Here is a 132,940-nt window from a genome sequence, read left to right as displayed (position 1 = left end):
GCCCGACCTCGAAGCCCCGCCCCGCTGTTTGATCTCACCTCCTCCTCCACAGACTGGTACTCCTTGTCGTCGGGGGCGAGGTCGATCAGGATGGTGCCCTGGTTGGCGCAGTGGAACGCCAGGTAGGGATTACCCCCTGAGGGACACCGCGGGGGTTATTCCACACCTCGGCGTCCTCTACTCTGGGGCGGTTCCGACTCCTCCTACCTTGCTGTCCGCCCAGCAGCCGCTCCACGCCCTTGACGAGCTTGTGTCGGTGGCCGTAGGCGTTAATCCCGATTTCCTTCAGCTCCTCGTGCCCCATGTCGGCGAGCACGTCCAGGGAGATCTGGGGGGGGACGTTAGCGAGAACGTTAACGTTCGCCGCGCCTCAAGCACACACGCGGGAGAACGTTCCGGTACCTGCTCCCGCTCGAAGATGTCCCTCAGGTGCTCCAGGCCCAGACTCTTCATGAACTGGCTGATGTTCATGTCCAGCATCGCCACTGCGGAACACGGACGAGACAAACGGACGAGACAAACGGTCAGCGTCTCCGACGGGCCGCACGCACCGCGGTCGGGCTGGTGAGCCATTCAAACGTACGCTCGCCTTCCTTCCGGTCGGCCCCCGAGGCGCCGTCCGCCACGCCGGAGGCCCCGGCGGCGGCGGCCGACGCCGCCAGCTCCGTGAGAGGTCCGGCCAGGTTGTCGATGCTGCTGGCGGCCGATAGACAGGATGGCGTGGAGGCGGGGGAGATGACCGAGGCGCTGACCACGGTGGCCTGGGGCTTAAAGCAGCTGGGGAGGGCGTCGGGCGGCATGGCGTCCATCAGCAGGGCGCGGATGTCGTCAGCCTGCAGGGGCACCAAAGAAGAACGCGTCAGCAGGAGCCTGACTTCTCGTGTTCAGATCCCGAGAGCGGCGGCTACCGTGGCGAGGTCCAGGGCGGTCTGACCCTCCTGGTTCTTCATGGTGGGGTCGGCGCCGTGGGCCAGCAGCAGGGCACACAGCTGCGTGCGACCTTTCTGGGCCGCCTCGTGGAGCGGCGTGAAGGCCCATTTGTCGGTGGCGTTCACACACGTGTTGTACTTGATGAGGAGCGCCGCGATGTCCACGTGCTGCGAGGGAGAGAGGCGAACGCCGTTACATCGAAGAACGCCAAACGGAAGACGGTAAACGCCCGGCGAGCGTTGTATCGACGCCGAAGACACCGACCCCGTAGGACGCGGCGTTGTGGAGGGGGATGAGACCGCCTTTGTCCTGGGCGTTGACGTCGGCGCCGTGCTCCAGCAGGTACTCCGCCACCTCCAGGTTGTTGTAGCCAGCTGGGGGGGGAGGGGGGCCAATCAGAGAGGGAGGATTTAAACACTTTAGAGATGAACCGTCAGCGAAGCTAAAGGCTGATGACATCATCGCAGACCGAGCCCGACCAATCGGGAGAGAGGATGCCTGAAGGGCGATCACCTGCGAGGTGAAGCGGCGTGGAGTTGCGTCCCTGCGTGTCTCTGCAGTTGATGTTCTCAGGCGAGCAGAGTTTCTGGACTCGGGCCAGGCAGCCCTTCTTAGCGGCGTCCAGCAGGGCGGCGTCGCCCCTCAGCAGGTCCTGGATGTCCGTGTCTCCGTCTTTGACCATGTCCAGCGGCATGTTGCCGTCGCGGTTCTTCTTGGACGGGTCGGCTCCGTGCTGAACGGAAACAGCCGCGTCACTCCCGAAACGTTTCGCGGCCCGAGATTTGGACGGATTGTCCCTTTAGAGACCGGAGCCCCCCCCCCCCCACCTTCAGCAGCAGCTTGCAGATCTCGTATTTGCCTTTGGCGGCGGCCTCGTGAAGCGGCGTGAACTTCCACAGGTCGGCCACGTTGACCGAGGCGCCGTGTCGGACGAGCAGCTCCGCCACCTCGTAGTGGCCGTAGGAGCAGGCGTTGTGGAGGGGAACCAGGCCGCTGGAGACGCAGCGGGACGGTGAGACCACAAGCGGCCCCAAAGGAGCGCCGGGCGCGCCGCGCGGCGGTCGGGAACTGACCCCTTGTCTTTGGCGTGCACATCCGCGCCGTGGTGCAGCAGGTACTCGACCACGGCCACCCGGTTGTAACCCGCGGCGAAGTGGAGCGGCGTGGAATGGCGGCCCTCCAAGTCCCGGCAGTTCACGTTCTGAGGCGTGCAGAGTTGCTGCCGAGCAAACAGACGCCGCGGGGATCAGCAGCAGGACACGAGCGAAGAATCGTTGCCCCCCCCCCCCACGGAGGTGAACCCGGACTGACCTGCACCGTGTCCAGGTCCCCCGCCTTGGCGGCCTCCAGGAACCGGTAGTCCACGTCCGAGTTACGGGTGGGAACGTTTTCTGACAGCACAAAGCAGCACGTTACACATCTGGTCAAGCAGCGGTTACGAGAGCTCCTCCCCTTCTTACAGGCGGTGTCGAGTTACCGAACACCGACAGATTACCGGTCAGGATCTGCTGCACCGCCTCGTTCCCCATCTGGGCCGCGGTGAAGCCCTGCAGGGACACGACGGCCGGGTCGGCGCCGCAGCTCAGCAGCAGCTTGCAGGTCTGGATGTGGCCGGCCAGGGCGGCCCTGTGGAGCGCCGTCTGGCCGAGCGTGTCCACGGCGTTCACCTGCAGCGGGGGGGGGCGTTACCGGTGAAGCTCGCCGGCCACGCCGCCGACGCCGAAACGGCAGCACCGACCTTTGCGCCGTGTTTCTGCAGCACCTCCAGGACGTCGTTGTGAGCTCTCTCGGCGGCGACGTGCAGGGGGGTCATGAAGCTGGGGGGGACAGGACGGATCGGTTAAAGCTCCGAGCCCCCCCCCCCCTTTTAATGACCCGATCTGTGGACTCACTCTTTGTTCTTCTCGTTGATGTTGGCGCCTTTACGCAGCAGCAGCTCGGTCACCTGCTTCCTCTTGGGGTGGGGGGACGCCACGGCGCAGTGCTGAAACACACACACAGCAGGAGATCAGCAGAGGACAAGCCCGATCACCAATCAATCACCAATCAATCACACAATCAATCAATCATGCAATCAATCACGCAATCAATCACCAATCAATCACACAATCAATCACACAATCAATCACGCAATCAATCACCAATCAATCACACAATCAATCACCAATCAATCAATCATGCAATCAATCACCAATCAATCACACAATCAATCGCCAATCAATCACACAATCAATCACCAATCAATCACCAATCAATCACCAATCAATCACACAATCAATCACCAATCAATCGTCAATACCCAGCCATCGGCCTCCACTCAGCACCAGAGCTTCTCCTTCTTTACTGTTCTCTACTAAAGACTTCTGGGACTCATTTCAGAGTCCAACAAAGAGTTACCCGGACCGGACCCAGACCGGACCCAGACCCGGACCCAGACCCAGACCGGACCGGACCCAGACCGGACCCAGACCCGGACCGGACCCAGACCGGGCCCAGACTCGACCCGGACCGGACCCAGACCGGACACAGACCCGACCCGGACCCAGACCGGACCGGACCCAGACCAGACCCGGACCGGACCCGACCCAGACCCGACCCCAGACCGGACCTTCGTTAAAACTCTTCAATGACTTCAAACTGGTTCTGGTTCCTCAGAATGATTTTTAAAGATCAGCTTGAAGCACGTTTTTAGAACACGTGGCAAAATTCCAAAATAAAAACAATGACGAGGCGAAGGGGACGAGCTCCAGTAGAACCAGAACCAGAACCAGCCGTTCGGCTGCTTTCTCACCAGAGCCGTCTCGTTGGTCTGAGGGTGTTTGAAGCTGATGATCTCCAGAGCCAGCGTCTTCTTCACCTTCGCCATGTCGGCCTCGCGGGCGGCCTGCAGCAGCGAGTGACCTTTGAACTCGTCTGGACAGAAGACAAACGAAAGCAGAGTGAGCCGACGCCTTTGGGTTCTGGTCCCCGTCCCGTCCCGTCCCTCGCTCTGGACTCACAGGTGAGCCTCTCCTTCAGCTCCGGCGTGGGGGCCATGTCCACGGCGCTCTTGCTGTGACAGTTCAGGAGGGTGGGGTCGGCGCCGTGGCTCAGCAGCAGGGAACACACCTCCACCCGGTTCTTGGACGCCGCCTCGTGGAGCGGCGTGAACTGCCACAGGTCCATGGCGTTCACGCAGGCGCCGTGCTGCGGGGGGAGAAAAGTTAGGCCGACCCGAAACGAGGACGGGCGCCGCGTCTCCCGCCTCGGGAGGACGAGGAAACGAGGTCTCCGTTAATGAGGTCCCCTCTGAGGGATCCGATCAGTGAAACATGAACCCGCGTCTTACTTTGAGCAGGAGCTCGGTGACCTCAAAGTGGCCGTAGGAGCAGGCGTTGTGAAGCGGGACCAAACCGCTGCAGGGAGAAACGCTCAGGTCAGAGACAGAGACGGAGACAGAGACAGACGTCGAGGACGCCTCTCACCCTTTGTCCTTGGCGTGGACGTCGGCGCCGTGCTGGAGGAGGAGCTGAACGATGCGGACCCGGTTGTAGCCGGCGGCTAGGTGGAGGGGCGTGGACTGGAAGAGAGGAGCGCCGGTTAGTGGACACGGGCACCTCCGGGACCCGTGAGCTGCAGGTGAATGGAGGCGCCGCTGATTTACTGTCGACACCGCGCCTGACATCAAACAGCCTCAACAATTCACTTTATGCACGTTGTTATTTTTGTTGTATTTATTTCAGTTATTTCTATATTTTAATTCTTAACTTTGTTAGATTTTCTCTTTTCTTTTAGAGTGGAGCGAGTGGGTGGGGCGGGATTACAGGGTTGGGTTTCTGAGTGAGGATGGTACGGTGTTGTATGAAGCAACTTTATTTTGGATGGTGGTGTATATTTCTTTGTATTTTGATATATTTGTGATTACAGAGTACTTGTTATTGTTTATGTTCTGTAACAAAAATTCAATCAAATATATGCACAAAAAACAGCGACATTCACTTCCATCCGGCAGCGTCAGCAAAACAAATGAACTTTGAGTTAGATAAGAATGAAGACCTGATGTTAGACTGTTAGAAGTCCTCAGCTGGGGGGGGGGGGCTGGCCGATAATTCCACTTAGAGTTAGGATTTAAATCACAAACCTCCAGAATGAAGGAAAGTTCTTAATCCATTTCATATTTCTAAAGCTTTAAAAATCAAGAAACCTCCCGACAGGAAATTCAAACTCCTCGTACAAATAAAAGTCTCGACAGAACAAGACGTGATCAAGAACGAACGGACGCCAGCCGGAACATTAAGATGCAGCGACGCTTCAATGCGCAGGCCGATCGGACCCAACGCTTTCCCCCTCGGCCAGAAACACAAAGACGTCGTTGGTTACGCTCCCGAACTCCAGCGCAGGTCAAGAGTCCAATCGGGACAAATCAGAGGCGTCCCTCAGCATGGAGGGTAGCGTAGCAGGGGACGGGTGAATGCAGTCCATTCATTAGCACACGCCACGGACAGGTCAAGGTTCAACGCAGCGAGGCCTCCAGGCATGCACGGGCGATCGGCCGAAATCAATGCATGAAAAAAAGAACATCGGAATCGGATTCTATCGATGGGTGAGAGATTAGGACGGGGGGGGGGGGGCGAGTGTGAAAGGTGAGGACAGACGCTGAGGAACGCAGGCAGTGGATGTTGAACTCCTCACACACACACACACACACACACACACACAGGTCTGCGATGTGCAATGAAATAAATAAAACAATGGATGAAAAGGAAAGGAACAATGAAATCACAGCAGTGCATCAATTCCATTATCAAGGTCGACTCACCAGCATCTTTTGGGATGTTGACTGATCGACAAATGTTTCCAGAGTCACGCAGAAAAAAACGGAGAAAAGAAAAGTGAAGTAAAAATTACAAACAGCTTCTATTGACAACAGTTCGTTCCTGCCTCCTGAACCCAGACGTGTTAGAATCAAACATACGACCTGGAAATACGACCTGGAATACTGGTGTAGGTCACGCAAACTAGGAATGTACTAAACGCATGAAAGTGACAAAGACCAAAACAGCCTAAAGGTTCCGGTGAGTCTCTGAAGTCTTTTAAAGTTTTATTAAAAAACGTTCTGACGCTGAACAGAAGTACTGCTATGCTAACATGCTAGCCTGTACAGGAGCGACTAACAGGGCTCTGATGACTTTCTGAAGCGTCTCGTGTGAAGAAAGTCGGGAAATCCCCAACCTGACCTAAAATGAGACGAGACATTCTGACTGAGGCAGGCGGTCTGATGAGGTCACCAACGCATCGCATCGCTACACGTCCTCAGCACAGACTCAAACTCTCGCCGCTGTAAACACATTACGGTGGCCCGTCAGGCGTGACTTCACTAGTGCATCGTTTACCTTACGCCCGTCGCTGGCGTGGCAGTTGACATTTAACGGAGTCAGCAGTGCCATCAGCTTTTCTTCATTTCCACTCCTGTAAGTATAATCAAACAAAGTCTTCACATCAATCCTTATTCTCCCTCCCGCCTGAACGTCTTTCCACAAGAGCTCGGGGACAGAGGAAACACTTCAGTGTCTGAAGTCGAGCACTAAAGATCCGTGACCTTTCCGGGTTGCTTAGCAGAGCGTGGCGGACTGAGAAGCGTCACTCAGCTGCGTGAGCGGACGAAGAAGAGATTCACCGTGTTTGATCTTGAGCTTTAACGCAAACTACCCACCGCTCAAGTGGAGCACAGCTTCTCTAACTGTGGGCTCAAACTGAACCAATGCTCGTCGTTTGCAGGGCAACACTCACCTTGCTGCTTCCAGAAGCTCATCCTTCTTGTATTCACCTGGATGAAAAATAAAATCGAGATGAGAGCAAAGTGCGCCACGCGCGGTCCAACAACTCCAAACATGATGAAACCACCCCTGTTTGTTTTGTACTAATCATTTCCAGCTTCTGTCTTTCCTGTTTTTACTGTGAAAGTGCTTCCATCATTGGAGGTTGACGCTCGAGAGCAGGTCCGAAATCCTGGTTCGATCCCCGAGTTGGGGTCGCTCTTATTCCTCAGCCTCAGCACGACTACAACGCGGCGACCCCGGGCATCCAGAGTCCAAATAACAGACCCAACAGAGATACAGAGACTCCCAAACTATGTTCGTCAACTCTGGTGTTGGTCGGACAAAACCAAGGTTTCCGTTTGAAGAACAGAGCTAAAACAGCCGAAGCTAACAGACGGTTAGCATAAGAGAGACGAGCAGCACAGACACTGACCTGTGAGAACAGCCTTAGCTGAAGGGTCAGCGAGATCCAAAGCAGATTTGCCGTCAGTGTTGCGTATGTTTGGATCAGCGCCGTGTTGGAGTAACACTGAGGCAGAGAGCGGGGCAGACCAGGAGAAGACTCGAATCATTCCTTCTTAAAAACGTGCAAAAAAAGTGAAAGAAACATTTTCCTCAGAGCCGTCAATGTCTGAAGCTAACACGGTGGGACCGTTACCAATGCAGACGTCTATCTTTCCCTTGATGGCAGCTTCATGTAATGGCGTGTAGTTCCAGTTGTCTCTGGCGTTGGGGTCGGCGCCCTGACACAGCAGAAGGCTGACAACTTCGGCGTGACCGAAAGAGCAGGCATTATGCAGGGGGATGAGCCCCCCGTCGTCCCTGGCGTGAACATTAGCCCCCGTCTGCAAGAGGTGCTCCACCACGTCTTTTCGGCCAAATCCTAAAGGCGGATCAGAACATATTTTGAGATGCGCACACTCCGACCAACATAAATACACGCTATAAAATGCTTCTGGATAATTTGAGAAAATTTAAATAAATATCAACATAATTTAATAATCCTTAATAGGAGTGTAGATGACACAAGATTTACTGCGTGAAGGCAACTGAGCACAAACAACCTGCAATTCCTTCACGAATTATTTTTATTATATGTTATCACTGTTAGCCTAGCGTAGCTAAATCAGTGTTGCCTTTTTAAAATATTGACGTGTGGATGCAAAACGGTAAATGTGTTGTGTGATATTGTTTTAAATAGCCATCGGTAAGTTGCTTCACTAGTTATTAGTCACTTACTTTTTAGTTTACTTGTACAAACCAGTTTAAACATTATTTAGAATACGTGAAAAAGAGATTGTTGACATGATCAGCGTCGACGGCAAAAAGCTGTTCACGTGGAGATGAAAGGTGTTGCGTACGCTTTATCGACAGGTATATGCATTTAATAAATTGCTGGGCTTCTACTATGAAGTATAATTTAATTATCAGGAATTTGGATTAAGTTACGGTCAAATCATTCAAGCGCACACACAAACTGTGTACCAAGTCCATTAGCCGATTTCCTCCTATGTAGCCGCTCATTAGCTAGCTGATAGCTAGCCGTGTCGGTTGATGTTAATTTAACATTCATCTCCAGTATTATAAGGCTACGGCAACACTTGCGATTCATTTTTATCAATGATTTTGTTAATTTTATAACATAAGTTGTGTTAATAATGAATATTGGTCCACGTTATGGTAATATCAGCTAGCTAACCCTAGCCGCGTTAAAGGGCAATGCTAACTTATCATTAGCTGCCCGACCGAGACGATATAAACGAAGATATTGTGACATATGCTACACATATTTATATTTAAATATATAAATATATAAGTTATAAAAACAACCATATACAAAACATCGTAAAAATCGATGTTACCGTAACATAATTGCTACTGTTTACTGCATCAGGTTGGCTAATGTACAAACTGCGGTTAGCTTAGCTCGTCGTTACCCGCAGCGAAATGGAGCGGGGTAGATTTTCGTCCGGCCATGTCCTTCGCGTTTACGTTCACCGAGTCGACGAGTCTCTTCACTCTGGATACATCCCCGTTACGACAGGCCTCGAACAACTCCCTGAACGCCCCGCCGACGCCGCTGCTGCCGTCGGTGGGACTGGCTGCTCCGGAGCCAGGGCTCGAGACGCTGCTGCTGCCGCCGCCAGAGGTTGTTGTGGTGAAGCTCGCGCTGCTGGCGAGGACCGGGGCGGGCAGGTCCGCGGAGGCCGGAGTCATCTCGATCCCGACGCTACATTCCCTCTCGTTCTCCGGAGGCCCGGCAGCCGAGGCTGCAAGAACCATCGGCGGAGATGCCGGAGGCACAGCCGAAAGTGAGCCGTTCCTCGGCGGAGACTGTAGGGTATTTTGTTGCTGCTGCTGCTGCTGCTGCGAGGAGCGACGAGGCACCGCCATTACAGCAGCTCGAACTACAGGAACAGCGACGACTCCTTTCCGGTCAAAGCGATCCCGTTTCCTGTCGGCTGTTGAGCCTCCACGCTGGACAATAATCGTTTAAAACTAGTGAGAGAACAATCATCCGCTGAGGCGGCTCAGTCCCTCCAAAAGCGTCAATATTCATGAAACTCAGACGAAACTCATCGATCCACCCGATTATAGGCTGTCCTCAAAAATACTTGGGACTGGACTAGGACCGTGTCCAAGTCTGGTTGATTTTCATGGACGGGATAAAGATTATTTACTTTACTGTACTTTCGTCTTGTCCCATGAGGGGTCGGCACAGCAAATCAACCTTCCCTACTTCACCCTGTCCTTTGCATCATCCTCCCTCACTGTCCGTTCCCCTCTTTTCTAGAGAACGCCTCCTCTCCAAACTATCCTCCACTTTGTCCCTGCCGATCACGTCATCTGCAAAGATATTCCAAGGAGCTTCTCATCTCAGTCTATCCATCACCACAGCAAACAAAGGGGCTCAGAGCTGATCCCTGGTGCACTCCCACCTCTACACTAGACTCCTTCACTGAGCCGATCCAGCTTGGTAGTGTGAATTGGGTTGGAGTTTCATTTGAACAGCCTTCTGTCCACGCAGCATCCCAACAAGTCCAAGTCTCACTTTAATCACCTTTTGACTTGGTTAGAAATAACCTTCCATAGTCTGGCCCGCAGGTGAGCTAAACAGTTAAACAGTCAAGTGCGTCGTCATTAATCCTTGGATCAAACAAAGCATTTGCTTTTTGGTCAGCGCCGTCCATCCGAAGACAAACCGTGAGAGGAATTAACGTGTTAAAATGAAAAGGACAAACTGTAAACGTTACATGTTGCCATTTTATTGAGTCAACACTTCCTGAGCATTGATACAGCACGAAACAGCCGGGCGTTGTACAAAAACCTTCACTAATACCAGTACTTCTTTGACCACCAGCTAAAGGAGAGAACATGTATGGTTCGGAACTTCTTGAGCCATTCACATGAAATAAGGGACCATCTTTCAGTCTGTTAACATTTCAAACCAGGCACGAATTGGAGGAACTTTCTAGAAGCACTTTCTGTGGACGATTGACGGACCGGCCTCGTCGTACTCCTGCTTGCTGATCCACATCTGCTGGAAGGTGGACAGGGAAGCCAGGATGGAGCCGCCGATCCAGACGGAGTATTTCCTCTCTGGGGGGGCGATGATCTGAAGGAAAGGAGAGGAAACTGAGCACCAATGCTAGAAGTCTAAATACAAAGTTTAACAGATTGTATTTTCTTGACAGATTTACATGAACTCTGAAAAGCTGCACAGCTCAGGATCTTAGAAAAACAAACACTTTAGAGTGTCCAAACTTCTTCCAAGTTTTCATCAAGTAAACAAGTTTAAATGCGACTGCTGCACCTTGATTTTCATGGTTGACGGGGCCAGGGCGGTGATCTCCTTCTGCATACGGTCGGCGATGCCGGGGAACATGGTGGTGCCACCGGACAGCACGGTGTTGGCATACAGGTCTTTACGGATGTCCACGTCACACTTCATGATGCTGTTGTAGGTCGTCTCGTGGAGTCCAGCAGACTCCATTCCTGAAGAGAAAGATGTACCAAGACATCATTTCATGACCAAACCGCTGAATACCACCACAATAAAAAGCTTCCATGAGACTTTCAAATGTCTGCCCAAGTTACCCACCCAGGAATGAAGGCTGGAAGAGTGCCTCGGGGCAGCGGAACCTCTCGTTGCCGATGGTGATGACCTGTCCATCAGGAAGCTCGTAGCTCTTCTCCAGGGAGGAAGAACTAGCTGCTGTACCCATCTCTTGCTCAAAGTCCAGAGCCACGTAGTCAAGCTTCTCCTTAATGTCACGCACAATCTCACGCTCGGCTGGAGTTAAAACGTCAAACATGTCAGAACCACAAGACACAAAAGAACAGGATTACGTTTGGACCATCAAACTGCACCTGTGGTGGTGAAGCTGTAGCCCCTCTCCGTCAGGATCTTCATCATGTAGTCGGTCAGATCTCTGCCAGCCAGATCCAGACGGAGGATGGCATGAGGCAGAGCGTAGCCCTCGTAGATGGGCACGGTGTGGGAGACACCGTCTCCAGAATCCAACACAATACCTGGAAGAAGAGAAACACTGATCAGCCATCAAGCTGCAGTTCCATTTATGGCCACTTGGTGCTGCTGCAACATAGAGGCTCCTCAAAGTTACAAGCCACTGGTTTTACAGAATGCCGTCGTCTCATGTTCTACATGTTGAAGACATTCACTGGAATGATTTACATTCCAAATAAACGTTAATGAAAACTTCACACAAGCCCTTTTGTCCATGCCTTAATAAATAGTGAAATCACCAACATGCAGAACTTCGATACCCGTTTAAACCAGTCTGTACGTTCTGACCAGTCATCATCGAGGCCTTGATTTGTGACTGGTCCTGTATTTTCCGGTGTCGACAGGTTGGACCTCTCACCTGTGGTACGACCAGAGGCGTACAGGGACAGGACGGCCTGGATGGCCACATACATGGCAGGAGTGTTGAAGGTCTCAAACATGATCTGGACCAGACGGACGAGAATGGAGAACAAAGGAACTTTAGACCTGCACTTACAGTTGTTGCATTAACCGACTGAAAGTAGCAGACAGAGCACATTTAGAAGTTTAAAGTTGAAGATCAAGAGTTCCAGCACCGCCTGAAGCCCAGTTTAAGTCACCGTCAGAATGAACTAGTCGGTTGAGAACACACCTGCGTCATCTTCTCCCTGTTGGCTTTGGGGTTGAGGGGAGCCTCGGTCAGCAGGACAGGATGCTCCTCAGGAGCAACACGGAGCTCGTTGTAGAAGGTGTGATGCCAGATCTACAGGACAGGAGATCAGAATCAGTGAACTCCTGACCAGACTTCAGTGTGAAGAGCTGGAACTGGACCCCAGCGGAGTGTGACACAAGTCAAACCCCCGTCAGGTGACCTGCCAACACGCAAACGTCACCTTCTCCATGTCGTCCCAGTTGGTGACGATGCCGTGCTCGATGGGGTACTTCAGGGTCAGGATGCCCCTCTTGCTCTGGGCCTCGTCTCCCACGTAGCTGTCCTTCTGTCCCATCCCAACCATCACGCCCTGAACACAAACGCATCGTTACTCTTCACCTTTGTACGTCCTTCACAGCGAGGACACAGGTGACGTCTCAGTACCTGGTGTCTGGGGCGACCCACGATGGAGGGGAACACGGCACGGGGGGCATCGTCTCCGGCAAAGCCGGCTTTGCACATGCCGGAGCCGTTGTCAACAACGAGAGCAGCTACTTCGTCTTCCATATCTGTCAGGAAACAAGTAATGGGGTTACTCTTCAGGAGAACCCGACATGACACCCCTGAAGCATCCCATAACTATCACGCCACAAAGTCCCGTGTTCTCTCAGAGAACAGACTCCACTTCCCACCACCAAAAGGTTGGTCCAGTTTAGAAACATACAGAAGCTGCTAGAGGAGACGGACGGGAAATATTTACTGGATCAGCGATTAGACGCCGCTACCGAGGAATCCGCTCAACTTAAGGGATCACTAAAACCATTTATTAGCTTCTTTGACAAAGGTTGGGAATGTGAACCCTGCAGGTTATTTTATTAACGTGGATTAACACCGAGTCGCCGCCTTCTCACGGGCGTGGCAGCAGTCAGGCATCCAACCCGCTCTACTTCCTTAAAAATCAACGCTTCCGGGCATTTCAGATGACCTGGCTGCGGCTCAAACTCCTCCCGTTCAGCAAACCAGCCACACATTGTGAAATGGTGCCATTGTGCTCAGAAATGACGACTCGGGTTTTAGCCAAATCCAGGAAGTGGAAAAAAAGGAGCCCCTCCTTCCTGGAGGAAACTCCATTTTAACCCATAACTTAATTTACTGGTTACTCGTAATCAAAAGTACTTCCACTGAATTCAAGCCTTTAAATGCAATGAATAATAAAAAAAAAAAGAAGCAGCTTCCTCCATTTGTGCGGCTGGAAATGTCATTTCCTTCCGCTTTGGAGTCGTTACTGTCCTCGTTCGTTAGGGCGGGTCTCCCCGACATTAGCTCATTTAACTGGAATATTAACGTCAACAGATTCCCAACTTCAGGTTTAACTGCGACGAAATTCAGATTACGTTATTCCTTTAGGAAAAATAAAACGCATAAAAATAGGCACAGCCGATCTCATGCAGGACTTTGACCCGGACCTCACCGTAAACTCAGTTACGCTTCACACCGAGGCCCAGAAACGGGATTCAAACGGTCACCCCGGATACCCGACGAGCCTCTAAAGACCAGACGTCGCTTAAAACACCACGTGATCCGTAAACGTCTTCCTAATAAATGATTTACACAGAAACAAAAGGAGCAGCAACCGCGCCGTACCTGTGCAGGTAGGCGTCCGGGGAGGAAGTCGCGCAGCGTCGGTCCGCGTCCAGCTGTTGATGAATGCGGTATCATGTGCCAAACCGCGCCGGTTTTATCGCGGCGAGCTGCACCGCTGGCGTTGTCCATAAAAGGCAACGTTGTCTAAACTGGCGCTCTGATTGGTCCAGGTGAGCAGGACAGGACGCATAATGTGACAATGTTTGACATTCTGATTGGCTTAGAGCCGCCATCTGTCAGAGGAAGAGGCGCAGAATCGATGCGCCACCGGAGGACGGCCGTGATTGGTCCGTCGCACGCCGGATGTTGAGGAGGGATTTGCTGCGGAGGTGACGGCAGCAGTTCTTCTTCTTCGTCTTCATTGTAAAGAGTAATAAATAATAAAGTTTTCGTTCTGTCCTGACGCGGCGTGATATTTTATCTTTGTGTGACGTTCACGGACCAAAAGAAAAACGAGGCGGAATAAATGTATTTTTCTTCCTGAAACTCATGAACAGGAAAAGGTGGAGGGAGTTTCATTCCGTGCGAGCTGTGGGCCCTCCTACACGTTTCTATTATGTGGCGTTCAGGGTGAATAAAAACTGTGGGAATTTAACCGAACTTTTGCCCCAAGAGAAGCTCAAGCAAATAAACATGGTAGAATGGAAAGTTGGTGTCTGTTCTACCTGGATCAGCTGTTAGTGAGCAATCATAACTGTTCCTCTGAACTGATTGTCTTCAAGATGTATTTAAAATAAAATGATCTAAAAGTGGGTCAGAGTTGATCTTGATCCAATAAAACGTTGAGTAACATGGAGGTGTATCTGGGTACTGGTATTATATTAATTATATTTCATTTATCCTTTATTGTGACAGGAAAGGCTCATCGTGAGATCCCATATTCCGGGGAGTCCCAGACAATCGGGCCATTGTCTGGAAAATCATTGCACTCCCACAGGTGCAATTAATTAATAAAGACTCACTTCCGCAAAATAATTCAAGTATTTGCTCATATTTAGTCATTCTGTCCTCATTCAAGTATTTTGGAAAAATAAATCCCATTCAGATGCTGATTTCACTGATTCAAGATGATTGAGAAATCTTGGAGTTTTGACTCTGGTTCTGCATTTCATGCATGGGCTGATGAAAGCCATTGGTGCCGCTGGGGCTAAAATGAACTGCGGGGCCCCTGAGGAGGCCCCCTGACCCTTGTTTGCAGTGTGGGGTTATTCTGGGGGAGTTTAACTCCTCTGATTTAACTCACAAACTGGGACCAGTTCAGAGATGCAGCATAGATCACCATGACAACAGGTATGCGTCTCCACCTTTCGGAGTGTGGCTTCATCGTGGTAGCGTTAGGGCATTAGCATTAGCTGTTACGGTAGGAAGTGAAGACCCCCATCAAGCCCCCAACTCTAAAAACTATGAACACTCACCTGCACATTTTGTTCGTTTTAGTTTGGGAAATTTGGAATCAAGACAAAAAGTTTAAAATATCTGAAAGCTGCAGAATGGATGTTTTTATTTAACAGACATATGTCGATGATTTAAATATGATCTCAGATCTGAACTTCCCTTTATTTACCAACATGAGAGATGTGTAAATGTGTCAACAACCACTGTGACTACTCAGAATGTCGACATTTAGACAGTAACATTAAGCCACAAATCAGCAAGCGATGCTAAAACTGACTTTAGCCTGTTAGCAGAGTGTAGCAGAAGACGAACTGGTTAGCATTCAGCTATCGAACGGCGTTCTCTCTGGATATATACCCCACAAGTATATCATCATTTAGGATCGTATGCACACATATGAATACTGGGTCTGTCTACCTTTGTCAGGAACTTTAGTTTGCTCATTCTGTGCATGTTGTCAGAGAGTTTCCGAAGTCACAGACATTTTAAAGTGGGGCTCTTTTTCAGCTCCACAGCCGGGGAAGAGTGCAGGAGGTTACCTGTTTACTGTCAGACACTAAATCATGTTGTTTTTGGTCTTTGAAGCCTAAAAAGTTCACTTTAAATGTTGCTCAGTGCTCCACATTGTAATTCTCTGCACTGAAAAAGCTAATTTTTCTGTTGCTGCTTTTTCTCTCAAGTCAGTAGCATTTTTTTTCAAATGTAAATTTGGGTGGTGTCAGGCAGGTTCTTCATTCTGCAGCAGATGATGTTCCAGAGCGAGCAACAGGAAGTCTGTGGTTTGTCTTTTAGGCTGCAAGTAAATCCTGCAGCTCGTTACCAACGACTTACGGAACCGACGGCGCGCCGGTACAGCATTTGTTCTCCCCGTCCTGTCCTCTTCATCATTTGGTTTTATTTTATATCAACTCTATTCACATGTAAATCCAGTTTTGATTAAAATGAGGAAGCCATTTATGATTTATAGCACACCTAAACTAAAAAGTGTATTTCGTCGGGCTGTGACGCTCCGTGTCCTCCTGTTAGAGGTCAAAGACAACGTGGGGTTCGACTGTGTCCTTATTATGTCACCAGAATGCATCCGGTCAGCGAATTAGTTCATCTGCTGCATTCATATCCTGACTGTAGCCTGGTAGCAGAATGCTAACCCGTTCTCTTGTGCTAGCACCCTGCTAACATCCAAGAGTCAGTTTCAGCATCACCTCATTGGCAGCATTTGTCTCTTTGCTGTCAGTCCTACTTCTGACAGGTCAGTGACCTTTGACCTTTGACATGTTCTCACTTCTCTGATTTACGTAGAATTAAACGGATGATATTTCCGTAAAGAGGAGGTCTCCGTGTTTCCGGCTTTGTGTGTCCAAGTTCACTGAAGGGACGTAGAGACACCAGAAGGACAGTGGGACGACGAGTGGACGTTAAACTGCAGCTTAAATCATTTTCTACTCCTCACTGTTTTTTTTGTACGTTTTTACATTATAAGATGGTTTTCGTTTTCCTCTCTGTGCCCTGATGGTTTCTAACGTCAGCCAGTCGACACCCTCATGAAAAGCTGCTTCTGAAGAGCTCAACTTTAAATTCAGGTGTTCCTGTCATTGTCTCCACGCCCTGAACCTGTACAGGCACGTTTCTCAATGGCCGCCGCCCAGAGCTCCTCCATCAGCGAGCCTCTTTCTTTAAAAACCTAAAACAGCTCCTTTTTAGGAAGCAACATCAACGTCTCTTCCCTTTTTCACGTCTAACTCGACCAAACATGTTTTTAAATACCCGATTCTCCTTTTCTGATTTCAGGAGGCGGGCCTCTCCAGGTGTGACCACACCCCCTGAGCGTCAGACAGAAGGGTCTTCTTCCTGTGTCCTTCTATGGACTTAATTGCAATAGAAGTTCCTCCTAGTGACACATGACAGGAAGATTCAGCGTGTAGAGTTTGACTTGTGAATTTATATTCTGACGGCGTGTACCTTCTCTCCTTATACGGTCGTAGCCTGGAGCTGGCGTGCCACCAGACGCCACGCCTCCTACTGCTGCTTCAGTTTTGTACCAGTTACCTGAAGGAGATACTTTACCAGTTCAGATCCCTGTAGTGAAATTATGCCAGTCAAGGAAGCACAACCGCTTCAAATATGAAGTATTTAAATGACAGGTAGCTGAATATTTATACACTTGACCTTTATTCTAAGTATTCATCCCATGGCAGCATTAATTCTAAAATTAAGCTTTGAACATAATTTACCAGTCTAGCTACTGGGACAAATTTGAATCTCGCACACTCAAAAAGTTACGTAAATTGTATTTAATTTCTTCAGCCATAATAGTATAGTCTATACCGGTAACATTCCTAGATTCTGATTGGGCGGGCAGTTGAGAGCCCACCTCCCTGATCACTTGCTCACACTTAGTGTTGGCTAATCTCTGTTCCAGTTCCAGTTCAATCTGTGACCCCGTGACCCTCAACACCACTAACGCCTGTAGCCCACGCACGCCTGCTGGTTCAGGGACGACGCAGCAACGAGACCATCCAGTCCGGCCTCGGTGGGGGCTTACGCTCCACCGAGGCCGGCGGGCTTCATGATCAAATGGGATCAACGCGGCAGCCCAGCCTCACACTTGACTTCCGGACTTTCTTCTTCCCACCTTTAACGACAGACCAGTAATCTGGCTAAACACAAACTTCATGGTCAAGAAAAAGCAAAGAAATGTAAGTTTCAGTAGAAAATTTATTTTGCACCATCTGCAGGCAAGGTGTTGACAGATGCGCGGCTGCTGCGGGAGATTTGTTTCACTGCACTCTGAAGTTCTTTAACTTTCATGTCGTCAAATTCTCTCATTTGCTCAGGAGAGTTTAATGGCGCAGTTCTCCGTTGGGTTTCGCCGGTTCCCTCCAGAAACATGCAACGTAGGTCAGTCGGCTCCTAAAATTGCACGAGCGGTTGTCCCTGTGCACTGGCGCCATTACGGATTAGAAATGAGTCTCACGTTAAACTCACACACAGAAACGGGTTTCCTTCCGGCATACCAATGAAATGGATCTGGCGATCCCCCATGACGGCGGCAGAATTTGCAACACATTCAAAATATCTATCGTTAATGAAGAGTCCAAAAAGAAACATGCGAAGAGGGGAACATCTCAATTACAAATTATTGGGACGACAAAGTTCAGTGCAGTGAAGGTTACAATAACGGACGGCCGAGTTAAAACGTCGGCCCGAGTCAGGAGAGCACGCAGACGCCTGACAAACATTGTAACAAGCGCCTTTAAGAAAAGGAAGGCGTTCCAAATTTCACGGAGGAAGGAGCGGAATATTTTTGTCGATCAGTTAACTGTTATTGAATCCGTGGAATCATCGTCCAGTACTTCCTTGTGTAAACCAGCTGATCTACAGCACCAGTAAAAAACAGACCCAGGACATCAGACCCAGTTGGACGTCATCGTTGGATAGATTCGTGCCAGCGAGGAGGAGGAACTTCCTAGAAGCACTTTCTGTGGACGATTGACGGACCGGCCTCGTCGTACTCCTGCTTGCTGATCCACATCTGCTGGAAGGTGGACAGGGAAGCCAGGATGGAGCCACCGATCCAGACGGAGTATTTCCTCTCTGGGGGGGCGATGATCTGAAGGGCAGGAGAGGAAACTGAGCACCAATGCTAGAAGTCTAAACACAAAAATATTTTTAAAAGGTTTTATTCTGAAGGTGGAAAGAACTGGAAACTGAAGCACCAGCAGTTCAGAGATTATAAACTAAATTTCAGGATAACAAATGTTCTACATCGTAAACGCAGATTAAACATGACCCGCCAGGAAACTAAGATGCACCTTGATTTTCATGGTTGGTGGGGCCAGGGCGGTGATCTCCTTCTGCATACGGTCGGCGATGCCGGGGAACATGGTGGTGCCACCGGACAGCACGGTGTTGGCATACAGGTCTTTACGGATGTCCACATCACACTTCATGATGCTGTTGTAGGTCGTCTCGTGGATGCCATTGGACTCCATTCCTGAAGACAAAGATGTAGCAAGACATCATTTCCTGACCAAACAGCTGAATGATGAATATATTTATTAGATAGAATGTTACAGTACAAGTACAGCCAAGCATCCCGTCTAAGAGGAGCATTTCAAAAAAGCCATTGCGGTCTTGTTTCTGTTGAAAGTCCTTAGTACACAATAACAACTACCGTATTTTCACACCCATAGGACGCGCCTAAAAGTCTTAGATTTTTTTCAAAACGTGCCGCGCGTCCATCGGTCTGCGCGGCCTATTTGTTGTTGTAAGGCGGACTCAGTCAGGCGCCTCGCGGAGCGATACACTGCCCATAGTAAACTATTATGGCGTGTTGACGGAAGTGGCTGCCGAGGCTGCCGGTCCCGCAGCAGAACACGGGAATAGAGCAGCGGAGAGAGAATCCAGCATTAATGAATCCATGGAGGAAGCGGAGGAAGCAAGAAGACCTGCAGCAACTCGGCTCCTGCGATCGGCGACTCCGTGCGCGGCGATCTCACCGATACGGTCTAAACCGGAGTGAAGCTAGCTAATGCGCTGACGGGCTAACTAGCAAGCCATCTTATCATCATTAACCAAAGAACTCCAACCGCGCAACGTTAAAATGCGGGCTGCGTGGGAGCGCTGGATAACAGGAGAACACAGTTCCACTCAGAGTGGAAGGCAGCGCAGCACCACCGTTTGACTGGATTGTAGCTGCTTCGGCTAACTGTCTGCTAGCATTGTTGTTCTGTGAAGCCGGCCCCATTTCCGAGGCGCCGCACGGCACGGCACGGAAGGAGACCGACAGTGAAGAAAGAGGCCGGCACGTTTGATGGAGATCTAGCGCAGCTGTCCACTGCAGAAACAGAGGATGAGGACTTTGATGGGTTTGATTAATGACTCTGTTTTGCTCCGGCTCTATTTTTTAAAACGCGCACTAGTATGCTTGTTTGATTGATGACGATTAAAGACGCGAGTACCAAACCCAGTTTTGCTCCTGCTTTATTTTGCGCACCCATCACGCCGGCGCCTTTTGGTCCGCGCGCCCTTTGTACGTTTGAAATGCCGAAAAATCAGCTGTTAATGAGACCGCGGCGAATCACCAGGTGCGTCATAAGGTCGCGAAAATACGGTAATATTAAATTACTCAATTGATGCAACAAAATAAATTAAAAATACACAGGAGTCAGGCAGTTCCGCCCTTGGGGGGCAGAAAGTCAAGATGATTTACCCATGTTTGTCTTATAGGAGGGCGTAATCAGGTTGTTGTTTGAGCTCCCTCTAGTGTTGTGGCTGTCACTAAATCTTTGGAGGTGTTTATTCAGGTATGCAGGGATTGAGGGAACTGAGAGCAGCGCTGCACTGACCATTTCAAATGCCAATCCCAGGTTGAGTTGTTTAACCCCGTTTTCTACCCTGAGCCATTTTAGGCTAGCAAAATGTCCAGGAAGAAGGTGGGTCATGGGCCCCAGATTGAGGAGTAGCCAAATGAGTTTGTTTTGGGAGGTTTGGAGCCTGGTTTTCAGGGACATTTTGATGTTGGAATACCAGGAGGTGCTAGCATAGTCAAAAAGGGGCTGAACGAGGGCTCCAGCAAGAGTCCGGAGACAAAAGTAGACACTCTGCCCAAAAATCTCGTTCTTTGATGGACTTTTTTGATCACCCTAGTTGTCAAATAGGGGATCCCTTTGCTCGAGATTACTATATTATCGACTGACCTTGAAATCAAAGCACAATGAAAAGCTTCCATTAGACTTAAATGTCAGCCCAAGTTACCCACCCAGGAATGAAGGCTGGAAGAGCGCCTCGGGGCAGCGGAACCTCTCGTTGCCGATGGTGATGACTTGTCCATCAGGAAGCTCGTAGCTCTTCTCCAGGGAGGAAGAAGTAGCTGCTGTACTCATCTCTTGCTCAAAGTCCAGAGCCACGTAGTCAAGCTTCTCCTTAATGTCACGCACAATCTCACGCTCGGCTGGAGTTAAAAAGTCAGACAGGTCAGAACCACAAGACACAAAAGAACAAGATTACGTTTGGACCATCAAACTGCACCCGTGGTGGTGAAGCTGTAGCCTCTCTCCGTCAGGATCTTCATCAAGTAGTCGGTCAGATCTCTGCCAGCCAGATCCAGACGGAGGATGGCATGAGGCAGAGCGTAGCCCTCGTAGATGGGCACGGTGTGGGAGACACCGTCTCCAGAATCCAACACAATACCTGGAAGTGAAACACTGATCAGCCTAGGTTCTGTCCAAGGTTTCCGCCCGTTAAAGGGAAGTTTATCCTTGCCACCGTTGCCAGAGTGCTTGCTCTTGTGGGTCAAGTTGGGCTCTGTGTTTCCCTGCAGGTCTTTCCCTGCTAATCCTGTAAAGTGCCTTGAGATAACTTTACGTTGTGATCTGGCGCTACATAAATAACTGAATTGAATTGATCAGCCATCAAGCTGCAGTTCCATTTATGGCCACTTGGTGCTGCTGCAACATAGAGGCTCCTCAAAGTTACAAGCCACTGGTTTTACAGAACGCCGTCGTCTCATGTTCTACATGTTGAAGATATTTACTGGAATGATTTACATTCCAAATAAATGTTAATGAAAACTTCACACAAGCCCTTTTGTCCATGCCTTGATAAATATAGTGAAATCACCAACATGCAGAACTTCGATACCCGTTTAAACCAGTCTGTACGTTCTGACCAGTCATCATCGAGGCCTTGATTTATGACTGGTCCTGTATTTTCTGGTGTCGACAGGTCGGACCTCTCACCTGTGGTACGACCAGAGGCGTACAGGGACAGGACGGCCTGGATGGCCACATACATGGCAGGAGTGTTGAAGGTCTCAAACATGATCTGGACCAGACAGATGAGAATGGAGAACAAAGGAACTTTAGGCCTGCACTTCCAGTTGTTGCATTAACCGACTGAAAGTAGCAGACAGAGCACATTTAGAAGTTTAAAGTTGAAGATCAAGAGTTCCAGCACCGCCTGAAGCCCAGTTTAAGTCACCGTCAGAATGAACTAGTCGGTTGAGAACACACCTGCGTCATCTTCTCCCTGTTGGCTTTGGGGTTGAGGGGAGCCTCGGTCAGCAGGACAGGATGCTCCTCAGGAGCAACACGGAGCTCGTTGTAGAAGGTGTGATGCCAGATCTACAGGACAGGAAATCAGAATCAGTGAACTCCTGACCAGACTTCAGTGTGAAGAGCTGGAACTGGACCCCAGTGGAGTATGACACAAGTCAAACCCACGTCAGGTGACCTGCCAACACGCAAACGTCACCTTCTCCATGTCGTCCCAGTTGGTGACGATGCCGTGCTCGATGGGGTACTTCAGGGTCAGGATGCCCCTCTTGCTCTGGGCCTCGTCTCCCACGTAGCTGTCCTTCTGTCCCATCCCGACCATCACGCCCTGAACACAAACGCATCGTTACTCTTCACCTTTGTACGTCCTTCACAGTGAGGACGCAGGTGACGTCTCAGTACCTGGTGTCTGGGGCGACCCACGATGGAGGGGAACACGGCACGGGGGGCATCGTCTCCGGCAAAGCCGGCTTTGCACATGCCGGAGCCGTTGTCAACAACGAGAGCAGCTATTTCGTCATCCATATCTGACAGGAAACAATAAGTAATGGGATTACTCTTCAGGAGAACCCGACATGACACCCCTGAAGCATCCCATAATATCCACCAAAAGGAACGAGGAGTGATGCAAGCTGGCTGGCAGCATCACTCCAGGTTCCTCTGGTGCTGAAGAACGAACCAAAAGAGTTCCAGGAACTACAGTCGTTCATCGACTGTTTTTTATGAATCGTCAAAATCCTAACATTTAAGAGTTAAAACTCGGTTTCTTTCTGTGGTTATGACGGCCGTTTCTCAGGGTTTGAACCCTCCTCCGGTTTATTCTAATTCATTCGGCCTCCAGCGTAGATCAGACCACTCCTGTTCCGCAAACAGACATTGTGAAATCACAGGCGACAAAAGTTTGGTTCCAAATAAGGAAGAGGCAGAAGGACTGAGAAGGAGGAGGAGCAGCCACTCCTTAAAAAAAAAAAAGAATTCCTTCATTTTCAGTCACATCCTCCAGTGAAGTAAAGGTGTGGTCGCCTAATGCAGTTTCGTGGGTCATCCTCTCCTTGTGAGCTCCAAGTAGAAATGACCCGAGTGAGCAGGAATAAAGAGATTTATCAGGGAATTAAGTTTCAGCCTCGAGTCACAAACTTCTGAATCTTAGTTCATCATTTATTGGAGTGGATCTCGTTGCTGATTCAGTTTATTCCAGTTTTAAACTGCAGGTAGTAAAGAGTTTCACCTTCCAGGTTATAACCAAGATTTTCATCTGGAAAACATTTTTGTAAATCAGCTGTGCAGTAAGTAAATATTGGTTCATCGGGACGTTTTCTTTCTTTCCACTCCAAACCTGATTTTTATTTTTCTTAAAACAGAGAGGTTGTTTAAAAGCTCTAAATCGTTACCTGGGTGACATCATCCTGCTCAACATGATCTATAAATGTCTTCCCCGCTCAAAACAAAGGTTCAGACATCCTACCTGTGCAGGTGAGCGTCAAGCGTGTGGTTGAAGTCTCGCGGGTGCGTCTCTGCTCCGGTCGTCAAATGCAGCAACAGGAAGTGAACCGAACCCGTTTTATTGACGCTCCGTGGAGGCGCTTTGTTGCCTTTAATCCATAAAAGGTAATGCTCTCTGACTTTGCGCTCTGATTGGTCCAGGTGAGCAAGATGTTGAGGATTCAAGCGGGTCGCGCTCTGATTGGCTGGCGCTAGCACCTGTCAGGGCGCGAGAGACGGAACCGGTTCCTGAGGTATCTCAGGGCTGCAAGAATTTCACTGAAGAAGCCGTGATTGGTTCATCACACCGGAAGGAGCAGGTTTGTCTGGGGTGACGGCAGTTGTTGTTTTTCACGTTTTCTGTTGTTGTTGGCAAATAAAAATAATAAAGTTTAACGTTTTTCTTCTTTCTTGACGTGCGTGATATTTTATCTTTGTGAGACGTTCAGGGACAAAGAAAAACGAGCTTTAATTTAAAAAAATAAATTCCTCCTGAAACTCACGAACAGGAAAACGTGGAACGCTGCAGTTTTATAAATGTTTTAATAACTGACTGTATTGACTTTGAATGATCTCACGCAGTCTGACCAGAGTAGAATCAAACATGAAGCTTCATGTCTTTATCTCGGGTAAATCCCCCCCGCCTCTCAGAACGGGTTGATCCGGCCCCCGACCTGCTGGCTGCTGCTTCCTTTATGCTCAGTTTCCTTGATCATTTTTCAGTTTTGGTGAGGTTGAAGTCTCGCGGGTTTGTCTCTGCTCCGGTCCTAAAGTCAGTTTCAGCATCACATTATTGACAGTATTTGTCTCTTTGCTGACAGTCCTACTTCTGACCTTTGACATGTTCTCACTTCTCTGATTTACGTAGAATTAAACGGATGATATTTCCGTAAAGAGGAGGTCTCCGTGTTTCCGGCTTCGTGTGTCCAAGTTCACTGAAGGGACGTAGAGACACCAGAAGGACAGCGGGACGACGAGTGGACGTTAAACTGCAGCTTAAATCATTTTCTACTCCTCACTTTGTTTTTTTTGTACGTTTTTACATTATAAGATGGTTTTCGTTTTCCTCTCTGTGCCCTGATGGTTTCTAACGTCAGCCAGTCGACACCCTCATGAAAAGCTGCTTCTGAAGAGCTCAACTTTAAATTCAGGTGTTCCTGTCGTTGTCTCCACGCCCTGAAGCTGTACAGGCACGTTTCTCAATGGCCGCCGCCCAGAGCTCCTCCATCAGCGAGCCTCTTTCTTTAAAAACCTAAAACAGCGCCTTTTTAGGAAGCAACATCAACGTCTCTTCCCTTTTTCACGTCTAACTCGACCAAACATGTTTTTAAATACCCGATTCTCCTTTTCTGATTTCAGGAGGCGGGCCTCTCCAGGTGTGACCACACCCCCTGATTGTCAGACTGAAGGGTCTTCTTCATGTGTCCTTCTATGGACTTAATTGCAAATGAAGTCCCTCCTAGTGACACTGAGCTCCTGCAGAGGGGAGTGCCGGGAAGATCCAGTGTTGGGATCCGGTCTGGATCACTTGCAGCCTTGGGCAGAGCCCACATTGTCTGCATTCCCCGGCCAGTCTGGGCTTGTTTGGGGAGACCAAAGGGAAACCGTTTATCAGATCAACCAGAGTGATTGACATGCAGCACCGAGGAGACACAAAGCTGTGGAAGCCAGAGAAATGCTCTGCAAATGCAACAGACATGCGTCTCCATGTTAATTTAGGATCCTGAGCTGGATGGCTGCAGAAAAAGAAAGAAGATAACAACCGACCCTCGTGATTCTCCTACCTCTCGGTATCTCCTTGAGTTTGACAGCATGTTGCGCAGTAAAACAGCCAAAAAAATGTTGCTTATGTTTCTTAAAAAAGATTCTTTTTTGACAAGAAATAGCAGGTGAGTGCAGTAAAAAACAATAATAATAATAATTGTATAAATAAAATGCAGCAAACTCTCAAACCCGTGATTACCGGCAGAGAAGACGATTAAATAAACTCATTGTCTCTTTGCCTCAGGATGTGGGACGCTTCAGACTCTCCCGCGCTCTTTCATTTGCAAATCTGGGAAGCGAATAAGCTTCGCTGTACGGCAGGCGAGAAGGTCCAAAGTACCTGGAACGTCCCACGTACGTTTGCAGAGGCCAGACTGTAGCCACAGAACGACCCACACCTCGGGGAGTGTGCCGAGCCCGCAGCTTCGGTGCAGCCCAGAAATTATTTTCAGATTGTTCACGTTTTAGTGATGACATTAGCAGAGACACACTTTCATTTGTAAAATTGAGGAGTTCATGCATTCCTCCTTTAACTAGTGGCCTGTGAACGCACCTCATGTTGGATGTCTTTAAGTGTAATTGGCGACATTGGCAGGTGACGCCCGACCTGGGGTGGATCTTTGACGCAAATGTAATACTCTCTGGCGGGTGAGTCCACAACGATCTTTTATTCAAGTACTTCTGAGCGCCAGTAAACACAGAACAGATGTGAGGCAGACCGAGTCCAGGCAGGGCAAAAGCAAGCTCATAGTCTGGGACAGGACTGGGACTCTGGAACAGGCAGGGGTCGATACCCAGGGCCAACACTAAACACTGGCAAGTCACACATCAGAGACAATGAACAATCTGGCAGAGACGAGGTAGAGGTTGGTATAAGAAGAGGGTTTATTGATGACCAGAGGCAGTTGCAGCAACAGGTGACAAGAGGAGAGAGAGCAATTGGTGACCAGGTGAGAATGACCGGAAGGATGTACGGAAAAGGACTAAGATTTGGCTTGAGTGATGCGCATTGGGACGAGGTGTGCCTCAGGGATACTAAAAGGGTTCACGAAGCGAGCTTCACGGGACAGACGGGGAGATCTTGGTCGAGATGAACATGAGACAAGTAAAAATTATCTGCTACAGCTCGTTACTACCATGAGACACTGCTAGCAAAGAAACGCAGGTGTAGCAGCTGCTGCTCTCCACTCGTCCATAGCCTGATCAGTTAATGGTTATTGAATCCGTGGAATCATCATCCGGCACTTTGTGGAAATCAGCTGATCTGCAGCACCAGTAAAAAGCATCAGACCCAGTTGGACGTCATCGTTGGATAGATTCGTGCCAGAGAGGAGGAGGAACTTTCTAGAAGCACTTTCTGTGGACGATTGACGGACCGGCCTCGTCGTACTCCTGCTTGCTGATCCACATCTGCTGGAAGGTGGACAGGGAAGCCAGGATGGAGCCGCCGATCCAGACGGAGTATTTCCTCTCTGGGGGGGCGATGATCTGAAGGACAGGAGAGGAAACTGAGCACCAATGCTAGAAGTCTAAACACAAAAATATTTTTAAAAGGTTTTATTCTGAAGGTGGACAGAACTGGAAACTGAAGCACCAGCAGTTCAGAGATTATAAACTAAATTTCAGGATAACAAATGTTCTACATTGTAAACGCAGATTAAACATGACCCGCCAGGAAACGAAGATGCACCTTGATTTTCATGGTTGGTGGGGCCAGGGCGGTGATCTCCTTCTGCATACGGTCGGCGATGCCGGGGAACATTGTGGTGCCACCGGACAGCACGGTGTTGGCATACAGGTCTTTACGGATGTCCACGTCACACTTCATGATGCTGTTGTAGGTCGTCTCGTGGATGCCGTGAGACTCCATTCCTGAAGACAAAGATGTAGCAAGACATCATTTCATGACCAAACCGCTGAATACCACCACAATAAAAAGCTTCCATGAGACTTTCAAATGTCTGCCCAAGTTACCCACCCAGGAATGAAGGCTGGAAGAGTGCCTCGGGGCAGCGGAACCTCTCGTTGCCGATGGTGATGACCTGTCCATCAGGAAGCTCGTAGCTCTTCTCCAGGGAGGAAGAACTAGCTGCTGTACTCATCTCTTGCTCAAAGTCCAGAGCCACGTAGCCAAGCTTCTCCTTAATGTCACGCACAATCTCACGCTCGGCTGGAGTTAGAACATCAAACAGGTCAGAACCACAAGACACAAAAGAACAGGATTACGTTTGGACCATCAAACTGCACCTGTGGTGGTGAAGCTGTAGCCTCTCTCCGTCAGGAGCTTCATCATGTAGTCGGTCAGATCTCTGCCAGCCAGATCCAGACGCTGAATGGCATGAGGCAGAGCGTAGCCCTCGTAGATGGGCACAGTGTGGGAGACACCGTCTCCAGAATCCAACACAATACCTGGAAGAAGAGAGAAACACCGATCAGCCACCAAGCACTAAGCTGCAGTTCCATTTATGGCCACTTGGTGCTGCTGCAACACAGATGAAGCAAATGTAACTCACATGGCCTTCAAGTCTGCGCAAGACAAAAACACCAGAATTTGTTCTACTATTTCTGTGAAGTTTTTCACTGAGCGGCCTCATCATCGTCAACGATGCAGGTTGATGTAATATTAAAGAGATGTCAGTAAATGATGATCGATGTCTTCGTTGTACAGACATTCTTAAAAGCTTTCTTTGAAGTTGAAGTTTGAAGTTGATCAAAACTTGATTTATGACTGGTCCTGTATTTTCTGGTGTCGACAGGTTGGACCTCTCACCTGTGGTACGACCGGAGGCGTACAGGGACAGGACGGCCTGGATGGCCACATACATGGCAGGAGTGTTGAAGGTCTCAAACATGATCTGGACCAGACAGATGAGAATGGAGAACAAAGGAACTTTAGACCTGCACTTCCAGCTGTTGCATTAACCGACTGAAAGTAGCAGACAGAGCACATTTAGAAGTTTAAAGTTGAAGATCAAGAGTTCCAGCACCGCCTGAAGCCCGGTTTAAGTCACCGTCAGAATGAACTAGTCGGTTGAGAACACACCTGCGTCATCTTCTCCCTGTTGGCTTTGGGGTTGAGGGGAGCCTCGGTCAGCAGGACAGGATGCTCCTCAGGAGCAACACGGAGCTCGTTGTAGAAGGTGTGATGCCAGATCTACAGGACAGGAGATCAGAATCAGTGAACTCCTGACCAGACTTCAGTGTGAAGAGCTGGAACTGGACCCCGGCGGAGCATGACACAAATCAAACCCACGTCAGGTGACCTGCCAACACGCAAACGTCACCTTCTCCATGTCGTCCCAGTTGGTGACGATGCCGTGCTCGATGGGGTACTTCAGGGTCAGGATGCCCCTCTTGCTCTGGGCCTCGTCTCCCACGTAGCTGTCCTTCTGTCCCATCCCAACCATCACGCCCTGAACACAAACGCATCGTTACTCTTCACCTTTGTACGTCCTTCACAGTGAGGACACAGGTGACGTCTCAGTACCTGGTGTCTGGGGCGACCCACGATGGAGGGGAACACGGCACGGGGGGCATCGTCTCCGGCAAAGCCGGCTTTGCACATGCCGGAGCCGTTGTCAACAACGAGAGCAGCTACATCGTCTTCCATATCTGACAGGAAACAATAAGTAATGGGATTACTCTTCAGGAGAACCCGACATGACACCCCTGAAGCATCCCATAATATCCACCGAAAGGAACGAGGAGTGATGCAAGCTGGCTGGCAGCATCACTCCAGGTTCCTCTGGTGCTGAAGAACGAACCAAAAGAGTTCCAGGAACTACAGTCGTTCATCGACTGTTTTTTATGAAATCGTCAAAATCCTAACATTTAAGAGTTAAAACTAGTTTTCTTTCTGTGGTTATGACGGTTGTTTCTCAGGGTTTGAACCCTCCTCTGGTTTATTCTAATTCATTCGGCCTCCAGCGTAGATCAGACCACTCCTGTTCCGCAAACAGACATTGTGAAATCACAGGCGACTAAAGTTTGGTTCCAAATGAGGAAGAGGAAGAAGGACTGAGAAGGAGGAGGAGCAGCCACTCCTTAAAAAAAAAAAAAGAATTCCTTCATTTTCAGTCACATCCTCCAGTGAAGTAAAGGTGTGGTCGTCTAATGCAGTTTCGTGGGTCATCCTCTTCTTGTGAGCTCCAAGTAGAAATGACCCGAGTGAGCAGGAATAAAGAGATTTATCAGGGAATTAAGTTCCAGCTTCGAGTCACAAACTTCTGAATCTTAGTTCATCATTTATTGGAGTGGATCTCGTTGCTGATTCAGTTTATTCCAGTTTTAAACTGCAGGTAGTAAAGAGTTTCACCTTCCAGGTTATAACCAAGATTTTCATCTGGAAAACATTTCTGTAAATCAGCTGTGCAGCAAGTAAATATTGGTTCATCAGGACTTTTTCTTTCCTTCCACTTCAAACCTGATTTTTATTTTTTATTTTTTTTAAGACAGAGAGGTTGTTTAAAAGCTCTAAATCGTTACCTGGGCGACACAATCCCGCTGAACATGATCTATAAATGTCTTCCCTGCTCAAAACAAAGGTTCAAACATCCTACCTGTGCAGGTGAGCGTCAAGCGTGTGGCTGAAGTCTCGCGGGTGCGTCTCTGCTCCGGTCGTCAAATGCAGCAACGCGAAGTGAACCGAACCCGTTTTATTGACGCTCCGTGGAGGCGCTTTGTTGCCTTTAATCCATAAAAGGTAATGCTCTCTGACTTTGCGCTCTGATTGGTCCAGGTGAGCAGGTTAAAACCTGGCTGTGCTCTGGTTCACTGCCGTCTGTCAACGCAAGAGACACAGAACCGGTTCCTGAGGTGTGCAGAAGAATTCCGCTGGGGGAGAGCCGTGATTGGTTCATCGCAGCGGAAGGTCGAGCGGACGTTTGATGCGTCCCCATAGACTCAATTTGCAAAATAATAAAGTCGTTTTCCTTAAAGTCGGCGGATGTTCACCAGTTGTGCAGCGGTTGGTTTTTACAGATGTTTCGATGGGAGATTTTGCTTTTGCATTGACTGTTTGGATGTGTCGTTCAGATGGTGACCCCCCCCCCCCCCCCCTCTGGTGGGGGCGAGTGAACAGGAGACCGCTGCTACTTTCTGCCATTTAATAAATAAGTTCTTTTTAAATCATTGCTTTGACTTTGAATGATCTCACGCAGTCTGACCAGAGTAGAATCAAACATGAAGCTTCATGTCTTTATCTCAGGTAAATCCCCCCCGCCTCTCAAAACAGGTTGATCCGGCCCCCGACCTGCTGGCTGCTGCTTCCTTTATGCTCAGTTTCCTTGATCATTTTTCAGTTTTGGTGAGGTTGAAGTCTCGCGGGTTTGTCTCTGCTCCGGTCCTAAAGTCAGTTTCAGCATCACATTATTGACAGTATTTGTCTCTTTGCTGACAGTCCTACTTCTGACCTTTGACATGTTCACACTTCTCTGATTTACGTAGAATTAAACGGATGATATTTCCGTAAAGAGGAGGTCTCCGTGTTTCCGGCTTCGTGTGTCCAAGTTCACTGAAGGACGTAGAGACACCAGAAGGACAGTGGGACGACGAGTGGACGTTAAACTGCAGCTTAAATCATTTTCTACTCCTCACTTTGTTTTTTTTGTACGTTTTTACATTATAAGATGGTTTTCGTTTTCCTCTCTGTGCCCTGATGGTTCCTAACGTCAGCCAGTCGACACCCTCATGAAAAGCTGCTTCTGAAGAGCTCAACTTTAAATTCAGGTGTTCCTGTCATTGTCTCCACGCCCTGAACCTGTACAGGCACGTCTCTCAATGGCCGCCGCCCAGAGCTCCTCCATCAGCGAGCCTCTTTCTTTAAAAACCTAAAACAGCTCCTTTTTAGGAAGCAACATCAACGTCTCTTCCCTTTTTCACGTCTAACTCGACCAAACATGTTTTTAAATACCCGATTCTCCTTTTCTGATTTCAGGAGGCGGGCCTCTCCAGGTGTGACCACACCCCCTGAGCGTCAGACTGAAGTGTCTTCTTCAATCTTCATGTGTCCTACGTTCTCTGTGTTCTGTCTTGGTGAGTGAATTGAATGCAGATTGATATGATTCCGATTTTGCAAGATATGACTGCACAAACCGCAGTCATATCTTTCATTGTCACAAATGTATTCCAGTGTGTATCAGATCAGGGAAGTCCACGGTGGTAATTTGTATGGCTTAACTCCTCAGGACGACTCTATCCTCTATCCTGGTAGCTAACCACTAGCAAACACCATCTATTTGTATGACCATTATGTAGCTAACAGCCTTAAGTTGACCCTGACATTACTTTTCACAATTGAATTGTTTCACCAAACCAAGATGAAGTGCAGCAGTGAGCCACGCACACCGTATGTATGATGTGCATTTGCTAGTTAGCAAGCTAACAATGTGGCTATTTCATTTTCCTCGGTCAACAGAGCTATGTCGTATGGGATAATTTAAACAGCACCTTCACTTGCAGGAACTCTTCATAGATGCCTGGACAGATATTTGGCTTTATGTCCAGGTCAGAGCATGGTCAAGAGGTCAGCTCGGTGACCTACCAACTGTAGGAACAACTGTCGGGGTAATTCCGACACCCTGTCTAAGAAATAATTAAACGCACACAAAATGAATCAGGCAGACAAACTTCGATATGTTACCAGCTGAGGGACCTTGCTCGCTCAGCAGCCGTGACCAAAGACCCCCCAACCGGGTCCTTTCGGACCTTTTAACACGGTGAAAGTAGGAGGTTCTGGGGTACTTGCATAGATCCCTACCCCCTTCGCGATAACTCAGAGACGACAGGAATTCTTCTAGAGAAACCCTCGTGGCTTCCTCCATTTTAAAAACTGACTGACTGACAATGAAACAATAACCCTGACAACAACCCCGTAGACAGTTTTGCTAGCATCAGCTCCCCCAGTCTCCTCTTACTAAACCAATAACTGGATTTCGATCATGGCCTTTGGTTGCACTAAGATTTAACAAATGGACTACTTTATATCGAACTTGACCTATTGATCTGGTATTGCCTTCAGCGGATTGCCTGCAGGCGTGATTGATCATTTTATAACCCTAATGGTGTATTAGTGCAGTATCTTTGTCGACTGGAGAACCACCAACTAAAAACCCAAGACGGAGCCTCAATAGACCAAGCAGAAGAAAGGACTTCATGACACTCACCCTCCTTGCGGGGAGCGCCAAATGAAACGTAAGACTTGTTCATGAAACCAAGTTACTTTACTTGAACCCCGAGCCCACAACACAAAACATCAACCAAGTCCTGAGAGCGCACAGACAACCAACAGTAAAACACAAGAACAGATTTGTTTAGAAAAAAAGGAAGGTGTGCCACAGGGAGGGGAACATGCAGTGAAAGGTTTCCTGAAGTGAGCTTTACAGGAAAGACTTGGATATCTTTGTGGAGATTTGTTGACATCTAATTGAACATGAGACAAGTAAAAAAGATCTGCTGCAGCTCGTTACGGCCATGAGACACTGCTAGCAAAGACACTCGGGTGTAGCAGCAGCTGCTGCTCTCCACTCTTGTCCATAGCCTGATCAGTTCATCGTTATTGAATCCGTGGAATCATCCAGTACTTCCTTCTGTAAATCAGCTGATCTGCAGCACCAGTAAAAAACAGACCCAGGACACCAGAATTCACGAGATCCAGTTGGACGTCATCGTTGCATAGATTCTTGCCAGAGAGGAGGAGGAACTTTCTAGAAGCACTTTCTGTGGACGATTGATGGACCGGCCTCGTCGTACTCCTGCTTGCTGATCCACATCTGCTGGAAGGTGGACAGGGAAGCCAGGATGGAGCCGCCGATCCAGACGGAGTATTTCCTCTCTGGGGGGGCGATGATCTGAAGGACAGGAGAGGAAACTGAGCACCAATGCTAGAAGTCTAAATACAAAGTTTGATTTGATGACCCGCCAGGAAACTAAGCTGCACCTTGATTTTCATGGTTGGTGGGGCCAGGGCGGTGATCTCCTTCTGCATACGGTCGGCGATGCCGGGGAACATGGTGGTGCCACCGGACAGCACGGTGTTGGCATACAGGTCTTTACGGATGTCCACATCACACTTCATGATGCTGCTGTAGGTCGTCTCGTGGATGCCGTGAGACTCCATTCCTGAAGACAAAGATGTAGCAAGACATCATTTCATGACCAAACCGCTGAATACCACCACAATGAAAAGCTTCCATGAGACTTTTAAATGTCTGCCCAAGTTACCCACCCAGGAATGAAGGCTGGAAGAGCGCCTCGGGGCAGCGGAACCTCTCGTTGCCGATGGTGATGACCTGTCCATCAGGAAGCTCGTAGCTCTTCTCCAGGGAGGAAGAACTAGCTGCTGTACTCATCTCTTGCTCAAAGTCCAGAGCCACGTAGTCAAGCTTCTCCTTAATGTCACGCACAATCTCACGCTCGGCTGGAGTTAAAACGTCAAACATGTCAGAACCACAAGACACAAAAGAACAGGATTACGTTTGGACCATCAAACTGTACCCGTGGTGGTGAAGCTGTAGCCTCTCTCCGTCAGGATCTTCATCAAGTAGTCGGTCAGATCTCTGCCAGCCAGATCCAGACGCTGAATGGCATGAGGCAGAGCGTAGCCCTCGTAGATGGGCACAGTGTGGGAGACACCGTCTCCAGAATCCAACACAATACCTGGAAGAAGAGAAACACTGATCAGCCATCAAGCTGCAGTTCCATTTATGGCCACTTGGTGCTGCTGCAACATAGAGGCCCCTCAAAGTTACAAGCCACTGGTTTTACAGAATGCCGTCGTCTCATGTTCTACATGTTGAAGACATTCACTGGAACGATTTACATTCCAAATAAATGTTAATGAAAACTTCACACAAGCCCTTTTGTCCATGCCTTAATAAATAGTGAAATCACCAACATGCAGAACTTCGATACCCGTTTAAACCAGTCTGTACGTTCTGACCAGTCATCATCGAGGCCTTGATTTATGACTGGTCCTGTATTTTCCGGTGTCGACAGGTCGGACCTCTCACCTGTGGTACGACCAGAGGCGTACAGGGACAGGACGGCCTGGATGGCCACATACATGGCAGGAGTGTTGAAGGTCTCAAACATGATCTGGACCAGACAGATGAGAACGGAGAACAAAGGAACTTTAGACCTGCACTTACAGTTGTTGCATTAACCGACTGAAAGTAGCAGACAGAGCACATTTAGAAGTTTAAAGTTGAAGATCAAGAGTTCCAGCACCGCCTAAAGCCCAGTTTAAGTCACCGTCAGAATGAACTAGTCGGTTGAGAACACACCTGCGTCATCTTCTCCCTGTTGGCTTTGGGGTTGAGGGGAGCCTCGGTCAGCAGGACAGGATGCTCCTCAGGAGCAACACGGAGCTCGTTGTAGAAGGTGTGATGCCAGATCTACAGGACAGGAGATCAGAATCAGTGAACTCCTGACCAGACTTCAGTGTGAAGAGCTGGAACTGGACCCCAGTGGAGCATGACACAAGTCAAACCCCCGTCAGGTGACCTGCCAACACGTAAACGTCACCTTCTCCATGTCGTCCCAGTTGGTGACGATGCCGTGCTCGATGGGGTACTTCAGGGTCAGGATGCCCCTCTTGCTCTGGGCCTCGTCTCCCACGTAGCTGTCCTTCTGTCCCATCCCAACCATCACGCCCTGAACACAAACGCATCGTTACTCTTCACCTTTGTACGTCCTTCACAGTGAGGACGCAGGTGACGTCTCAGTACCTGGTGTCTGGGGCGACCCACGATGGAGGGGAACACGGCACGGGGGGCATCGTCTCCGGCAAAGCCGGCTTTGCACATGCCGGAGCCGTTGTCAACAACGAGAGCAGCTACATCGTCATCCATATCTGACAGGAAACAATAAGTAATGGGATTACTCTTCAGGAGAACCCGACATGACACCCCTGAAGCATCCCATAATATCCACCAAAAGGAACGAGGAGTGATGCAAGCTGGCTGGCAGCATCACTCCAGGTTCCTCTGGTGCTGAAGAACGAACCAAAAGAGTTCCAGGAACTACAGTCGCTCATCGACTGTTTTTTATGAAATCGTCAAAATCCTAACATTTAAGAGTTAAAACTCGTTTTCTTTCTGTGGTTATGACGGTTGTTTCTCAGGGTTTGAACCCTCCTCCGGTTTATGCTAATTAACTCGGCCTCCAGCGTAGATCAGACCACTCCTGTTCCGCAAACAGACATCGTGAAATCACATCGTCAGAGATCGCAGACGACTAAAGTTTGGTTCCAAATAAGGAAGAGGAAGGACTAAAGGAGGAGGAGCAGCCGCTCCTTAAAAAAAAAAAAGAATTCCTTCATTTTCAGTCACATCCTCCAGTGAAGTAAAGGTGTGGTCGCCTAATGCAGTTTTGTGGGTCATCCTCTTCTTGTGAGCTCCAAGTAGAAATGACCCAAGTGAGCAGGAATAAAGAGATTTATCAGGGAATTAAGTTCCAGCTCAGAGTCAAACTTCTGAATCTTAGTTCATCATTTCTTGGAGTGGATCTCGTTGCTGATTCAGTTTATTTCAGTTTTAAACTGCAGGTAGTAAAGAGTTTCACCTTCCAGGTTACAACCAAGATTTTCATCTGGAAAACATTTTTGTAAATCAGCTGTGCAGCAAGTAAATATTGGTTCATCAGGACTTTCTCTTTCTTTCCACTTCAAACCTGATCTTTATCTTTTATTTTTTTTAAAACAGAGAGGTTGTCTAAAAGCTCTAAAACGTTACCTGGGTGACATAATGCCGCTGAACATGATCTATAAATGCCTTCCCTGCTCAAAACAAAGGTTCAAACATCCTACCTGTGCAGGTGAGCGTCAAGCGTGCGGTTGAAGTCTCGCGGGTGCGTCTCTGCTCCGGTCGTCAAATGCAGCAACAGGAAGTGAACCGAACCCGTTTTATTGACGCTCCGTGGAGGCGCTTTGTTGCCTTTAATCCGTAAAAGGTAATGCTCTCTGACTTTGCGCTCTGATTGGTCCAGGTGAGCAAGATGTTGAGGATTCAAGCGGGTCGCGCTCTGATTGGCTGGCGCTAGCACCTGTCAGGGCGCGAGAGACGGAACCGGTTCCTGAGGTATCTCAGGGTTGCAAGAATTTCACTGAAGAAGCCGTGATTGGTTCATCACACCGGAAGGAGCAGGTTTGTCTGGGGTGACGGCAGTTGTTGTTTTTCATGTTTTCTGTTGTTGTTGGCAAATAAAAATAATAAAGTTTAACGTTTTTCTTCTTTCTTGACGTGCGTGATATTTTATCTTTGTGAGACGTTCAGGGACAAAGAAAAACGAGCTTTAATTTAAAAAAAGAAATTCCTCCTGAAACTCACGAACAGGAAAACGTGGAAGGAGCTTTATTTGGTGCAACATGTAGACCCTCCGACACGTTTTTATTATTATGTCGCGCTCAAGGGTAAGACCATCAGCCACACACGCACACGCGCACACGCACACACGCACACACGCACACACCTACGGGCAATTTTAGCGTCACTAATCCACCTCAGCTGCATGTTTATGGCGGTGGGAGGAAGCCGAAGAACCCGGAGAGAACCCACGCAGACACGGCGAGAACATGCGAACCGGATTCGGGCCCATGCTGTGAGGCAACAGCGCTTACCACTGCGCCAGTTCAGTTTCGTTTATCCATTGGAAAAGAATGTGCAATATACAGTACAACATAAACTCCAAGACAATTATTGCAGCAATTAAAGCTAGAAAATCCTCATCGAGTGGCAACAATGCTGCGTCTCTCGTTCGTCAAAATAACCTAAATCATAGAAAAACGCAGAATTAAGATTTGGTTCAAAGACAACGTGCGTGGAGATATTTGTTTTTTAGATCCTTGAGCTTTATTGTCCTCAGATCTGACATCAAGAGTGAGAAGCAAAGGGAGAAGGAATAAAAGGAAAGAAACAGGAAGGTCAATTTCTGATACAGAAAATACTGTTGATGCGTTGAATGGAATTATATTTTTAATTAACCCAGAACATCGAACAGGTTTTATCACCAGTGTGCAGAGGACAACGGTGAAGATCAAAGAGCGTCACAACGAGGATTTTGTGGTTTTGGGCCAAGTGAGGCGGAATCATCAAGAAAAAAACATTTAATATGTCGGATCATCTGAAAACAGAAATGAAAGTCAAATCAAAAGTGAAAACAGCTGGAAAAGAAAACAAGCTCCAGCAAACTCCCTTCGGCTCATAATCAGCAGCCGGAGAAGAGAAATGTCTTGAAATAATTAGACATGAAATAAATATTTACTAGCCACAGACGCTGCACTCACAAAACCACCGAGTATCAACTTATATACACTAAACTGGAAATACTGCTTCAAAAGAATACGATGTTGGTATTATGGAGAAAATGAAAAGTTCTCGATTTGAGTTTTCTAAATCATGCAATGATTCTAAAACTGGCAAAAACACAACGGTTTTACGTCTTCCGATCAGTTTGGACGTTTGGGACTTTTGAAGAGCCAAACTCAAAGAACAAAACAGAACCTGTAGATTTAATGGCATGGCAAAAACTAATGAACATGAAACCTATGGAGTTCCTCAGGGCTCAAATCTAGAAACACTTGTGTTTTTGAATTATGTTGTATTTAAGATTTTCCAAGTAAATTCTTTAACATGGTTTGATAACTAATGAAACATGATGCCGATACTAACAAATCAACAAACTGAAGACATATACGCATGATTTAAAACCGGTAGCACTAAACAGCTAACAGCGAAGAAATTCTCTTCAACTCATTGTTGAAACGTTTCTCGTGGCGTTTGATCCTCGGTTGTTCTCATCTCATGTTCTCGATCTTTTGTTTGCGTCGTTGCAACTTCAAGACGTGGAAAAACCACAACTTCACTGAAATAAGTGAACAAGAGCAACAGAATCGGGAATGGTGGTTCCATAATCCGTACAGACAAACACCTCGTTTCAGATTCGCACCCTCAGTTTGCTTCGTCCATCAAAGTAGATCCACTCGATCCGGTTCTCAATATTCCTGAATTGATCAACAGTTTTAATCCAGTAAATCTTTGTGCTGACAAGTTTGAGTAAAAGAAGAATCGACGCGGCCCCGGGAGGAAAATCTAAAGAACCGACACCGGTGAGAAGAAACCTCGTTCAAAAGTCATTCACAGTGCTCGCAAGAAAAGTCATTCCACACCGGCCGCCATTTAGCCATCGCGTCAAGAGCCCGGTCCAGGTGCGGTTCTGTTCTGCTGTTTGAAGGAGGAGTCCATCCATGGTCGGGCTTCCGAGGAGCGTGGTCTTTGTTAGAAGGAAGAGAAGACCGGACTCGAAGGAGGATCCGGGAAATGATAAATATACGTTCATCTGATGAACGGTATTCGGATCCGCTCTCAGGTACCAGCCGGTTCCTCGTCCAGATCCAGAAGATCTTCCTGAGAAAGGCCGAAGCCGAACGACTCCCCCCCCCCCCCGGGTCGTCACCGCCGCTGCTGGCTGTAGACGGGGAACGCCAGCGTGACGTTGAGCGAGTCGTTGTGCTGGACCAGCGAGGTGTGCTGGTAGTGCAGCACCAGCTCCTTCAGGGAGCCGTACAGGTTGTAGGGCTCGGCGAAGCCGAACCCGGTGCCGGTCTTGTTGATGACGCAGTGCTTCACCTCGCGGTCCACGCTGAGAGACACACAGAGACAGAGGTCAGACAGCCGCTCCACCAATCAGCGAGCGGAAGAGCAGGGGGGGCGGGGCTTACACCACGGAGCAGGCGTAGCAGCCGGGCTTGCTGCTGTCCCGGACCAGGAAGGTCCCGTCCCTCTTCCCGCGCAGCAGAGACTCCGCCTGGTTGCGGTTGATGTTCCCCAGACGCCACAGGCGCTCGTCGTGGTGAGGAAGGTCCTCCTCATCCTCCATCATGCTGTACTCGCTGAGGAGGGGAGCGCGTTAATGCCAGACGTGAAAACTAAACACAGAGCCGGCGGCCTCCGCCCACCGGGGGGCGGCGACAGAGAGTCGCACTTACTCCTCCGTGGTTTCGTTCTTCAGGCCGAGCCACTCGTTCAGCTTCCTCTGACGGACGCCTTTCTGGGTCAACCACCTGACACACGGAGACACGGGCGGTCAGCAGGGAAGGGGGGCGGGGTGGGGGGGCGGGGCTACCGAGCGCGCCTTACATGAGGTACTGGTCCCTGGTCTTCCGGAGCTGGATCAGGTCCGGCTTGATGCTGTTCATCTTCTTGTCGATCTCTCTGTAGTCGGCCGCCTGCTGCTTCAGGTCGACCTCCAGGTGGCGCTTGCTGTCCACGATCTCCGTGATCCGAGACTTCAGCTTGTCGTAGTTCTCCATGATCCTGTGAGGGGAAGAGGAAGAGGAGGAGGAGGACGAGGAAGAGGAAGAGGAAGAGGAGGAGACGTCCCATTTCTGTTATCCTGACAAAGGTCAATAAATAGGAAGCATGTTTATTGTTTCATTTTCAAAGCATCGTGTTTTTTACACCATCTAACGTCACTGTGTTGCCGTGGTAACCGCCTACCTCTGGATCTCCTTGTCGTTGCCCTCTCGGCGGAACTTCTCGACGTACTCCTTGCTGAAGCGCTCCTGAGTCTGACACTGCTCCTCGAAGATCTTGATGGTCTCGTTGAACGCCTCGATGGCGGTCCTCTTCATCTGGATCTCCTGGAGGGGGGGGGGGAAGAGCGTGACGGCGGCGCCACCGTGCGTCACTTGTCCGTCACTACAACAGCCAACATCGACTTCCTGAGTCCGACGGCGCTTCCATTGACGTGAATCTCGCCGCGATCTGAACTTCTCTGCATACCGAGTGAGTAAAGTATTTGCGGTACAGCAGTAGTACTGCAGTATACCTGCGAGGTTCTGGTGTACTCCTCGTACAGCCGGTCGTACTCTCGGTTCTTCTCCTGGTACTGCAGGTGGTACTCGTGGAGCTTCTTCCCCACAGCTTCGACGCTGTCCTCCTTCACCACCTGATCCTGGAGACAACGCGACCAATCAGACGACTCGACACACCGACCGCAGCCAATGAGAGCGCAGCCGGTCCGCGGACCTGCTGGTGTCTGGACACCGGGTAGAGCAGCTTGACGTCCAGCTTGGGGTTGTACTGGGCCAGGGACTCGTGGCGGTAATGGTTGATGAGCTCCACCACCGAGCCGAAGGTCAGCGGGTCCGAGAAGCCGTACTTCCCCTCCCGGTGGAAGATCTTGATCAGTTTGTTGTTGCCTCCTTTCCTGGGAGTGGAGAGACGGCGTTCAGCCGTTAAAGCCAACCAAGAACAACAAGCACTTCCAGATGGGAGGGGCGACGACCTCAGAGCCGAGAGTGTGTGTGTGTGTGTGTGTGTGCGTGTGCGTGCGTGCGCTCACCTCAGAGTCAGCGTGTAATCTCCGTGCATCTTGGTGGAGGCGTCCCGAACCAGGAACGTCCCGTCGGCCGTGTCCCTCAGCTTCTCGTTCACTTCCTCCCTGCAGACAGAGGCGGACACCAGTGATGACATCGCTGTGATGTCATCGCTGTGATGTCATCAAAGCGCTGCCCGCCCACATCCTCCGGTTCTGAGCGGGCAGAGCTGCATCCCGACTAACGATTAGCAGTCAGTAACTGCTGGTCGTTTACAGGTTCCGGGTGGGAGGAGCCAGGCTGCTCGCCGCCTCCTCATTGGTCGCCGACCTGCCTTACCTGGATATGTCTCCCCAGTACCACTCGGCGTCCTGCAGGGAGATGCTGTTGTTGAAGCTGCAGGCGGCGGCCGGAGTCGACGACTTGAGCGGTTTAGGAGGGAGAGCTGCAACAAACAGGGGGGGAGGGGCTTAAACCGGCTCCACCTCCAACTCGCTTCCTAAAACATCTGTCAGATTCAAAGAGAGGAACTTCCAAGCGACTACCAAGCTAGCAAGCTGTAGCTAGCTAGCTAACAACTCCCGACGATCCTGCCGGTACCCTCCTGCCCCCAACGCTTTGCTAGCTAACAAACTTCCACCGTCCCCACGGCAGCTGTCAAATGAAACTTTATTGACAACTGTCGCCAGTCAGATTGACTAGAGGACCAGTTTCTGCAGGTTCTGCCTTTGATAGGCCCGGATCAGAACCTGCAGCTTCGCCTCAACGGCGGCGAGGCGGCCGGACGGGACGATATCGGATTCGTGTTGCCCGCAAGTGGTGCATTTAAAAGAACAAAGGAGTTAGCATCAGAACAAAGGAGTTAGCAGCAGAACAAAGGAGTTAGCAGCTAATGCAGCAGAACCGTCTTCGGTGGCCGGAGGCAGCTTTCCCGGCGCCGCTTCTCCCCTCGTCCTACGAGCAGAGGTCGAGATAAACCGCCGTGGAACAAGGAAGGGAAATAATCCTCGCCGTCCAGCGTGAATCATCTCCGTAGCGCCGCATCCGATCTGAAACCGGTCGGCGCTGCTCTGTTGACCGGGAATAAACAAACGAACTCCGGTCCAGTTTGATCAAACGCAGAAACAGACGACGGGATTTAACTCCCAGAGCTCGGATCAGAACCCGACGCGTTCCGTCGCGCCGAGCCGGTCCAGGTCCAGGTCCAGGTCCTACCTGGACTCTGCATGTGGATGTAGGACAGGATCTTGTCTCGTCCTCCGAGGGACTCGGCCCTGGCCCTGCGCCCCTCCTCTCGCTCCATCTTGGTCTCGTCACCTGCCTCCCACCTCAGAGCCGAAACCAAATCGTCCTCATGGCGTCCTCAGAGCCCAGAATCCCGATCCTGCCTCAAACAACCTGACGTCATGTGGAAGGAGCGCGAGCCGCTCTCTCGCTTACGCTCCCCCCCCCTCCTCACACAGATGCTGGAGGAGCATCCGGCTTTTATCTTTAAGACGACGCAACTTTTTCTCCGTCCGTCTCGGAGCCAGCCTCAGTTCAAAGCTCAGAGGAGCAGCTTGGAGATGTGTGACATCACCGCCGGCCCCAGCCAATCCTGCAATGGAAGCGATATCACCGAGGCAACCCCCCCCCCCCCCCTCCTGTGCTCTGCTGCATCTTGTGTATGGATGATGTCATTGCTCAGTCTCAGCAGCCGATCAACGCACCGAATGAACGGATGAATCTCATCATCCTGATCGATCGGAATCTACAGCTGCTCATTTCAGCCAATCAAATCAATGTTTAGAGATTTGTAGAATTCCTTTTGTCTCCAGCACCACTGTCTCCACACACACACACACACACACACCTATTAACCGTTTAGATCCCCGAGCTGTAATTCTGTATTTATTGATGGTAATCAACAGATCATTGACCAACAACTAGAGGTCACTCAGAGGTCAAACCATCACGTGACTCCTGGAACAGGAGAATCTGCCCATAGAATCCGGATCATATGGATTTGGGCTCTTTGCTGCCCTCTTGTGGACGCAACACTAACAGCACGTGGCTGTCCTAAATGGACGAGATGCTCAAGATGAAGGCTCTCAATGCCGTGTCAATGTTTTCAGTTTATTTAGTTGAGTTTGAGTTTGTCGCCGCGCCCCGACTCTGTCCACACACGCACCCCAACGGTTCAGACCGGCGAGATCCAGACAGGAAACCGGGTCCTACGCCTGGACTCGTACACGCCGTCCTCCCCAATCCCCTCGGGATCAAAGACAAGACAAGCGCCTGACGTGGACCCTCAGATTGAGCAACAACAGAGACTTGTGACCGTGACGAAGGTCCGGCGTGACGTCGGAGGAACTGAAAGCCAGAATGCAGAACTCTGGACCTGAAGGCTTCAGCCTCGCTGGGTTTTGTTACCTGGTGCCGACTGGTTCATGTCGAGCTCGCTGGTTATCAGAATCTCCAGGACCTGAACCAGAGGATCCTGACTGGAGTCGGACCTGGAGAGAGAACCGAGTCAGATCCATCACAAGCACAGATGACATATAAAAAAAAATAAAAAAAACAGGTTTATGATTCTTCATTTCAATCCAGAAACGTCTGCATCAACAAATAAAGTAGAAAATCTAAGTCTCCCGCCTCGATGGTCCAAACGATGGATGACCCGTTGCTACCGGGTCGTTAACTCCCCCCGGGACGTTTCCCCGGTCTCACCCCTGAACGGGTCCGGGCTACTTCCTGGCTTACGGCTCAGGTTCGCGTCCTCACGGGTAACGGCGGTTCTTCGCCACTGACCCCGTGTTCTGTCGGAACAGCAGCGGGCTGAAGGTCTCGGCCAGGCTTCTGGGGCTCAGCTGGTTCCTGGAGCCGTGCAGGCAGATCTGGGCCAGGTGCCGGACGATGCTCAGGAGCGTCAGGCCGTACTGGGCCGGGCAGGACGGCGAGCTGACCGCGGCCCGTAGCACCTGGGCGCTGTCCTCCAGGTCCCGGACCTCTGCAGACGAACAGAACCGTTACGGAACCCAGACTCAACCGACGGACTCAAACGTCAGGCCCTGAAACCGACCTTGAACGGCACGGATCATGTCGGGATGCAGTGAAGACGGGAGAACGGGACCGGGTAGATCCTGCAGGAACCGGACCACGCCTTCACACAGGGACGACACGTCCAGCTGGTCCAGGTCTGAAAGCAACCACACCTCAGTCAGCGGCCGCAGAAGACCCGGACCCACGAGTGAAGCCTGACGAGAGCGGCGCCAGGCGGGCCCCGCCCAGGAACCCCCTCAACAACCGGGACAGACTGAGGAACGGATGCAGAGACGGTTCCTCACCGGTGTCAGACATCTGCCGGGTGTCCAACCCGCCTCCAGTCAGGCTGCGATACACGCTGGGACTGTCCAAACCTGCAGGGGGACATCAGCGAGCAACCTCAGGGTGACGGGAAGGAGTCCAACAATCGGATCACACTGTGTGTGTGCGTGTGTGTGTGTGCGCGTACCTTTCGTCTCTATGGCCTCCATCAGCCGACTCAGGAGTGGGGGGGCTGTGTCCGGGGGCCCAAACTGCTCCGGGAGGTCTGGTAACCCGAACCCTGAAGACAAACAACCTCAGGATCCTGCAGCAGAACTCAGAGCCGAGCCGAGAACGATCCCCGGAGTCCGGATCCTCCGGCACAAAGCGACTCGAGAGAGCGCTAGCGCTAATTCCTGCTAGCTGAGCCTCCATCATCAGACGACCTACAACCGACATCCCATCATCCAACCCGCATCACGCTGCATGAACAGTTACGGTTGTAACCCGACACCAGGGGGTTCGGCGTTAGATCACCGAGGATCAGAAAACAGCAGAGAAGAAGAACAAGAAACTACCTTCAACGTAGAACGGATGAAAGGGCATGAAAAACCGACACACGCAACACAACACAACAACACACACACACACGCAACACACACACACGCAACACAACACATGCAACACACACACACACACACACACACACGCAACACACACACACACACGCAACACAACAACACACGCAACACAACACAACAACACACACACACGCAACACACACACACCACACACACGCAACACACACACGCAACACAACACAACACACACACGCAACACAACACAACACACACACACGCAACACACACACACACACTTCCTGCGTTCTCTGGCAGCAAAAAAATCAAGATGAGATCTGTTCAGTCAGCAACCACAACCCTGACTGCACACTGTGTGTGTGTGTGTGTGTGTGTGTGTGTGCGTTTCGTGCCGAGGAAGCAGCTGAAGAAAACTCTGATGGGAGTCGCACTAAAGAGTTTCAGAGTAGATTTAAACAAATACTTTTAAATACTCTATTGATCCCCAGAGGGAAAATTCTTCTCTGCATTTGACCCCTTCCTGAGGAGCAGTGGGCGGGCCTTACAACACCTGGGGAACAAGTTAAGCTCGAGACTGGGAGGGTGGGGGGTGGGCGACGCCCCACCGATGTTTACGTACGAGTGAAGACAGGAGTGCGAGACACGCCGAAGGTTGTTCGGCGGTTGTTAGTGTGTGTCCACCGAGCACGTTATAGGGGCACAAAGGTTAGTTAGTGAGGAACTAGACAGCGAAGACCAACACAGATTCCAACACTGGAACACGCCAACATTCTGGTTTACTCCATCTACGCGTCAGTGTTGACGATGCTGGACGCGTAGACCACGAACAAAATAGGACCGAACGCAGAGCCTTGAGGAACGCCAAGCCCACAGCGATCTGTCAGACTCACCCTCTGACTCCGAGTCAGTCCGAACCGATGACGCCGAGGCGGGCCTGGGAGGGCGGGGCTTTGGTGTGGGAGGAGACATCCTCTTCCGACCAATGAACTCGACATACGTCCCGGGGAAGTCTCCTTTTTCCTGTTGGACGGACAGAAATAAAGCAGTTTCACTTAAACCATGACTTGTGTCGTTTAGATTTCACCCGTTTGTGCAAAAACAACTCGACTGCCTGTGGAGGACGTTCGAGTCTTTTAACAAGGATCGCCGCCGCTTTTTAAATGCATGAGCCCAAACGACATTAAGCTATGAGTCTCCAGCGATTAAACGTCAATGTAGCATAGCAGAGTACGAAACAGACGGCATCTTTAACAAGCACCAAAAAGGCAAAGCGATGAAATGTGATCATTCTGCTTCGTGCGACTGGTTTTACACCGACTGACGGAACATGTGGCGCCGCCAAACAATCACAATCAGGCAAAACGTGTCAGAAAAAGGTCAAAACGTCATCTCCCCTCAAGTTCCAGCAGCCCAAAGAACGTTTCTGTTCCTATCGATCGGTGTGGTCGTTCAGATTGTACAGACAAACACGCAGCCGAACTGGGAGGAGCCCAAACCCGCCTGATTCCGCGACTCAAGCGAACTTCCCACTTCTCCAGCTGTCGCTCGCCGTTTAGCGCACAGAGAACAGCGATGGCGGCGCCCGGTCACGACGGGCCGTTCGTGGGTCGGAACACATTTCTGACGAGGCACAAATGATGTCGGGCCGTCGTCGGGCTCTCGCGCAGCTGAAGCGATTCCGCAACCTGCTCGACTGCTGAGACAACAAACGTCGCCGCCAAGTCCCCCCCCCCCCCCCCCCGACGCCTGCGGACCCGGAAACGCTCGCCGGTACAAACGACCCTGCCACATAGCGAACCCTCCGACCCGCTCGGCGTGGCGCGCTACCTGCGTGGTCTCGTTGAAGCCCGGCAGCCAGCCGATCTCCGACGGCCGCTCCTCAGCGCCGCCGCTGCAGCCCAGCGCCAGCAGCGCCCCTTTGCTGACCAGCAGCACGTCCCCGACGTGGAGGCCGATGTCCTCGTCTCTCTCCTTCTTGTAGTCGTACAGCGCTCGATACTGAAAGCCCTCGGAGCTCATTGCGACAGGAAGGGGGGGGGGCGACACGACGACTAAATACACAGCTCTGAATACACACTACGGGAATAGGATCGTCTCTAACGCGGAGAACAACGCAGACACGGCCGCTGCAGCTGCCCGTGCGTCTCCCCCGTCTCCATGCCGGCTGACGTGTGGGTCACCCCGCCAGCCGACGCCGCGGCTGATCGATCAACGCGTCCTCGCCGTTCACGAACAGGAGTCTCGGCGGGGGCAGAGGCCACATCTGGGGAGGCAGAGACCTGAGAGGGGGGGGGGGGGGAAAGGGAGCGGTGATCGATCGATCAATGAGCCGTCGCTTTTCTGCGACTTGTCAAGATCAAAAAATGTTTTAAGCCATTACAGTCTTTATTTATATACTTTGGTTTATCCCTTTCTTTATGAAACTCGTATTTATACGCCCTTTATCAAGTTTTTGACACATTTACAACCCCTGATTGATACTTTCTTTGGTGTCAAACACTTTGAACGGAATTTGTTACAGACAATGTTCTTTATAGAGTTCACAATAACTACAAACTTCATGATTACCGGTAAATTAATCAGAATCTGATTCTCCAGCAGAAAACGACAGAATAAATGACGTTTTTTGCTGAGTTAAAAATAGCAATCAATATATTGATGTGAATGGCAGAGAAGCAAACATCAGAAAACATTAACATAAAAAGAATTCATGAAAAATTTTAGTTTGAAAAACATACATAGCTTTTTATTTAATAACAGAAACGCGCATAGAATACTTAAACGGGGGTTCCGACCATCAAATTAAAAGTTATAAAAGTCAAACAAACAAATCATTCATCATCTTAAAGTACAATCCTACAGCAAACTTTCGTGCTAAAATGTTTAAATGTTATTAGATAAAGTCATAAAAGCTCAGAAACGCCAGGAAACGGGAAACGACATGCCAGAGCTAGCTCAGCCTGCTAGCTAGCTTGCGCCACTCGCTTTCTCACCTTTTAGTTTTCAGTCACTAAAACTGGCATCAGAGGAAACAGCCGCCGCCATTAAGCTCCGGAGATGAGACGAGGCCTCCAGCTGTCCTCCAGAAACTAAAACATCGCCTTATTTGATCTATTATGCCCCCAGATAAAGATACTCGTGGCAGAGCCGTCTAAACCTGAGAATCAACCAGCACCAAGTTAGCGAAGATAGCAACACTTCCGCTTCGAACCTTCAAAGTAAAGCATATTTTATTATACTAAAGTGAATAAAAGGTTTCATTTTGAAGCATGACGTTTAAAATAGGGTATATTGTGCTTTATATATTTTTGTTAATGTCTACTGTGACAATCTTTCAACAAACCAAGCTAAATACCGACGTAACAATGAAAAGCAAGTGGAACCTTCAAAATAAAACACCTTGGACGAAAACAAGGATGTTTGCGGGCGCAGATGTGGAAAAACAGAAATAATTTTTGAGGGGAAACGTGAAAAATCACAACACAACATTTTCCCACGATACTATTTTTTAGATGACGTTTTCTCAGCGCTAAGAGTCGAAACACATGGCGTTAAACCAATTACGGGATCGCGGCAAGGCGAAAGACGTCACATCCGGTAACCTACATTTTAATTCAGTGAACAAGAATGTGAAGACAGAGCGCCATGGCAACGCGAGAGAGCGATGGAGGAGGTTGTGGTTGTCCTCCTTTATCCAACCAGCAGCCTTTCAGCTAGTTTATATAAGGAATAACATCCATCATTACTGACGTTTGGTTTAAAATATCAAACATTTATTTACACCTGAGTCACAACAAAATCAATACAAGAATGATGGGATATGATGGGATCCATCCCTCGCCCTGTAAATTCATACAAGAAATAGTCTTGTTTACCCCGCAGGCCGCTCTGCTGATAACGCTACACGTTATAATTTATTAACGCACATCATTTCAGTCTGAGCAGCACGGAAACACAGACACAGCTCAGACCTTAGTGCTCAGGCAGGAGAGAGAACAGAAGATTATCCTTCAGAAAACACCATTTTCTTTTTTGGATCTTGTTTTCAGATTATTTTCTAAAATGCTGGAGAAAAAAAAAAAATTGACAAAAAACTAAAATATAATACCGATGACAACCGGACCGCAGAATTTACTTTTCTAAAATCGTCTTAAATTAATTAAAAAAAAAAAAAAAGAGATCTAGTGTTTGAGTTATGAAAACGATTACACATCGACCTCCGGAAGGAAAATTCAATTCATAACAATAGAATGAATAAAGGTTGAGCGTCAACGACAAATATCTGTGGGACATTCTCAGTTCATTTACAAGGCAGGTTTTTATAAAACATGAACGCTCAGCAGTTGAGGATCTTTTAAAAAGCATTACAAGTAATGTTTATATTTACATTCTGTATTTAGTAGGTTTTGATCTAAATTGTTGTGCTAAATATCCCCCATTTGTGCCAGTACTGGAAGGACTGGGATTATTCCACAGTCAATCTGATCAGAAGCTGCCGAAGCTGGAATGAACATCGAGTACGTTGGAACATAATGCAGACTGTCGCAGTCTCAAGTCTGTTCTTCAAATGGTGGAGATGGCTTTTTGTATCCGACCTGGACGCTGGGTACTTCCAGGTCGTTTCCTCTACATGCTGAAGACGTTTCCCAGTCTGGGAACCGACAGGCTGATCCTCCCCGACAGCCGCAGCTCGTCCTTCAGGAAGCGCCCCACCTGCTCGGAGTGGACGACGTCACAGAACACCCAGACCTCCGCCCGTTCCCTCTGGATGTAGGCGTTGCACGTCGGCAAACTGGACGTCTGGACGGATCGGCTCACGGCCTGCCACACCTGGGGGGGGGGGGGGGGGCAATAAATGAGATGGAGATGGAGAACGAGAAGTCAAACTTTTATCTGAATATCTCAGATTTCGCATTGCTTCATGAAAAGAAATGCGATTACGAAAGAGAACAGAAGCTCCAAAACAACACGAATGATCAATAATGACAACAATAACAAAAGCATTTATCTAAATAATAAATATAGATCTTCTATTTCCTCTTGTTGCATTACATTTTGACTTCACACAGTTAATGCAGCAATATCCAGGCTGTCGTTCTCGTCGTTCTCAGGTACGCTCGAGCGGTTTTTCCTGAACATCTTGTGTATCTTGACGCATCTTTAACTGGAGATGAGTCAGAATCTGCCGATTATTGTGGAAAACGTGACCCGGGACGGGAAAAGGGATAAAGTTCCACAGAGAGTGGCGTCAGCTCAGGTTCCCATCAACCGATGTCTGATCTCAGCATGATGCAGATCTGGCAGATTTCACACCGTGACGGTCCAGAGGCACCGGGTGAATGCTCACCGACACCCTCAGGACGTTGAATCCGCAGCTGCTCATTTTCCCGTTTCACACAAAGATCATCGATTACGACTAAAGATCCGTCACAGCGACTCCGGCAGAACGTGTGATTTTAGGTCGAATGAAAAAGAGGAGCCATCACTAACATAACGCTACGTTCAAAATAATGACCTGTTCGATGTCCCCAGCGGCGCCACAGTTGTGCCGACTGATCGCCCACCTGGCCCTCTGGCGGGGGTGCAGTCTGTGGACGGACACCATCTGATGGAAGGGCTCGGACAGCGATTGGGAGCTCTGAAGAAGAGGACGCTTCCGAGCGAGGACACTCCAGGACCGTTTGCCTGGTGAACCTGTGGAAAGTAAATCTTTTTTCTGTCTTCCAGGGGAACATTTGAGGACATCTCTCTTTATTGTCAACCTGTCCCCGTCCTCCCAGAGACCCTTCAGGGTTTCAGAGACACAGAAATCATTGCTGGGCTTTTCTAGCGGCCTCCCCGTCGCCTCTGCTCCGGGACATTCTTGAGATCTTTCAGCTCCATGGCCGTCACCTGCAGGTTTTTGTGCTTTTCTCTGAACCGTGTCCCTGTGTGGTCCGTCCTCGGAGACGGTGATGATGGGAGCTGCTTTGGCAGGTCTGATTGGCCGGTGATGGTCTGCAGCAGCAGGGAACCAGGGGCTGAAGACCGGAGGAGTCCGACAGGGGAAAGAGCGGAGAAGCTTCTCTGTGGTCTCCAACAGACAGCGAAGTCCAGGATCTGATCCAGGCTGGTAGTGGAGAACCACATCCTCCATCCAGATGGACGCAGATCAGAGGATATTCCGCCCCACCTGCCTCCTCCTCCTCATCTTCCTCCTCATAATGGACAATGGGGGGGGGGGGGGGGGGGGGCAAGCATTAACATGGTGCTATAACTATACTTCATATCAGTATTACATTCATTTATCTGGATCACACAATAACGATAAACACTAAAACATTTAATGTTTGTATAATAATTTATTATTTCCTGACAAATTCTGAAAAGTCTGTGAATCTGGTAATACTCCCACTATTACTAAAAAAATTATAAGTTTAACAATCCGCGTTTGACTTAAACGGAGGCTAATGTTTTTAGCTTGCTATGCTAGCTGCCAGATCACGTTAGCTAAACAAATTTAGCTTAGCAGAACTCGCGTAATAAGTTGTTATACATACGGATATAAGCGTCAAGCACGGACGTCACATGTTCTTGTTTCATTGTTAGTATGAAATAACAAGTTCTCAGTTTATAGTCTTTTTACAAACAAGGCGTTAACCTGTCATGGCGACGATGTATCACGTGCCAGGCTACAAATCTCGCGATAGTTCAAACACGCGTTGATGTCGAGCACACCTGCAGATTAACTTTTAAAACGTCGCCCGCGTTTCTATTTTTTTGCTGCTCTGGGAACCATTTTGACCTCCTAAAGTTAAAAGTTTAAATTTGTCTGTAGGTCCTCAGTCATCCCGGTAAGTTAACTGGACTAGTTCGAGTTCAAACCAGAGAGCTGCAATACGAAGCTGAATAAACGACAGACACAACCCACCAGTTTGTCAATAAGACATTTTATTTCATACGTCTGTCGTCTTTATTCAAATTACAGTAAAATACTCGCTGAGATGACCGTCGGCTGCAGCTTGGACGGCTAAAACCGACCGCTGCTCCACTTGAAGCTGGAACTGTTAGCCTTTTATTTTTTTTTACATTTTCTTGTTTAAAATGATCTTGCAACGAAACAAAAAGAAAAGCACAGCTACCATGAGGTGTGTGGTGTGGTGGCGACGGCGGGTAGATCTAGATTTAAAAAACAAAACAAACACCGCCAATTGGACATATTGGAAAAGGATCAGAATATGGCACATTTGGTCCACGTCGGTAGTTTTATTATCTTGTGTTCAAACATGTAATAAACAAAAAGACGAAAACAGATCATATTTGTATGCGTGTACCCCCCCCCCCCCCAGAAGCACAGCATTCATGACAGCATATTGAAAACAATTGACTGTTGAGGGAGCCGCTCTCTAAGTTTCTCTCTTGGTTTATGAGCCAATCGTTTGTTTCTATTCTTCTTGGTGACGTATAATTATTATTCCTATTTTTCCATCCAAAATGAGGGCATCGAGGCATTGGGGAGGGGATGGAACTTTGCAGATGACTGAGAGGGATGGCTTTGGACGTTCACAGGAAGTAGTCAGGAGTGCGTCTGGTCACATGGGGCTCGCCGCGGCGGGGGGCCGGGTCAAACTGAAGGCTGAGGAGACAAAACAGGTGATTTTATCATCTTATTCCTGTTCGGGACGTCAGAAATAACATCGTTCATCTGTAAAATGTTCGGCCCCGGATGCTGAACGTTGCCTTTATGGCGCACGAGCTGAAAACACGTTGCACATATTAATTGACTTAGTAATTTATTGTAATTTATGTAATCTATTGTCATTCATCGTCCTTTTGCATCAGTGGTGTAATTTATTTTAGATTAATTGTTTGTTTGCATCGGCGGTGTAAAATCATTTTATTTTTTCTAATGTTACTTTGCATCAATTGAGTTATTGAATATTGGTTTTATTTTTATTTGTATTGTTAATTGTGGATGATTTATGTACGAAGGACTTTCAACGGAAACAAGACCGCAAGGGCTTTTTTGAAATGCTCCTCTTAGACAGGATGTTTGACTTTATTTGTACTGTAATACATACTACTGTGTGACTGTACTTGTACTCTAATATTCTATCTAATAAATATATTCATTCATTCAAAGGAAAACAGCAGATGAAGCTAACGCAGCTAGCACTAGAGGGGGTGTGAACAACACCGCCACTAGGGGGCAGTCAACTAACCTTCAGAGCAGCTAGTTCTGATTTAGTTATGCATAAATAACCAAATAGACATATCTTAACTACAAAACTTATGCCCAAACTGCAGAAGAAAAAAACAACCTCATCACAAGCTTAATTTATTCCACTTATTAGGAGGTAAATAATTCAAAGACGTATCAGATGTGTATCTGAACCGACGCTCACGGCGTGCCAACACATTCAGTCACATGCACACCTCATGTATTTATACTTACAAGGAGTATTTCAGAGTATCGTCCAGTTCCATGATGGCTGCCTGGTTTCCACAGCGGTAGCAGTAGTTCGGAGCGCTAAAGATGGTCACCACGTTCTTATCGTGGCCCCAGTTGTAGCCCTGAAGGTGAAACAAGACGCGTCACAGTCAGGAGGCCGAGCTCGCCGGCACCCGATCACGGATACGAGACGAATCAACCGACGCTTCCCAAGTTTCCTGCTGCGGTGAAACCAAACCGACTCATCACCGCCTCGCGTGAAGACAGCGGTCAACAAGCATCAGCAACAACGCCGCACCCACAGCAATTTACTCTATTATGTTGCCATGGATACACAGATAAGGATAGCTTCTAGCCCCCTTGCGCATTAGCATGGGTGCTAATCAGACTAAACAAAGGCCGAGCTGACGGTTAAGGAGATTCGGCTAACCTTTTAGCTCCTCACAGAATCTGCTGCTCGTTTTCATGGCAGTAAATGCAACATTTTGTACTTTCAGGTTAATCGTTAAAAGGTTATGGATGGTGGGCGGGGCTTACCTCCATGACCAGCTGATGGGCGCGGGACACCAGGGTGAGGCCGTTGGCGTGGTTGAAGGTTTCAGATATGTCCTGCCCGAAGGTGTAACCGGCACCTCGGGGGGAGATGCCCCACCCGCCGCGGTCGTCAGGATCCGACCACAGCAGGTCGCACATCGGGCCCTGGGGGGGGGGGGGGGGAGGCAGAGTCCTTTATGTCGGCGCTTCGGCTGCAGTCCCTCCTCGGTCCGATGCTAGTCGGGTCGGCGCCGCTCCAGCAGAGCGGAGACGAGTTGGGCTTCATTCTCGAGGCCGCCAGCCTCGTCGCGTTGGCGTGTTTAAAGGTCACCGCTCCCGTTCCCGAGGACGCTATTCTTGTGTGAAGCAACGGCTAACAGTCTTTTTGGATTAAACAGTCAATTTGGATTCACACCCTAAAAACCCAGCAGTACCAGCCTGCTTAGATATTAGCAAAAAGACACGCCCTTCCAGACCTGATGAATGAACACATCGACCTTCGAATTCGACCATGCATCTTTCTATTAGCGACCATTTTTAGACCGATTCAACCCAAACGAGACCCTCGGGACAGATTTGTGTACCTCATGTGGGACTTCTTGCAGGCGGTCCAGAGCTCGTATGTGATCCAGGGTGTCTATGGACGGAGACAGACCTCCGTGGAGACAGAAGATCTGAAACAGAGAGCCGTTGAACTTTTTATTTCAGCACTGGAAGTAAGTAAAACAACCCTAAAGTGTTACTCTTCAGCAGGGATTAAACGTCGCGTCACAAGAAGACAGGAGACAGGAGACAGCGCTGGTTCTCGGTCCCACCTGTCCGTCAACCAGCGCAGTGAGCGGCAGGTAATCGAATAGGTCTGTGAAGTACTTCCAGACATTGGCGTTGCCGTACTTCCTCAGGCACTCGTCGTAGAAGCCGTAGACCTGCGTGATCTGCCGCGACTCGTGGTTCCCCCGCAGGATGGTGATTCGCTTCGGGAAGCGAACCTGAAAGACGAGAGAGGACATTTAAAGAGCTGCTGGGAAGACGGCCTGCAAGGTCACGGAGTTTGGATTCTCCCAATGTCCGATAGGCAGGTCGAAGAAAATCAGTCAACAATTGATATCCGATTGGTAAAAGCAACTTAATGAAATATAAGGATTTCATAAACACATTTTAATGGATCCAAATGACAGTTAAACACAATCAGAATTTATCCCTCAACCTGCAGCAAAACGGCGAGACACAAAACATGATTTTAGTTCCTATAAATACTTCATGTTTACACAACATTTAACAAGAAAAGGGGCTGAGAGCCGTTATCCAGGCAGAGTCATGTCATGCAGGGGTTAACGGATCGCGTCCAGCGATCTGCTGAATCCGGCCTCTCAGGCGGCGCATTCCTTCCTCGCCGTCAGCTGTAATACGGTTATTGAGGCTTTTATGAGGCCATAAATCCTCCCAGTAAAACCGCCGACAGAGCGCCTGATCAGAGGGATCGTCACAACGAACAACGAGACGCCATCAGGCCCGGAGCCTCGTGAAGCTCAGTCACGAATACGTGTGGAAACCTCCAGAGGAACGGAGGCTGTTGGTTCACGTTAGCGAACAGAAACATGAGGGACTCGAGTTCACGTCCTTCACGCTGTTTTCTTTGAAATGGCAGCTCAACTGGGTTCTGCTGGTACCCGCGGGGGGGGGGGGGGGTTTAGAGGACCCCGCTGGACGCCCTCCCGTTTCAGGTGTCCAATAGAAACAGAGCGGAAACCACAGCAATCCAGCTCCAGCAGCACCGCGCCGACTCCCGACTCGGGTCACGCCCGGTCGCCTCTGAATCCCGCCCGACCCCGCTTAAAGGCCGAGCAGCGCGAACACGCCGTTCATCAGAAACCAGATTCACACGGGAAGAAACGGAACCAAGTTGTCCTCTCTTTGACATCTATGGATTTATTCTCAAACCAATTTCTATTTTTGACCCCAGACAATCGACCGGAGGTTCTAACCCAGGCTCCCCGGGGGGATTGTTGCAACCGTCGGTAACACGCCGACGGCCCGCCTGTCGATCCAAACGCTCGGAGTTCAACATCAAACGGGTTCCGTCGCTCCGGTCCAGGATGTACGCGATAATCGGGTCTATTATGAGGCAACAACAAATACTGAAGGTGTCTTTAGTGACCGAAAAACACCGTTAGCTCCGCCCTCACAAACCTGGCCACGCCCGCAACCCGCAGTACTCACCTTCAGCGTGACGAGCAGCGTGACCGTCTCCACGGAGTAGTAGCCTCGGTCGACGTAGTCGCCCATGAACAAGTAGTTGGTGTCGGGAGACTTGCCTCCGATCTTAAACAGCTCCATCAGGTCGTGGAACTGACCGTGGACGTCGCCGCACACCGTCACCGGGCATCGCACCTGGAGACACAGGAAGTCAGGAAGGAAAGCAGGAAGCCACGGATTCTCAATTCACCCCACATATGGATTCCATTTTATTGCCGTACATATCACAATATGAAAATGCCTGAATTTTGGTCTGCTATTTCCAGCGTTGTGTTCAGACACAGTTAACACTTTCATGTCTGAAGTTTCAACGTCCCTCCGCTAAGAGAACGAGCCCATCTTCCTCTCCGTCCATGGGGCGTTAACATGGCGGGATGTTGTTCCCGACTCCAGGCGCTCTGTCCGACTCTGCTCCAATAACACGCAGTCAGCATCCAGTAAAATGCTGCCGGCCGTCCCATCACAGAAAGCTTTAGAGTTCATTCACACCAGACAAAGAGCTTTAACAGGTTTATTTCACTTCCCTTCTCACAGTGTGGCCAGTTTTCTGTTGCTGTTTTTTTGGACAATGATAGTTTGAATCTCATTGAAACTGATCCGATAGTTTACATTCAGTCCGGATTCGGTCAAAGCACCAGGATTCGTTGTTTGCCGTATTTTTAAACATGCGTTTGAACGGTTCAGGTTATGGGATGAAGGCTAACGCTAACCCGCTATCAGCCTTGCTAAAGATCATTATGAAATCATTTCTCACCTCCTGAACGTTGGACTCCTTAGTCAGGATCTCCTTGGCCTGGAAGAGACAAACGCAGATTATCCCACGGGAAATATTTACGAGCCAGTCTCAAATCTAGAATGAATGAGATGAATATTGTAATAAATTACATTTTCAATATTTGTGCTATTATTTCTCCTCAAAATCAGTAATTCCAGTTAAGACCTCTAAACTCTTTATAATGCTTTTTAAGCATTGAAGCAGCACCGATTAACCAATTTGGAGGGTTTATAAATCTGCTATTAATTTGTATTGATCTACTAAACAATCGTTACAATAAATAAACGATTCTACATGTAACCACCCAATTCATTTACATTACACGTGACTACGTTTCAGAAACTTGCTCCACACATAAATCAGAAGTTGCTATAAATGTGTTTGGATGGTTTGTAAATGCCTGAATCATGTGTGACGGTGCAACAAGCCTGTAATGACGTCAGCAGCCGAGGCTCGACAGGTTTGTGCAACAAATAAGGCTGATCAATAAGAACATGGCTGATCAATAAGAACATGGCGCAGTGAATGAACCTCTAAATTCAATATGAAAAAACATGGCATTCAATGACTGATGGAACGAAGACGAGGTCTCCCCCCCCCCCCTTAAGAAGCTCGAAGTAAGATGGGCTTGAACTATTTGCTGGTAATGCTACAAGGAACGTGAACTTTCGGCCCTTTTTCCATTAAAAACACAAACTTGGCGACGGTAACATGTTTTTGGTCTATTAATGAACTACTTACATTCTATTCGACATTAGCAAAATTAGAATGGCTGGTCGAAACATGTCAAACGTCAAAAATACCCGGATCCAGTCCAGAAATTAGACAGTCACCGTCTCAGTTTTAGCACTAGGCCACATAAGAAGCCAGGTCGTCGAATAACAGTAAAAATGAGGCTTTTGTAAGAGACCTACCTTCTCACAGAGTGTCCTGACTTGGTTCTCCGATAGCTGCTTGCACTCATTTAGCTGTTCGATCCATTGGTCTAATTCTTTAGTAAAAGATTTGTCTTCCATGACAGCCACGGTAGCTTGCTAAGCTAGCTGTGTTAGCTAACTGGGAAAAACAAGCTGGCCTGTGTTTCAACGATGAGGTTAGCTGGTTAGCTTGTATTGTTAAACCCGATCCAGCCCCGCCAAATCGGTTGAGAAAAAAATAAGATAAGACCTAAAATAACGAGTCACTCAGTCAACTTCTAACATGATAAATCATCGATGTTAAGTCACCAACGCTAAAAAACTATTTATATTGGACTGGGGCGTGAAGACAGTCGAATGTCCCCGATGCGACACGCCGTAGCGGCAAAAGGCAGCGGCGTCGCAGCGGCTAGCCGATTTGCTAAAGGAGCGCTACAATAACATCCGGGCAATTTCAGACGCGTGCAGGCTGAGTGCATCAGCGACACCGCGTGGAGAAACAGTAAACTACAACACAATTACTATTTGTTTTCCTTTTCCTTAAAACCATGATCGCATCAATAAAAATGTATTTTGCTGCCGTACAATTCGGTTCAGTTCACCAAATAGCTTGAATAATTTCTGAAACAGATATCGAGGTGGTAACTACAAATTCTTCATTAACCGGCGCGTTTGGTGTGATAAAACAAGCGCACCGGACTCGTTGTCAACAGGCGGTCAGTGTGTATGCGGAGCGGCCGTGTGGCTGCGTGTTTTACCGCACAAATCAACCGTGTCTTTAGCCAACCGAGAATCGATTGTCTGCCACGCTTGGTACAACCAAACTAACTAAAAATGGCTCATCTAACTCAAAACCCTGCGGATAAGGAGAGGTGAGTTATTATGAAAGCTACATTGTTAGCCTAGCTGAGCTGAAGCTAGCAGGACTTGGCTCTACGCTCAACGTTGAGCTTTTAAGATTCCCGAAATTAAGAGTAAGATTTTGTGTGTTCGTCTTAATGTGGGCAGTAAATGCTTTTAATATCATCCAAACATCTGAGTTGCATTCAATCACGTTTGAGGGAATATCAGGCAACAACTTCGGCTAACGACACAGTGGCTTGGCGTTTACGTTAAGTTTGGCCTTCGGTTCTTTCCGTACTTCTCTAGCGTGACGTGTACGACAATGTTTATTAACTTCTGTACTATACTTTAAATGTCGACGTTATATTGTTATAATGGCGGATAATAATTGTTCTTAGGAATATAAGTTAATTTCATAGTTTACAGACGTGAATTAAACACGCATTATCCATTGCTGCATTTTAGTGAAGAGCTTGTTTGTAGAAAGTACATTTCTGTGATGAAATACATTTAATACATTTCCCATAATATGAAGTCACTTTTTATTATTATAAAATAGTGCAGTATATATTTATTGTAATGTGTTTTACCTCCTTTTAATTTCCTTTTTAAATATTTCATCAGGTTGACCTTGGTAGAAGCTTGACCTCTCAGAGAGCCTGAGTTAATTATCACGATGAATCAATTATATTCTTAACAATGGGCTGAAGTCCAGTTCCCACTGAAGAGTCAAACAGTGACAGTAGATTTTTTTTTTAAGGTGTGTGTGTGTGTGTGTGTGTGTGTGTGACGTGTTTCAGGTTCATCTGCATCTATCCCGTCTACATCAACAATAAAAAGACACTGGCTGAAGGACGAAGGATCCCCACAGTGAAGGTGGCGCTCCTCTTCCTCTGACAGTTTCTCTCTCTCACATATTAACTTTGTTGACGCACTTGGGCGTGCTTGCTTTGATACTTACCTCCCCGCTAATTTAAACACAGCAGGATCATTTCTGTTTAAGAATGAGTTTCAACGCCTGACTCGGGATCATATTTCAGTCCTGTGCCCCCCCCCCCTAATGAAAGCAGATGAGTGTTAATATGACGTGTCTGCAGGCGGTGGAGAACCCGTCCTGCCCTGAGATTAGAGACGTTCTGACAGCGGTCGGCCTCAATGTCTACGTGGAGGTAAAAGGAAGAACCTTGCGTCTGCAGAAACGTCACCCGACGACGGCGGACACTGAATTAAACCGCATCGTCCTGGAATTATTACAGAACAAGATGCACCCCAGGGAGTGGAACCGAGACATCCAGTTCAGAGGCCGGGTCAGAGTTCAGGTGAAGCAGGCTGACGGCAGCTTGTGTCAGGAGAAGTTCGCTTCCCGTGAGTCCTGCTTAGCTCAGCGCTTCTATTAGCCTTAACCAACTTACACCAACAGCCACTGAACTTTCTTAGCAACATGCTAATTATTAGCTATATCAGATTGTGATTTTAGTGAGGGTGAAACCGGTTGTACATGAACTGCGTACCGCATACAGTGTGTCAGTATTGTGCCCAAAGACTGCTGAGTCATCAGTTCATTGAACGGTAATGTGTTTGCTTTCTTGTCTCAGGTAAAGATGTGATGTTTTATGTTGCTGAGATGATCCCTAAACTCAAGACCAGGACCCAGAAGGGCGGAGGAGGAGACTCCAGCTCCCAGCAGGGAGAGGGAGGAAAGAAGAGCAAGAAAAAGAAGAAATAGATGACAAGAGGAGCTGTTTTTTTTATTTTTAAGTTAAAAAAGTGGTCATGGTGGTTTCTTGGACAACTGTTGGAATAAAACACTGAAAGTTCCCCCCCCAAAAAAATTCAGTGGTTGGACCTCGGAGACCTTTTGATCTTAAAATATGTTTCCCATATATTCTTTTAATTTAGACTGTTCTGAACACTTCGGTTCAGTCTGATTACATCTCAGCAGGAGCAAAGAAGGAACTATCTTCAGAAAAAAATGAATCCACGGATGGGGCAAGTTGATTTCCTCCATGTTGTTCAGTTAAATGTATCTTGTTCAATAAAGACTTCATTGACTTTCCTTTGATTAATTTACCCAAATAAAAAAACAAATGAAACTTTATTAGATTAATTTGAATAATCCTCAGCCTGGAGTGATGTATGTGGCTGCATAGAAAAAGGGATTTATACCTCAAAATGTGAAGTTTCATTGGATTAGTTCACAGGGTCCGGGTGTGTGGGTTTTTTTCGGGCGCTGCAGCAAGAATTTCAGTTAACAGGGAAGACTTCAAATTTTAATATTTCATTTTCAAGAAAAACCCCTCAAACATCTTTTTCATAGTGGAGATAAATATTTTCTTTTTTCATCGTGAGTTATGGAAGTGCTAATTTACTGAATTAATTTTAGTTAGTATCGCAACCCAAACCACAGCAAAACTATTGGCAATGCTGTAAATTCGCAATTCTTAATGAAATATAACTGGTTTAACTTGTTTGGAACAAATTCATGATTTATCAAATAAAGTACTGAATTTAATAGAATACAATGAATTCATTTGTTTATCTGAATCTCTAACATGTTTATTTTGAATATTTGTTCATTTATGCTCATCAGTGGCGTTTTTCTCTATAAGAGGGGCGTGTCGCACAGCAGAGTTCTCGCGCGGAGGTCGCGCCATGGTTACGGTTGCTAGGTAGCAGTGTTTTTAGCCCTTTGGCTAGCTGACCTGACGACCGGCTCGTGATTTAACAGTAGAACTGAACCCACGTCTGATGGCGGGCCGTGTGATCGACCCGAGCCGGGCTCCGGTGGCCTACGGCCGGCGGGCTGTTCCGCAGCTGTTCGAGGAGCTTCAGCGGCCCGAGGTCGACTGGAGGAACCGGGCTCTGACGTCACTCTGCGACCTGCTGCACGACCCGGAGCTCATCTACCAGACCGTTAACGGCGGTAACTGAAATAAAAACGCGACCCCGTCGCTTCTTCTTTTTTTCTGAAGTCTCTTTGTTCTTCCGCAGGTTTTCTGGACCAACTTCGAGTTCTGTTTGCGGACGAAGATCCATCAGTTCGGAGTAAAACCTGCGAGCTGCTTCGCATCGTCGCCTCCCACAGCATCGGCAGGTAACCCGGATCAGGTCTTTGATCCTGGCTGTAGTTCGTCATGTCAGCAGCAGGTGGCGATACAACCTGTTTCCTCACGTCTGTCCTTGTCCTTTGACAGGCAGGCCACGCTCTCCTCCTCCCTGCTCCCTCCTCTAGCCCAGCTGCTGGATGACTCCTCATCCTCCTGCAGGAGGAACGTCCTCCGAGTGCTGAGCAGCCTCTCTCAGCTGCCTGCAGGCGCGTTTGAGCGTCATCACAAAGCAACATCCGGAAAAAAAAGGTTCCCCCTGAAGATTATTACTGTGAATAATAATAAAAACCGTGTCTCCTGTAGGTTCTCACGCTCTCCTGACGCTGGTTCCTAAGCTGATGCAGAAGCTCATGGAGGAGGAGGAGGAGGAGGAGGAGGAGGTGCAGGTGCTGCTCCTTTCCACCATCAGCTCCTGCTCCAGGATGGACCCTCTGTCGACTCTGGCTGCTGATGGAGTCTCTTTGCTGAGCCAGAAACTCTCCCATCGCTCCCCAGACGTCCGCCGTGAAGCTGCGGCAGCCATGATGGCCATCAGGTTAAACACCCGCCTCGAGTTTAAGAGTCCAGCTTTGATGATGTCACTTCATCCGCTCATTTCAGGACTTCGGTTTGTACTTGGACATGAACTTGTCAAACCTAAACTGAAATGCAAATGTGTCCGTTTGCTTGTTGCTCTCTGCTAATTTTAGCATTTGCGAGGACGGGAAGCGGCAGGTGTGCGCGGAGGCGGTGCTTCCTGTCCTGGTCGCTTTGCTGCAGGATGAAGACATCGAGGTTCAGGTCAACGCTGCAGGAGGCATCATGTATACCGTGACCACCACTCCAGGTACGAACACACTCCTGGGTCTGAAGCTTCTGTTTTCAAACTGTCAGTGAAGGGGACACAGCCTGCCTGATGCCCCTTTAAGAAGTCCGTTTGTTTTTATTTGTCCAGGTAGTTAATGATTCCTGCATGTTGGCCAACACACGACTCACCTGGATGATGTCATCATTTTGCAGGCTGTTGTGTTTTGTCCACCTGTTTTTGTTTGTTTGTTTGTTTTACATCTTTTTTACTCTCAACTTTTTTCTTTTGTTGGCTGCTCATTTAATCAACAAGTCTAAAAACTACAATAACCATGAGCCTCATTTGCTTGTTGCTATGGAGAAGCAGCCAAACAACAAAAACCTGTCTCCTCTGCCTCTGATTGGTTTGTACATTGTGGGTTGGGTCAGCATTGGAGGTGATTATTGGTTAGGGTACGGGTAAGAAAGTAAGCCAATTTAAGGCAGAGTGGGCGGGTCTTGTTTTTACAGCGCAGCGTTTAGCTAAATTTCCCTTGGTTCATCTTTTGCAGAGTGTGAGCTCTGTGATGGAGGCCCATTGCAGCTTGGGAGATGTAGTTGACCTTTTTCTCACGCTGTGTGCAGATTTTATTGAATGTCGCCTCCCTCCAGGTAAGCAGCAGTGTCTGGATCTGGACATCATCCCCATCCTCCTCGACCTGGTGTCTAAGGAGAAAGAGGAGGAGGAGGAGAGTGTGGAAAAGAAGAGGAGGAGGAAGGCCCGTACCGTGTACTGCCTGCGTGCTCTGACCGCCCTAGCTGAAGCGCCGAATGGCCGCCGCGCCCTCCTGAAGCAACTCCCTATACTGGCAGCTAGAACTGAGGCGGCAGAGGAGGACCAGGACATCCGGAGGGCTGCTCAGACCGCTGTCCAGGTCATTACCTGGACGCCATAAGACAGTGATGACCTCTGACCTCCAGTCACTGCTGATAAGATAAATAAAGTAATCATCCATGTTTGGATCTGTATTATTCACTGACATTCGTGATGAACTCTAACAACACAAGGCATCCTTAAGTTTGGATCAAACCGGCGCTGTAACGTCTGTGCTGAAGACGGATCCATCCAGGACGTCACGTGTTGATGACATCACTTAAACCAAAATGTTTCTAATTGAAATGGAATTACTGATTTTCATTTTATCTGTAAATGTAATTTGTTTTAAGAATTAGAATTTGGTAAAGCAACTCCTCAAATGAACACAGTCACATGAAATATATTATTTCTTTATTTACTGTTATTTCCATTTCCTTTTAACAGTTTGATGTTTGACGAGCGTCTCACTAATGACCTCATCTGGTTATTTCTTCTACGAGTGACGGTTTAGGGTCGCCCTTCGCTCCACTTTGCCTCCGGAGGTGTTTATTAACTGTCAACAAAGCAAACATCATTTTCTGACAAAAGTCAAAGGCAAGAATTCAAGCATTAAAGCTTGACGATCCCTGTGACCGTCCTGACGTCTATCCTTGTGCCGGTCCTGAATAGCTTCCTGTCTGACCTGCTGCTCTGAAAGCAGCCGCTCTTTGCTCAAATTAAGGTCAGAAACATGAATAGCGCTCCTCTATTTAAAACCAGCACTGAGACCTCATCTAAGAAGATGACAAAAATATTCCAATGTCCACAAGTTAAATCTTTTATAAATTACCGCTGAACGTTTCTGATCTGAAGCAGAATTGGTATTTTTAAACAGTTTTTTTTAGTTGTTGGATATTAAATGTCTGACCACAAGAAGGTGAACAAAGAACGGGCGGCTGTGATGACGCCTGTGACCACGGAGAACATGCTTATTTGGCCATACTAGATTAAAGTGTAATTGTACATCCACTCCAGTGGTTGGCAGTGGCGCCCTGATTGTCAGAGTGCACACAGGGAGTATTAGCTCTATGGTGTTTTTGCAGAAGAAGAACAGTTGTAAACAAACCCTCGAGACAGCGCGGAGGAAACAGAGAGGAAAAGAGAGACGGAGATGATAAAACAAAGGAAGGTCAGTCGAAATCAAAGACGAGGAAATATGACGTAGCGTACGTAGCGCTTGGCTTCACCGTGACTACGGTGGGAGACGAGGGAAGACCTGACTTCCTCATTTTGCTCAAAGAAAATCAGCACAATTGTTTTTTTCATTTTTGTTTTGTAGGTTAAAGTGTTTTATATTTTGTGCTCCTGAGTTAATGTTGCTGATCAATTTTAATGTATTATTATTTATTGATGTTATTTAATTTCAATTATTATTTAATTGTATAAATTGTAGTTTAAGGATTAAAAAAAAATTCAGGCAAATTGATGCACTTCAAATATTTTCTGTTGCAGACAAAAAAAAATGGTAATGAAGTTATTCTTTGTTGTAAGTTGATCTATATTTCTTTATTTCTCATATTTCTTTTTATGTTAATAAGGATACAAGTGTTTTGTTTTGTTTTGGGGGGGGGGGGCGTGAAATGTAATGTAACCGGTAAGGTCTATTCAGTGATACTGAAGGGTTGGTGGCCCCCCTTCTTGAAAGGGGATCGGATCCGCCGGATTGGACCCTCCTCTCCAGTACCCCTGAATAGATCTTACCGGGGAGGCTGAGGAGTGTGATCCGCGATTGCTGAGGCAAAAACCCAGACATGGGAGGAGTTCGGCGTGGCCGTAAGCAACTCATGCAACTCAAATATAAATACTTATGAAGGGGTGTTTAGTAAGATGTGGTCGGAGGGGGGCAGTGCCTTTGAATTGGAAGACCGGGTTGGTGCCCCCCCCTTTGTAGTTCTCCAACTATAGGTGGATCACACTTCACAGCCTCCAGGATATAGGGGGGGGGTTGGCTAGTCTGCATGGGCTGGGCTGTGTTCTTTAGCTTGTACTTCAGAAGGTACTGAGGGATTTCCCCCTTTTGCCTGAATGTATTTGGACTCCGTCAGTGTCGGCTTTGCTGAAAAGACCTGTTTTTTGGTTCCTTCTTCACCCAACCATGCTTTTCGTTGCGCTTTACCAGGTACTGAGGGACTTTCCCATAACCCTGTGTCTTCAAGTCTTTGGCCTCCGTAATTGCAAGGGTCTGCTTTGCTGTTACGAAAACCTGTTTTATGGCTGCCTTCACAAAGTTTTTCTCTTGGTGAATTATCACAGGTCTGGTGACCGTATGTTTTGGAACAGGTGGTTTCCTGATAACAAGAGGCTGGACGACTCTTGAAGACAATGGCACCTTAGGTAACTTGAACTCCTTTGAGTGCTTCTTCAAGTAGTTGGCTGGAGAGGGCTTCTCTGTCTTTATTGGTCCCATTGTCCTCATTTCATGCTTCTTGAGCTGCTCCACATTGGTGCGTGGTACGTATTTGATGCTGTCCAAAACATTCTTCCACGGTTTTTTTCTGGTGGTGATGGTTTTGGGGCAGTTCAACATTTTCTGGACTGGCTGATCTGCGTTCTTCAGCTGGCCATTGTCCTTCTTCACCCAACCCTGCTTTTCGTTGCGCTTTACCAGGTACTGAGGGACTTTCCCATAACCCTGTGTCTTCAAGTCTTTGGCCTCCGTAATTGCAAGGGTCTGCTTTGCTGTTACGAAAACCTGTTTTATGGCTGCCTTCACAAAGTTTTTCTCTTGGTGAATTATCACAGGTCTGGTGACCGTATGTTTTGGAACAGGTGGTTTCCTGATAACAAGAGGCTGGACGACTCTTGAAGACAATGGCACCTTAGGTAACTTGAACTCCTTTGAGTGCTTCTTCAAGTAGTTGGCTGGAGAGGGCTTCTCTGTCTTTATTGGTCCCATCGTCCTCATTTCATGCTTCTTGAGCTGCTCAACATTGGTGCGTGGTATGTATTTGATGCTGTCCAAAACATTCTTCCACGGTTTTTTTCTGGTGGTGATGGTTTTGGGGCAGTTCAACATTTTCTGGACTGGCTGATCTGCGTTCTTCAGCTGGCCATTGTCCTTCTTCACCCAACCCTGCTTTTCGTTGCGCTTTACCAGGTACTGAGGGACTTTCCCATAACCCTGTGTCTTCAAGTCTTTGGCCTCCGTAATTGCAAGGGTCTGCTTTGCTGTTACGAAAACCTGTTTTTTGGCTGCCTTCACAAAGTTTTTCTCTTGGTGAATTATCACAGGTCTGGTGACCGTATGTTTTGGAACAGGTGGTTTCCTGATAACAAGAGGCTGGACGACTCTTGAAGACAATGGCACCTTAGGTAACTTGAACTCCTTTGAGTGCTTCTTCAAGTAGTTTGCAAAGACTGGCTGGTCCCTGTCCCTCAGCTTCTCTTGCTCCTTCTCCTTACACCGCTCATCCTGGTGCTTCAAAAGGTTCTGAGGAACGGCAGCATTCTCTTCACCATTAGTAAAGATAATGGGGAGGTTCTGAGGAACTTCCCCATTATCATCGATGGTGAAGGATTTTGAGCGAATTATCCTTTTGACTTTAATATCAGAAGTGCATTTTCTGGCTGTGCTCTTGGGGGAGATTGGCTGGTCTTCATGGCCTGGCTGGTCCCTGTTCCTCAGCTTCTCTTGCTCCTTCTCCTTACACCGCTCATCCTGGTGCTTCAAAAGGTTCTGAGGAACGGCAGCATTCTCTTCACCATTAGTAAAGATAATGGGGAGGTTCTGAGGAACTTCCCCATTATCATCGATGGTGAAGGATTTTGAGCGAATTATCCTTTTGACTTTAATATCAGAAGTGCATTTTCTGGCTGTGCTCTTGGGGGAGATTGGCTGGTCTTCATGGCCTGGCTGGTCCCTGTTCCTCAGCTTCTCTTGCTCCTTCTCCTTACACCGCTCATCCTGGTGCTTCAAAAGGTTCTGGGGAACGGCAGCATTATCACCATTCGTAAAGATAATGGGGAGGTTCTGAGGAACTTCCCCATTATCATCGATGGTGAAGGATTTTGAGCGAATTATCCTTTTGACTTTAATATCAGAAGTGCATTTTCTGGCTGTGCTCTTGGGGGAGATTGGCTGGTCTTCATGGCCTGGCTGGTCCCTGTTCCTCAGCTTCTCTTGCTCCTTCTCCTTACACCGCTCATCCTGCTGCTTCAAAAGGTTCTGAGGAATGGCAGCATTATCACCATTCGTAAAGATAATGGGGAGGTTCTGAGGAACTTCCTTATTATCTTCACCATCAGTAAAGATAACGGGGAGGTTCTGAGGAACTTCTGTATTATCTTCACCATCAGTAAAGATAATGGGGAGGTTCTGAGGAACTTCCTTATTATCTTCACCATCAGTAAAGATAATGGGGAGGTTCTGAGGAACTTCTGTATTATCTTCACCATCAGTAAAGGTAATGGGGAGGTTTTGAGGAACTTCCGTATTATCTTCACCATCAGTAAAGATAATGGGGAGGTTTTGAGGAACTTCCTTATTATCTTCACCATCAGTAAAGATAATGGGGAGGTTCTGAGGAACTTCTGTATTATCTTCACCATTAGTAAAGATAATGGGGAGGTTCTGAGGAACTTCCTTGTTATCTTCACCATCAGTAAAGATAATGGGGAGGTTCTGAGGAACTTCTGTATTATCTTCACCATCAGTAAAGATAATGGGGAGGTTCTGAGGAACTTCCGTATTATCTTCACCATCAGTAAAGATAATGGGGAGGTTCTGAGGAACTTCCTTATTATTTTCACCATAAGTAAAGATAATGGGGAGGTTTTGAGGAACTTCCTTATTATCTTCACCATCAGTAAAGATAATGGGGAGGTTTTGAGGAACTTCCTTATTATCTTCACCATTAGTAAAGATAATGGGGAGGTTCTGAGGAACTTCCTTATTATCTTCACCATCAGTAAAGATAATGGGGAGGTTCTGAGGAACTTCTGTATTATCTTCACCGTCAGTAAAGGTAATGGGGAGGTTCTGAGGAACTTCTGTATTATCTTCACCGTCAGTAAAGGTAATGGGGAGGTTCTGAGGAACTTCTGTATTATCTTCACCGTCAGTAAAGGTAATGGGGAGGTTTTTAGGAACTTCCGTATTATCTTCACCATCAGTAAAGATAATGGGGAGGTTCTGAGGAACTTCTGTATTATCTTCACCATTAGTAAAGATAATGGGGAGGTTCTGAGGAACTTCCTTGTTATCTTCACCATCAGTAAAGATAATGGGGAGGTTCTGAGGAACTTCTGTATTATCTTCACCATCAGTAAAGATAATGGGGAGGTTCTGAGGAACTTCCGTATTATCTTCACCATCAATAAATATAATGGGGAGGTTCTGAGGAACTTCCGTATTATCTTCACCATCAGTAAAGATAATGGGGAGGTTCTGAGGAACTTCCGTATTATCTTCACCATCAGTAAAGATAATGGGGAGGTTTTGAGGAACTTCCTTATTATTTTCACCATCAGTAAAGATAATGGGGAGGTTTTGAGGAACTTCTGTATTATCTTCACCATCAATAAATATAATGGGGAGGTTCTGAGGAACTTCCGTATTATCTTCACCATCAGTAAAGATAATGGGGAGGTTCTGAGGAACTTCCGTATTATCTTCACCATCAGTAAAGATAATGGGGAGGTTCTGAGGAACTTCCTTATTATCTTCACCATCAGTAAAGATAATGGGGAGGTTCTGAGGAACTTCTGTATTATCTTCACCATCAGTAAAGGTAATGGGGAGGTTTTTAGGAACTTCCGTATTATCTTCACCATCAGTAAAGATAATGGGGAGGTTCTGAGGAACTTCTGTATTATCTTCACCATTAGTAAAGATAATGGGGAGGTTCTGAGGAACTTCCTTGTTATCTTCACCATCAGTAAAGATAATGGGGAGGTTCTGAGGAACTTCTGTATTATCTTCACCATCAGTAAAGATAATGGGGAGGTTCTGAGGAACTTCCGTATTATCTTCACCATCAATAAATATAATGGGGAGGTTCTGAGGAACTTCCGTATTATCTTCACCATCAGTAAAGATAATGGGGAGGTTCTGAGGAACTTCCTTATTATTTTCACCATCAGTAAAGATAATGGGGAGGTTTTGAGGAACTTCCTTATTATCTTCACCATCAGTAAAGATAATGGGGAGGTTCTGAGGAGCTTCCGTATTATCTTCACCATCAGTAAATATAATGGGGAGGTTCTGAGGAACTTCCGTATTATCTTCACCATCAGTAAAGATAATGGGGAGGTTCTGAGGAACTTCCGTATTATCTTCACCATCAGTAAAGATAATGGGGAGGTTTTGAGGAACTTCCGTATTATCTTCACCATCAATAAATATAATGGGGAGGTTCTGAGGAACTTCCGTATTATCTTCACCATCAGTAAAGATAATGGGGAGGTTTTGAGGAACTTCCTTATTATTTTCACCATCAGTAAAGATAATGGGCAGGTTCTGAGGAACTTCCGTATTATCTTCACCATCAGTAAAGATAATGGGGAGGTTCTGAGGAACTTCCCCATTATCATCAATGGTGATGTTGATTTTAATATCAGAAGTGCATTTTCTAGCTGTGCTCTTGGGGGAGATTGGGTGGTCTTCATTGGCTGCCAGGTCTGCAGGGACTAGCTGGTATAGTTGAACTGGCTGCCCTGCGATCATCAGCTTCTCGTCCTCCTTCTCCCTACAATGCTCTTCGTTGCGTAGGTCTACTATATGGCATGTAAAACTTTCCATATTTTCAGTTAATATGTAAATATGCAATTGTCAACACACACAGTAATATATTAAATGGTGGCCTGCAAAGATGAAAGAATTAAAGGGTTTTTTATCACAAAGCCTTTGATCACACTGCCTTTGATCACACTTTGCCAGTTATTGAAAACCCCATTTACGGATTCAAAAATCCGCTACAAACAAAGACCAAAGCTACAGGGTGTAAGAGGTGTATCAAAGCCAACTGTACCTGTAATTCATAATTTATATTCCTTTATCTTGCAAATACCTAATTATGGTACCTAATACCAGGTGACATACCTAATTAAAAAAAGAGGAATCTAATCTTACCAATAAACTTTATATTATGCACTTTCAATAACTATTAAACAAGTATTACACCAATATCTACTCACCATAAATTGTGGTCGCAATAATTCCTTCTGTCCTTCATGTTCACATTTTTTTGTGTCATAAATTCCACATTCTTGTCTTAGACTCCAGGGTTTTTGGTCTCTATGTGACAAAGCAGTTTTTAACCCTTTATTGCCTCGTTAACGAAGCCAGTCAGCTGGAGATGAACCCGAGTTTTAAGTCTGACTCCTGGTTTGTCTGTTAAAAGTTTTATTTTCTTGGAGGTCGTCGGTGCCTCTTCTTCCTCCTCAGTTGGAGTTTACCTCTCGGCAAAGAAGCTCTCCAAAAACGTTTGTTTTTTAATTAATTTTCGCTAGTTCAGGTCTGTTTTTAGTAACGTATCACGTAAAGCATGAGAATTCACAGGTGAATGTTACGTTGGTGAAAATCCATTGGGAACATTGGGGATGCCGGCCATTACCACGGCAACACAGTAAATATAACGACATGGTTACGATTGACTCTTTCGACTGGCATGCCTATCAGATTGTATGGGACGTTTCCATGTTAATATGTCTTTTTAAATATAATGCGATCATTTCTCGTTGTTCGTAATAGGATAACATGGGGAACTTCGGCCATTGCCGCAGCAACACCGTAAAAACAACGACAATGGTTACGATTGTTTGTTTTGATCGGGACCGCATGAGGGAATTTTCTGGCAAATTTCAATAATTTCTGGCAAACTATTTTTTAAATTCCCATTCAATTTTTGTTCTTGTTCTGTAGGGGGCGCTGTAAGGCTGATTGTCAAAGTTTCACTTTTAAAGTGTCCAGGTAGGAAGGGTCAATAAGTGTTTAAAATTTGGGTTTGATTGGAGTGTGTGTGCGCAAACGGGAGCAATTTTTGGTGTACGGAAATATTACTGCGACACCTCAGGTAGTGAAACGACACGTTAACCCCCCCCTCACTGGAGCAGATGGACTGGTCCAGAGAGAGAGAGAGAGAGAGAGAGAGAGAGAGGCCCGCTGCTGACACACCCACCGGGACTATATGTGGAGCGGTCCCGCACCGACACGGTGGACGACAGAGCTGCTGGATGCTTCTGATGAGCGCCGGTACCGGAACAGGTAACGGACAGCAGAATAATGTGCAGATATTCGTGTCTGCAGTTTCACGCGTTGATGTTCAAGTGAAAATACTTCTAAAATATATAACGATGAATATTACGGGCTTGTTTCAGATGCCTGGTCGATGATCAGATCAAATAAACTGCAAAGTTCACTTTATGTGCGCACAATAGAGATATTACCGGAGTGTAACACGATACCGGCGTCGCACCGGCGGCTCCGCGGGGAGCCTCCGGTGAGCGTCGCCCCACAGCTGGAGGAGCAGCTCCACGTCCTGCCCCGCGTCCATGTCCGTGTTTAAATGTGCGTGAAACCGGCATGTTCCAGACGAATAGTTGCGTTAGTGTGTGATGAAGTTATGTAAGGCTGCAGGAGAGAGAGGAGGGATGGAGGAGAGGAGGAGAGGAGAGAAGGGATGGAGGAGGGGAGGGATGGAGGGACGGCGGAGAGGAGAGGAGGGATGGAGGAGAGGAGGGATGGAGGGCGGAGGAGAGGAGGGACGGAGGAGAGGAGGGACGGAGGATGGATTAAAGGCGGTTTTATGTAACACCCCCCCTCCTCAGCAACATCTGCCGGCCGGCCTCCACTTAAATCCTCGCCGGGATAGTTTCCTAATATTCCCGTAAATACCAGCCACGTTTGGCTTGTAAATAAATAGTCTCAATTTCCGTCGTTTGTGGAAAGCGTCATGAAAATACTTTAAGAAATTTGAGTTATGATCCAGAAATAACAGGCGATGAAAGACAAATGGTTCTCGAATTTAATATCGAATACTTTCGTTCTTTAAATTGTTCTTCGTCAGCCCAGCTAGTTAGCCGATGTTTCAGAAATCTGGGTTAACGTGCTAACCGCTAACAGTCAGCTGGAACATTTCTGTTTTATGTTTTATGTGAATAATAGTTCTACAAACGTAGCACACAATGAATATTGTACATTTTTATATACTATTTTTCAGAACTTATGACATTCAGTCTCAATTGCATGTTGTGTTTTCACGCGAATCTGCCAATGCTAGCATGCTAACATAGCAAATTCAGTGGGTGAACATTGCAAACATGATAAAATAAGCTAAACAACAGGTTGTTTGGGTTGTCATCGTTAGCTGATGTTAGCATATTGATTTAGCTTAATAAATGGAAGCAGGTGTTGTTTGAACCCTGAGTGTTGTCTCACAGGAGAAACCGGCAGCTTTAACTTCAGCTGTAACGTTAAACAATACGAGTTGGTGATGTTTCCGTTCACGTGTTTTTATGAGTGGGAGAGAGGTGTTGCCATGGAAACAGGTGACTCTTTGCTCATGCTTGTGATGTAAATGCTCTAAAAATAAACCTCTCTGAGCTTTTATAAAAATATAAACTTGAATCTGCAGGTCAGAGGTTGAGAATCAGACGAATATAAACAGAATGTGGAGCAGGTTGATGCCGCTGTTCTGTTAAAGCTACTGGAGCCGGGAATAATAGGCTTCCAATCCTGTGGGCGCTAGAAAGAACCATGTGTGTAGGTGTGTGTGTGTGTGTGTGTGTGTGTGTGTGCGTGTGTCAGTCAGACCGTACTTCTCTTCATATTCATTTTTCATCTTATACAAAATTTCACCCAAATGTGAAATTCTCATTATTTTCTCACTCTCATGCTGACGAAAATGTGTTTTTAAAAAATGTAAGAAAATGTAGTATATTTCTTTATTCAGTTTTTAATTTTGCCAACATTGCTTAGATATTTTGTAGAAGGTTGTCGTTGTTGTTGTTGTTGTCTTCGTTGCTGTCCGACGTTGCTCTCAACCGTTTCCAGTGGAATTGCCTCGTTTATTCTGTGTCCTTGAGCTCACCTGTAATCTATTACAAACACAATGCAGCAGAAGATACCCCCAATACCCCCCCCCCCCCCCCCCATAAAGGTACAAAAAAGAACTGAACAGATGAGACGGAACACGCAGAATAAAAGAGGGTGAAGGAGACACAGGTGACACCGCTCAGGGCGGGGCAGACGATCACACAGGTGACACCGCTCAGGGCGGGGCAGACGATCACACAGGTGACACCGCTCAGGGCGGGGCAGACGATCACACAGGTGACACCGCTCAGGGCGGGACAGACGATCACACAGGTGACACCAGTCAGGGCGCGGCAGACGATCACACAGGTGACACCGCTCAGGGCGGGGCAGACGATCACACAGGTGACACCGCTCAGGGCGGGGCAGACGATCACACAGGTGACACCAGTCAGGGCGGGGCAGACGATCACACAGGTGACCGACAAAATGCAACCTGAAGTCACGGAACCGACAGGAAATAAAAACACACAGCAGCAAACATGAAGATTTTACAACCATTGTGAAGGTCAAAGGTCACCTTAGGTCACTTCTCACTATTTCTACTGATCAAATGAATATGATCAAATGCATTTGTTTACGTGAAGTCCGCCTCCCCCACAGACATGAATGCATCAGGAATCGTTTTTCTGAACACACTTAAATTCTGTTACCTGTACTTTTACAGGTTTGTGTTTTATATGGACCGATAGTAATAATAATGATTATTATACATCAAATAGTTCCTCTCAGCAGAGACCTCGTATTTAATGTTTGGCTCTCGTGCAGTCCCTGAACCTCTCAATGCTGCGTGGGCTCCCCTCTATTTCTGGACTCATGAGTCATCTTCAGGTTATGCAATAGAAACTGCACCGGTGGAAGCAGGAGGTTGCTGGTTTGAGTCCCTCTCAGCGGTTTGAGTTTGGATGGAACTGGAACGTTCTGCAGCCGAGGAGGCCTCAACGCTTATCTCTGAGCAGCAGGGGGCCGTGGGGGGGGGGGGGGGGGGGGTTCAGGAATGAGGCCACGGGCACAGCCAGTGTGTGTGTGTTTGTGTGTGTTTGTGTGGGTGGGGGGGGTTTGGCTGCAGGAATTTTAAGTTGAGTGTTTGCTGATACGACGCCTTCTGTCTTTAGTCATGTGACTATCCAGGTGTGTTCCTGACACACAGGTGGACTGTGATTGGTCGTAGTGAGTCAGGAGGAGGACAGGAAACACCCCAAAGCTGGTCGTGTTAGCGAGGACCAGCTGGGTGTGGTCACGTCTCTGTGAGCTGAGATAACGCACTGCCAACACACACACACACACACACACACACACAGCTGTAACCATTGCATCAGATGATTTACTGTAGAGCCAAAATGAAACCGATCAGGTTAAGATGATCAATAGGAGGCTGATCAGTCTGATTAAGGTATCCGGATACCTCGGCGTCCAGTGTTTGTTGTCATCTTCATCTGTGCTCCAGCGTGAAGCTGCTGATGAAGATGAAGATGGAGCTCAGTGCAGGTTGAGAGTCTGACTCAGCACTTTTCTCTGACCTACTTTAAATTTTGACATGTTTTATATTTTACTGCACCACGACTCAAGAGCACGAAGAAGAGGAGGAGGAGGAGGAGGAGCAGAGAGGTTCTTTACGTGAACCTGGAAAAGTGCATTTAGTTGGTCAAACTAGACTTCTGATGTCAAAAGGTCCTTGAATGCATCACAGAGGAGTTGGGAAATAATGTCAAACGTCAATCGCTGAAATGTGAAAGGAATTGTGGGAGCTGTAGTAAATCACCCGCTGCCACAGAAGAGGCGGAGTCATCCAAAACAATAATATAAATCTTTCCGCGGTTTCATTGGGCCAGAGGACGGTTTGATTTGAACGCCCAGGCGTGGCAGCCGGGCGGGGTTTACCTGTGACGAGCGGGACACGCTCATTGTCGGGGTCTGTTTTAGACCGCCTCCTCTTTGTCTCTCCCACATTCCTGCCAGCTGATTGGACGGCCTGGTGTGGTAACCTGGCAACGTCTGGACAACTGTCCTCTTCCTGTGAACGTTACATCCGTGAACTTTCACCCCGGATTCAGAGATCGTGCTGTTTCTCTTACCGTTGAGCTTCTGATCCAATAAGATTGTTTCTGTCTACATTTAGGAGAGACGTTGCCTAGCAACAAGATGAGTAAATGAGGACGGTTCGGTGGATCTGGTCTGGGATCTGGTTTGGTTTGTCCAGATTGTTCAGGTCTGTTGGTCGGTACCAGCGTCGGGTCCAGATGATCTCTGTGGACGTTTATCAGATATTGATGATCTTTATTGATTATAGATCGACCTGCAGAGTGTGAAGCTCCCTGCTTGTATAATGTGTATACTAGTACCAGTAATACTGAGTGTTATGTAGAACAGCTTGATGGGGTTTTTTTTTTCTTAGATTGAGCAGTTTTCATTTTCAGACCAAACTCCTGCTAGCATCGTTGCCTAGCAACAGCGTTGTCTTACTGGAAATAAAACGGGGATCTGAAAATAGGGTCCGAGCAAAACGAGGAGAACGAGTCTGATCAGAATCCAATGAAATATCTGGACTCGTGTGTTTCCACCTGAACTCACCTGCAGAAGTGATGTGATGGAAATAACTTGTTATTTATCACCATTTCACCACATCGGCCGTGGAATCATTGTATTTTTCATTTTACTTCACATAAATATACTAGTCACGAGTATTTTTTGTGTATTTTTTCATATTGTGAAGTTATTAAATCAACTTTTACTTCACACCTGCAACTTTAAATAGAATAATTTAATAATATTAATATGATATATATTTTTCTGTAACGGATGATTCTTCCACCAAGTATTCAAATAGAAATACTGAATTAAAGTACCTTAAAGCGCAGTAGAACCTGAGTGAACGGAGGACCTGGGTGATCTGACTGATGGCCTCCGCTCCAGAGACGAGGAACCTGACTCCTGATCGATCAGGTTATTGATCATCAGGAGCCATCAGATTGTATCTGACCTCCCTCCAGGGAGGACACGGAAGCTGGAGGGTTCTAATGAGGCGGTTCTGACGGTGTTTGAGTTCTGGACGCGTTTGCACATCCAGCTGGGATGTCTGGAAAATACATTCACTGCTAAAATAAAATAAAATAAAATAAAACGTGTTTAAATTTGGCTCGCACAAAAATGTTGCTCTCTGTTGACTGGAGAACGTGACCACAGCTCCCAGTTAGGGCTAAATAATCAGCGTTTTACGAGCATCAATTATTCAGCGACATCAGACACCAGTACAGGTCAATGGGGGGGGGGGAGGGGGGGGGGGGGGCACCAAAATCTGTCAAATCTGCAGAAAATCTGAGACACAGCAGATCAAAATGTGGGAAATGCTTAGTTTTAAAGGTCTGTCTGTTCTGACATAAAAAAAAATATTCTTAAAATCTAAAATGAGAAATTAAAAATACACTTTAGTGAGGATGATGATGATGAGGAGGAAGAGGTTCAAACATGTTAATCGTAGGATTTACTCGAGCTAAAACTTATTTTTTGCGTGTGTTCCAGGTGCCGATCGGGGTCGGCGGCCCTGAAGACAGACAGACATGATCCCTTCCTCTCCCTGAGGTAACGAACACTCGGTGCTGCATTCATTGACCGTACGTTACCCGGACGCCCACCTGTGTTTGTTCGTGTCGGACAAAGCTGGGGACTCTGGAATAATCCCTTTATAGCCGTCCGTCTCGTCACCAGAGAATAAAGGGGTCCGGCTGCAGCAGAGTGTGACAGCCGCCCACTCAGAACTGAGATAAACACCCCCCCACCCCAACCCCAACCCCAACCCTAACCCCCCCCCATCATTCCATTCTCTCCATCTTCCTCTGTCAGAGACAAACCTTTAAAGCAGAATCCAGCTTTTACAAAAAATGGACTGAGCTGGTGTTTTATATGATGCTAACAATATAGCAACGACCCAGCACTGTGTGGTGTAGCGTTAGCTCAGGCTTTGGTGATGCTAATTCTCCTCTGTGCTGGGCTGGCGGCTTGTCCGGGGTGTAACATTATTATTCATTAACCGTGGCGTCCGTTAAGCGTCTGTCGCCGCCCCCTTCCTGCAGTGGGAGTGATTACATTACCTGATCGTCACCTACCTGTTTTAACACATTGCTGTGTCTGTCTCCTCTCAGCAACTGACCAATCAGCAGTCAGGATGATGCCAAAGGTGAATATTGTTTTACGTAAACGTTCTCACAGCTGCTAGCGGAACGCTAAATGAGCTCATCAATCCCTCCATTTAACTGCACTCTCCTTCAGTTTGTCTGCATGTGGGTTTGTGTTTGACCTCTGACCTCTGGGTGCGCCAGCAGCAGCCGGCTCAGACGTCTCCGGGGAGCGTGTTGTCGCTCAGAGGGCCCGGCGTCCCAGGATCCCCTGCTCCCGCCATCGTGGTGAGACACGCACGCCGATCACGTTTTACCATCCTTCAGATTAATCTTGAGGCAGTAATCTGTAATCTGCGGCTCCGCCCCCCCCCCCCTCCGTCTCCCCAGGCCCGAGTGGACGACGGCATTATCGGCTACAAGGACCTGGCAGCGTTACCGCGAGACAAAGCCATTCTGGATATCGAGAGGCCGGATCTGATGATCTACCAGCACTACTCCTTCAGCTCGCAGGAGGTGATTTCACATTTCATCTCAGCGCCACATTCTCCATCATGCTCCACCGTTAAATCAGACCCAAATGTCCAGCGCGCACAAAAAACACACGCGGACGTCTGCGGCAGGAACCAATGAGAGACAGGAAGTCCCTAGCAACACTGACAGCTGGATTAGCACGCAGAGCTAATGAGGTGAAAAGAGACATCTATGACAGCCGTCAAAGGACGACGAGACCGATGTCTGTGTGGCTGGTGCAGAGCGTTAGCTTAGCATGTTAGGTACCAATTGAGCCTATCAGATGCTATCAGGAGTGAAAGGTGAAAACTAAATATATGAAGTGTCGGTTAGACTGACAGTAAATATTGATTATTGCCTTTTATCAGTGACCCGGTCTCATCCTCGTCCCTTCCTATGAATATTAAAGCAGCAGCAGAGAAGAACGATATGAATTCAATTCAGAAATCTTTATTTACAATGTGATGACTGGCGTGAATATCAATTCAAAGCACTATTTCCTCTCTTCTCAATCTATCCATAGACTCCTCAGAGGTCCTCGTCTCCTCGCTCCGTCTCTCCTCCTCTGTCCCCCGAGGTAAGACGTCTCCGTCCACGCCGCTCGTCTCCATCCTGGTTCATGCACAGGAGAGCTTGTTCCTCTGCGCCTCCAGAGGGAGTCCAGGGAGTGGCTGGAGAACCGGTCTCCTGGTGGTTCCTCCCCTGGTTCCAGCATCCAGACCAGCAGAAACCTCAGCACACACACGCCATCTGCTCCGAACACGCCACACACACACTCCCCTGGTACCAGGAGTACCATGCAGCACTTCCACAGGCCGGGTAAGTCCATCTGCTGCCCGTTGTGTTATAACATTGTGTTATAACACAACGAGCGTCAGAGTATTATTACGGGGATTTATATATGTTTGGAATTTTCTTTCTTTATTGTCTCACTGTTTCTTCTCTGGTTCAGAAAATGGCTCCAACATCTATAAGAAGGCTCCCATCTACAAGCAAGGTGCGTGATCTTCACCTCGCAGGTTTACATCGGGCTCTCTGATTGGTTGTCACGCATAAAGCCATAAATAAACAGCTTCGGAAAGACGACGATGCTGAAACACGTTCGTGTTTGTTACTGATCCAACATTCATGGCTAGCATTAGCTGCTAGCGTGATGGTTAAAATGAATATCTCTACAGAATGCCTAACAAGGTGTGTGCGTGTGTGCGTGTGTGTGCGTGTGTGTGTGCACGCGCACAGACGCGTCAGCCTCTCAGGTTCCTCAGGGGAAACACATCGAGGATCTGATCATTGAGTCGTCAAAGTTTCCAGCAGCTCAGCCTCCAGACCCGAACCTGCCCTCCAAGATCGAGATGGACTGCTGGCCCTGCCCCCCCTCCCAGGTTGTTTTTGGTATGACCCACACACACACACACACACACACACATTGCTGACCTTCAGGCTGACTTTAGGATATTTGGAAGACGGGATTAATTTCTTCTTCCTCTTCCCTCCCCTCGTTTTCTCTCCTCTCTTTGTTTCCTCTGACCTCCTCTAAACGTCTCCTCTCTTCCGTCCTCCTCTCCTCGACCCTTTCCTTGTTTTATTTATCTCTATGCAGAGAAGGAGAGGAGGACAAAGGTGCAGGGAGATGAAGATGAGGAGGAGGATGGAGAGCTGGATGATAAACTGTGGGGACTTAGAGCGCTTCAGAAGCAAGAACTCAACAAGGTACAAACAGCAGACGCCGATCAGCTGATGATCAGCTGCGTGGCAGCCAGAACCAATCAGAAACTCTCGTTGATCGTCTCCGTAGATTCAGTCCAATCTGGGGAAAATCATCCTGAAGGAGGAGTTGGAGAAATCTGCTGCTCCTATGAGGAGGAAAACTCGCTCTTTACCGGACCGCAGCCAGCATACAGGTAGGCCCCACGGAAACCACATCGGACCCCAGTCGTCTGGACTGAAGGGTCCATCTTCGGCCTCAGGTGGCGACACCTAGTGGCCAGGATGGTAACGACAACATTTAATCTGTCAGGACCTGCTAATTCATCTGTTCTGTTTCAAGTTATTTTGATACTCTATGAACCATCTTCATATGGAAGTCTTCATCAACAACATTAATTAATCTCTTTATTTAAATCTCTAACGCTGTCGCCCTTCTGGACCAGGTTCTGAAGAACCTGTCTGAGATCTCCTGCTCTTGTTTCTTCCCCTTCAGGGTCCAGCTCCTCCAAGTTGGTGTATTTCCCAGCTTCGTCTAAGAGCGGCCTGTCCAGGGTGAGTACTTCTGAAAACAACGGTCCAATCACAGCAGAGTGTGATGATGATGATGATGGTGAAGATTCTCTTTGTTTCCAGCTGCAGTCAGCCGAGTTCAGCTCGTCCCAGAAATCATCTGCAGGTAATAATAAACTAAATGTGATGCATTATTTACTCAAATTAAATCGCCCACAGTCACATGATCTGTAGTTTATTATCGATGTATTGAATGAAGTTTGGAGGACTTAATTCTTCTTCGTGTCCTTTAAATATTTTCATTTTCTCCCCTTCTCTTCCTGCAGATCTTCAGGTTTGTCTGACTCCTTCATGTTCAAACATTTACATCTAATCAATAGTCAATAATCAGCTGATGGCTGTGCCTATGTGTGTTTGTCAGAATGGAGACTCTTGGATGGACAGAGGAAAGTCTCTCCCCAGCATGCTGGAGCACAAAGTAACAGCCGCATTTCTGAAAATAATCATCATCATTCTGTAGAATTAAAGGCTCATTTCACCCAAATGAAAACAAGTACCTGCTTTAGTAGCTCAAATTACAGACATAAGCTAAATATACTAGCATTAGTACACATATCACAGGCAGACTTGCATGACCATATCACCACCAAACGCTGCTGCGTCCAACAAAACAAATGGATTTCCCTGAATTACTTTCATTTAAAAAGAAGAAACCTTCAGAGGAACAAATGATTAAAAGTCAGAATTCAGCTCCAGAGATTTTAGCTGCAAAACAATTAAAAAGTCACTTACTGTCGTTCATTAGCTGGATTGTTTGTAATGTAGTGATTTGGGTGAACTGTCCCTTTAAGTCTAGTTAAAGTAAATAATATAATTTTAGCTTTCTAAGCTTTTTCAAAACGACATGTTGACATGCGGCTTTGCGTTGGTGATCTTCAGATGTACCCCTATGAGACGCTGGTGGTGACCCACAGAGGACGGAGCAAACTGCCCCCCGGTGTGGACAGAACCAGCCTGGAGGTAAAACTGTCGCCTTCACTTCCTGTTAGGTTAAAGCTAAGAAGCCTGATTGATTACAATCCAGAAATACTTCTGGTTTCTGGTTTCTCGCCCCTGCAGCGACACCTCTCTCAAGAGGAGTTCTTCAGCGTTTTCGGGATGCCCGTGGAAGATTTCAACCGCCTCTCTGTCTGGAAGAGAAACGAGCTGAAGAAAAAGTTCTGTCTCTTCTGATCGGGGCCGCATCTCCCACAATCCCCTGCACTTCCTGAAACCACGTGGACGCTGAATGAATCGTCAGCATCAGCGCCGCCGCCATCATCGCCAGCGAGACGCTCGGAGAGACGTCTCAGGGTCCCGGTTTGACGTGATTGACAGATTGAATCTGTGTGATTATGAGTCCAGATATATGAATGTGCCCTGCTGGATTTTGAACTGCTCCATTATCAGCAGTCAGATTCAGCAACTGAGCTATCTAGCGAGCTTGCTACTAGCTAGCGGTGTAGGAGCGGTTTGCTAGCCGCTCGAGGTTCAGTAGCAAGAGGCTACGTCATTTAGGAGTGAGCAACGTGAAGCGGTGTGGACGGGGAGGTTGGGTACGCTGAGCAGCGTGATCCAGTTGTACGTTGGGGTGGTTTCTGGGAAATGGAGTCAATGCTGGAGGACGATTCCTCCCTGCAGATGGACGTGTCCCTGCTGCTTATCCCCACAAACCGTTCGTTATTAGCCTCCAGCAGCAGTCGGGCTTTAAAAGTGCATTCCTGCTGACTCTGAGTCAGGCGTGGTCAGCAGACGAACTGCTGACCACGCCTTCAACAGGACTGCTCCCATTGGTTCGGTCAGCTATGATGTCATGACAGAATTCATTCCCAGCAGGTAAATGAAAAACAAGGAGACAGTTTGACCACAGTCTGACGGAAAAAAGAGAAAACCAATCATGTTGTTCCTGAAAGTTCCTGAATTTACTACCTTTTTAAAATTTGCCCTTACTTATATAATCTGTGTAATATTTATCACTATTTGTTAGGTCCAAATCCAGTCTGCGATAAAACCTTGTAGAGCTTTTGAGCTAAATGCTAACAAAATGCATTCATTGGCAGTAAAAACAAATTACAGCGAAGGTTAGAGTAACGTCTGGAGAATTCAGAACACTGAGAGAGATTGATCGATGGATAGAAAGATCGATCGGTAGATCGATAAAACCAGAAAGCTTTCCAGTTTCTTTTTAAAGCTCAGTTTTGATTGGCCGTGGTGAAACGGTTTCTTCCTTGTTCTTCTTTGCCGATCAGCCAGAATCACTGCCCTGAATCAAAAATGGGTTTTTCCACACATACAAAAACACGTCTGTGTCGTAACAGAGGAATAAAAACCTAAAACCAGCTGAACTCTGCACAACATTTAACGTCAGCGCGTGTTTAGTGACCAAACGATTTTTTAACCTTCATAGCAAAGTGGCATGTTTGTTATTTAAGACATGAACGATAACCTAAGACATATTTAACGACTAGACCAAACCAGCAGAGGACTGAGGCATGATGGGAAATCGTGGCCTCACTTACAGCGAGACGCTTCGGTGTGTTCTCCAGCCGGAGCTCAAACCAACGTCAGGATTTCATATTCTAATATATCAGAATCTTTGTTTGCAGTTATTTTGCTGCTCGTCCAGTTTTCATGTGATTTAACGAAGGAGAGAAGAAAGCGGCGAGGCGGCCACGCCCCCATAATGCACGCCGCCACGTGTGCCTCGGCACCGCGCACCTGACCAGAAGCACTGATGATCAGTAGAGCGAGCGTCGGTCACTTTACATTGAGAAGATTCCGTTCGATGCTGAGAGGCTTTTACACTTTGTTCCGATTGGTTGTGTGCCGTTAGAAACAGGAAGTGGGTTGCTGTGACGAGCGCCACGAGGACACGAAGATTGTTGCACATGATTCTTTTTTTTGTATTTAACGTCTTTTTTTTCTTTTGTATCACTTTATTTTAACACGCTGGGCGCCGGCGGCTCGTCTGGCCGCAAACGTGGCTGATTCTCTAGTCTAGAGCGAGGCCAGACTGAGGTCAGCGGTCACGCTGGGGTCAGAGGTCGTCCTCTGTACATACTGAATGATGATGTGATCACTGCTGCTGCTTTGTGGGTGCAGGTCGTGTGACAGAACGGCGATGTCTCGTTTCAATAAAGAGCATTTCTATTTGTTTCGTGCTTACATTTATTTATTTATAGTGTGTCGAGTCCAGTTAGCAGCTCCGAGGCGGCGCTGATCCTCAAACATGCTCTGCGCTAAATGCCGGGACCTTATCGAGTCCATATTTGGCGTGCTGATGGTTTCAAGGCGGGCTCTGACCCTAAATTTGCTTTAAAAAATGCTGAAAAATGGAGCGAAGGAAAGAGAGAGAGACGTTCTCTGTTGGTTCGCCTCTGAGCAGATTGCCACCGCAGTGGTTCCCAGTCAGGATGCTGGTTTTCACTCTCTCTCTCTCTCTCTCACCAAGAGTGTCCCTCTGTCATCTGTCGCCTCCCTCTTGATGATGTCACACAGAGGGCGGGGCCAGAGCTGTTTCCACACAGAGCAGATGGATGAAAACTTTTTTTTCTTCTCTGTTTCTGTCAGTTTGATGTTTTGGACTCAGAAACATGAGAGTGAAGATCAGCAGCTGCTGAAACGGGGGGACATGGACAAACAGAAAGGTACCGTCTTCGTCCTCTATGAGAGCGATTAACAGAAAATAATTATTGTCATTATATATAATGAAGTAGTACCTCACTGCAATAAGTTAAAACTCACCTTATTTTATATTAATTATCACATTCTCAACATTTAACTGTGAATATTTAGAGAACTTCAGTGTGTCTGATTCGTGGTGATATTACAGTACCGAGTATTAATAGCAGTATTATAGGCTAGGACTCTGGTGATCTGTGAGTGTCAGCAGTGCAGTAGTAGTAGTAGTAGTAGTAGTAGTCAGAGTAGAATTGCTCCGAGGTAAAGGACAGATCGGCGTTTGTCTCGATCAGAGGTCTAACCATCGGAAGCGAGACGAGGACAAAATGATCAATGGTGAATTACAAATAGTCCAACAACATACTTAAATAATATTTTGTTAATCATGTTCATTTTAAAAAAAAAAGTGATTTCCACCTGGACGTGTGTTGATTTAGGAATGTCCCGTTATCACACGGACAGTTTGTTAAACGCAGCAGGACTACAGTCGGAAACAGCCGCCTGTCCTCGTCCACGTCTTCCCTCGGGGGACGGAGCTAATGGACTGTTTAGACTGAAACACTTAACGGCTGCTGCTGCTGTTAGATGGGTAAACGGTTAGCTCCAAAAAGAAGCACCACTTCCTTTGATCTAGGTCTGAGCCGACTGGCTTTGATGTCAGCTCACATCGCACCTCCAGTCGAATCTAAATCACGTTGATGGACTGCGGCTAACGCTAGCTTGTCCCAGACTGCATGATATCATGCTAACAACCTGAGGCTAACGGCAACAAGTCAGATTGAAGCTGACATCGCAGATGAAAAGTCAGGAACCTCAGCGGGGGGGACATTCCAGAAGACACAAATCTGCAGGACAACCTAAGAGTTTGACTCTTCCTGCTTCCTGTCCATCAGGCAGCTTCCAGCCTCCGCCTGATTGGTCGGCTTTAGTGATGTCATTCCGAGGACCCATCAGTTCAGCAATGTTTCTGCTGCCCTGTGTTTACCGACCAGAGGAAGAAAGAGAAAGCTGCTCCACGCCCCAGCACACACGTGCACGCACACGCACACGCACACACATACACACGCACACACTCACGCACACACTCACGCACTTTTCTTTCATCTCAGTCAGCTGCAGGATCAGTTTCAGAAAGACAGAATGAGTTTATGTCTTTCATTCATGGTCACATGGTCTGAATGTGTGTGTGGGCGTGTGTGTGTGTGTGTGTGTGTGTGTGTGTGTGTGTGCGTGTGTATGTGTGTGTGTGTGTGTGCTGCATCACCAAACGAGACACAGGAAGTAATGTTGATGGTCAGATAAGCTGCGTTCACAAACACAAACGTTCTTCCGGCCATGGTCTCTGTTCTGTCTCTCGGCCTACAGGCCCTCTGTGTTGTTGTTGTTGTTGTTGTTGTTGTTGTTGTGGTGTGTTGAGGGTGTGTGAGGTATGTGCGGCTCCTTGTTTAAATCAGCAGTGGGCTGATAAGCAGCGCTGTCAGATCCTTTAAGTCAGCAGCGAGGCTTTAATCGGGACCGTTTAGCCCACTCATGGGCCGCCGCCACCGCCGCCTGTTTGGACCCTTTGTCTCTGCGTTGTCTTACGCGTCCCTCCTTCTCATACTGCGTTCATTCATACAGGTCAGTGGTTCTAGAGTTTCCTCCAGGGTTCTGGTTTTCATTCGAACCGTTTTGGATCGGTGCAAAATGTCCCACGCTTGAGTCGCGGCGCGTTTCAGCTCAGGAGGACACGCTGACAGGACGGGGTTTGTTTGTTTCTCTTTAAAGTTTAACACCGGTCCAATCGATGCCCTCGACTCATTTATCCGCCGCCCGTTTCTACCTGTTTGTGCCGGGACCTTGAGTTTCTCGGTGACGCCGTGCAAAGAGTATTTACTCGGAGTTAAACATCCTCTGGCGGCTTATCAGCCGGAGTCCCATCAGTCCCATCAGTCCCACGGACGGGGACTATCTGGGACAGGGACTATCTGGAACGGGGACTATCTGGGACGGGGACTATCTGGGACGGGGAACTTCATTCACTCATTAACGGAATTAATGACACGCATCTTCTGTTTCACGCTGTGAGCTCACGCTAGAACCAATGTCCCACGCAGACCGCCGTCCCACGCAGACCGCCGTCCCACGTCCCACGCAGACCCCCGTCCCACGCAGACCCCCGTCCCACGCAGACCGCCGTCCCACGCAGACCCCCGTCCCACGCAGACCCCCGTCCCGGGACGGGACGTCATCCTGTGTACCTGCCGCTGGACAAACCGCAGGACGGTTCTCTTTGATGATGTCAGCAGGACGGTTTAGACAGCTGAGTCCTGAAAGACAGAACCGCCTGTTGGTTTGGACCACAGATAATATGAAGTGAGGGGCGTCTCACGTCGCTGCCGTCCATGATGTCAGCGCAGACACAGAGTCAGTGTTCAGCCGGCGTGCGACGGACAACGGCTTCATTCATTGGACGAACACAGACTGACCTCAGGACAGAACCTGCTGGAGACAAACCAAGTCTCTTTGTGACTCACTAAACTCACAGAAAGGGTTACCGTAATTGCTGAACTATTATGCGCACCTGTGAAAAAGCCGCACCCACTGAATTAAAAAAAATATATATTTTGTACTAAAATAAGCCGCACATATTCGTAAGCCGCAAGTGCATTGAGACAAATGATATTTAACGGAACACGGCTCGTAACGATATCCGCAGCAGGTCTCCAAGGTGAACAGCGTCTGGCATGTTAGAATAAGGGAAGTCGGCAAATCAGATCCGTAACTTCGGGATAAGGATTGGCTCTAAGGGCTGGGTCGGTCGGGCTGGGGTGCGAAGCGGGGCTGGGCTCGAGACGCGGCTGGGGGAGCAGTCGCCCCGTCGCCCTCCCCTCTCCGCCCGTCGGAGGCTGCGCGGCGCGCGCGCGCGCGCCTGGCGGGGTGTCCCCGTCCCCCTTGCCCCCGTGCCCCTCATCCTCCGTCCGCGGGAGCGTGGTGCGGCAGGGGTGGGGACGCCCGGGAGGTCGAGGGGGTGGGTTCCTTCCCCGCTACGCGGCGTCGGACGCGCCGCCGTACCCGGTCCCCGCCGCCTGTCCGATGGCGGACAGGCGGCGGGGACCGGGTACGGCGGTCCGGCGGCGGCGACTCTGGACGAGCTTCGGGCCCTTGACGCGGATCTCCCCAGCTCCGCGCAAGCGGGGCTTTCCCTCCGGGCGGGCGGGCGTTAATTTTGTAACGAAAATAAATAGGCTTTAACGAAACACGGCTCGTAACGAAAGTGGGAAAATATACGTAAATTTGCTGCGTCGTTGCATAAACCGCAAGGTTCAAAATATTGGAAAAAAGTAGCGGCTTGTACACCGGGAATTACGGTAATTAAAAACGGCTGAATCTGACAAACACCTCTAAGAATGCTCATCTGAGTTGTCTGTCTGTCTGTCTGTCTGTCTGCAGTGCTGGCCAAGCTGATCTGGGACCTGCAGTCCTTCCTGTCAGTCCTGGACTCAGAGAACCTGAGTTACATCGCTCAGGCTCAGAAGAAATCCATCACCGAGCTGCTGTCCAAACTGCAAACGAATGACACTCCAGGTAATTCTACTACTACTACTACTACTTCTACTACTACTACTACTACTAGTAGTAGTAGTATGTTTCCGTGTGCTGTGAACTTCACTGAGACAGACCTTTGTGTGTTTCCAGTGGAAGATGCTGAGTACATGATCATGAGCTGTCCATCACTGTCTCCTAGCAACGAGCAGATTCACGCACCTGGGCCAGGTAACAGAAACGCCCCCCCCCACACACACACACAGGGGAGGATTATCCTGCTTTCTGACTTGACTTTAAAAGCAAACATTCAAATTCATTTTCATCTGTCACTTTTTCACGTGTGTGTGTGTGCGTGCGTGTGTGTGTGTTTGTGTGTGTGTGCAGAAGCCGTCCAGTTTGAACTGGTGTCAAAGCGGGACTCAACTCTGTTGCTAGGAAACGGGGTGAGTCAACACATTTCAAACGTTGGTAAACCAATGCATGCTGGGATGCCCCCATGGCAGAGGAAGGACTCGTGTGTTCTGAACAGTGACATCTCAGCGTTGTTGCTTTGCAGTAAAAGTACACGTTTATCATTATTTACTACTACTGTCGTGTTTTTCTCCTCCACTTCTTGACCTCATGATGGTTCCTGCTGAGGCTGAGGAAAAGTGGCAAAGAAGAAGAAATAGATTTTTTTTTAGATAAAGGAGGAGGAGGTTTGTGATGTGGGTCAGTAATGACAGACTGAGTCCTCCTGAGGTTTGGGAGGAGTGTGTGTGTGTGTGTGTGCGCGCGCACTAGAGGGAGTGACAGGATGTTTACATATGAGGTTGTCTCCGCTCCATCTGTCGTCCGATTGGCTGAGAGCTCAGCAGAGGGAGGAAGTGGCCACTGATGGCGGACGATTAGCTCCTGGTGTACGTGATGGATGGACAGAACGCACACAATTACCTCGTCTCCCCGGAGCTTTTCGCTTTTCATGTGCCGCTTCGTACAAACGCGACGTTTCGCTTCTGTGGTGGTTCTTTTGTTGAACGTGAACTTTGACCCTTGGCTAAAAACCAAGCATTGGATGCTTTTTAAAAAAAAGGTTTCATAAATTGTTGCTAATTTCTTTAAACCCCATAAATGGAAGGTTTCAGAGGTCTGCGTGTTTGTTTAAAGACTTCAAAGAGATAAAACAACAACGTCCGTCGCCGGTCCACTTCCGCCGGTCCACTTCCTCCGGTCCACTTCCTCTGGTCCTCCAGCCCGGCGTTCTGATCTGACGATCTGTGGTCACGGTTTGAACGCGAAAACAACTTGACCCATTTGGCGGTTTGACTTAAATTTGCTCCGGTACTTGAGAGCATCGTCATGGTTACAACGCCGCCAGCAGAGATGGAGATCTCTGTTCATTGACTGCGTAGAGGCTCCTCCTCTTCACCAGCAGAGGACAAGCTGCTGTGAGGTGAGACGTCCAAAAGCGCTGACCAAAAATGTGTCAACGTCAAACGGCGGCCATTTTCCTCTGACACTCAAAGGGCGCGCTAATGTTCTCCTGCTCGAATAGCGACAGGCTGGAAAAAACGTGGGGACGTTTTTCAAGACCAACCCTAAGCCCAACCCCCTTTTTTTCCTTTGATATCATATTCAGGGCCCTGTGGTGCCGCCCCTCCCACCAGGAGGCCTCGGAGGTGATGATGATGAAGATACGTACGAGGAGGCAGAGCCTTATGTTGCTGACACCACAGCATCAATCGCTGGTATCTGCGCGCAGGCACACACACACACACACACACACACACTCACTCACCTGATTTTAAAATGTAAAACAAAATGTTTTGTTGTTCCCTCAGAGAAGGCGGAGTCAGACAGTAGTCACTACGAGTCATATGGAGAGGAGGAGGAGGAGCCTGTGAAGGACAGAGCCCACTACATCCAGTGGAGTGCCTCCCAGCCTTGTCTTCGGCCCGCCCCAGAGTCCCGCCTATGTGGCTACCTGTGGAGGAGGAAGTGGCTGGGACAGTGGACCAAACAGCTCTTCATCATCAGGAACGACGTGCTGCTGGTGAGGAGGAGCGGCTACTCCAGTCCGTCCCCGCTACGAGGTACTCCGTGCTCTAACGCCTCCTGGTGTGTGTCACAGTGCTATAAGTGTGCTCAGGACCTGCTGCCTCGGCTGGAGCTCGACCTGCGCGGCTGCCAACTCGTCTACAAGTCCAAACGCAACCGGAAGATCCAGCACCAGCTCAAACTGGTGCTACTGGGCTCTGACGCTCTGGTGCTGGGATACAACAGCTTCCAGCAGGCTGACGAGTGGAAGAGGGTCAGCATCGCGAACCCTCCATATGTAGTCAACAACCAAAGTACCGCCTAGTAGTGCTTCTATTGGAATACGTCTTTGTACACCTAAATACTTTAACTTCACTACATGAAGAGGACAATCTGTGCAGATTCCATTAAACCTTATTTCAGCACCAGTTTGGACCAGTTCTGCAGATCTATTTTGTGTGTGTGTGTGTGTGTGTGTGTGTGTGTGTGCGTGTGTGTATGTGCGTGCAGGTGATCGAGGAGGTGAGTGTTGGCGGTGAAATGGCGAGTCAGGGCTCGTTGTCTCTGCTCACGTCAGATCAGCTGCTGTCCTGCCGGGTGAGACGCAGCCGGATCCTGTTGGATATAAAAGCAGTTCAAACACGATCAATGTTTCGTGATCGACTGGAGATTCAACGAGTCTTGATGTTTCTTGCGTCTCCTCAGTCCAGCTCAGTCCAGACTGACTCTGAGGAGGAGAAACCTGCAGCTCACTGCGGCCTCAACAGACACAAAGGTATCCGAGCAATTTGCGCAAACAGCTTATAGTGAATTTAAAAGCAGCAGTGGCCCGAGGAGAAAACCCTGAGGCACACCGCATCATATGAATTTAAACAAGCTCCGTCAATTCAACGGGTGTGAAAGGATGTGAAGTTAGCGTGACCTCTGACCGCAGGTGTGTTTGGTTGTGCAGGTTACCTGAGTGTGCTGATGAACTGTCAGTGGCAGAGTTTACTGTGCCAGGTGGAGGCTGGTCTGCTCAACATGTTCGGACAGGAGGAGGACGAGGAGGAGGAGGGGGAGGAGGAGGAGGAGGGAGGGGAGGTAAAGAAGGAGCCGTCGCCTCAGTACACGGTCCAGCTCAGAGGATGTGAGGTCAGAGCCGGGCCGGACACCGACCACTCCTACAGGATTACGCTGAGCGCGCTCGGTGACCCGGTGGCCATGCTGGAGGTGAGCCGTCCTGAATTATGATTCAGTCGCTCATCCGTCGCTCATCCGTCGCTCATCCGTCGCTCATCCGTCTTCCAGGTCGGCAGCTCAGAGGAAAAGGAGCGATGGTTGAAGCTGCTGCAGGACGGAGCGCTCAATCACAGTCACCATGACAACAACAACAGGGAGGAGCCCACAGGTGGAGTGCTCAGGTAATGGCATCCTTTTATCTGCCAACGCATTCACATTTACACGAGCACTGCTGTTAAATATAGATCTGAGTTAGTGATTCTTTTAAAACTACTTTCTACTTCACAACATGAGTAGAAAATATTTTATTTTTTACTTCACTCCAGTAATCTGATTACACATTGGAATGGTCAGTAGGTAGCGTACCTACCGATGTCACCCATTTACCGAACAATAATTCTTACAGGATTCTATCTTTTCTTTTTCTTTCCATTTTCTGTACTGCTTTTGTATTTTTCTTCTTCCTCTTCTTCTGTCCTGTTTCATTACCCGGTTTATCTTTATTTATTTTGTTGTTTTCCTCTTCTTCTCTCGCGCTTTGTTCTTTTCTCACCTTCTACCTTCCTAGTTCTGTCCTCTTCTTCTTCTGTGGTTATTTACTTGCAGTTGTTTCCCCTCCTCAGTGGACTGCAGGTTAGAAAGTTCCCCACCTCCAACGCCTACATGGACGACCCGTTCCACCTGAGTTCACCAGGTGGAGACCAGCCCATCTACTCCAACACCTCCACACTGGAGCACAAGGTATGACCTGAGGATGAGGATGAGGATGAGGATGATGATGATGGTCGTTTGGGTGCTTCCAGCTCCACAGCAGTCCGGATCCGGTCTGGAGCAGTTTGGTGTCGTCCAAAGACTCTGTGACCTACAGCAACGCCATCGCCTCTAAACGCAGTGAGTCTCACCTCACGAAGAAACGCGACGTTTATTTTTTATTCGCTTATTCTAAATGCTCTGCGGAGCTCCAAGTGAACACCTTTGGGGGTGGTGTTTGTTTTCCAGATGGGAGGGTGGCGGACGCAGAGAGGGGCGTCCAGAAGCTCGAGCTGACCGGGAGGAGGACGGCGCAGCTGAGGGCGGGGTCAGAGAGCAACCTGACGTCTGCTGGGAAGCAAAACAAACGCACCTCTTTCAGACAGTCGCTGGCCATCTGCACCGAGCGCGCTCAGGTGTGTGTGTGTGGGGGGGGGGGTGCTTTTGATGAAGAGCATCAGCGACGTATTCATGCATCATAAGTAAGCCACACTGGTTTTACTGGTCTTTGCTGGTCCAGGCGGGATTCCTGAACCCTCTGCTGCGACGGACGGCTTCGGCTAAAACCTCTCTGGGACGAGCTCCATCATCACCGCTCGGCGAGCACGGCAGGGTTACCCAGAGGAGGAAGGTCCGAGGCCCTAAACGTTCGTTCTTGGGTGAACTGGTCCTTTACGTTCCCCTCCAGGAACCTAAAATGTTTCTGTTCTCACAGGAGTGGGAAACCAAAGCTTCTGCCTGACCCCCCCGTCCGTCCGTCCGTCCTCCAGGACCGACCGACAGACTCCAGTCGTCCCGGCTGCAGACTGAAGACAGCGAGGACTTTGTTGACGGCTTCACACTTAACAAGGGAACAGACATGAAATCTCCTCCTGAGACCCAACCCGCTGACATGCGTCCACTGTAATGGACAAATGTCCACTACAGAGGACATGCTAGCTAGCTGGCTGGGTCTCAGGAGGAGATTCAACCTGCATCAACAGAAAATAGAAAAGAAACTTGTGAATGTGTCCAAATATGCACACAGCTAATTTATTTCAAACAGAACCAAGCGTTTGAGCCACAGCGCCGCAGTTACAATGGAAGCTTTCTCTAACCACTAATCTGGGTTCTCTTTACACGATTAAAGGCTTTTATATGTCAAGGATATATTATCTCGTGTTTATTAGTGATTGAGTTTCATATGTCAGATGTCTTTAACGCCACACGGTGTGTTTAATTACATTCTGTTATCACTCTCATTTTATTGTATAGATATGATTGATTTATATCTGTCACTCTTTGATATGATTTTTTTATGTTTACTCAATTTTATTGTATTCTCAGGACAAATAAAAACTCATGCGAGGTTCTAATACTGTACAATTTACTTTAGTTTTTACCAGATACAGTTACTCACAGCTGATCTGATTGGATGACTTTGATTGGGCTATGCTGTCTGTGTTCTGTTTTTAGACCCTCGCCAGGAAACTGGACCTACTATTACTACAGTTAGTACTACAACTACTACGAGTAATTTATAAACAGAAAGATAGACCCTTTCAGAGGTCTGTAATATTTTATGCAGGTAATGTATGGAGAGAAATCTGTTTCTTTTTATGCAATCAAACAAAAAATGGATTTGCAACCAAAAATAATGATGTTGATAGATAATGATAGCATTGTTTGCAAATATTTTTTTATTACAAATCCATTTTTTGTTTGATTGCATAAAATAAACAAAATTCTCTCCATTGTAATGAAGACTCTTTGTGTGTTTTTTTAAGTGTTTACTTTCCGGTGAACAGCTTCGTGAATAGGTCCTCCTCCACTCCTCCACTAGATGGCAGGAGACACAATAAGTCTCGCGATGCGTCCGCCAAAAAAGAGGAAGAGGAAGAAGAATCGCGGAAGTCGAAGGTTTTCTGACGGATCACCGGCTACCGAGCGAACAAAGATAACTATCGGTCTAAGTTAACGGTTTTATCGGGATTGGAGGTGAGGATAGCCGCTTGGACCGAAGGTACTGCCCGCGTTTACAACACGAACCTCCTGCTTGTTGTTTCATGACGTGTTTTTTACTGTGAATCTGGATTAAAAGCAAGTTAGCAAGGCGCAGAGTGCGTTGTTTTACTAGCTGCTAAGCTAAAGCTTGAAGCGCTCGGGAGGTTTTCCGGGAGAGGGAAGTCACCTGACAGCGTTCAACATGGTTGCCGTGACCCCCCCCGCATGACTGTCACGGTGTTTAACGGGACCGTCCGGACGCTGGGCTTCGTGTTAGCTTAGCTTCGGCTAGCCGCCCGGTCGGGCTGTTTCGTGTCGAGCTTGCTCCGCCGCAGACCGACTCGCTTCCGCCCGGGTGCGGACTCTTTATGCCGTGATTCAGGCCTCTCTTCCTGTTTCTGCCCCCCCCCCCCACAGAGTGACGATGACTGCCGCACCTTACAATTACTCCTACATCTTCAAGTACATCATCATCGGTGAGAGCCGGAGGCCGCTAGGATTCCGCTGAGGTCGAGTCTGCGGAGATGAATGGATGAATGGGTGAATGGCTGCTGGTGTGAACGCCGCTGCTTGCTCGAGGGCTGGCGTCACACTTCAGACCCGTTTTCCTCACCAGTAAAAGGCTGTTGTGTTGTTAGCCGAGGTAAACTCTGTTATTATAAATACTGGTTAGACTGGTCGGCGCTCGCTCGCCTCCGGTTTGTTGCTGGAGTTCCTCGTTGATGATGTCATCGGGTCGATGTCCTCGTCCAGGATGGGAATCGGAACGCGGACGTTTATAATCGGGATAAAGTCTGTTTGTGAGGACAAGCTGTCCTCTCCGTCATTTGTTCTCCTCCTCTCCATCATTTGTTCTCCTCCTCCTCCCCATCATTTGTTCTCCTCCTCCTCTCCGTCATTTGTTCTCCTCCTCCTCCTCTCCATCATTTGTTCTCCTCCTCCTCTCCATCATTTGTTCTCCTCCTCCTCTCCATCATTTGTTCTCCTCCTCCTCTCCATCATTTGTTCTCCTCCTCCTCTCCAGGTGACATGGGAGTAGGGAAGTCATGCCTGCTGCACCAGTTTACCGAGAAGAAATGTGAGTCTCTTCATCTTCCTCTTCATTCCCCAATAATACCGGAGCACTCTCGTTGCTTTGGTACATTTGACTGCAGCGTGCGTGTGTGTGCGTGTGCGTGCGTGTGTGTGTGCGTGCGTGTGTGTGTGCGTGCGCAGTCATGGCGGACTGTCCTCACACCATCGGGGTGGAGTTCGGGACGAGGATCATGGAGGTTCACGGCCAGAAGGTGAAGCTGCAGATCTGGGACACGGCTGGTCAGGAGCGCTTCAGGGCCGTCACCAGGTCCTACTACAGAGGGGCGGCCGGGGCCCTCATGGTGTATGACATCACCAGGTAAGGGCAGGGTGAAAGGGGGGGGGGGGGGGGGGGGCTCGATTCTCTCGTCTCATCGTTTCCTCTGCGGGTTCTCAGGAGAAGCACCTACAATCACCTGAGCAGCTGGCTGACGGACGCCAGGAACCTGACCAACCCCAACACGGTGAGGGAGGGGGGCCGGGGGGGGGTCACAGGGTCACAGGGTCACAGGGTGAAGGACCAGACACTGATCATCATTGATCATCCGGCGTGATGTTGATCTGTCCAGGTGATCATTCTGATCGGCAACAAGGCCGACCTGGAGGCGCAGAGAGACGTGACGTATGAGGAGGCCAAGCAGTTCGCTGAGGAGAACGGTGCGCGTGTGTGTGTGTGCACGTGTGTGTGAGAGTGTGTGCACGTGTGTGTGCGTGTGCGTGCGTGTGCGTGAGACATCTTTAAATGAAGTTGAAACAGTGCGTCAGATCGATTGTGATCTTTACCTCCTTTTTATTGATCAGGTTTGCTGTTTCTAGAGGCCAGCGCTAAGACGTGAGTACACACACACAGACACACACGCACACGCACGCACACACGCACACACACACACACGCACACACCAACGAGCATCAGACTCGAGCAGCTTTAATAAGTTCAAACAGTAACGTTTCGTTCTCTGTGCTTTTCTGTTTTTGACTCGGTTTGCTTTTTGTGCTCGAGGCTAAAACCTCTGATTCTAATCAGATTACGACGGTTCTAATCAGATTACGATGGTTCTAATCAGATTATTATTGTAATCGCGTGATCGGCTGATGCTGTCAGGATGGCGACTCGGGTGTCAGAATTCCCCTTTATGTCGCTCCGCAGGGGGGAGAACGTGGAAGAAGCCTTCCTGGAAGCAGCAAAGAGGATTTACCAGAACATCCAAGATGGCAGTCTGGACCTGAACGCTGCAGAGTCCGGAGTCCAGCACAAACCGTCGGCGCCGCAGGGAGGCCGCCTCAGCGCCGACAGCCAGCCTGCGAAGGAAGGCTGCAGCTGCTAACCGCAGACGGAGGGACGGAGGGACGGACGGACGGACGGACACAGATATGTACGCAGAGAGCTTCTCTTTACCCGGCACCGGGATGTGTCTTCTATCCAGACTGGGTCGAGCGGGACCGCGTTGCTACGTAACCGGTCTGTGACCCGGATCAGTCCCCAAAACGAGATCAATCATTATTAAAACGACGACCAGGTTTAGGGCGCGTCCAAGTGGACTAATATTCGGACCGCGGTTCTCCTCCGGGTCCATCTCAAACCTGCATCCGGACCAAACCCCAATCAGGACCATCCGAGGCTTCGACCGGGTCGCTGCACCGGACCGGTCCCACAGTCCTACCTTCATTCAGTCCACGGGTCCACTATGGACACCGGACCGTCTCGGTCCTGTCCTCTCTAAAGGGGCGGGGTTTTGACCCAACTCCTGTAGGGACAACGCTAACATGGGGGGCGAAGACAACGGCGCCGCGGTTTGGACCCGCACCCAACCGAAAGCGTTGACCTCTGAATCTGGACCTCTTGATGGGTAAATGTTCTATTGAGGACAAACGACCTTGATTTAACGTCCGAATCGGCTTCAGATCGCGTCCAGGCGTAACCGGGGAGACCCAGAAGAACCCAAGTCCAGAACCGGTCTGGTTCTGAGCCCCCCTTCAGAATGCCTTCAGCCAGGGGTCCAAACTTACCCATGTCCAAAGAGTTGGATCAGTTACTGGGCTCAAATTCAGAAAATTGTAGCTTTGACTCACCAAATTGATCGTACGATCGCTGCTGTCGGGCGTCTCTGGAATGTTCCCCGAACCTTCTGGCCGTTGTTCCCTCGCGGGTTTTCATCCATGTCTGATTCTCTGATGCACTTAAATCCCAGCTGGAGGAGAGAGATTGGATCGATCAGAACCGGCTAATTCATGAATAGCATCGATTCACACATTACAGGTCAACAAGGGTCCAATCTGGATTTACACGGCTCCCCCTAGTGGCTGTTTCTTCTCTCACTGTGGAGTCGTCTTTTACCCGGAAGAGAAAAATGCCTCAAGTTTCAACGTATTCATGTTTTCTTTTGTTTGGTTTTCTTTCTAACAAGACAAAATCATAATTCCTTCAGTTCCTGTAAATTTCTGTGTTGTAACGATGTCGCAAAACTAACATTTGATATTTGGAGTCCCGTATTGATCAGACGACGTCCAGCAGTTCCCCCAGTCAGTAAAACAAGCGTTCCATTGCTTACGTATAAAACTGAACGTTTTACACTTTTATAACTTTGAAGCCGTGTGGATTGAGTTTGAGGGCAGAGGTGCACGTATGTTGGCTAATATTTCACACGAGTCGGTTTTAAAAACAACAACAATAAACCAATGAATTCAGCCTGGTGGGAATCTGTCGGCGGAGTGGATGGAGCTTAAAGTTTGTGTTGACACTTTAAAACTTAAAAACCTTTTATCACTACAGATTTTTGGAGCCTTCAAAGCGGCCACCAGCCGCAGACTCTGATCATTAGATGTGATCAAAGTGCAACATTTATCAGCGGTGGTTGGTTTCCAAAATGCCACAGAAAAAACCGAAATTAATACGGTGGGAAACATTCTGGAATTATTCGCTGAAATCACAAGTATCGAAACACCTGATTTCAGATTGACTTTCATTTCTCGATTTGTTTTTTTTGTGTCTTAGCATAAATATGTTTCTGGAGATTGTTTGGACCTCGTGTGGAACAGTTTTACCTGAGTCACAATTTGGACCCCCCCCCCCCCCTGCATATTAATAAATTAAAATGAAATGGAAAAAGGGTGGTTTTATTCCGAGCTGTCCTCTGATTGGTCGGCCGCAGCCGTCTTCACCGGCGATGCTTCAAGTAAAATGAAAACAGCTCCGACTCCACGTTTCCTCGTTTTCCTGCACGCTGCGTTCAACATGGGAAGCTCTGGTGGAGAAAGAGCTCGTCGGGGTCCAATCGTTAGTATTTAGATCGTTCTGATCAGCCACATGGGGGCGCTGCAATCAAACTAAAACCAACATGTGCTTTAATCCCCGCCCACTGTCTCTGTACTTTTTTATTCTTTTGTTTCCATTCGCTAAAGAGAAACACTCTCGAACCCTGGACTATTTATACTCCGTATCTGTACCGTCTGCTCGTCCTCTCGTCGCGTGGACGTGGGATTCAGTGATTTGTAAATAAAGTACATATACTGTATATTGTCCAAAGGCTCTGTGTCAGATCTGTCTGCCGTCAACTCTTCTAGAAAACAGGAAGTCCATCGTGGACTCGCCAGACTCTCCGACCATCACAGAGAGACGCTTTGCGTCCAGTTTGAGGACCGTGGGCAAACATCATCTTCATCATCTTCCTCCGTCTGCGGGATCGGGTTTCATCGTCACGTTTCATCAGTAAGTCTCACACACACAGTAATAACGTGGTAATAACGTGCTTTCATGCGCATGTGTTAAGTGCATCGCCCCTCCGATACTGTGATCGGTGTTACAGGAAGTGATGTCAGACCTGCAGGCCGACGCCTCATCCTTTCAGAGTTCTGTTTATTTCATGTTTAGTTTTTTCCCACCAACAGTGTGTGTGTGTGTGTGTGCGTGTGCGTGTGTGCACGCGTATCTACGGTCCCTCTGACTATCAGGGAGAAGACGGTGAAGTTGAACGGACCAGAGCAGCTCACAACAGGAAACAGAATCGGGTTCACAGCTGCTTTATTCACCGGATCTGATCCCAGGTCAGATCTGTCCAACACAAAGCGTTGAGACGGACGCCGACTTCTTCTCTGGTTCCCAGTTCTGCAGAAACACTTATTTAAAACACGCTAAATTAAAATTCATCAGCACAGGTCAGAAAACTTTATCGCTCCTTCGAATGTGAACAGTCTCAGTTCTCAAACACTCCTGTGTGTGTTCAGGGGGCGTGTCCGATGACTTCACGGGCAGCAGACGGTGTGACATCACTACGTGGTTTTGCTCTTGGAGGCGGGCTCCGTCTCCTGCTCGTACTCGATCTCCACATACGCCCTCTTCTTCCTCGCCGCCGAGCCGCTAGCTGGAGATTTGCCCTTCGACCTGGAGGCCTTCGTCTTCGTCCCCTCCTCTTCTGCACCGGACGACTCCGTGTCCTCGTCTCGATCCTCCTCGTCGCTGCTCGTCTTCAGTTGGTTCATCTCCTGAGAGAAGAAAGGAGAATGTTCGTTTCTCTAAAAGGTCGATTATTTAGAGCTCTTAGTTTGAAAATCTGTCCGATTCCTGTTAGAAACTAATTTTCATTCATCTTATTTTGAAAGGCTCACCTCGAAGTCGCTCAGGTCGCTCTCGTCCACTTCCTCCTCCGCTACGAACTCTCTCTGGCCGACGTCCTGCAGACGGACAGGAGACGCGTTCAGAGTCCGAAAAGCACGACCAAACCTTTCATGCCTGCGCGTGTCCTTCATCACCTCATCGTCTTCCTCCTCCTCCTCCTCCTCGCTCTCTTCATCCTGCTGCTCCAGAGCTCTGTCGAACGCGTGGACCGGGAAGTTGTAGATGTCTCCGTACTGACGTCGCACACAGATCGATTAAAGCGTTAAAATATAAACCCCGGCTAACGGCTAACGCTAGCTCACGCGGTGACATCATCCTCTCCTGAGCTGGTTCTGTTGTTGTAGTTCTTGTAACGGCACTTATCCCTGATTGGTTGCTACGTGTGACATCATACCGTTCCCTGCTTGAGCCTCTCCAGCAGCTCCTTCTCGATGGCGTTGTCCAGCTGAGCGGCGATCAGCGCTTTCTCCTACGAACACGCGGGACACGTTAGCGAACCTTTGCGACCTCGGGGGCCGCCGTCGCGCGCGCACGCCGCTCACCTCTCTCCTCTTCTCCCGCCTCTCCACCTTCCTGCTGAGAGGAACCAACTTCCTCCTGAAACGCAAAGCGGCGACACGTCAAACCGGGACGCAGTTGGTTCCACACCGGTTTAAAAAAAGGGAGACACAAACATCCCGCCGGCGCCGCTTGATGATTCAACACTCTGTTTCTTTCTTAAGATCAATAAAGTTTTACTCATCAAGAAGATTAAGAACTAAAAGAGGGCATGAAGGGCGCGCGGCTCCGGCGCTACCGGCTCAGCTTCCCGTTTCTACCCGAGCAGGTACGGGAGGAGGGAGATTACCGTCTCTCCTCCTCCCAGCGCCACGCTGGATCTGATTGGCCCGCCGGCCGCAGCTACTTCCTGTCCCGGGGTACTCACTGTCTCTTGAGGACCAGCTTGCGCATGCGGATCAGGTACTGCGTGATCTTGGTGAAGCGCTGCTTGCACTTGTGTCGGATGAAGCGGGGCCAGTAGATCAGGCTCCGGTCGATCTGCTCCAGAGCTTTCTCGTAGTTCTTGCTGAGCTTCTCCTGAACGAACGCGAAACGTCTCGATTCAGATCAGACGACCGGCGCGTCCGCGGCGTAACCGCAAAAGCGGCGCTCCGCTCACCTTCTCCCACATCCTGGCGGGGAAAGCCGCTCGCTCGATCACCTTGGTGTAGAGGAAACACTGACCTACGGGAGACGAGCGGCGTCAGCTGATCGACTGATCGGTAACCGCGAGGCCGTCGGGCGGGTCGGCCGTTACCTTTCTCCTCCCGGATGGTGGCGTACTGGCTGCTCGCCAGCGGGCACGCCGAGCGGTTACACAAGCCGGTGATGTTGTACTCATTACGGCAGAAGTTCTGACTCTTTGTCCTGGAAGCAAAGATGAAAAGTTTGTTCTTAGTTTGAGGGACAAACGTCCAGAAAGGATTACGAATAATAATAATTATTATTTGGCGTTTATAGAGCCTGTAAACGTAAAGAAAAAAGAGACGTGATGCAGAATGAACTCCTTACTTGACTTTGAAGGAACAGAACTGTTTGTTCCCGATGATGTCCCAGATCACCTGCAGGAAGCAGTTTGGACGCGTTACGAATGTCCACTGATGTTTTTAGGAGACGCGGGTCAGAATTAAACAGACTTTAATTCAGTATTTGGTTTGTGTCTCTGCTCGGAGGGCGACTCGGAAGGTTCCTATACAGGAATGGTTTGGTGGTGATCCGGATCATCATCTGGATCCAGAATTGATCCGTCATTTCCTGACCACCGGCGATGGTTACCGTTTCGTTATCGATGTAATTGACGAGCAGATAAAACCGTATTTTAAAAGCGAGCCGGTAGGCTAACAGCTAGCGTAAAACATCAGCGTCTACACGCGTATTTATCACACTCACGTCGTCGTGCTGCATTTTCGGTGCGTCACAGAACCGCTCCCGGTTTATCCGCAGACGCTGCTGCCCGTTCTAACGCCGCGGAATAACTTAAATTAACGTGAACGTGTTTACTCGGTGTAACCACATGGACGTTCAGGCAGCGGCCATCTTTATCTGCATGCGGCTCTTCTTCGAGCTTCTCAGCTTTATGACTACTTAAATATGAACTTTTAGGGCAGTGGCGCCACCTGGCGTCCTACAGTATATACGACAGGCTCCAACTGAGAAACAACGTGAATATGTATCGCGATATTTCACACCTTGGTCTCGTTACTGTAAACAAGAGTCTGCTGTTGTGTAGGATTCAGTTTCGATGTCGGGACGGGAGCAAAAATAACGAGTTAAAAACTTTATTTATAAAAGCAACGTCCAACACTAGTTTCTAGAGAACGTGTTTCGTGTGAATTTGAGTGTAATAGGTCAATTCCTATCGTAAAAGTACTGATCGTTATAATCAAACATCGACACTAGACAACTTTCACGTCATCGTTGTTCAAGGAATTTTTAATGGAATCCCAATATTTACATGGAAAGAACGAAAATAAGCAATCTAGTCCCAGCTAGAAGGCGTGGAAAGAAACAAAATCACTAAAATACTATTAACAATAAGAATTAACCACAAAAATAGTAAAACATACTTGTAAATAACATTCGGGCATAGTCTCCGGTCAGTTCATGATCAGAAGGGCTGAGGCGCAAAGCGTAACAAGGAGAAGGCAGCACCTTTCACGAACAGTCCGTGAACGCACCAATCATCACACTCATGAACTGGAAAGATCACGATTCCAACATGGCGCTGACCGAACTATATCGAACTGTGTAGGTTCGTCAGTGACGGTAAAATATTCTAATCCACCGTTTCATCCATATCCGCATCTAAAATGTAAAAATAAATCCTCCTCTTTCGTCCTGTTTGTGTGTTTGTGTGCCAGGATGAACATTTGGGAACGGGGACGTGCGGACTCCACGGAGCGGTGCATCATGGGAGCGATCGCCTGCAAATTGATGAAGCAACAGCGACGCCTGGCGCCCTGGAAGGAAACTGACCTGTCACGTTCACTGTCGCAAATCAGTGCTGCTATTTTTTAGAATTGCAGGTATTTAAAACTTCACTGACTCTCTTAAATTTAATTTTCATAAATCACAATTATACATTTATATATTTATATACATGTCAAAGAAATATGAGGATTTTAAACGGATCTTGAGTCTTTATTCTTGAATCACCAATCAATGCTGCTATCTAGGAATCCTCCAATTGACCTTTCCGTGCCACGCCCCCTCCCGCCCCCCGGAAGGTGACAGGTCAGACGCTCAGACAGCATTTGACAAAATTGTACCAAAATTGGCAAAGCAGACAGAACTTCCCGGTGATTTCTGGGTCAGGTATTTCCTGGATATGGATATTTCGCAGAGGGGCCTTAAATATTTCAGTGAATAATTTTTTTCACTTGGTTTCCATGTATTTTTGTCAAAAATGGTGGAATTAACATCACTGCACCGGTACGGAACTGAATATCAGCACCACTGAAATCCACGGACTCAGTTCTTGTCAAGCACGGTAAGAATTAATTCTTTCTTTTCTTCATGGAGTACATTTTTGGTTGCATTATGCGTAAATTACTCTGTTCTGGATAAACGTGCAGCAGCTACAGCCTATAAGTGTAAAGGCAGCAACTGTTTCTGATTATATGACAATACCTTCCTGGAGTTCAGTAAACTAAGCTAATGTAGAAACTTGAGTATTGGAAAAGGGAACCGCAGGAAGGAGTCGGCTAGCTCCTAAAGAGAACACAAGATGGCGGCTGTATTACAGCTGTTGGAATTGAGTTTTGGTCTTGGTGTTAAACTGTGTTTATTCGATACACCAATTTAATATTGTTGGTTTGATGTGAAAGCATTGTGACTGAAAATGATATTGTTTGATTAAAAGAAAGTCTGTTTAATAACGAGACAGAGAACATCCTGCCGTGAGAAACGACTAACCGAGGCCTGGAACACATGATGACGTTTTTTATTTATTTAAGGTCTTCATCGCACGTTTTTAATCGATTCAACTGGTCGTGTGTTCTTCTGCAGCTTGATCCAGCGCAGATGTTTCTCGTAGTTGTCTGTCGGTTTAGGGAAGTGAACAAACCGGACGGCTCCTTCCAGTCGCTCGGGGTACCGGTCGTCATGGTTACACCATTTTCAATTATTATTATTTTTTTGCCTTTGAGCCACATGCAAACCGAAGCAGCTCGGCTGGTTTGTCTGAGGAAACGAACATAAAGAGATGAAGTGTCGCGTCTACTAAGTCACTTCCTGCCTCGCAGGAACTTCAAAAATGTTTCCACCGTTTTATACTCCATGTTTGACTTCAATCTAGAATTTGTAAGAAACCTTAAAATGTCACTATTTACATTTTAAATGACTCATTCGATACGTATTCTGTAAAATTTCTGTTCTCTTTGCACACGTGAATGGAAAGAAATGACTCGTGAGTGAAAAAACAGAGACATGGTTTATTTCAGTAAATACTGTGAGCTCCTCACGGCTGTACAACACTGGCATCTGTAGTTGGCACCTTTAAAGGGACAACCCACCCAAAGAAACAGAATTCACCCCCCGGCATCGCCTCTGATTAACACATTTGTTTTTTAACACAATAACTACTGTCAGTTCTGTTTGTCAGGGGGGGTATATTCTTTTCTTTTCTTTCATATACCCTAAAAATAGCCGCCTCTGGGACACCGTACAAAATAAAAACAGGGAAGAAACAAAAAAAGAAAGGCACCCAAAGCCACAACGGACAGGAGTCAGCCAGACAACTGAAAACAGCACAGACATGCAACTCACATCGATTTACACGGAGCTATATAGGCATGCAAAAACAAGACCGCCCCGAACACGGGCTGAATGACAGCGCACACACACACACACACACACACACACACGCACGCACGCACACACACAACCAGGTCAACGCTTTTCTCGAATGCGTCCACATCCTCCACCCAGACCGGTTTTTGACTGCCGTCTAACATCTTGTAGTTCGCCTGCATCGAGCCACGTGCATTGTGGGTAACGCCGCTAAAACAATGGATGCTGATTTCCCTGCATCAACGGAGGAGTTGAACGGATTTAACTCAGAATACTTTGAACTAAAGAACTGAATTACGCAACTCCTGAGTGTCAAATCTCAAGAACGAGGAAAATAAACCACGGAATCCTTGCGAGGTTCCCTCTGGAGTCACAAGGATTCCGTTCAGTCCAAAAGACTTCCGGACTGAGAACGCGTGGGTTCTAAAAACACTTCAATGTTCTGGGGTCTAGAATCTGCAGCTGTGGGGTTTCGTGACTGAAACCAGAATGAAAAAATAAAACAGGCAGTAAGGAATGTTCTAGAAATCACAGCCGTCAAAACGGTCACATTTTGAGAAGGAAACGGGTTCGAGAGCAAAGATTCTGGAATCAGAAGGCTCTTGAGAGCAATTTGAGATCAATTCAAACAACCGTCCTTCGATTTACAAGGTGACGTGACAAGCTCCAAAGAATCTGCACCCGGTTCTAGAACAATACGTTCCGGAGAAGATTTCCTCATTTAAAAATATGTTTTTACTGCCTGAGATGTAATTCCTGACGGGACATGTTCAAAAATCAGAACGTGCGTTTTCCAAGATGTCTTAGAAACACACGTTCTCATGACTAAAAATGGCTGACCCGTTCTGAAGGGGGCCGTTCCAGAACAACGAAGGTTCTACGGCAGGAATGGATGTGCTTAAACGCCCCATTCTAGAATCTGAACTTGTGATTATAAACATCTGATGGATCAGATTCTAGAACAGAAGCTGAAGCAACAGATTCTCGTTATTAAATAATGTTGGGCCTGAGACTGGACCCGATACGACGGAACCCACCCACACACGGAACCCACTGGAATCCACCAGAACCCTTTCAGGCACACGAGATGTGGATCAGGCAACATGGCTGTTTATGCTAATGCTAACGTCACTGGACTGGGTGGAGCAACACCAGCGAAGAACACGGGATTGTGGGAGGGTGAAACAAATGAGAGAATCATCCAGCGACCCCCCCCCCCCCCCCCCGACAGCTGACCGGATCACGCAGGACGACACGATGACGATGGATGAAACACGAACGGCTGATGAAGAGAGAAAACATCTGGATGTGCCAGAGATCAACAAAGAAGAAACGGTGCAACAAAATAAGTAGAAGAAACCAAACCATATGAACATTGGGACCCGGCGACGAGCCACGCCCACGTCGCCGGGGGCGACTGCTACCTTCGCACAGGCTCGGGAGCGATTGATTGCTTTCGGACTGATCAGTGACATCAGCAGGATGAGTCGGGTATTTTGGGAACCTTCTATCTTCTGAGCCGACACTAAAACGCACTTATTTAACCTCATAACAGCTTATAACACACTAGTGTACCTGTAATAAGCGTATTCTTGTTACAACTCGCAGCTCCTCCGGCACACAGACGTGTTATCTGCTCGTGACGTCTCAACGTGAGAAAAGCGTTAAATGAAGCGCTAACGGCTGAACCCTGAACACAGCGGGAGAATCGATGTCTGATAGACGTTTTATAGATCGTATCCAACGACGATGATCCTCCTCCTCCCGTCGCTCTAAACAACTTTTAGAAAATCTTTTTTGGCACAAAAATTGAAACGAGAAGAAACGGATACAGTTTTAGATTAGTCACAGAAAGCACGGAATATCTCGCCAACACCGAGCTAGCTCGTTAGCGTCATTAGCATTCACGACGCTGGCCGTGACTAGCCGTTAGCAAACGATGCCATCAGGCCGTTCTCGACCACGTGAAGTCAGAGCGAAAGTCTTGGCGGGTAATGTTCCTCCCGCTCCTCCACCGTCTCCGTCCGCTCTCCGACCGACAGGCGATCCGTCAAGAGGCGGGGTTTAGTAAAATGCTCTGTGATTGGATCGAACGTCTTCTATAGATGCGTCTGAAGGGCGTGGTTGAGCTTTCACCTGAAGGGGTCCTGACGTCCCATCCCTTCATTGACCTGAGCAGACTCGAACCCCCCCCCCCCCCTACGTCTCCGGCGGTCTCAGGGAAGGGTGGAGGACGTCCCCATGACAACCGTCTTTCATTCTGCTTCTCTCTGCCCGAAGTCTCGGTTGTTCCAACACGTCCTGATCTCTGGTCGTCTTCTCTTGGACTGGCGGTATGTTTCCGATGGCGTCAGAGACACAGTCAAAAGAAATCTGGAGAACATTGACGGATGATCGGACCGGCCGGAGTCTTCTGAAGACTCGCCGCCGCGTTGGGGTTGAACTTGAATGTTTCCTGTTTTAAGGCCTTTCATGAAAGAAAGTATGAACATCATCGGTCTCGGGCGTCTCCATTGATCCACGGTGAGTCTCAGGATGCGGTTTGGGTTCTGGTGGGTCTAGGTAAGTCTCAGCAAGTCTTTCTGGTGGTGGTGGTGGGGGGGGGGGGGGTCCTGGACTGGAGTTTTTCGGCCTTAGGAGGTCTTGACCAAGTCGTAGACGTAAATGTGGAAGTCATCGTCGAACTTGATGAAGTAGACGGACGGCTTGGCCTCCACCTGGTGGATGACCATGCCCGATCGCTTCCCGCCGTCCTCTTTGGCGTACTCCACCTGTTTGCCCACCAGACTGTCGACCACCTCGCCGGGCTCCCGCTCCGCCGCCACGCTGTCGTCTACAAAGAGAGAGAGAGAAGTTCATCGGCAGAAGTCAATCCAAACCTGAAGACCCGGTCAACCCGGTCCAGCAGACTCACTGGAGTCGGGCATGATGCGCAGGTCTCCCTCCTTGTAGTCGTCCAGCAGCTGGTACATGTAGAGGACCGGGTCTTTCTCGTAGGTGATGTAGAACCAGGAGGTCATGATGGGAGCCCGGGCCAGCACCATCCCCCTCCACTCCTCCTTCGGCCCGTCCTCCGTCTCGAACATGTGCTCCACCGCTTTCCCGATCATCGTATCCGCCAGCAGCGACTCGCTGACACGGGCCGGAGCTGCACCAATCACAGACAAGCAGACCGTTCGGTGGCGCCGTCGCCGTGCGGACGTTCCTCTCGATTCTGCTGCGCCTCTTCCTCACCCACTCGGTCGGGCAAGACCTCCAGCCCCACCACCCGCTCGTCGCCGTACAGCTCCAGGCCGTAGATGCAGTCGAAGCCATCGTACTTGATCAGGTAGAGGGACGGGTTGACGGGGACCTGGTCCAGGACCGTCCCCTTCCACTGGGACGACTTACCTGAGAGGAAGACCGGACACCGGTTTTAAAGGTCTGGACCACAAACGAGCTTCTACCACCAGGAGAGGGGACCGGATCTTCAGGTAACTTCTGGAGACACTTTGGTAAAGGTGGAGAAGTTCTACCGGAGGCGGAATACGGATCAACTTGATGTTGGCCGACACGGTGGACCAGGGGCAGGAAAAGCGCCGCACCAGCGAACGGCTGGACTCCCTTTGTGTTCTGGTTCGGCGTCGTCAGAAACCAAACTTACTGCCTTCTTTCCAGATGTGCTGGATCCTGCAGCCCACGATGTTCCTCCTGGGCTGCGCCAGGTTCTTGCTGGGTCCAACACTGGTCCTCTGCTTCCTGCAGGCAAACAAACGGTGACAAGTCGAAGCAGAGGATGAGATGTGGAGGGCGAGAGGAAACGGACCAGCGAGTCGTTCGTCCGACTTACTTGTGCGAGTTCTTTTTCTTCATCATGTTTGCAGACACGCCTGAATGCCCTGAAACGGTTACGGAATCGGTTACGCCGATCGGCGGGGCGTTCAAGGACGCTCCGATATCTGAAATCAGTGAATCAGCAACAAAACTCAAATCAAGGACTCCCCCCCCCCCCCCCCACTCACCTCCGTCTGCTCGGGGCCGGGGGGCCGCTGGGCTCTTGAATGGGGTCTTCATTCATCCACCTGTACGGGGGGCAGCCAGCCGGGCCGCCGGTCCAGGTTCACGCTGGGGGGGGACGGGGGCGGGGGGAGGGCGGGGGGGGGAGGAGGAGGAGGAGGGTAGGGAAGGAGGGAGGAGGTGGTGAGAAAGAAGAAGCACCAGGAATTAGGCCAGGCCCGGGGCAGGACGCAAACGGACCGGAGGTTGGAGGCCGAGGCCGCGCCCGCTGACGGGGGAGGAAACTTCCTTCAGCCTGAGGAGGAAGAGGAGCGAAAAGCGTGATGAAGAAGAGAAGGAAAAAGACGATTCTGCTTTTAATCAGCGGTTTGGTTCGTAAAACGGCAGAAAGCGGAGGAACGCAAAGTCGAACGCGTCGATTTCACGTCAGAGATTCTTGTGACTCGACCAAGAGGAAGAGGAGGAGGAGACGAGGAAGAGGAGGAGGAGGAGGCGGCCTCACGGATCGGATCGTTCACCGGGACAACTTTCTGAGTCTCCTCCAGGAAACTTTTGAGGAAATGTTTCTGGAACTTGCAGTCGTGGCTCTGGAGCCAATCTGAGCACTGATCCTGGGTCAGAGGTCAGAGGTCAGGGATCAGCCAATCGGGTTGATTTCCACTCGACAAAACAACGTTTTAAATCTGTTATCGGGACCGTTGGTCTCGCTTTCCAGACTTATTTCACCGGAAGGACGTTTCTCTGCAGCATTTCAGGAGCAAATGGAGAATGTGAAGAACAGAGAGAAAGTCCCCAGATAACCAGAAACACAAGGTCACACACGCGCACGCACACACACACACACGCACACACACACACGCACGCACGCACACACACACACACACGATATGAAAAAGAGGATTCCTCCCTGAAACAGACTCTCCTGATGCCTGAGTCCAATCAAATCAGCCACAAACAGGGAAGAGCTGCAGACAAAGAGGCCCAAGTACACTCCAGAACCAGAACCAGAACCAGACCGGCGAGTCCATCGACAGAAACTGAACCAACTCAGCTCCTCTTTAGATAATCGCAGAGAAACCAGAATCTGGGCCCAAACAAACACCGAGACAAACGGCCCGAGGGTCCAGGTGACACGGGCTCAAACACACGGGCTCAAACGGGCCCCTCAATGACCCCCAGCCGGGTTCTGGTTCCAGTCCAACTCCGGGTGGTTAGCGTTGAGAAAAACTCAGACAGAAATTCAGTTTGAGAAGCTCCAGATGTCAAAGGTTTGATCCACGACTCGTCTCCATGGCGACGCAGATAACTCCGGTAAACACCGAGTCAAACCGGATTACAGCGTTCACACAGAAACCGGATTCGTGTTACGTTAAGAATAAACAAACATCCGGATGACGTCCCGTCAGCCCGACCAGACTATCAGAGCTGGGGGTTCTGGAAGGGACGACGCATTGACTGCACCAGTCTGACGTCATCAGCATCCAAGCTCACCTGTGTTTACCTGCGAGCCACGTCTTCCTGCGAACACCGTTCTGGTGGTGATCCTCCTCCTCTTCCTCCTCCTCTTCCTCCTCACATTACAACAGCAGGGGGTCGTTCGGGTTCCGACACTGAGCCCGCTTTGCTGGTTGTTTTGGGTTGAGGAGGAGGAGGAGGAGGAGGATGAAGGTGGCCAGCCAGAGGTCGCAGTTTACCTCCTAACTAACTAGCTGCTTAGCTCCCAGCCAGCCCGCTCGGTCGGTCGGTCGGTCGGTCGGTCGGTCGGTCCCACTCCACAACACTCAAACATGAACACGTGACCGTCCGACCCGCGAGACGACAGCCATGTTGCGCCAGTATTTACAAAACCCGCATCGGCGCAAAAGAACAAAGGGAGAAGGGAAGAAAAACGCGCGCGCTATGCTAGCTGGTCTGCGGTAAACCGTGGACGCGGGGGGGGCGGGGGGGGCGCGTCCGTTCGGCGGCTCGATCCGCCGCGCAGGAGCCGCAAGTTCTTACCGAAGCAGAGAATCAGGGCCGCCGCATAATCCCGATCAACCGCCGTCGTACCGAATTGATCCGCTCTCTCACCGTTTGGTTCTGCGCTGCGTCAAGTTACCTGCGTTGAAGTGGCCGGAAGACGAAAGCGCCGCGGCCTTCAGAATAAAAGCATGAGTGGACGCGTATCTATCTATCTATCTATCTATCTTTTTATGTCATCTATCATCTATCATCTATCGATCTATCATCTATCTATCTATTTATCGATCTATCTATCTTCACAAATACTCGCTTCTGTCCTTCGTCTGTCCACCCTTCCCCATAACTTCAGCTTTATCCCTCTATAGTTTCCACAAACTCTCTCTTCTTCTTGAAAATGGGCACCAGGACTCTTCTCCTCCGTTCCTCTGGCGTCTCCTTCCCCTCTAGGATTGTATTAAAGAACCCCGTTATTAAAAACTCTACGGCTACCTCTCCTAGACACTTCCACACCTCCACAGGTATGTCATCTTCCCATTGTTCATCCTCTTCATTGCCTTTCACGCTCAGCATGCGGTCACACGGATAACATCTGGGTCTTTGTTTGACCACCTGTTGCAGACATCGTCCGGATCTTTTCCAGGGGCAACGTAGGTTTTTGTCATGTTTTTGTGATTGACATCTCGGGACATTTCCTGATAACTGTCACTGGCGCTCCTCTTCCTCTTTGTCATCAGGTAACGGACACAGCTTTAAAAACTTCCCGACATCTTAATCATGATCTACTAGTTTATTTATGGAGTATTTATTTACAACTATTGGAGCAATACGTTCAATTTTGAATATAAGCGTGTTTACATACGGCTGAATTAAGTAGACCTTTATTTTAAAAATATTCGGCCGGAAGTGTAATTTGTTTCGTGGTCTTGTCACGGTCCGTTATTCAGGTTTGCTTTGAAGCCAAAAAGAATTCTTCCGACGTCGAGTCCCGCCTTTCTTTCATTGCTAAATAGTGATCCGGTGGAAACTTGGCAGCGATTTGCTGATGGGTCTTCCTGCCAAATAGTGAAATTCCCCATTTAGCTGTTTTTGTCGTATATGGAGTCTAAATAGCAAAATCTTTTAAACAGTTTGAAGCAGCTTGTGCTCATTTATGCGACGTGATTCCTAATTTAACATTCTTACGGCGTCAACTCAAAACATTCTCTGCATTGTAATGTTAATGGGGAAACAGCAGGTGGCGAGCGAGAGGTCGAGGAGTGGGAGTTAGGGCTGACTCAGAGTCAGATTTATTGGTTATCGAAGGGAAAGTAGTGCAGAGTCGAAGCAGAATCTGAGCAGATCTGGAAGCAGCTAGTGGGTGACGTCAGATACTTTGGCGAATACAACCCGCGCTTCGGGGGGAAAACACGTTCGGTATGTTCACAAAGGCGGCTCGTTAGGGCGGGGTTTATTCCGCCGTCATAGGGATACAGGCGAAAATAACGCGACAGCACCGCTCAACCGGGGTACCCTGGGACTGAAACAAAGCGACGACTGTAAAATAGCGATCACAGTAGAGGAATTCGGGGGAAAAAACGAGCGCCAGTCCTCCGTCGACTTTAGCCGAAGTTGATGTTAGCGCCGGACTGTCATTTATTTCATTTAGTGGGACACCCTGGAAGAGACGGACAGACCTCGGGAGGATGCGGGACAACGCGAAGCTGACATGAAAGTCGTCACGGCAAGATGTGAAGCAGCGACCGAGGCCAACGACGTTATGTTGGCCCGTAGCTCGGTAAGTGGTACGCTAGCTGCGTAGGCTACGTGACGGCTAACGCAGGTTTGTGTACGCTAGCTGCGTAGGCTACGTGACGGCTAACGCAGGTTTGTGCTGTGATATGAAATGAAACCAACCATTTACACCGAGATGGTCGGATTATTTAAAAACAACGTCGACGACGTGTGTTATTAGACGTGGGTGAACTCTAGCGCTAGTTAGCTTGTTTGGAACGCGAGGCTACTCGGGCTAGCATACTTGTGTTGTTTGCTACTCGGGCTAGCATAATGGTGTTGTGTGAAGTTACGGCTCGACAGCTAAAATAGCTTCGTTTGGAGCTGAATCGTGCAGCTAAATGTTGACAAAGCTCACATTTAAGCCTAAATCTGTCGCCAGCAAATCAATTCCGCCTCCTCTGTCGTTGATCAATCCACCTCTGAACTCATAAATATGAGTTGTGTTCTCTTCAGAAGTATCGAACGGCTGCTGTGTTTGTGTGATAAATGATGATCGATTGATGATGACCCCCCCCCCCCTCACTGAGAGGTGGTCGATCTAGTTTGACCTTCCAGTGTCGCCTGTCCCTCGGATGCAGGTGGACTCCTGAGTCCTGACCTCTGACCTCTTTGTGGAGCAGTTGTTAAGTCTTCCTCTGCATTTCTGTTGTTCTAAAGGTGAACCGGTTTTTGTTGCCAGGTTTGATGTCTCTAAGACACACATCAGTACGTCTGTCCTTATAAACACAGTTTATAAGTGCTTACTTGATTACCTGTGGATTCTTATTTGGATTATATATATATATATACATTAAATGGTTCTATTTGTGCTCAATATGTACTCAATACGCTTCTAAATCTCTCATCTGATGCATCTTAAAAGCAGAACAGAAACGTTTCTGCGTTGTTAAAAGGAGGTCGAGGGTTAATGAACCCCCCCCCCCCCCTGGTGATTGGTTGGGTTGGATTGGCTTGATGACCAGCTTGATGGCTGCTGATGGATTTGCGTTGACGCGTCGCCGACGCCTTTTGAAGCGCTTCGGTTTTGGTGGTCGGAGCCGTTCGTGTTGAAAACGGAAGGCGAGCGTTCCTCCATTTTGTCTTTTGACTCTCAAACTATGGAGAGCGCATGTCTGTCCAAAATGATGACCACCCCTTCCAACCGTCAGGACCTCGGTGGCGGTTGGCGTTCCCTGGTCACCCTCGTTAAAGACTGCTGTCATAATGTCGCCGTAGACGAGGTGAGTCTCGGCCGGAGGCGACAGGAAGTGAGCTCGTTTCCTACAGAAGAAGAATTCTCGTGTGTCTCTTCTCGCCGCAGCACGCCCGGGGCCGGGCCAAAGTGGCCCACGCCGTGGTGGTCATCTTCCTGGAGTTCTTCGCCTGGGGGCTGCTGACCACGCCCATGCTCACTGTGAGTGGACGTGACGCCGCTTCCCCGTGCGTTGAGGAAGTGTGCTGAAAACCTCGCTTGTTGTTCCAGGTCCTCCGTGAGACGTTTCCCGAGCACACCTTCCTGATGAACGGCCTGATCCAAGGCGTGAAGGTGAGACCTCGCTGAAGAATGGCGTGCTGAGACCATAATCAGTACCGCTAACGAGGTCGGGCGCCGTGTCTCGCGGTGTCTCTGCTCAGGGCTTCCTGTCTTTTCTGTCGGCTCCTCTGATTGGTGCTCTGTCAGATATCTGGGGCAGGAAGTCCTTCCTCCTCATGACGGTGTTCTTCACCTGCGCCCCCATCCCCTTCATGAGGATCAGCCCCTGGTGAGTAGACCGTTGTGGAGCCGGTTTAAATCGCTTTCCTGCTTTGACCCAATCGGTTGAATTTGTTGCGTTTTGGGTTCCGGCTATGATTTGGCGGCGCTTTAGACGGTCTTTAGACGGCCGTCACATGACGCCGTCACATGACGCTCTCGTGATCGGATCAGGGCGAATGCCGCTCGGCTTTAAATCCTCCTGCTGCTCGGCTTCCCAGAATATCTTCCCTCGTCTGAGGAAACGGCGTCTGATCCGAGTCTACGGAGAACGATGATGTCATCGTTCAGATTCTATACGCCAAACGTTTGACGATAAATCAGTGAACGGATCGGGGAGATTTCTGACCTGATTGATCAGAGGAGAAATAAATCACTTGGAAACTCCGGCTGTCTGAGCCCGGTTTGACTTCTGTGTGTGCCTGAACGGAACCCGTCTCTGTGCGCGCCTGAACGGAACCTGAACGGAACCTGAACGGAACCCGTCTGTCTGCAGGTGGTATTTCGCGCTGATCTCAGCCTCAGGGATTTTCTCCGTGACCTTTTCGGTGATCTTCGCTTACGTGGCCGACGTCACGGAGGAGCAGGAGCGGAGCACGGCCTACGGACTGGTAACTATACGACGGACGTACTCAGCGAGTCTCGGCTCATCACGGAACACTTTGACCCCCCAGTGTTTGACCCCCCTTCTTGTTTACCCACGAAGATCCAGTTTTTGAAACCTTAACCAAAGTCGTAGGCCGAATGTTTTGTAGAATAGAAGATTAAAAGTTAAAAACTAAATATTCTAGAGTAGTTAGTTGTCCAAACAATGGCGGAGCGTTCCAGGCGATGTCCTCACTGGAAGCGTCTCTCGCGTGTCAACGCAGGAGGTTCCCGTCGATTCTCACGTTGATGTTAGAATCAAAAGGCGATTTGAAAGTGCTTTATTGCCGTTTTTAGCCTCGTTCAAGTCTCTCTATTTACATTTCTTTGCGCTCCTCAGGTCTCGGCGACCTTCGCTGCCAGCCTGGTGACGAGCCCGGCCATCGGAGCGTACCTGTCGACGCGCTACAGCGACAGCCTGGTGGTCCTGGTCGCCACGGTGATCGCCGTGGCCGACATCGCCTTCGTGTTCTTCGTCGTTCCCGAGTCGCTGCCGGATAAGATGAGGCTGACGTCCTGGGGCTTCCCCATCTCCTGGGAGCAGGCCGATCCGTTCGCCGTGAGTGGGCGGAGTCGGAGCTCCAGCATTATGCATGATTTGATTGGCCGCTGGTTCTATGACTGATGGACTCCTTCGTGTGTCCAGTCTCTGCGCCGGGTCGGGAAGGACACCACGGTGCTGCTGATCTGTGTCACCGTCTTCCTGTCCTACCTGCCCGAGGCTGGACAGTACTCCAGCTTCTTCCTCTACCTGAAGCAGGTATGCGGGGGGGTGGGGGGGTTGTGTATCGTTTCTCCGTCCGTAATGCAGCAGGAACGCGTTTACTTTTAGCTTTTGCTGATGATGTCATGACTTTATTCTGAGGTTCTTCTCTGTCCTTCCAGGTCATCGAGTTTTCTCCCGCCGCCATCGCCGCCTTCATCGCCATGGTGGGAATCCTGTCCATCGTGGCGCAGGTACCGAACCCGGCGGCTCGTTTCTGAGCGTGATCCAGAGCAAGGCTCCTTCCTCCGATCAGCGTCTCTCTCTCCCTTCGTCCCCGCAGACCCTCTTCCTCGTCGTCTTGATGCGGACCATCGGGAATAAGAACACGGTCCTGCTGGGTCTGGGCTTCCAGCTCCTCCAGCTGGCCTGGTACGGCTTCGGCTCCGAGCCCTGGTGAGTTCCCGCCTCGCCGCCGGTGCCTCGCCGCGTGTCGGATCGTCTCTGTCCTCGTTTTAAGGCTGAAGTGTAAATCTTGTGTTTATTGATCAGGATGATGTGGGCGGCAGGAACGCTCGCAGCCATGTCCTCCATCACCTTCCCAGCAGTCTCTGCGCTGGTTTCACACAGTGCAGCACCTGATCAGCAAGGTCGGTACAGGACACCGGCCCCCCCACCGGCCCCCCCGCCGGTCCCCCCACCTTTATGATTGGCAGAACCGGAGCTGTGTTGATGATGGTCCTTGTTTCTTTCTCTGTTTCTGTGTGTTCCATTTCTATGCCTCTGAACTCTGTGTATGTGTGTGTGTGTGTGTGCGCGTGCGCTCAGGTGTTGCCCAGGGCATGATCACAGGTATCAGAGGTCTGTGTAACGGTTTGGGTCCGGCGCTCTACGGGTTCATCTTCTTCCTCTTCAACGTGGAGCTAAACGACGTGAAGCCAGCTGGAGGAAAACCCCCACAAAACACAGAGGTAACGCACGCACGCGCACACACACGCACTCACGCACGCACACACGCACGCACACACACGCACGCACGCACGCACACGCACGCACACACGCACGCACGCACACGCACGCACACACGCACGCACACACACGCACACACACACGCACACGCACCCTCCCACTGATCTAACATCGCTCCGGTCTCTCTGCACCCCCCCCCAGAAGCCGATCATCCCCGGCCCTCCCTTCCTGTTCGGCGCCTGCACCGTCTTGTTCGCCCTTCTTGTCGCCGTCTTCATCCCAGAGCGCCGTCGATTGGACGACACCAAAACCTGCACCTCTCGCAAGTCCAGCTCCGCGTCCACGGCACACACTCAGGCCGCCTGCCCGCTGGCCACGCCCACTAGCGACACGGAAGACATTGAGCCACTCCTCCAGGACAGCAGCATGTGACTGGCGGTCAGCCTCGGCCAATCGCAGCCTGGTCCCTGTCTGCTAGTCCCGCCCTTTCAGAATAAAGCGAGCCGTCACACTGATGAGCTCCATCTATCCACATGATTGATGATATTTATTCCCCTTTGATCTAGATCCAGACCGGTGTTGATAGTTTTTCTAGGATGTGTTTGTGTGTTTTTTTTTTTTAACTCATCTTTAACTTCGTCAGCTTTGGACATGCGTTACTTTTCAGGGCTTCTTTAATCAACCAATCGAACGCCCACGGCTTAAACGTCAGAGGGGAGTTAGTTTAGCTCTCACATAGTCCGGGTCCATTCAGTGAAATCATTTGGAGCAAAGCCCGATGAAGCCCGTGGGTGGAAGGAGGTTGTTTTCTGCCGCTGACCAATACCTGAAGATAAATCCCCGTTTCGGTTAAATCCGGCAGCACGGTCTGGGTTTGGGCTGATGGGTTCATGTAGGAGCTCATCACGGCCAGCAGGGGGCAGTAGGACCTCATTCAGGCTGCACACGCCTGGATTCATGGGTAACTGACGGCATCCTCATCCTGCACATCCATGAGCAAACCGGTCCAGACTGGCATGCTGAAATATATATATAAAAATTAACTTCATATATATATATATATATATATATATATATATGAAGTTAATTCCAACAGTTTAAAGTATTTTTATGCACCTTTCTATTGAGCCTGTAAGACGTCACAGAGGGGGGAAAAGCACCACATTTACATGACATCAAAACCTGCCCTGCGTTTAATGTGTAATGTATCCGGATACAGATCCCACTTCACCCCCCCGATGAGGGGGGGGGGGGGGGGGGAGGTTACCGACTGTTGCGTTGAGGCCCTGTCCTCCTCTTCCTCCTATCGTCACGTCTTTATTTGTTTTTGACTTTAAATACTTGAACTGCATCGAGAACCGCGCCCACCTCCCTGCCGCTCCTGGCAGACCAATCAAACGCTCCCGGTTACTGATGGTGGCGTGCGGCCCGGGCTGATTCTGGCCGCTGAGCCCTTCGGAATCTGCAGGTTGTTTGAGAACCAAATGGTGCCATGTTTTTATTTTGTTTTATAACTTGTGTTTTGTTCAGTCGGGCCTTTCGCCCCGTCTTTGCCCTCCATGTGGCACGCCGCCCCTCTGGAGAAAGATCAGATTTAAACCTCCCTCATTTGACGGCATGAAAACGCTTTTTTGGGGGGTTAATTTAAACCATTAGTTTCAATCTTCACATTCTGTCGAGCATCAGGAAGTCGATCTGAAGCTGATCCGTTACTGAAGACCGTCCTCAAACGTCCTGATGTTTGTAAATGAATGCTGCATTCAAGGTGTGGGAAATAGTAGCGCCCAGCTGGGGAAGGTGGCCGTTTCATTTTAGTGGACACGACATTTTGGTCCTCCCTAATCGAGTTTAGCTTCACGAAGCACAATCATTGTGTTTGTTCTGCCGTCGCAGGACTACGTGAGGATTTACGCGCCGTCCTTGAACTAATCGCCGTCTCTCCTGAGCTTTCTAGCGGACCCGTGAACCTCTCACGCTTCAGTCTCATCTCGCGTTGGACTCTTGTCTGTCATTTTAAGATGACCTCCAGGATGTTCCATCGTCTGCGTCGCCACGTACTCCGTTTCCCATCAACCCCTGCAGCTTGGAAGTTTCATTGTGTCTTTTGAACTTTTTGTTTTACGTATTTCTTTGATTATTGATGAAATCATTGGCTGAACGCTTTAGCATAAATTAAAACAGTGTCCCCAGACTCAAGTTAATTTTAGCTCATATTTGTAACGTTTACTCGAATCTTACCGGTGTATAGAATTTTGACCGGCTGCAACTGAACTTAATTTTTGTACAGTTTTTGCTTTGACTGCAGAGAAACATTATTGAGGAGGGTTTGGGGACCGTCATCTCGGGGGGGGGGTTGAGCTACGACGTCTTTCACATGACGACCAAATTAATTCAGAACAACAACCTGAAAATGACAAGAAATCATGTTGCACCACTTCCTGACTTATTTCCCCCCCTGTTTGTGAAGTTCATGAACCCCCCCGAACAATAACCAAGTGATTTGTTATCTGACGACACCTGAATGCATCATTGCATCTAGTTTTCTTTGTATTTTCTGCAAAACAACGATGAGGTGGAGTCTTTGTTGGGTTGCAGCGTTGCCGTAGTAACTGAAGCGACGCCGCGCGCATGCGGCTGAATGTGATTCGATTGGTTTACGAGACTTTACGGCTAATTCTTCGATGGCTCGCCGTCGGAGCCCTCCATGCAGAACGTTGTCCGATCCCTGCACTTTAATTTCTCTGAACGCGTGCCTCGAATTAATTATTCATGTTCATATCGGTTTTATATAGAAATGACGACATCTGTGTTGTAACGTTTTCTTTTATCTTAAGAGCATCACTTTGTATAATATCTAAAATATTAATAAAGAGAAATGTATTGAATTTGCAACTTGTGGATTTGTTTTTAATGTTTAAAAGATAAATGTTTGAAATTCACTTTTGTCTCTTCAGGAGGGGATGGCATTCTGGTCAAATATAGAAAGTTATTTCACATTACGGTATATAAATGTGATAATTGATCTTTTTCATGACAGAATCTTGTGCCATCTTGACTCCTGAATCTCAAGTTTTTCAAGATATGAAAATGTTAGTTTCCAGTAAATTTAAAAGCACAAAAAAGAAAACTTGACATTTATTAAAGTAAAAAAATAATAATTCAGGATTAAAAATAATTAAAGCATCTCACAGAAATCAGCTTCAGTTAAAATCTGCTAAAGGAAAACTATAAAAGTACAAAATAAACTATTTAAAATCTGACACCAAATCAGGAATAAAATCAGACATTGTAGTGATTTGTACTTTTTTCCATAACGTGATGGATTTTGTTTGTCATCAACCCAAAACGTTTTTTTCTTTTCACTCCGTCATCAAGCAGCAGGCCAAACGACCGGGAAGCTGAATAATTGATATATTTCTCCCACGAGGGCAAAAGCATGCCCGGCCCATCTCCCCCTCTGATTGGTTAACTTTCGCTCCCACCCGCCGACCGGTCCGAGCAGCGCGTGTCGTTTTCTTGGCGGACACCGTGTTCTCCTTCGTCGTCGTCCTCCTCCTCACAGCAGGCAGGCAATGGACACCTTGGTGGTGGAGAAGGGGACGATGTCTAGCGTGGGACAGAAAGCATGTCAACCAACTGAATGTTTTTGCCGCTGATCGCAGGGGGGGTACGACTCACCTCTGTCCTGCAGCGAGCCGATGTACGCCTCAATGAACTCTTTGTCTCCGCTGCCCTTGACCTTCTCCTCTCTCTGCCCTCGCCACCTCTTCCTCTTGGTCTTCTCCTTCTTCTTCCTCTCCTCGCATCTCTTTGTATAAGTGGTGTCGTACAATCGAATGAACCTGATGGGGAACAGAGTGCGTGTCGTTCAGAGCTCAAAAGGTTTCACGTGGAGTTCCACAAGGTTCTGTTCTGGGTTCCCCACTCATCCATATTTACATGCTACCCCTAGAGGTCATCGTCTGTTCTGCAGACAGAAGTGACCTCAATGAACTTCACTTCAGTAAAAACGCAATAAGCTACGCTTCAGTCACGCTAATGCTAACTCAGAGTTGTGTTTGTTTACTTGATATCCGGGTTGCTACACAGTCTGGTCGGGATGCAGGTGATGTCATCAGCACTGATGACAACTATCTTGAGCGTGGAGATGTTGGTGAGGCAGTGAGGAAGATAAGTCAGATTGTTCTTGTGCACGAAAAGCGTGTCCAGCTGCTCCAACCTGCACACGCCATTAGCTGCTTTAGCGACATGCGGCACGTAAGCAGCCGTTAATCAGACAGCCTACGGCGATGATGTCATCGGTCACCTGTCCATGTCCTGCGGCAGGTCCGTCAGTCGGTTGTTGCTCAGATCCAGCAGCTGCAGGCTGCTCATCCTCAGAGCGCAGACGGGGATGGACACGAAGCTGTTTTCAGCCACGTCCAGGTGAACCACCTGCTTCAGGCTGCTCAGCTGACGGGTCAGAGTGACATCATCAACATGACATCATGAAAGCCACACTGACCCCCTGCTGTGACGTCATTGTCGACACAAAAAGGGAACGACAAACTCGTATCTGTACATGTATCTCTTGTCTCACCTCGAACGGAAGCTCAGACAGGTAGTTTCCCGTGAGTTCCAGCCGCTCCATATTTTCACAGTTTCCCAGTTCTGGCGGTATTTTACACAAACGGTTGTAGCTCACGTTTAGTTCCCTCAGCCCAGTCAGTTTACCTGAGGGTGGAAGAGAGTGAGCGCTTGTGCTAAATGTAGCGATACGCACTGGGACTGCCCCCCCCCACCCCGTGCTTTTTATGAAAGAGGGAAACTAGTTAAAAGAAAGGTCACCGATCTCAGGCGGCAGCTCAGCGATGGCATTCTGGGGGATCTCGAGAATGGTCAGCTGGGTAAACAGTGCCAGGTAGTCTGGCAGCTGAGAGATCTTCGTCCCTCTGATGTGCCATTCCTTCAGGTAGGCCATCCACTGCAGCTCTTCGGGGAAGGACTGTGAAGATGTTTACTTCAATCAATACATTCTCACATCTTCCCAGCATGTCCGACTCACACCCACGCTACCTTCCAACGATCTCCATCCAACCGCAAGATCAGCTTGGTCTGGTCTGGGTCCCGCTGATCCTGATGCTCTTCATGATTCTGCTGGTCTGCTTCTGACAGGTGAGCGACAGCAATCAGAACAGATGGATTGACACAATCCACAGATTTACATCATATGTGCAGGGCTGCATTTCCCCATGGGAGGCTGCGCTGTGTGCACATTTATTAGCCAAGTGAGTATTATTGATCGAAAGTGATCAACACCTGAAATCAAGGTACAGAATTATCAGGCAAGCTTCCCTACCTCAGACAAAAATAGATCAAAAAAATAGATTTAACAGGCTTTAAAAAGTCAAAAACAGTCAAATCCTTTATAGTTTGTGAAACTCCCCATACACTAATGGTTGATACAGTTATTACCTATTTGCGCATATTAGTTGTGTTTTTGATTAAAATCCTTTCGCAAAAATGCCAGCAGAATGCTTATCGTATCATATGTGTCTCGGGCCCCCCCCTCAATCTCCACTACATTGGTTCAGTCCATCTTACTGCACATGTGCGGAAAGTATCTAGGAAGAAAACGTCCCATCGGGCCCAAGAAGAAGAAGAAGAAGAAGAAAGAAAAGAAAAAGTTTAGTTCTGAATTAACTAAAGTGACTACATTCTTCAGTGCGGCTAGCGGCTAGCAGGAGCAACCCACCGCCGGAAGCAACCATAACGACACCTGTTGGGGATGAAGAACCAGTGAGTGAGTATCAAAACTGTCCCCGATATTGACAAGTATTTATTTATCCCATTGAAGTTGGGAAAGTGTACGGGTCATTTTGAAGTCAGCTTTGAATTTTGCTGTTCGCTGTCTGGTTTGTCTATGTCTGTGTTTACTGTGTCTACCTGTAGTAGGGCTGTATTTACTGTAGTAGGGCTGTGTTTACCTGTAGTAGGGCTGTGTTTACCTGTAGTAGGGCTGTGTTTACTGTGGTAGGGCTGTATTTACTGTGGTAGGGCTGTGTTTACTGTGGTAGAGCTGTGTCTACCTGTAGTAGGGCTGTGTCTACCTGTAGTAGGGCTGTATTTACTGTAGTAGGGCTGTGTTTACCTGTAGTAGGGCTGTGTCTACCTGTAGTAGGGCTGTGTTTACCTGTAGTAGGGCTGTGTCTACCTGTAGTAGGGCTGTGTTTACCTGTAGTAGGGCTGTGTTTACCTGTAGTAGGGCTGTGTCTACCTGTAGTAGGGCTGTGTCTACCTGTAGTAGGGCTGTGTTTACCTGTAGTAGGGCTGTATTTACTGTAGTAGGGCTGTGTTTACCTGTAGTAGGGCTGTGTTTACTGTAGTAGGGCTGTGTTTACTGTAGTAGGGCTGTGTTTACCTGTAGTAGGGCTGTGTTTACCTGTAGTAGGGCTGTGTTTACCTGTAGTAGGGCTGTGTCTACCTGTAGTAGGCTGTGTTTACCTGTAGTAGGGCTGTGTCTACCTGTAGTAGGGCTGTATTTACTGTAGTAGGGCTGTGTTTACCTGTAGTAGGGCTGTGTTTACTGTGGTAGGGCTGTGTTTACTGTAGTAGGGCTGTGTTTACTGTAGTAGGGCTGTGTCTACCTGTAGTAGGGCTGTATTTACTGTGGTAGGGCTGTGTTTACCTGTAGTAGGGCTGTGTCTACCTGTAGTAGGGCTGTGTTTACCTGTAGTAGGGCTGTGTTTACTGTGGTAGGGCTGTATTTACTGTAGTAGGGCTGTGTTTACCTGTAGTAGGGCTGTGTTTACTGTGGTAGGGCTGTGTTTACTGTAGTAGGGCTGTGTTTACTGTGGTAGGGCTGTATTTACTGTGGTAGGGCTGTGTTTACTGTGGTAGGGCTGTATTTACTGTAGTAGGGCTGTGTTTACTGTGGTAGGGCTGTGTTTACTGTGGTAGGGCTGTGTTTACCTGTAGTAGGGCTGGGTTTACTGTAGTAGGGCTGTATTTACTGTGGTAGGGCTGTGTTTACCTGTAGTAGGGCTGTATTTACTGTGGTAGGGCTGTGTTTACTGTGGTAGAACTGTGTCTACCTGTAGTAGGGCTGGGTTTACTGTAGTAGGGCTGTGTTTACCTGTAGTAGGGCTGTATTTACTGTGGTAGGGCTGTGTTTACTGTGGTAGGGCTGTGTTTACTGTGGTAGGGCTGTGTTTACTGTGGTAGAGCTGTGTCTACCTGTAGTAGGGCTGGGTTTACCTGTAGTAGGGCTGTGTCTAACTGTAGTAGGGCTGTATTTACTGTAGTAGGGCTGTGTTTACTGTGGTAGGGCTGTGTTTACTGTGGTAGGGCTGTGTTTACTGTGGTAGGGCTGTGTTTACTGTAGTAGGGCTGTGTCTACCTGTAGTAGGGCTGTGTTTACCTGTAGTAGGGCTGTAATTGACTGTGCAGGGTTGCATACAGCTCCGTGTACTTCTCTCCAGGTATTGGTGCAGCAGGTTCAGCTCTGTGCTCCTCATGGTTCTGCAGTAGAGGCGGTACTGCCACTGCTGGTCGATCCTTCACAGACGTGTGTTCATGAAGCAGCTTCACATTTATCAGATTTCAGTTCATTCTCCAAACTGGTGACCTTTCTGCTCTCAGTCAGCAGCACAGCGCAGGTGTCGGGATATTAATAGTAGTCGATGTGCTCATACTACTAAAACCAGCCATGACTAACAACAGTCAGCTGTGTATGAGTCAGGTCTAACCGAGTGGTCAAATAGTTTCATTACATTTGATTTATTTAATCACAGAGGTATTAAAATATCGACTGGTTTGCCTGGATGCGGATACAATTATTTAAAAAAAGGTATTTAAAAGCTGTCTCCTTCATAAATACTAATACGGTCAGAGATGACAACAACAGCTCTATCCATCTTACCTGGCGAGGGCGCTCTTCTCGATCCTCTCCTGCTCCTTCTTCTGGCTCTGTCTGTATTTCTTCACTCGGACCTCCCAGATTCCTCTGATCAGAGACAGATCGTAGAACGGGACGTCTGCCTTCCTCTCTAAACCCATCTCTGCTCCTCAGACTGAAGGAAGAGGAAGATTTTTGTCCTTTGTCTTTTATTGTGTAATTCAACTTGTCCCAATACTTCTTCAATAAGTCCTTTCCAAGTACGGCAGTGAATCCACCACTACGAATATGTTAATATGACAACTATGTCAGGTTGAATCTGTTGATGACGGACATATTTGTTTGAGTGAAATAACAACACAAGGCTTTTATTTTGAATATTTTGTGTTTTAGCTGAGCTGGCTAACAGCTTGCTGTTATTGTGTTGCTTCCACTTGAACATACACAAATGTAAACACAGATCATTTGAAGGAATTTCAGTTTTTGCTGATGTGACCTCTGACTCTGGACCAGTCTGCGTCTCTGGAACATTCTCCAACCCTGTATAAGACTCAGACTCCTCATTCTCTGACTCTGGACCAGGATCAGACTCTGGATTCTGACTCAGGAACAGGTTCTGTTACTGGCTCAAGTTCCGCCTTTAGATGAGATTCTAGACCTGTCTCTGGAACATTCTCTGTGTCAGGACCAGGCTGTGCTGCTGGACTAAGATGACACTCCTTACTCTGGACCAGGTTTTGTCTCTGGCACATTAGCTGTCTCTGCCTTAGCATGCCACTGTGCTAAATTATAGCATGAATACGAGTTGAAATACTAGCTTGCTAAATGAAAGTGATGGAACTCTACTTCCCGTGAATCATCGGCCATGTTTACAGTTGCATATGCTGTGATGTCGTCCTGCTGTCGAAGAGCTGCTGGTCTGCAGACTTACTGCCTTCATGAATGAGTATTTGATCTTCTGGTAACATGTCTGTCCTCTAATCTGTAGTAAACAGCAGCAAATCCATGCTAACATCCAGCAGTGATGAAAGTATTGAACGTGTTCTTACCTGCGAGCCTCTGTTGGCGTCCTGCTCAGTGTCACCAGCCTGTTTACTGATATCCGAGTCTGTGTGTGTGTGTGTGTGTGTGTGTGTGTGTGTGAGTGAGTGAGAGACGTAGCGTGCTATTTTTTACCAGCTGAGATGTGACCCCTGCTGTGTCACATGGTGCCTCATTCCTCCTCACATACAAGCCTCCACCAGGCTTCAGGTAAAAACATGTGTTAGGGTCTCTGTTGATCTGTTCCAATGACAATAAATGTTTATATTATGAACCAACTAATCAGACACAGCTATCACATTAGCATTATGCAAAGGAAAGAGGTGGCGAGACACACTTTTATTCTGAAAAACTTAACTTGGAAGAAGTACGAAATGTTTCTTAGAACAGTGTCAAAATACTGTTACAAGTCCTGAATTGTAATTCTATGTTAATAAAAGTATTAAAAGTTATTATTTATAATTATATCATTAGTACTAAAAGTCTATAAAAGTGCGGTTGATTAGTTTTATTGTATAACGGGCTGTGAAAGAGGTGCCAACTCCTTTGTTTTGGATTTACATTACAGTAATGGCGGCAGCTGTGTGTGTGTGTGTCGGGGGATATAAATATAAAATGCATCGCTAATGAGAAATCCAACTCTCATTAGTGACAGAAGAACACCCATCAAAGCCCTCGACACAAATGATCTAAAATAGTTTTTTATTTCCAAATATATCAGAGTGCTTAAGAACAGTTTTCATGTTATGATTATTAAAAAAAACAGGACAGCTATAACAGTTAAATGGATTTGCTTACACGAACACGTGATTAAAACCATTTTAATAATCTTGAAATTCTGTAACTTTACTTTCATTGAAGTGCATGAAATCACTTCTGGGATGGAGATATGTAGTCTGACTGGATCACATTTGACTGAAAGTGGGAATTGATTCACAACTATACAGAATATCCTCCTGCAAATAAACATTATAATGTGTAACGATCATGTAGATTCTCTGCGATGTGCATCTCTCGGTGTCTGCTTGGAGGTTTTCCCCTGTCGAAAGGCACTTTCCTCCATTGCTTACTCACTCTTGCTGACCGATAATCAGCCGGGCCAGAATGCATTTTAAGGGTAATGCATTAATTACTAAATATCATCCATTTCAGAAGCAGTATTTGCAAGTGAGAGTCACTAAATGAATTTTTAGAATAGTATGAGCGGCAAAAAGTTCCAATCCACTAATGCTACATGAAGACTAAAATGACAGATAATCTAATGTTGATACAATCTTCTTGCTCAATAACTTTCAGCTGCTGCATCATTTCAATCTACATTCCATGAGCCAGAATAGAAACAGACTCGACATGACTTTTTTAACGTTGGTAAAATGGCAACACAGTGGAAGAGGACGAGAGCAATGCAAATGACCCAACCGATGATTAAAGACGAGGCTGCTTCCTTCTGTCTTGAAATACACTGTTGGAGCAGCATGTTCACGGACGCCTCCAGCTCTCCGAAAACCAGGATCAAATGCCCACATCGATCATTGTCACTGGTCCAGCCATCCAATGCAATTTGAAGAAAAGTTTGGTTAAATCCATAGAAAGTCAGTAGAACACAATCAGGGAAAAATTGGCAGTCAAATATTGGTGTTGACCATGAGCTCATGTACAAGACGTCGGTGACATCATCATTTGCACAGTTGTTGATGGTAAGGGAACCGTTGTGGAAAGCCAGCATGTAAATGTCATTTCCTTCACCTCCAACAAGGTAATCACCACCAGTGGAGACCAAAATGTCGTTGCCATCAGAGCCTTTGAGAAGAGCGCTCTCATATCCAGACACCAAGATGTCAGCGTAGATGGTGCCAATGACCATCTCCACGTCCTTCAGGACGTCCCCCTCAGCGTCAGCATAGCGCCCTTGTCCGGTCAGCAGGTTAACATAAACCCCTTTACCCGTGACGGGATTGCCCCGGTACACAACAGCATCTCTACCAGGACCTCCATCCACCAAATCGGCCCCTGGTCCTGGAATAAAGACGTCCTGACCAGAGTTTCCAGTCATGGTATCGTTTCCTTCTTCTCCATAAAGAGTATCATCTCCCAAGCCACCAACAAGAATGTCATCTCCATTTCCTCCCATCAGCGTGTCGTCTCCTTCACCTCCCTCCAAGGCATCGTCCTTCCACCCTCCAAGTACAATGTTGTCCTGAGCATTGCCTATTATGTTATTGGACCGGTGGGGACAGCCTTGGACAGTGTGGACCTTTGACAGGTTTTTGTAAGCGTTGAGGTCCAAATGACAGTCAACCTCAGTTTGTTTCAGAGTTACTTTGAAAGCCTCAATATGAAATAAATTGTCACCTGAGTCGAAAGGTATCAGTTTAAAATTCACCCCATCAGAGCTCAAAAATTCAAGATGCCAAGTTACGCTTCCACCATCAGCATAGTTGAACAGAATGATTTTTAACATTTCCCCTTTTGTTGTGATAATCATAATCAGATCAGCTGTTGATGATTCAAGTGTGATTTGGCTTCCATCCAGGAAATCAATATCAACCATGACGGTATCAGTATTGTCATCTTGTGCAAAGTTGTCAATAATGATATTGTCACCATAGCCATGCTTGATTATGTACGTGTCTTTCCCTTCACCTCCAAACATCACTGCGCCTCCAGTGGAAGGATCGAGCACATTATCATTGTTGTTCCCAAACATGACATCGAAACCTGAGGAGCCGTAAATTTCTTTCACTGAATCAACATCTTTCATCATTATCATTTGACCTTTAAAATTGCATCGGCCCCATTCTCGTGTTTGTGCATACCAATTTGGGCGACACAGAATATCTGTATAAAATCGAACATCATCTAGAAGTGGGTTGAGTGGTTGAGGTTCCTGGTTTCTGTAATCAACAATTAAAGGTAACATTACAGCCGAGTTACATTTGTCGATGTCGGTAATCAGACCGGCCGTTACTCCATCACTGGTCTTGATCTGTAGGTGCTGAGATTTCTTTGAAAGAAACCACTCATGTAGATATATTTCTACTCTCCCCTCGACTGAAATGATGATGCTCTGTCCTTCACAAGTGCATGTTATATGCTTAGATTCTTCCTTCAAGAAGAGAAAGTCCATCACGAGATCTGGTGACAGATTGTCGATGGTTGTCACTCCTTGGCCTGGTGTGATGACGTACCAGTCCTCTCCTCCTCTGCCCTGGATATAGTCCGTTCCTCTTCCTGGGTAAATGACATTGTGTTCTTTGTTCCCTCTGATGACATCATTGAAGGCCGACCCACGGACCTCCGTCACGCTGCTTAAAGCCTTGTCCTCCTCAAGGTCCAATCTTAGAGCAGATGGGGAACTGCTGTAGTCAATTCGGAGGCTTTGTATGCACTTGGAGAAAGGGTCTCTCTGCTGGCAGTCAGCCTTCTTCTCTGAAATTGTGAAAGTGATCAGATCATTTGTGACAACAAGTAAGTGTCGGTCTGCTGGTGACCTGAACCACCTCACTAAGGTCACATGGATGGCTCTGTTGTTGTGGAGAGCATTCAGAACAAGGTCATGCCCAATTACTCTGACCTTAAAAGAGTGGAGATTTGCTTCTACTATGGCCAGGTCTGTTGTATTGTCAGTTGAGTAATTTTCAATCAACACTGAAGACTGTTGTCTGCCTTTCACTACATATATGTCTTCTCTATCACCACCAAACAAACGATCTCGACCTCCTCCTCCATCCATCAAATTGCTCTCTGCATTCCCAATGAGAGTGTCGTCAAACCGAGACCCAAACATATGTGTCACTGTCTTTAACAGTGGCTGAGATGCATCCACAGTCCCACCTTGAGTTCTGAATCCTATGTTAATTCCTTTGGCCACCAGCTGGACAGAAGTAACCACAATGGGGGAAATCTCAAATATGACTCCGTCTCCTGACATCATGGTCATGTGCCGATACGCTTCCCCTACGAACCATGACTGAACGATCACAGTATGACTGCCTTCATACATTAATACAACATCCTGTCCAGATTTAGACACAGAAATGTGACTGTAACTAACGCTGAAGTGAAGTAAGTCCTGTGCTTTGGAATCGTCGTAGTTGTTAATAGTTGTTTTCCCTCCATTTACAGGAATGATGTACGTGTCTTTTCCACCAGATCCTTGAACAGAACTTTTCTGTGGGCCAAGGAAGAACGTGTCATCACCTGGTTTACCATAAAGTGTGTAATAATAGCTCAACATGACTTCAATCACATGTTTGTCCTCTGCTTTTTGGATCGCAAAGAAACGATTTGAATGACTATTTCCTTTATATATCCCAAATCTTGAGTCTGATATACTTTTATATCCTGAAACCACTGTCACAGAGTCGGCTGGTATGAACATTAATACTTTATTCTGTAATGTCTTGTACTCTAAGCCATGTGACTCTCCCAGGCCAAGAATAATGTCCTGGCTTCCTTGGGTGTCAATGTTCCAACACTGCTTGTTCATTTTCTCATCACTAGACACAAAGTAGTCCATGCAGAGCTCAGACTGACCATGTTCAGCGAGACAGAAGTGAACACCTCCTCCATTCCAGGAGGCATCACCACCACCAAAGTCAATGGCAGTGGTTCCGTCCCCTTCTTTTGTCACTCTGTAATACTTGTGATAGTCTGAAATCTGTGCAACAAGTCTGTGTCCCTCTTCAATTTCTTGGTAATGCCAGTCATATAAGAAATTTTCCACATTCATTAGAAAATGCTGAATCCCCTTCCATAAACCACGAAGACCAGCCACCACTTTCTCCAGAACCCCTGCATCCTTCGGGAGGCTCTTTAATTCATCCTCTATACTCATATAAATGTCATCAATCACCATCCGGATGACTGATAAAACCAGGTTTATAGGTGCTATGAACGGTGCCAGTTCAGGCTGTGCCATTTCAAGAACATCCAATACAATCATAGTAAAATCGAGGGAAGCATCAATATATCCCAGAGGGTCACCTCTCTTTATGTCCTCGACGAAACTGTATATCCCAAATCCAATCCCTACCACTGGTATGACTGCCATCCCCACCTTTGCTGCAGGGGTTCTCAGGACTGTTGCTACAGCTCTGGCCATTCTTGTCTCTGCAGTCAGAGCTTTTCCTGCAATAACAGCTGTTGTCATAGCTGCCACTCCATGAGTGGTTTGCAGAGTTCCCATCACTCCATCCTTGATGTCACCATGCTCAAAGGCACTAACAGCTCCTTTCATGCCCAGCATGAGGCCCAGCACCCCAAAAGCTGTCCCAGTATGCTCAACAACCTTGGCTCGACGGGAGGGGACTGACCCATGATGCTCCAGGACCTCGACGGCCGTTTCAATGCTGTTAAACAACTTTCCATTATAATGTTGACTTTCTGCAGATAGCTGAACCCGGAACTTCACAGGTTCAGCACCCTCTGACAAAAGGTTACATATGAATTCTCCGTCCTCCATTCTGACACTTCCTTCCTCGACAGTCATGCCAGCCAGGTGTTCACCATATTTTGCCTTTATCTGATTTTCAACTTGTTCAGCAAGCAATGATTTTACTCTTGAGAAATGTGATTCAAGTTTGAAAGAATTCTCCAACTTTGAGGCAGACATTAGGTCTTGGGGAGTGAGGCCATCACTGTATCTACCTAAAGGTCCAGATGATGGAGGTTCAGAAGGGCTTTTCAAAACATTTTTAAACTTTTCATAATCATTGACAATGTTTTCATGGTCATGGGTATTACTTCTAGTTATCCCGTACCTGTCTGTAATCTCTAAGATATGAGACAGACTACCTTCTTGATTCATATTGATCCAAGATTGGTATTGCTTGACTTCAAATTCTATGACTTTCTTCAGATGATTAGTTAGTTGCTCCGAAGTCTGGGGGTTCCTTTGATTATTTTTTTTGCTAGAATCTTCATGTGTTGCAGTGCCACTAAATCCACGCCTGCTTGGGTCAACCCAACTTTTTGGTCTTGCCATCGGGTGTTCATCGAAAAAGAAATTCAGTTCTGTTTCTGAGACGGCATCACCTTTGCTTTCAAACATGTCCAGGCCCATGAGAACCAGAGGGAAGGTCCGGAAGTTTCTAGCAGATTCTGATATAATTGATGCTGTGAAATACGAGGTGCACCAGGCCTCAGTGGCCAGCGGTAGTGAAACTGTGTGCTCTCCAGTTAAAATATCTCTCACATATTGAACATAATTTTTTTTTGATTGAACTTCATTATTTTGATCAATAATGTGTTGTTTTATTTTATGATAATGTTCGTTCCCTACCTGGCTCTTGATAACATCCTTAATTTGTTGTCTTCTGCCGCCAATATATTTGTCATTGTTGTTGAGTCTTTTTCCAACTGGATACACGTACAACGTTTGTGGATCTACGACATAAATCCAGTCATTGACCATCAGGTATGTTTGCCCATCTTCTCCTGTCTTTGCATAGTGTCGGATGACACTTCTGACATCTTCTCCTGATTTAACCTCGTAACAGTTGGAAAGAATCTCCTCTACTTTATTGTTGTCTGAAATCCAAACAATTTCTGTGTCTTCATTGTTGTGTTTTCCTATTATATAATCGTGGTCTATTTGCTGCAGGTTGTTGATTTCTACTTTTCTTGGAGGGGGCAAGTCTCTATGAAAAAATCCCCAGGACAGAGCTTCAAGTTCATTGAGAGCATTTTGGTCATGCTGCTCAAAAACATTCTGGTCGATAAATCTCCTTGGTTTGTTTGGCCAAGTGTTTCTGAAGACTGTAAAACGTTCTCGTATTTCAATATTAATATACAGAATATTTCTTTCATCTGTAAAAACTGCTTCTCCTCTATTTCCAGGCTCATTTCTGAAGACTACATTTCCATCCCTGTCGAGGTTTGCCACCACTTTGGTGCTGTCGTCTTTGTGTCGCCATTCGGTTCCATCTGTAGAGATCCTTTGGGTGATCTTCTCTCCTGTGTGCCTGACCTGGATGACAGCATCCCTGAGATGAAGCTCTGTCTTGATGTTGGCTTTCTCATGGAGCTCCTTCAGCAGGGTTTCAACAAAGACTTTATCTGTCCCGAGCTCACAGGCCACCACGCTTATTGTTTTGATTTCATCACCAACCCTCGAGGTGTCCGTTATGATTTTGGCTACTTCTTGTGCGCTGTACCCTGACAGTTTCATCTCTCCTGAGCTCTCTCTCATACCATGCCCTACCAGCACCAGTCTGCTGTTCTCCGTCAGAGGAACAGAGTCACCCTTAATCACGTTTGGTTTTTGGTTATTATCAAGAGCGTAGACGGAGCTGCTGCTTGGATGCTTCTCATAAAGATAAGTTGCAGCTGTTTTGACAGCAGCTTCAGCCTCCATGACTAGGATGTGCTGGTGGTCATACTGCGTGGAATGATCAACAGGTCTTTGTGGAATTCTGTATCCAGAAACTGAATTTTCTTCATTTATGATCTGGTAAATCTGGTGGTTGTCCTGATTTATTTCTAAAACTGCTTTGAGTCCACGGACTATAAAAATCCGAATGAAGCTGTAATCGAAATTTGTGCTAGTGTTTCCATCGATGGAGAAAACTGGTGCAGCTTTCAGTGAAGGTTTCATCATCAGCTCTGCAAGAGAGGAGCCAGAAAGGCCTGAAACAGTTTGTCCATCCTCTGAAACACTTCCAAATATTTTCACTACGGTGTTGTCGTCTGCTTCTGGTACACAAGAGACATCGTTCAGACAGTCTTTGGTGATAATTTGTGAGTAATGTGGATCCATGCTGTATTCCTGTTGGGCTCGGTCAAGTGTTGACCTTTCAGAATCAGTCATGATGAGAAGCTTCTGGCTGTAGCTGTGGGCGATCTCTGAAGCACTGATCAGCCACTGTTGCATCTTCTGTTCACCAATTATAGCTAAGAACGTCTCAAAATCCTGGAAAATAATGTAGGATAAACAAATATTAGCATAACAGGAAGCAAGATTAAGATTTGACCAAATAAAATGAAATAATTGATAGTACTACTCTGCCATTAAATTAATGTATAAATATGCAATAGGACTGTTGAGTGGGTCGGATGTTTGACGACATTGATTCACACCTGCGACATTGAATAACTAGGAAACCTCCAAGCAGCTCATTCCCCTCCTAACTTGTTTCACACCGTCCATATGGTGATCTGGATCATCATCAAAATGTTCTAGATTGTTCTTGGTATCTTTATACACCAGCCATGAAAAGTAAAACTGAATCGGAGTTGATGTGTATTTTTTTTTTACATATTTTTGAATCGGTGAATTGGCTTTTAATGTTAAAACTGCTTCTGGATCAGATCCAGAAGATATTTTGCATGATCTTGCCTCTTGGACACCATTTATGACTGTGATTTCTGGTGAATGAATTGAATTAATATTTTATTTTGGAAAAAGTCTCCATTATAAGTACCGTGTTTTTCGGACCATAAAGCGCACCTGATTATAAGGTGCAACTTTGTGCAATATCAATGAACGTGTCTATTTTCATACATAGGGCACACCGGGTTTTAAGGCACATTGAGCGAAACGAAACAGTCAGATAAGTCTAACTTTATTCAACTTATTCTCAAGATGAAACTCGCCCGGCGTCGCCTCCCTGTCTTGGTGATTGTGTGTTCGCCTTCTGTCATCCAACGCGCTCACGCAGCTCGCA

At 48.1% G+C, this 132,940-nt stretch overlaps 16 protein-coding genes and 1 non-coding gene across 21 annotated transcripts in view; 5 read left to right on the top strand and 12 right to left on the bottom strand.

The window, feature by feature from the left end:
• LOC137917892 (poly [ADP-ribose] polymerase tankyrase-1) overlaps window positions 1–9,122 on the bottom strand; it is an 11,655-nt gene extending 2,533 nt beyond the window's left edge. The window contains exons 1-23 of the mRNA XM_068760620.1: window positions 8,666–9,122; window positions 7,387–7,611; window positions 7,162–7,257; window positions 6,700–6,736; window positions 6,303–6,378; window positions 5,729–5,749; window positions 4,395–4,489; window positions 4,259–4,325; window positions 3,930–4,116; window positions 3,722–3,843; window positions 2,823–2,914; window positions 2,669–2,747; window positions 2,426–2,597; window positions 2,242–2,321; window positions 2,004–2,149; window positions 1,758–1,923; window positions 1,444–1,663; window positions 1,195–1,304; window positions 909–1,097; window positions 584–833; window positions 403–485; window positions 208–328; window positions 39–136 (exon numbers count right to left, since the gene is read on the bottom strand). Coding sequence (XP_068616721.1) covers window positions 39–136; window positions 208–328; window positions 403–485; window positions 584–833; window positions 909–1,097; window positions 1,195–1,304; window positions 1,444–1,663; window positions 1,758–1,923; window positions 2,004–2,149; window positions 2,242–2,321; window positions 2,426–2,597; window positions 2,669–2,747; window positions 2,823–2,914; window positions 3,722–3,843; window positions 3,930–4,116; window positions 4,259–4,325; window positions 4,395–4,489; window positions 5,729–5,749; window positions 6,303–6,378; window positions 6,700–6,736; window positions 7,162–7,257; window positions 7,387–7,611; window positions 8,666–9,122 — 3,189 coding nt within the window. The remainder of the gene's footprint in view (window positions 1–38; window positions 137–207; window positions 329–402; window positions 486–583; window positions 834–908; window positions 1,098–1,194; window positions 1,305–1,443; window positions 1,664–1,757; window positions 1,924–2,003; window positions 2,150–2,241; window positions 2,322–2,425; window positions 2,598–2,668; window positions 2,748–2,822; window positions 2,915–3,721; window positions 3,844–3,929; window positions 4,117–4,258; window positions 4,326–4,394; window positions 4,490–5,728; window positions 5,750–6,302; window positions 6,379–6,699; window positions 6,737–7,161; window positions 7,258–7,386; window positions 7,612–8,665) is intronic.
• An 850-nt stretch (window positions 9,123–9,972) lies between these two features.
• Window positions 9,973–13,659, bottom strand: LOC137893320 (actin, cytoplasmic 1-like). Of its 2 annotated transcripts, XM_068738775.1 has the most exons (9): window positions 13,532–13,659; window positions 12,332–12,456; window positions 12,129–12,257; window positions 11,888–11,998; window positions 11,615–11,699; window positions 11,100–11,261; window positions 10,831–11,022; window positions 10,543–10,724; window positions 9,973–10,344 (listed from the first exon to the last, which is right to left on the bottom strand). In XM_068738775.1, the coding sequence occupies exons 2-9, from the start codon at window positions 12,452–12,454 to the stop codon at window positions 10,201–10,203; spliced, it is 1,128 nt and encodes a 375-aa protein (XP_068594876.1). In that variant the 5' UTR covers window positions 12,455–12,456; window positions 13,532–13,659; the 3' UTR covers window positions 9,973–10,200. The 2 variants fall into 2 exon arrangements, with proteins under 2 accessions (XP_068594876.1, XP_068594877.1); XM_068738776.1 differs by lacking the exon at window positions 13,532–13,659 and having other exon boundaries at window positions 12,332–12,457.
• Window positions 13,660–17,629: 3,970 nt separating this feature from the next.
• LOC137893282 (actin, cytoplasmic A3a) lies at window positions 17,630–23,503 on the bottom strand. Its single transcript, XM_068738737.1, has 9 exons — window positions 23,447–23,503; window positions 22,384–22,508; window positions 22,181–22,309; window positions 21,940–22,050; window positions 21,667–21,751; window positions 20,957–21,118; window positions 20,688–20,879; window positions 18,739–18,920; window positions 17,630–18,536 (listed from the first exon to the last, which is right to left on the bottom strand). The coding sequence occupies exons 2-9, from the start codon at window positions 22,504–22,506 to the stop codon at window positions 18,393–18,395; spliced, it is 1,128 nt and encodes a 375-aa protein (XP_068594838.1). The 5' UTR covers window positions 22,507–22,508; window positions 23,447–23,503; the 3' UTR covers window positions 17,630–18,392.
• Window positions 23,504–26,088: 2,585 nt separating this feature from the next.
• Window positions 26,089–29,805, bottom strand: LOC137893304 (actin, cytoplasmic-like). The gene is made up of 9 exons (XM_068738760.1): window positions 29,787–29,805; window positions 28,715–28,839; window positions 28,512–28,640; window positions 28,271–28,381; window positions 27,998–28,082; window positions 27,475–27,636; window positions 27,206–27,397; window positions 26,918–27,099; window positions 26,089–26,715 (listed from the first exon to the last, which is right to left on the bottom strand). The coding sequence occupies exons 2-9, from the start codon at window positions 28,835–28,837 to the stop codon at window positions 26,572–26,574; spliced, it is 1,128 nt and encodes a 375-aa protein (XP_068594861.1). The 5' UTR covers window positions 28,838–28,839; window positions 29,787–29,805; the 3' UTR covers window positions 26,089–26,571.
• A 2,631-nt stretch (window positions 29,806–32,436) lies between these two features.
• Window positions 32,437–36,078, bottom strand: LOC137893362 (actin, cytoplasmic-like). Its single transcript, XM_068738821.1, has 9 exons — window positions 36,032–36,078; window positions 34,953–35,077; window positions 34,750–34,878; window positions 34,509–34,619; window positions 34,236–34,320; window positions 33,721–33,882; window positions 33,452–33,643; window positions 33,164–33,345; window positions 32,437–33,074 (listed from the first exon to the last, which is right to left on the bottom strand). Exons 2-9 carry the CDS (start codon window positions 35,073–35,075, stop codon window positions 32,931–32,933), a joined length of 1,128 nt encoding a protein of 375 aa, XP_068594922.1. The 5' UTR covers window positions 35,076–35,077; window positions 36,032–36,078; the 3' UTR covers window positions 32,437–32,930.
• A 2,594-nt stretch (window positions 36,079–38,672) lies between these two features.
• LOC137917926 (phosphatidylinositol 3-kinase regulatory subunit alpha-like) lies at window positions 38,673–46,443 on the bottom strand. Its single transcript, XM_068760660.1, has 16 exons — window positions 46,252–46,443; window positions 45,315–45,444; window positions 44,034–44,141; window positions 43,867–43,938; window positions 43,602–43,718; window positions 43,331–43,529; window positions 42,953–43,035; window positions 40,880–40,985; window positions 40,567–40,665; window positions 40,251–40,431; window positions 40,051–40,176; window positions 39,720–39,862; window positions 39,360–39,536; window positions 39,209–39,283; window positions 38,942–39,112; window positions 38,673–38,862 (listed from the first exon to the last, which is right to left on the bottom strand). The coding sequence occupies exons 1-16, from the start codon at window positions 46,441–46,443 to the stop codon at window positions 38,673–38,675; spliced, it is 2,169 nt and encodes a 722-aa protein (XP_068616761.1).
• A 1,738-nt stretch (window positions 46,444–48,181) lies between these two features.
• Window positions 48,182–50,560, bottom strand: shld3 (shieldin complex subunit 3). 2 transcript variants are annotated; one of them, XM_068738746.1, is made up of 3 exons: window positions 50,317–50,560; window positions 49,940–50,118; window positions 48,182–49,254 (listed from the first exon to the last, which is right to left on the bottom strand). In XM_068738746.1, the coding sequence occupies exons 1-3, from the start codon at window positions 50,558–50,560 to the stop codon at window positions 49,051–49,053; spliced, it is 627 nt and encodes a 208-aa protein (XP_068594847.1). In that variant the 3' UTR covers window positions 48,182–49,050. The 2 variants fall into 2 exon arrangements, with proteins under 2 accessions (XP_068594847.1, XP_068594846.1); XM_068738745.1 differs by having other exon boundaries at window positions 49,940–50,560.
• A 775-nt stretch (window positions 50,561–51,335) lies between these two features.
• On the bottom strand, window positions 51,336–57,747 carry LOC137893076 (serine/threonine-protein phosphatase 2A catalytic subunit beta isoform). Its single transcript, XM_068738507.1, has 8 exons — window positions 57,335–57,747; window positions 56,400–56,438; window positions 55,610–55,780; window positions 54,205–54,378; window positions 53,974–54,063; window positions 53,393–53,554; window positions 52,859–52,977; window positions 51,336–52,039 (listed from the first exon to the last, which is right to left on the bottom strand). The coding sequence occupies exons 1-8, from the start codon at window positions 57,434–57,436 to the stop codon at window positions 51,967–51,969; spliced, it is 930 nt and encodes a 309-aa protein (XP_068594608.1). The 5' UTR covers window positions 57,437–57,747; the 3' UTR covers window positions 51,336–51,966.
• A 289-nt stretch (window positions 57,748–58,036) lies between these two features.
• srp19 (signal recognition particle 19) lies at window positions 58,037–60,232 on the top strand. The gene is made up of 5 exons (XM_068738335.1): window positions 58,037–58,209; window positions 58,981–59,056; window positions 59,278–59,349; window positions 59,437–59,545; window positions 59,776–60,232. Exons 1-5 carry the CDS (start codon window positions 58,172–58,174, stop codon window positions 59,904–59,906), a joined length of 426 nt encoding a protein of 141 aa, XP_068594436.1. The 5' UTR covers window positions 58,037–58,171; the 3' UTR covers window positions 59,907–60,232.
• Window positions 60,233–60,928: 696 nt separating this feature from the next.
• On the top strand, window positions 60,929–63,008 carry rsph14 (radial spoke head 14 homolog). Its single transcript, XM_068738824.1, has 6 exons — window positions 60,929–61,103; window positions 61,172–61,274; window positions 61,375–61,493; window positions 61,591–61,822; window positions 61,977–62,113; window positions 62,725–63,008. Exons 1-6 carry the CDS (start codon window positions 60,929–60,931, stop codon window positions 63,006–63,008), a joined length of 1,050 nt encoding a protein of 349 aa, XP_068594925.1.
• Window positions 63,009–77,163: 14,155 nt separating this feature from the next.
• Window positions 77,164–81,076, top strand: LOC137893102 (dematin-like). The gene is made up of 14 exons (XM_068738544.1): window positions 77,164–77,175; window positions 77,318–77,401; window positions 77,504–77,629; window positions 78,159–78,203; window positions 78,280–78,445; window positions 78,579–78,623; window positions 78,866–79,018; window positions 79,227–79,336; window positions 79,422–79,527; window positions 79,827–79,885; window positions 79,967–80,026; window positions 80,265–80,321; window positions 80,783–80,863; window positions 80,963–81,076. Exons 1-14 carry the CDS (start codon window positions 77,164–77,166, stop codon window positions 81,074–81,076), a joined length of 1,218 nt encoding a protein of 405 aa, XP_068594645.1.
• An 11,917-nt stretch (window positions 81,077–92,993) lies between these two features.
• On the top strand, window positions 92,994–97,773 carry LOC137917948 (ras-related protein Rab-14-like). 2 transcript variants are annotated; one of them, XM_068760683.1, is made up of 9 exons: window positions 92,994–93,080; window positions 93,479–93,537; window positions 94,086–94,139; window positions 94,277–94,454; window positions 94,533–94,599; window positions 94,705–94,792; window positions 94,937–94,967; window positions 95,283–95,508; window positions 97,697–97,773. In XM_068760683.1, the coding sequence occupies exons 2-8, from the start codon at window positions 93,486–93,488 to the stop codon at window positions 95,458–95,460; spliced, it is 648 nt and encodes a 215-aa protein (XP_068616784.1). In that variant the 5' UTR covers window positions 92,994–93,080; window positions 93,479–93,485; the 3' UTR covers window positions 95,461–95,508; window positions 97,697–97,773. The 2 variants fall into 2 exon arrangements, with proteins under 2 accessions (XP_068616784.1, XP_068616785.1); XM_068760684.1 differs by lacking the exon at window positions 97,697–97,773 and having other exon boundaries at window positions 95,283–96,820.
• Window positions 97,774–98,136: 363 nt separating this feature from the next.
• On the bottom strand, window positions 98,137–100,823 carry mak16 (MAK16 homolog (S. cerevisiae)). The gene is made up of 10 exons (XM_068738321.1): window positions 100,677–100,823; window positions 100,299–100,348; window positions 100,045–100,154; window positions 99,907–99,971; window positions 99,673–99,824; window positions 99,290–99,344; window positions 99,142–99,216; window positions 98,882–98,980; window positions 98,738–98,803; window positions 98,137–98,614 (listed from the first exon to the last, which is right to left on the bottom strand). Exons 1-10 carry the CDS (start codon window positions 100,689–100,691, stop codon window positions 98,402–98,404), a joined length of 900 nt encoding a protein of 299 aa, XP_068594422.1. The 5' UTR covers window positions 100,692–100,823; the 3' UTR covers window positions 98,137–98,401.
• A 569-nt stretch (window positions 100,824–101,392) lies between these two features.
• On the bottom strand, window positions 101,393–101,493 carry LOC137893414 (small nucleolar RNA U13). Its single transcript, XR_011105454.1, has one exon. It is a non-coding gene; the product is annotated as a small nucleolar RNA U13 (small nucleolar RNA).
• Window positions 101,494–106,123: 4,630 nt separating this feature from the next.
• spinb (spindlin b) lies at window positions 106,124–107,630 on the bottom strand. Its single transcript, XM_068761080.1, has 6 exons — window positions 107,579–107,630; window positions 107,407–107,455; window positions 107,221–107,315; window positions 106,812–106,967; window positions 106,492–106,725; window positions 106,124–106,410 (listed from the first exon to the last, which is right to left on the bottom strand). The coding sequence occupies exons 1-6, from the start codon at window positions 107,628–107,630 to the stop codon at window positions 106,211–106,213; spliced, it is 786 nt and encodes a 261-aa protein (XP_068617181.1). The 3' UTR covers window positions 106,124–106,210.
• A 3,430-nt stretch (window positions 107,631–111,060) lies between these two features.
• mfsd14bb (major facilitator superfamily domain containing 14Bb) lies at window positions 111,061–115,894 on the top strand. The gene is made up of 12 exons (XM_068760745.1): window positions 111,061–111,309; window positions 112,609–112,701; window positions 112,771–112,833; window positions 112,923–113,050; window positions 113,537–113,651; window positions 114,026–114,244; window positions 114,332–114,445; window positions 114,571–114,642; window positions 114,732–114,844; window positions 114,941–115,038; window positions 115,217–115,359; window positions 115,559–115,894. Exons 1-12 carry the CDS (start codon window positions 111,241–111,243, stop codon window positions 115,787–115,789), a joined length of 1,458 nt encoding a protein of 485 aa, XP_068616846.1. The 5' UTR covers window positions 111,061–111,240; the 3' UTR covers window positions 115,790–115,894.
• A 2,582-nt stretch (window positions 115,895–118,476) lies between these two features.
• On the bottom strand, window positions 118,477–124,339 carry lrrc2 (leucine rich repeat containing 2). 2 transcript variants are annotated; one of them, XM_068760974.1, is made up of 10 exons: window positions 124,283–124,339; window positions 123,258–123,408; window positions 122,757–122,893; window positions 120,413–120,504; window positions 120,185–120,341; window positions 119,937–120,070; window positions 119,664–119,809; window positions 119,424–119,576; window positions 119,036–119,199; window positions 118,477–118,963 (listed from the first exon to the last, which is right to left on the bottom strand). In XM_068760974.1, the coding sequence occupies exons 2-10, from the start codon at window positions 123,392–123,394 to the stop codon at window positions 118,914–118,916; spliced, it is 1,170 nt and encodes a 389-aa protein (XP_068617075.1). In that variant the 5' UTR covers window positions 123,395–123,408; window positions 124,283–124,339; the 3' UTR covers window positions 118,477–118,913. The 2 variants fall into 2 exon arrangements, with proteins under 2 accessions (XP_068617075.1, XP_068617076.1); XM_068760975.1 differs by having other exon boundaries at window positions 120,413–120,501.
• Between the last annotated feature and the right edge of the window lie 8,601 nt (window positions 124,340–132,940).

Source organism: Brachionichthys hirsutus, chromosome 4 (genome assembly GCF_040956055.1).
Source record: "Brachionichthys hirsutus isolate HB-005 chromosome 4, CSIRO-AGI_Bhir_v1, whole genome shotgun sequence".
In the NCBI taxonomy this organism is placed as follows: Eukaryota; Metazoa; Chordata; class Actinopteri; order Lophiiformes; family Brachionichthyidae; genus Brachionichthys; species Brachionichthys hirsutus.
Note: the sequence above shows the minus strand (reverse complement) of the source record. Positions and strands in the feature narration are given on the sequence as shown.

What these genes read in the sequence shown, in the direction of transcription:
- mfsd14bb (XM_068760745.1), top strand. Translation starts at nt 111,241, where the DNA reads ATGAAAGTCGTCACGGCAAGATGTGAAGCAGCGACCGAGGCCAACGAC. An exon ending in TTATGTTGGCCCGTAGCTCG is followed by an intron (nt 111,310 to 112,608) that starts GTAAGTGGTACG and finishes TTCTCGCCGCAG; the next exon opens with CACGCCCGGGGCCGGGCCAA. An exon ending in TGCAGCACCTGATCAGCAAG is followed by an intron (nt 115,039 to 115,216) that starts GTCGGTACAGGA and finishes GCGTGCGCTCAG; the next exon opens with GTGTTGCCCAGGGCATGATC.
- LOC137893362 (XM_068738821.1), bottom strand. Translation starts at nt 35,075, where the DNA reads ATGGATGACGATGTAGCTGCTCTCGTTGTTGACAACGGCTCCGGCATG. An exon ending in TGGGTCGCCCCAGACACCAG is followed by an intron (nt 34,879 to 34,952) that starts GTACTGAGACGT and finishes GTTTGTGTTCAG; the next exon opens with GGCGTGATGGTTGGGATGGG. An exon ending in CACCAACCATGAAAATCAAG is followed by an intron (nt 33,075 to 33,163) that starts GTGCAGCTTAGT and finishes CCTGTCCTTCAG; the next exon opens with ATCATCGCCCCCCCAGAGAG.
- srp19 (XM_068738335.1), top strand. Translation starts at nt 58,172, where the DNA reads ATGGCTCATCTAACTCAAAACCCTGCGGATAAGGAGAG. An exon ending in GCCTCAATGTCTACGTGGAG is followed by an intron (nt 59,350 to 59,436) that starts GTAAAAGGAAGA and finishes GAATTATTACAG; the next exon opens with AACAAGATGCACCCCAGGGA. An exon ending in TCAGGAGAAGTTCGCTTCCC is followed by an intron (nt 59,546 to 59,775) that starts GTGAGTCCTGCT and finishes TTCTTGTCTCAG; the next exon opens with GTAAAGATGTGATGTTTTAT.
- rsph14 (XM_068738824.1), top strand. Translation starts at nt 60,929, where the DNA reads ATGGCGGGCCGTGTGATCGACCCGAGCCGGGCTCCGGTGGCCTACGGC. An exon ending in GCCTCCCACAGCATCGGCAG is followed by an intron (nt 61,275 to 61,374) that starts GTAACCCGGATC and finishes GTCCTTTGACAG; the next exon opens with GCAGGCCACGCTCTCCTCCT. An exon ending in TACCGTGACCACCACTCCAG is followed by an intron (nt 62,114 to 62,724) that starts GTACGAACACAC and finishes GCCTCCCTCCAG; the next exon opens with GTAAGCAGCAGTGTCTGGAT.
- LOC137893320 (XM_068738775.1), bottom strand. Translation starts at nt 12,454, where the DNA reads ATGGAAGACGAAGTAGCTGCTCTCGTTGTTGACAACGGCTCCGGCATG. An exon ending in CGCCTCTGGTCGTACCACAG is followed by an intron (nt 11,262 to 11,614) that starts GTGAGAGGTCCA and finishes CTCTTCTTCCAG; the next exon opens with GTATTGTGTTGGATTCTGGA. An exon ending in CTACAGCTTCACCACCACAG is followed by an intron (nt 11,023 to 11,099) that starts GTGCAGTTTGAT and finishes TTTTAACTCCAG; the next exon opens with CCGAGCGTGAGATTGTGCGT.
- mak16 (XM_068738321.1), bottom strand. An exon ending in CCGCCAGGATGTGGGAGAAG is followed by an intron (nt 99,825 to 99,906) that starts GTGAGCGGAGCG and finishes GCGTTCGTTCAG; the next exon opens with GAGAAGCTCAGCAAGAACTA. An exon ending in AAGCTGGTCCTCAAGAGACA is followed by an intron (nt 99,345 to 99,672) that starts GTGAGTACCCCG and finishes TTTGCGTTTCAG; the next exon opens with GAGGAAGTTGGTTCCTCTCA.
- LOC137917926 (XM_068760660.1), bottom strand. Translation starts at nt 46,443, where the DNA reads ATGAGCTCCGAGGGCTTTCAGTATCGAGCGCTGTACGACTACAAGAAG. An exon ending in GACTGACTCGGAGTCAGAGG is followed by an intron (nt 44,142 to 45,314) that starts GTGAGTCTGACA and finishes CAGGATCCTGAG; the next exon opens with GTTGTTTGTCTTCAGGGTTC. An exon ending in CCGGCAGATGTCTGACACCG is followed by an intron (nt 43,719 to 43,866) that starts GTGAGGAACCGT and finishes GGTTGCTTTCAG; the next exon opens with ACCTGGACCAGCTGGACGTG.
- spinb (XM_068761080.1), bottom strand. Translation starts at nt 107,630, where the DNA reads ATGAAGACCCCATTCAAGAGCCCAGCGGCCCCCCGGCCCCGAGCAGAC. An exon ending in GCACATCTGGAAAGAAGGCA is followed by an intron (nt 106,968 to 107,220) that starts GTAAGTTTGGTT and finishes TCTTCCTCTCAG; the next exon opens with GTAAGTCGTCCCAGTGGAAG. An exon ending in GCGCATCATGCCCGACTCCA is followed by an intron (nt 106,411 to 106,491) that starts GTGAGTCTGCTG and finishes CTCTCTTTGTAG; the next exon opens with ACGACAGCGTGGCGGCGGAG.
- shld3 (XM_068738745.1), bottom strand. Translation starts at nt 50,560, where the DNA reads ATGGAGGATGTGGTTCTCCACTACCAGCCTGGATCAGATCCTGGACTT. An exon ending in CCGCTGGGGACATCGAACAG is followed by an intron (nt 49,255 to 49,939) that starts GTCATTATTTTG and finishes CCCCCCCCCCAG; the next exon opens with GTGTGGCAGGCCGTGAGCCG.
- LOC137917948 (XM_068760683.1), top strand. Translation starts at nt 93,486, where the DNA reads ATGACTGCCGCACCTTACAATTACTCCTACATCTTCAAGTACATCATC. An exon ending in ATGGTGTATGACATCACCAG is followed by an intron (nt 94,455 to 94,532) that starts GTAAGGGCAGGG and finishes GCGGGTTCTCAG; the next exon opens with GAGAAGCACCTACAATCACC. An exon ending in ACCTGACCAACCCCAACACG is followed by an intron (nt 94,600 to 94,704) that starts GTGAGGGAGGGG and finishes TGATCTGTCCAG; the next exon opens with GTGATCATTCTGATCGGCAA.
- lrrc2 (XM_068760974.1), bottom strand. Translation starts at nt 123,394, where the DNA reads ATGGGTTTAGAGAGGAAGGCAGACGTCCCGTTCTACGATCTGTCTCTG. An exon ending in GAGAAGAGCGCCCTCGCCAG is followed by an intron (nt 122,894 to 123,257) that starts GTAAGATGGATA and finishes ACGTCTGTGAAG; the next exon opens with GATCGACCAGCAGTGGCAGT. An exon ending in CGGCTCGCTGCAGGACAGAG is followed by an intron (nt 118,964 to 119,035) that starts GTGAGTCGTACC and finishes GTCCCACGCTAG; the next exon opens with ACATCGTCCCCTTCTCCACC.
- LOC137893102 (XM_068738544.1), top strand. An exon ending in ACTCCTTCAGCTCGCAGGAG is followed by an intron (nt 77,630 to 78,158) that starts GTGATTTCACAT and finishes TAGACTCCTCAG; the next exon opens with AGGTCCTCGTCTCCTCGCTC. An exon ending in CTCCTCCTCTGTCCCCCGAG is followed by an intron (nt 78,204 to 78,279) that starts GTAAGACGTCTC and finishes CTGCGCCTCCAG; the next exon opens with AGGGAGTCCAGGGAGTGGCT.
- LOC137893282 (XM_068738737.1), bottom strand. Translation starts at nt 22,506, where the DNA reads ATGGATGACGAAATAGCTGCTCTCGTTGTTGACAACGGCTCCGGCATG. An exon ending in TGGGTCGCCCCAGACACCAG is followed by an intron (nt 22,310 to 22,383) that starts GTACTGAGACGT and finishes GTTTGTGTTCAG; the next exon opens with GGCGTGATGGTCGGGATGGG. An exon ending in ACAGGGAGAAGATGACGCAG is followed by an intron (nt 21,752 to 21,939) that starts GTGTGTTCTCAA and finishes TGTCTGGTCCAG; the next exon opens with ATCATGTTTGAGACCTTCAA.
- LOC137893076 (XM_068738507.1), bottom strand. Translation starts at nt 57,436, where the DNA reads ATGGAAGACAAATCTTTTACTAAAGAATTAGACCAATGGATCGAACAG. An exon ending in CTGCGCTGGTTGACGGACAG is followed by an intron (nt 54,064 to 54,204) that starts GTGGGACCGAGA and finishes TCTCTGTTTCAG; the next exon opens with ATCTTCTGTCTCCACGGAGG. An exon ending in GATACTCTGAAATACTCCTT is followed by an intron (nt 52,040 to 52,858) that starts GTAAGTATAAAT and finishes TTGTCTCCTCAG; the next exon opens with CCTTCAGTTTGACCCGGCCC.
- LOC137893304 (XM_068738760.1), bottom strand. Translation starts at nt 28,837, where the DNA reads ATGGAAGACGATGTAGCTGCTCTCGTTGTTGACAACGGCTCCGGCATG. An exon ending in ACTGGGACGACATGGAGAAG is followed by an intron (nt 28,382 to 28,511) that starts GTGACGTTTGCG and finishes CCTGTCCTGTAG; the next exon opens with ATCTGGCATCACACCTTCTA. An exon ending in CTACAGCTTCACCACCACAG is followed by an intron (nt 27,398 to 27,474) that starts GTGCAGTTTGAT and finishes TTCTAACTCCAG; the next exon opens with CCGAGCGTGAGATTGTGCGT.